The 141,021-nt window shown below is 37.2% G+C and overlaps 3 protein-coding genes across 6 annotated transcripts; 1 reads left to right on the forward strand and 2 right to left on the reverse strand.

Moving 5' to 3' along the window:
* The first annotated feature begins 1,341 nt into the window (after nt 1–1,341).
* Nucleotides 1,342–16,481, forward strand: N6AMT1 (N-6 adenine-specific DNA methyltransferase 1). Of its 2 annotated transcripts, XM_046001493.1 has the most exons (6): nt 1,342–1,481; nt 3,556–3,642; nt 4,163–4,253; nt 9,061–9,144; nt 12,833–12,974; nt 14,016–16,481. In XM_046001493.1, the coding sequence occupies exons 1-6, from the start codon at nt 1,348–1,350 to the stop codon at nt 14,120–14,122; spliced, it is 645 nt and encodes a 214-aa protein (XP_045857449.1). In that variant the 5' UTR covers nt 1,342–1,347; the 3' UTR covers nt 14,123–16,481. The 2 variants fall into 2 exon arrangements, with proteins under 2 accessions (XP_045857449.1, XP_045857450.1); XM_046001494.1 differs by lacking the exon at nt 9,061–9,144.
* A 32,876-nt stretch (nt 16,482–49,357) lies between these two features.
* Nucleotides 49,358–118,819, reverse strand: LTN1 (listerin E3 ubiquitin protein ligase 1). 2 transcript variants are annotated; one of them, XM_046002758.1, is made up of 30 exons: nt 118,704–118,819; nt 112,398–112,601; nt 111,800–111,898; nt 110,524–110,754; nt 108,604–108,656; nt 107,724–107,904; nt 99,394–99,567; nt 98,629–98,819; nt 97,514–97,649; nt 95,594–96,403; nt 94,964–95,005; nt 92,352–92,541; nt 91,423–91,662; nt 90,471–90,624; nt 89,329–89,473; nt 88,692–88,878; nt 86,590–86,749; nt 84,770–84,874; nt 80,681–80,823; nt 67,200–67,335; nt 66,852–66,996; nt 65,339–65,552; nt 64,656–64,890; nt 64,268–64,342; nt 62,227–62,413; nt 56,233–56,404; nt 54,952–55,172; nt 53,245–53,439; nt 52,194–52,361; nt 49,358–51,585 (listed from the first exon to the last, which is right to left on the reverse strand). In XM_046002758.1, exons 1-30 carry the CDS (start codon nt 118,743–118,745, stop codon nt 51,523–51,525), a joined length of 5,298 nt encoding a protein of 1,765 aa, XP_045858714.1. In that variant the 5' UTR covers nt 118,746–118,819; the 3' UTR covers nt 49,358–51,522. The 2 variants fall into 2 exon arrangements, with proteins under 2 accessions (XP_045858714.1, XP_045858713.1); XM_046002757.1 differs by having other exon boundaries at nt 64,656–64,893.
* A 9,799-nt stretch (nt 118,820–128,618) lies between these two features.
* RWDD2B (RWD domain containing 2B) lies at nt 128,619–138,692 on the reverse strand. Of its 2 annotated transcripts, none has more exons than XM_046003853.1 (6): nt 138,492–138,692; nt 134,858–134,868; nt 130,492–130,718; nt 130,329–130,396; nt 129,843–130,205; nt 128,619–129,232 (listed from the first exon to the last, which is right to left on the reverse strand). In XM_046003853.1, exons 1-6 carry the CDS (start codon nt 138,545–138,547, stop codon nt 128,998–129,000), a joined length of 960 nt encoding a protein of 319 aa, XP_045859809.1. In that variant the 5' UTR covers nt 138,548–138,692; the 3' UTR covers nt 128,619–128,997. The 2 variants fall into 2 exon arrangements, with proteins under 2 accessions (XP_045859809.1, XP_045859808.1); XM_046003852.1 differs by lacking the exon at nt 134,858–134,868 and adding an exon at nt 133,597–133,772 and having other exon boundaries at nt 138,479–138,628.
* Nucleotides 138,693–141,021: the final 2,329 nt, after the last annotated feature.

Genomic DNA, 141,021 nt, shown 5'->3' on the forward strand with positions numbered 1-141,021 from the left:
ATATGTATGAAAACACAGAGTGAGAATTTTCAGTGAAAAAGAAATGGGAAGAACAGTTTGTCCAACCTATTACCAGCAAAACAAATTTGAAAACATACTAGCCATTCACTGCTCATGAATATCTGAATGTAAAAACACAAAAACGTTGATTGGAGGGATACACGCTAAATTCATGAGAGAAGTCAGGTTGGAGAGAGGTTTACAAAATGGAACTGAGGGTGAATACAGAAAAAACATCCACTTCATCTGTATTATGTTAGTTCTTATATTTAAGAACTCTTTTAAGGATAGGAAATTGGCTCTGCAGACTTTGGGTTTGCGAGTCTCCATAATAATGTGAGCTAATTTGCTATAATAAACATTACATTTAACACACGTATTAAATAGTAATATATAGTAAATATGTATTTTAAAAATAAAATACTTTTAAGGAAATATGAGAAAGTAGTATTAATTATCAATTCTGGGTGATAGGTACTCAGGTTTTTAAAAAATGGTATCTAGGTATTTACCTGTATTTTTTGTTACTCAGATTTTAAAAACTAGATGTAAAAATGTTTTATTGGGAAATTGCAAAAATTGACTCAAAAAGAGTGCAAATGCCTGAAGAATCTAACAATCTATAGAAGATGCCCCAAAACAGCAGAGAATCATCCACTAAAAAAAAAAACCAACAAAACCACAAATCCATCCAATTTCATGGGTGAGTTCTACCAAATGTTCCAGAAACAATGTCCTAACTCATCCGGTGAGGACAGCATAATCAAAACAGAGCTAGATTATTAGCATTCCAAATTCAGCAGGATATTAAAAGAAAAATCATCTTGCTTGAGTGAGACTTATAAAAAGTGCCTTCGTGATTCAACATTAGGAAGGTAATTTTTATAATATACTACAGTAAAAAAATAAGTGAGAAAAAATTTTAATCTTAAAGCTCAAATCTTAAAGTTCAATTGATATTAAAAAAGTAAAATTGAGTAACCATTATGTATTTTTTCAATTCTCTGCAAACAAGAAATAGAAGAAAACTTTTGAATATAAAGGAAAAAACACTGCCCTTAGTCAAAAACAATCGAGGATGCCCCGCATCAAGAGCTAACCTATAAAATAAAATAAATTTAAATATTCTAAATAAGAAAGCAAATGTCAGCAGTTGCAGATTACATAACTGTTTACTTAGAAATTCCAAGAACATCCACCGACGACAAATTTAGAAATAACAAGACCGGATTCGTCTCTCCGCCCGGCGCCCCGCCCTCACTGCTCCGCCCCCATTGCCCCGCCCTCCGCTGCTGGGCCTGCGCGCGCGGAATTTTGGCGCCTGCGCGTGGGACGGAGGGAAGGAACATGGCGGCTCCGAGCTTCCCCACACCGTTGCATGGGCACGTGGGCCGCGGCGCTTTCACCAATGTGTACGAGCCCGCGGAGGATACGTTCCTGCTGCTGGACGCGCTCGAGGCAGCAGCGGCCGAGCTGACAGGGTGCGAGGAGGACGAGGGTCCCGCGGGAGAGGGCTCGGGCGTCCTGGAGAGGCGGCGGCGAAGGAGAGCCAGGGAAAGGATGCTGTCTGCCCCGAGAGGAGGCGGTGTCCCTAGACTTGGCGAACACGGATACCAGAACGCCGTTACAGACGATTTCCCTTTAGATTCCTGTAATGAGCGGGCCAGGGATCTCTCTACTTTTGTCAGGATGTTGCTTTGGTCTCAGGAGCTCCACAGCTCCTTGTTACGCCAGCGTGTATCTTTTCCGCAAGCCCCCGAGAGCAGTGATGTGATGACACGCTCAAAAACCAAATATCCCGAAAACGTGGCTTATTAATATTGAATTTTTTCGTCAATATTAAAAGTTGCCTGGCATTTAATTTACTCAGTATACAAAAGCACCCTATAGTAAGGGAAGGGCACAAAAATGAAGTGAGGTTGTGAGATCGTGGCGTGGATAAGTATTTTGAAACCCAGTGAACAGCATATTCTGCCTTGAACCACTAGCCAGTTCGTCACGTGTGGCTACCAAACCCTTGAGAGGCGGCTAGTGCAACTGCAGGACGTAATTTTTCATTTAACTTAAAATTTTAAATAGCTACAGAGCTAGCAGCCTATAGAATTTTCCCTAGCACTTTGTAAATAATAAAGTTGACTTGTTGAAGTGCACCCCCATAAATTTTAAATGACATTAAAAGAATGAATACTTGCATTGTTATTTTTTTAATGAAAGGAATTTGAGTAATTAGATTTATTTAAAGATCAAGACTTGAAATTGGTTATCTCAAGATGAAACAGCAGTCAGGCTTCATAGATCTGTATTTCTGTATTGTGTTTATCTCTCTTAAACCTGGTCAGATTTTTCCACATATAAAATGCCCCAACGCTTATTAAACCAGCTTTTCATTGTAAACGATGGAACTTTGGGATTTACTGGAATGTAGAACGGTATATTTCTTTTTGTAATTTGTCTTTTAGTCTCAAGATACCCCAGAAAGATTTACAAGCACAAATTGCATTGCAAAGTGTGCTGTGAAAGGAGCTGATTTTGTTATAAAGTCAGATTATTTCTGTTCTTGGGATTCTGTTTATGAAAGCATGATAGTTATTTTCAAATAAAAACCTCCTAGTAAGGTTCAACAGACCTTCCCACAGAATAATAAAGTTTTGTCAGATAATGTGGGTTGATTCCAAAAGTTAGAAGCTGCTAGAGTTTATTATTGGATAGTTGTCTGAGGCGTTAGTAGCCAGCAAGACCTAAATCCCATTAAACCCATTTCTGTGATAGAGAAAACTAATGCTTTTGATGCATATGTAGATTATAGACAGGGAAGTCAATTTAATTGAAGGATAAAATAGAGTGTAATAAAGAATTTATTCAAAAGCATTTTAAAGTTATACTAATATTCTAAGATCAGATTCTGTGAGATTTTCTCAGTTCTGTGTACAGCTGTACAAATAACGAATTTCCTTCCTGCTCTAAATCTATTAAGGGAAAGGGGGAATTTTTTTCCCCTAGGATAAGCTAATGGATTTGTGAATGGTATGTACTTTTAAATGATAGAGAAAACATCATAAATAAATAGTATAATAACTAACCCTATAATTTTAGGGAAGTACTAAACTACTAAACCCTTGTGAGAAGGGTTGATGTTTTTCATAATAATATTTTCAACCCTCAACCCATAAGTAAGTAGTATAATAATTAACCCTGTCATTGTAGGGAAGTACTAAACTACTAAACCCCTGTGAGAAGGGTTGATGTTTTTCATATTAATATTTTCAACCCTCAACCTTATTCCATAGTTTTATGTAAAGTTTTATAGTAATTAATTGGAAGCCATCTATTTTATGGATTTTAATTACACACCCCAAACAATTCTGAGTTAAACAGTATTAAATAAGCACAAAGTGGTTGTCAGAAATTAGTGTGTTTATAAATTTCTTTTGTATTTCCATATATTTGCAGATGAGTGATGCTAGAGAAATACACATTAAAAGTCGATTGAGCATCATTTTCTGTGATGTATATTTTTATCCTACTATACTCATTTATTTTATTTTGCTTTTTTAGAGTGGAAATATGCCTTGAAGTTGGATCAGGGTCTGGAGTGGTATCTGCATTCCTAGCCTCTATGATAGGTCCTCAAGCTTTGTACATGTAAGTATAAGTATATCAAATTCATCCACATCTTCCACTAAGAAATTCACTAGGGATATGACTGCCTGAATGAAATTATTTTTGTAAATGAATGGTATATATCTGAAAGGGTCTACTTAAGTATAGTAAGGACTCAGATTATAAATTATTCTTCCCTAAACATTTTAACTGCATGTCCAAAACTGTTCCATCATACTACATAATTATAGAAGCAACAAAATAATTTTCGGGTATTTCTAAATTTGAAATTTTTAGTGGTGGCATAGTATTCATTAGGTTCATAGTTTAATTCCTTGAGATGTGTATGCATGTCTGTAGTTTCTACTCTTGCACATTATATCAATGTAACAATCTTTTTCATGAATATAACATCTTATTTCTTTTTCCTTCACCATTATTCAGGCATTTTCGTTTTCTTCTAAATCTGCTTTGTAAAAAAGCAGTGGAACATTTAAAAATTTTTCAGTAATAGGTTGCCTCATGGTCGTAAAATACAGTTTTCTTTCTTTTCTGTTTCTAGGTGCACTGATATCAACCCTGAAGCAGCAGCTTGCACTCTGGAGACAGCACACTGTAACAAAGTCCACATTCAGCCAGTAATTACAGACTTGGTGAGCTATTCATCCTTGTTCAATTATAGTTAATTTCCTTTTCAAATAAGTTAAGGTTAAGATGATTAGGTCAAAGAAGCTTGAGTGATAAATTAATTAACTTTTAATCTACCAAATAGTATTCCCCATAATTTACAAAGTAAATTCTTAACTGATGTAATTCATCTTGTCCAAAATTCAAAGGAAATTTCTACTGTCTTGGAAGGATCAGTCATCTTTTGGTCAGAGTGACCGAGAATCCAGTTTAAACTGGCTTAAGTAAAGTGCTTGGCTTCAGGCACAGCTGGCTCCAGGAACTCAAATGATATGACAGGCATCTTTTTCTTAGCTCTGAACTCCTCTGTTCGCTCTGTTTCTAGGTAGTTTTTTTCTTCTTGGTAAGAATATACTTGCATGTCTATACCTCACTTTTCAGCAAACACCTCCCTTACCCTTCCATGGAAAGAAACTCTTTCTATTCAGTTACTCTAACAAGCCCCAGAATGAGTATTGCTTGGATCATCTTGGATCATATGCCGTCTCAAAATCTCTCACTATGGCCAAAGGGGATTGAAATATGCAGATGACTGGCTTAGGCTTGAGTCATAGTCCCAACCCAACAGCTGCACTGGGATAAGCCCTACCCATGCTAAATGGATTGAGAATGAGAGGATAGAGAATTTACCCATTAGAGATCAAGGAGATAAAATCAGAAGAAAGAGGGGAATGAGGCCTGGACAGGTTAAAAAAAAAAATCACAGTCATTTTAAGTTACACATGTATTTCCCAGTTGCAGTTTTCCTTTAATATTTTAATTAGTAAGACTTGGTTAATTTTGGACATTTGTTGTTGTTATAAGTGCTTTTTTGTAAGCAAAAAATCATAACACCATGTACCAGATAGGGATAAGAAATAAAAATGCTTTCCGTACTTCTTGACCTGTATTCTTAGTGTTAAGAGTATTTAGCTTTTCTGCTTTTTTAACTCAGAAATGATTTTTCAGCTTAGAAGGAATTAAGTCAAATATGTTAGAAATTCTTACCTATTAGAACTTGTTACTGCTGTTAAAAACGAGATTAAAGGTGCTCAGGTGATTTACATGGGATCACTGTGAAGGTTTTGCCTTTTAAAATTTTAACTTATTTCTTTAATGTGTCCATGATTAGTGTTAAATATATGTTTTTGGTTTAATAATAAAACTTTAGATAAATAAGAAATTCAGAATATCTTTTTTTGTAACAGAGGTAGAAACTGAGGTGAGGTTCATTTTTTAAACTCATGTAACTAATAGAGTGATAATTACAGAATTTAAGCCCAGACCATTGAATCTAAGTCTAGAAGTCTCACAACTGTTTCAAGACATGACTCGTGGTAGTCCATGCCAGTCAGCTCTTTCGGTGGTTCGAGGTGATGGTGACCCTGAATGCTGACAAAGAAGGAGGAAGGAGGCATTAGCATGGGTATTATGATGCACTTACAAAACCCTGTGTTTGTTTAATATTCAGAACACTAGGCATAGATTATCACAGCCGTGATCAAAATCATTGTTTTAGATAACTAAACTTCCTGTTTACAAAGTAGTACTTTTATTTTGCTTATTTTTTAGTTTTAGAAAAAAGATATATCATATGGCTTTCCTTACATTCCTAAAATAAACTAAACATAACTTTATCTTTGATTGATTCAGGGTCATTAATATGAACATTAGTTACTATTCTGTGCTAGCTGTGATGAGGATTACTCAGGGCTTTCTGCCTTACACTGAGTAGCTAGAGCCTGCAGTGATTTTGAGTTTTCATTTCCTCCCCTCTTCGTCTCTCTTTTCACTTGCTTTATGTTGTTTTATTTTACTGTTAACCTGTTGGTGGCATTTCCACTCTCTCTTTCCATGTGCTGTTTGCTAGAATACCAAACAAGTGATTTAGTTAAACTTGTATTTAAGCTAAGAGTTCAGGGGCTCTAAATAAGAGCCTCTCGTATAAATAAAGTACAATTTGCTATTTGAATTTAAAACTTCTTGTCAGAGGCTTTTTTGCTTACTTCCCCATTTTTAGATCTGTTCTAATGCTCTGAGACCACCCAAAAGCTGAATATGGATGGGTGAGGGTGTGTGTGATTAGACCTTATATCCAGTCTACAGTGACTTTCTCATTTAAATCCATTTCCTTTTTAAACTACATAATTTTCTGTATTTTAATATCAGTTTGTTCCTTTATTTAAAATCCATACTGCAATGATTATTAATATATAGTACCTCAGAACCATTTTTTTTTTAAGATTTTATTTATTTCTTTACAGAGAGATAGAGAACACAAGTAGGCAGAGCAGCAGGCAGAGGGAGAAGGAGAAGCAGGCTCTCTCCGCTAAGCAGGGAGCCCGACACGGGGCTCATTCCCAGGACCCTGGGATCATGACCTGAGCCAAAGGCAGCGGCTTAATGACTGAGCCGCCCAGGTGCCCCCACCTCAGAGCCATTATAAACAATTACAAAGCAAATTCTTTTTTAGTTTCCCTTCTCAACATTTCTGGAAAATTACCTTCTGGACATTTTTTTTTTTTTTTACAATGTGAGAAACTTAATTCCTTTATGTAATTGAAAATTGGTTATTTCAAATGTATTTCCTCATGCTGCAGTATCACTACCAAAAGGAACAGCAGATAACTAGTCATCTTCCTACTTGCAGACGAAGGTATTCCTGAATCACTTCCCTCAAAAATGTTACTTTTCACTTTTTAAATGAATAGAGAAAGAAGAGGTAACACCTCCTCAAAGATACTATTCGTGTGTTGTCTTTGAACTTTATAGTTAACAGGCCTATTAAGACGACAAGCAGAAATGCTTTTAGAAACCAGGATAAAATGGAAGTTGCAAGGCAGTGTTTCACACTGTGTGTAAATAGCCCAGTGATGTGCCCAGTACTGAGACGGTATGACTGAGTGTTAAATAACTTTGAATCACATGATGTAAAAGCTCTTTCCTCTCTAATCCTCCTTCACCCATTTTGATTACATCTGGGAGAAGGTCTCAGTTTTAACACCTTTTAAACACTTGCAGATGTCTCTTTTTTTTTCCTCTCTCTTAAAGATTTTATTTATTTACATATTTATGAGGTTCCTCATTAGCGCAGTAGGCAGCACGTCAGTCTCATATTTACATATTTATGTATTTATTATTTATTTGAAAGACAGACTGTGAGAGAGAGCACAAGTAGGACAGAAGAAGGAGAGGGACAAGCAGGCTCCCTGCTGAGCAGCCCCCCCCCCCCCGCCCCCGCCAGTGGGCAGGTCGGGGTGGACTGGAGGTGTTCCATGTGAGACTCCATGTGGGACTCCCTGTGGGACTCAGTCCCAGGACTCTGGGATCATGACCTGAGCTGAAGGCAGATGCTTAACTGACTGAGCCAACCAGGCGCCCCCTAAATGTCTCTTTAACAAAGAGGCAGAAGGCCTGCGTCACTCTCAGACTGGAAGCAGTAATTATAACCATGACATTTTTTTAATTTATATCCCATTTATCCTTGTAGTCATTTCTATTTCCAGGAAGTAATACTGATTTCCCTTTAGAGCAAATTTATTTAACAACAAAAAAAAAAGGTCCATTTAAAGAAAAATATTTAGTGAATAATGGTAGGTCTCTGTGCATACATGGGAGAATTGTAAGAATGTTAATAAAATACCTGACTCTTCAGACCCTGCCTTGAAGTACTTCAGCTATTCCAGCTCAAGAAACAGCCTCAGGGGGGCGCCTCGTTGGCGCAGTTGGTTAAGCGCAGTTGCTAGGTGACCGACTCTTGATTTCAACTCAGGTCATGATCTCAGGGTTTGTGGGATGGAGCTCCACATCAGGCTCCGTGCTCAGCGGGGAGTCTGCTTCCTCTTCCTCTGCCCTGTTCAGGCATGTGTGCACGTGCGCACGCTCTGTCTCTCTCTCTCAAATAAATAAATCTTAAAAAAAAAAAGAAAGAAAGAAAGAAACCGCCTCAGAATGCATGGACGAGAGTCTGTACAAAGTGGTAATTGAAGGAAATGGCTTTAGATACAGTGTTTTTACTTTACTGTGCCTGTGACAGTGCAGAGTGGCATGACTAGACGTGGTTTTGTGAGTATGTATATAATTCAGCCATCAGAGGAACCAAAGGAATACTTTAAATGGCATTGTGCCCTGAAAGCACTTTGTTTAAAAAGACATTTTTGTTGTGGGTTCACAGAAAATTGCACCCAGTGGTTTAAAGGTTTACAAAATGCCAAACAACTGAGATTTTCAGTGTCTCTTCCACATTTTTCAGTCCTCTCTTTATCTCATTGTCCCAGCCAATACATTTATTTCTGTATCTTTATTTTATGAGTAAAGTAGAAAGCAGATATATATATATGCACATATATATGTGTATCTATTTTTATCCATATGTATTTTCTGATGTTTTTTATTATCTCATAAAACATTTCTCTTGGTTACAGAAAATAAATGTTTAAGTTAAAGCAATAGGTTTAAAGCATCTATATATGTATATAGAACATAGGAGAGCTTGCTTCCTTATTTAATCTTCCAGAAGTGAACCCAGAGTATAAACATATGAGCTGTTGAAAAGCAGAGGCTTTTTGTACATTTTATGTTCATTCTGGTAAATAGTTTAATTTCCTCTTTTTAGGTAAATGCATACAACCTATATCTGAAAGAAAATATAAAAATATTTATCTCTGTCTACAATTTTAGTCCTCTAATACATTTTTCTCTAAAAACATGGGAAGAAAGTATTTTTAAAGATTTATGTATTTATCTATTTTAATTCTGAGTCCAGTTTAAAATTCTGACTATTGAAACATTTAGGTCAAAGGCTTATTACCAAGATTGAAGGGAAAAGTTGATCTTCTGGTGTTTAATCCCCCCTATGTAGTGACTCCACCTGAAGAGGTAAGATGGGTAACAAGATTTAATTATTAATATTTTCAGCTATTTTCTTTATAAAATCAAATGAACTCATTATATGACATTAGTCAGCTGCTGATTAACACAAACTGGTCTGATATTACTCATAATTGTCAATAGTTAAGGAATCTCAAAGTAATGGAAATACAGTGACCCATATTCATCCTTAAAATTCCTATCAAAATGAAGCCATATGTTTAAATTTGTGTGTGTGTCCCCTTTATCATGAATGGTAAATTTGCAAAACAATATTTTTAATCATCCTTAAATTCATTATAGGAATTCTTTCTGAAAGTCAACAATTTCCTTCTTTGACAAGTGTGGGGGCGCTGGTTCTTATTTCAGGTAGGGAAAAGAAACATCTTGAAATATATGATTTGGAAAATCTCAGTAATGAAGAGGTAAATCATATCTGAATTTTAAAGAGAGAATGGTCAAGGCAGACAAAGTTTAATAATGAACTAAGGCCAGCTTTCCTTGAATTTTTCATGATCCTGTTTTATTCATCAATGAATCATGGCAAGACTGATAGACATTACATTGTCCTCTGCCAAGATGGCAAAGTGTGTGTAGGTGCTATTACTACTAAGGGCAGCTAAGCAACTAAGAACTTGTTGCTCCTCTGACTAGGAACTCCTATGAGAAGGAAAGTCATTGTCACAAGGTTAACAGAGATCGAAGCCAATGCAACTTAATACAGCTCTTTAGGAAGGGACTGTGTGAATAAATCCCAAGAATGATAAAAATGTTTCAGTCCAATAATTTCAGTTCCTTGAGATATAATTTAAGAAAATTATTCAAGGGATGCCTCGGTGGCTCAGTGGGTTGAGCCTCTGCCTTTGGCTCGGGTTGTGATCCCTGGACTCTGGGATGGAGTCTTGTGTCGGACTCCTTGCTCGGTGGCTTCTCCCTCTGCCTCCTGCTCCCCCTGCTCGTGCATTCTCTCTTGCTGTCTTTCTCTCTGACAAATAAATAAGTAAATTTAAAAAAAAAAAAAAAGAAAGAAAGATAAAGAAAAAATCATTCAACAGTAGAATGAAAGTTGATGTTCACAAAAATATGCTTATTGCATGTTTATTTATGATGGCAAAGAATATGAACCTATATATGTAACAGAGGAAATGCAGTTAAGTAAATCATGGTCTATCAGGTCTACAAACTTCCAGCAAGACTAGTGAATGAAGAGGAGATTCTGGGAACATGGGGACACGAATAGGCTTCCTTTCTCCCACATTTCCACTACTAAGCTACGTACTTGCTTCTCCTGAGCTGCTGGAACATGGAGATGATTGAGAGGAGGCAGGACCTCTGCTCTTTCACAGTCCCAACAGCGAGAGCGAGTGTCATAATTCCCATGAGCTGATCGGTTAGCTGAACAGCAGAATCAAAGTGTAGGACAATGAAGATTTCCTTGAGCTTTAAAAACATGTTTTACAAAATAAAGCATTAGGAAATGAATTAAAAGAGAATCTGGTCTCTGCCAAGACCTAATCGGTGCTCTGGAAACCAAATGAAAGATTTTAGCGCACAGAACATGAAGTTTAAAAAAAGGAAATCATGAAGGCAAAAGATAAGAGACTTAGAGTTTAGATCCAGGAGACATAATATAAAAATAATGGGAGTTTGTGCATCTAAACAATTGTGGCTGTACTTACTGGTATATCTAGGAACAGGAGCTGAGGTACTTCTGGTGTGTGCCCATGAGCCATGAAGGATCAAGAGCAGGCCCAGCAAGGCTCAGGTAGCAGGCAAGCAGCAGACCACCAAACATGACTCCTCCCCGGAAAGATGGAAACACTCCCTCTGTGGTCTGTAAGAATGTGCCTGGTGCCAGGAGATCTTCCCGTAGGGACATTTCTAATGCAAGCAGATAAACCTGGCTGAGCATCCCTGGGGAGGCGTATAAACAGGGTCTAGCACAGAGGGGTCTTAGTCGAGAATAACGAGAGACAGGCTAATCACCATGCAGTGTGTCTGTCCACAGACCATTTTACCTGATGAAACATCCATAGAATGGGCTCCGCCAAAATACAAGGGTAAACCAAGAAAGAGGAAGACAAGAGCCCCAGAAAAGAAGTAATTCTAGGAATGCCAGGAAAGAGAAGTCTCTAGGAGGAAAGTCTTGACAGAAAACAGAGGAACTGATAAGTTTCCTAATATAATTTGTGGAAAATTGTATCGGGATGTTTATGGTGGATATGGGAATAATTTACATTAGATACAAAAAGGGGTGCCTGGGTGGCTCAGTTGCTGAAGTGTCCAATTCTTGGTTTCCACTCAGGTCCTGATGTCATGGGTGGTGCAGTCGAGCCCGCGTGGGACTCAGCACTCAGTAGGAGGCTGCTTGGATATTATCTCCCTCTGCCCCTCCTCTGCTCCGTTACACTCTCTCTAAAACAAATAAATGAAACTTCTAAAAAACTTAGATGCAAAAAAATTTTAGCAAATGAGTGCATCAGGTGCTCATCAATAGCTACATGAGATAGGATGCTTTTGCATTATAAAATCTTAGACCGCCAGTAAAAGAGTAAATCAGAACCATACCTGATCATATGAAGAGCTCATCTGAAGGTATTGTTGAGTGAGAAAGGCAAGGTAATGGGGTAAAAATACAGAATATAATCCTGTCTTTATAAAACATGGACAAAAAACACACACAAAAAATTGTGTGTGTGTGTGTGTCTAAGATGGGGAAGGAGCAGACAAGCAAAACAGTAAGAAGGGAAAGTGCAATTTTTTTAAAAGCAGGTATATGAATGTATTTCCCTTATTTATAAAATAGTATATGTATAAAGTTATAGGTATAAAGAAATTTACATTAATGAGGAAATGTATATCATTTAAATGAATAAAAACAGTAAGCATGATTGTATACAATTAATTTAAACTATGGACAAAACCAGTGAAAGATATAGAAAGAAAATAATTGTTAGGGTTAAAATAGTTTTTGAATGGTTTCTTCAAAATATTCTTTAGTTTTGAAAACAATTATACAATGATAAAAATCTAAAGATTTTTAAGACCTTATGAAATTTCATGGGTTTTGCTTCTATATACAATATAATTAGATTGTTACATGAAGAAATGCTTTGGTGAGCCTTTATGTATTAAATGGGTTTCTTGAAAAGGTCTATATGATTCATACTTTAATCTAGAAGAGAGTCAGATTGAACAGGACATGTTGAAACCAACTTCCTGTAAAGTAGGTCTCTTATCATGTAAGATCTCCCTTTTAGTTTCTTCCTGATTGTTCTGTATTAAGTATAAGAATCACTTATGTCTATCAATATAAACACTGCATAAATAGTAACAGCTATTACTAAGCATTTGATATGTGCAGAGCAGTGTTTTCAAACTTCAAATATATTTCCTCCATTATTCCTAGCAATGGAAGAAATTAATTTGTTACCATTTTTCTACTTTTACAGTTGAAACTATTGTTTTTCTGATTTTACAGATAAGGGAGAAAACTAATTCACAAAAATGACAAACTTGCATAAGGTCACAGGGCTAGGAAATGGTGGGGCTCAGATTCAACTTTTCTGCCTCCTGGACAGCAGTAAAATACAAAGTGTATACTTGTTTGGTGAATGTTACTTGTCAGAAAGATTCTGCGTGTGATTCTAAATGGAACTTGAATCAAAACAAAACAGTCTTTTCTAAATGGTCACAGGTAGGAAGTCACGGAGTAGAAGCGGCTTGGGCTGGTGGCAGAAATGGTCGGGAAGTCATGGACCGATTCTTCCCAGTGGCTGCAGATCTTCTGTCACCAAGAGGATTATTCTATCTAGTTACCATCAAAGAAAACAATCCAGGTAATCCAGACTAGTTTATCTTTAACCACTTACTTTGCTGAAAGTAAAAGTTAATAATGTTAAAGACTAAAGTAACCTGAGATACTATACATAGAATCACTGACAACAGCTCACACAAACATAACACTCATATTGAAAGAAGAGAGAGATTTTTAAGATGTAGTTTTTTCTGGTTTTAGAAAGTACGATTTTTTTAAGGGAGGAGGACAGTTTTTCTCCTAATTAATAAACTAATAATTCAAACACAAAATCTGTGATATCCTTTTTTAACACCTCACTCTGAATATTATGAATTTTCTCTCCACATTGTGGTCTTCTCCCTCCATATCGTAGTCTTCATGCCCTTAACAATTCTTCTGTGTACTCTTCAGTTCGTGCAAAGTTTTGTTACGGATATAGCTCAGGATTTTTAGATCTTGGTTTTCAGATGACTCCATTAACTAAATTGACCATAATCTTTCTTCTCTTTCAGTACAGAAGTTTGATTTTCATCTTATACCTTACATCCTTAGCCCCTCAAATCACATCATGATTACTAAGTGTTCCTTTGTTTGTAACTCCATTTTAATTCAGTCTTTTTACTATTACTTACTTACAAAAGGGAAGGTGTTGCTTTTTTCAATATGCCTGAAATAAGCTACTTCATTTACTTGTACTGTTTAGTGTCATTGTACAGTTTGCCCTACTTTCATTGGCTTTTTTCATCCCAGAGGAAGTGTGGAAGGCCAGAGTGGGAGCGAAGCAACTAAACTAATTATTTGCTATAACGACAAATGTAATTAATGTTTGAATCCAGAGTAGCCACCACTGCAGAGCAAGGCTGTTCAGTCTGATTAGAGTTCTCCCTGATACCTTGAAAATGCAGGTGCTTCCATTTGACCGAAGTCAGTCTCAATAGAAATTTACTTGGTCTACATTATTTTCTCAGATGAGTAGAATTTGTAAATAATCTGCATTTACAATCTCGCTGAACTGTTTAATGATCATACACTCTTCACCAGATGATTGTGATTTTACCTTTTGTATTAATTTTTATTCCAGAAGAAATTTTGGAAACAATGACAACAAGAGGTCTACAAGGAACTATTGCACTTTCCAGGCAAGCAGGCCAAGAACTCCTCTCAGTCCTGAAGTTCACCAAGTCCTGACTTACAGTGTGTGCTGTGTATTATGCTGGATATGTATATATTGATAATATTTATTATATTGAATATATATATATGAATATATAGAGAGGGAGAAGCTGAATGTATTTGGCATATTTGAAACTGAAGTCATTTCTTGGTTAACAAGTGAAATTGTCGGGTTATATAGAAAAAGGTGAGAAGAGGGGCACCTGGGTGGCTCAGTGGGTTAAGCCTCTGCTTTTGGCTCAGATCATGATCCCAAGCCCCGCATTGGGCTCTCTGCTCAGCAGGGAGCCTGCTTCCCCCTTCCTCTGCTTGCCTCTCTGCGTCCTTGCGACCTCTCTGTGTCAAATAAATAAATAAAATCTTAAAAAAAAAAAAAAAGAAAGAAAGAAAATGGTGGGAAGAACACAGCATAGCTAGGTAGGTAACCACTCCTGTGGAAATAGTTGCATAAGTGCTAGTAAATGCATGTATGATATTTATTATTTGCGTTTTATATAAAATCTGAACATGAGTGCTGTATCCAGCCACGAAACGTGAGTCAGGTCTGAAGGTGTCCCTAATATACCATTAAGTGAAAAAAAAAATACGGAACAGTTTAATGCTGTTGTATACATGTGTGTGTAATTTGAAACCCAGCAGAGAGGGTGTGTGTGTGTGTGAACATAGGGATGCCTCGGATGATCCGTGGCAGGAGGGAACAGAGGACTTTGCTCTTTTATGGTAGCATTTGCACAATGATAACATATGACTTGTTTATTTGTAAAATGTTTTCATTTAAAAATTATTTTTACTTTACTTTCAGTTGCTCATTGTCTCCATTCTATTTCTATTATTTAGAATGCCTTTTGCCTCCATGTTTCTCCCTGGTCATATTTTTCCTGGCTTTTATCCTTTATCATATATTTCTGTTTTCTTCTTGCCTATATGTGTAGGGTCAGAGTGAGCAGAATCTAGAATTTATTTTTAACTGGGCTAGGAGCACCTGGGTGGCTCAGTTGTTGAGTGTCTGCCTTGGGCTCGGGTCATGATCCCAGGGTTCTGGGATCTAGCCCCAAATCCCCCATATCGAGCTTTCTGCTGGGTGGGCAGCCTGCTTCTCCCTCTCCCACTCCCCCTGCTTGTGTTCCTTCTCTTGCTGTCTCTCTCTCTCTGTCAAGTAAATAAATAAAATCTTAAAAAAAGAAGAAAACAAAATAATAATAACTGGGCCACAGAATCAACTGGAGAAGCTTTTGAAAATTATAAATTCCTAAACCTGACCATAGACCCATGGACTCCTCTGCTGAACAGACCTAAAAATGGCATCTTTTAAAATGTGCTTCCCAGTGTTCCTTAAGTAATGTGCCACATTTTAGAACTATTGTTTTAAATTGCATTATTATTTAATGCTTAGGACAATGCACAAAAAGAGTGGAATTACTCTCCTTTGATGTTCAGAAAGGTCAGATAACTTGTTGAAAGAAGCACAGTAGTTAAAGGGTTAAGCCAGTATGACAGCACGCAGCCACAGATCTGACTCCCAAATGCTTTCTTTCAATTTGCTTATACTGCTTTCAGCAGTCAAGATGTCTAAATCCTTATTTACTTGAATCTAGTATCTGTAAATATGTACCCCTTCCCAGAAATAGTCATCTGAAATGTTACAATTTAAAAAAAAATCGTTAAAAAACTTAGAACTTTATTGTGGGTTTTTAGTTATAGTTTTGGAGAATGGGGTCCTGAGTGTTTTCAGATAATGTTTGAAACACTTTAAAATTCCTATAGAAGACTTCTATCAACATAGATTAAAAAAAAACAGAAATGCTACATAAATGACCCCCAAACTTCACATGTGTAGCTGTTAATGGACTAAATTGTGTCCCCCCCAAACTCATATGTTGAGGTGCTAACCCCCAGAACCTCAGAAGGTGAGTGTATTTGGAGATGAGCCTCAAGAAGGTAATTAAGGTTAAAGGAGGTCATCAGGGTGGGCCCTGATCCAGTCTGACTGACCTCCTTACAAGAAGAGATGAGAACATACGGAGACATCAGGGATGTCTGCACACAGAAGGAAACCACGAGACGCGTTTCTGCATGGCCTGCTTCCCTCTGTGATGTGATTTTGGAGTTAGCATCGGAGCCTTCCTTGATGTATACATCTGCTTTATGTTACATGACCTTCTGCCAGTGGGCGTGTGGATAGGTGCTGGGCCTACTCATGCATCTCCAGTGCTAAAATGCCAGCTGCACCCCGTATTGGCTGTGTGACGTCAAAAAATGACCCAGCCTCTCTGGCCGGGTTTCCTTACCTATAAAAAGGAGCCCCTCACAGTACTCACCTGGGAGAGCCTTAAGACCAGTAAGTGAGAGAACCCTCACAAAGCACTTGGCACAGGGCTTCACAGGGCATAAGTGCTAAATAAAGGATGAGTAGGGGAGGAGGAGGGAGAGGCCTTGGGGATGAGGTGGAGAGGGGGAAGAGGAGGGTCAAATGCACCTTCAGCTATGGGAAGGCAGCTCTCTACAAGCCAAGAGGAGAGACTGCAGAAGAAATCCAGCCTGGTGACGCTTTGTACTTGGACTTCAGCCTCCAGAATGGTGAGAAAATAAATTCATGTTGTTGAAGCCACCCAGCCTGTGGTATTTTTCATAGTGGCCCTAGCAGACTAATAATAGTAATTAAGGACAGGGAAATACCTGCATTCTGCAAATGAGAAAGCAGTACTAGGTGAAAAGTGGATGTGGTATGCTGGTGGGCAGTAACTGTGGCCCGGAGCCTACAGGGGGAGAGGTGTAGATCCAGCTCTCTTTGTGGTAAGAAAGAGCTATTAAATACAGGAAGAAAGAGGACCTGTAAAACCACATCATTTGGCCCAAGGGAAAAAACTAACTTTATCGTACCTTGAATGAAAAGAAAAATAGTAATAATCTGTTACTATTATAAATTGTGCTACCCTCTATTGTAGGATTTAATTCATCCTATTTGTGTGAGGTAGCAACATTAACATGAAAAAATTAACATTAAAATTATCTAAACCATTGATCACCAAGAAGCTACAATCAATGAGTGCAGGAAAAAAAAAAAAAAACAAAGAAACAGATACCTAAGGGATATAAAGAGTGGAATTGTTACATTCAGATTGTGGAATGTTTGATATGTTTAAAGAATTAACATAAAGCTCACAAAAAGATACTGTTTGGAAAGAACAAATTGAAGTGGACTTTTTAAAATGAGAAATAGAGACATGGAAATGCATTAGTGTTAATTTGTATTTACCAAAAAGAAAAAAAAAGGCAAGCAAAAAAACTACAGTGTATTTTAAAACATAGGAGTGATAATATTCCATTCCAAAATTTAGTTGTAGTTCTTTTTTTCTTTTTCCCTCATACTGGGAAGAAAAAGGAATACAAATTAAAATAGGACTGAAAAAAAGAGAAAAATTCCAACAGTACTGAAAAAACTCAAGAGTAAGAGAAATACAGCCATGTTAAGATCCCTTATGATTACGTGTAAATCATTCTATGTGTAGATGTAGTATGTGATTCATACACCCAAATGACTTTGTATATAAAATAATGCAATACATACCATTGTTTTCATTTTTCTTTTTATGTAAACTTTGTATTGAGGTGGAACATACCTGATAGACTGTATATATCATAGGTGTCTAGCTTGATGGATTGTTATGAAGTCAACATCCATTTAGACTACACCCAAATCAAGAAATACAACATTACCAGCATGCCAGAAGCTCCATCAGATTCCCTTCCCAATCATCACCTCTCACCAAGGGAAACCACTCGCTGGCTGTTCGTATTAGTTTTTTATTCCTGGGTAGCTAACGGCTCTAACTTCATTGGTATTAGCACAAATTAGTGGTCTCACAGTTTCTGGGTCAGGAGTGTGGGTATAGTAAGCTGGATTCTCTGCCTAGAATCTCACCAGACTGTAGTAAAGGTGTTGGTCATGACTGTGACCTCGTCTGGGGCTCAGGATCCTTTTCCATGTGGTCATGGGACTAAAGTCACTATTTTCTATCTGTTGGCTGGGGGTAGTTCTCACCTTCTACAGGCCTCTCCTGGATTGTGGTGCCATGATCACCTCCACAGTTCACAAAATGGTCCCTTGCTTCTCTATGGCCAGCAGGAGGATTTCTCTACCTTCAAATTGACAGTGAGGGCCTAGAATCTTTTTGAAAGTGCTCATCTGATTAGGTCAAGTTCACCCAGTATAATCTTCCTTTTAATTAATCCAAACTCAACTGATTAGGAACCTTAATTACAACTGCAAAATTTCTTTACCATTGCCATTCAATCTAACCTAATTACAGAGAGAAATCAAGTTATTCAAAGTCCTACCTATAGTCAAAGGATGGAGGTGATATAGTGCATGGCAGCAGTGGGAGTGAACCTTGCAGGCTGTCTGAGAATTCTGTACATTCCTTATACTGCAGCTCTGGTCTTCCTACTTTGAACCTGTATTAATGAATCATATGGTATATACTCTGGTGTCTAGATTCTTTCATTCAATAGTGTTTTTATTTTTTTTTAAAGATTTTATTTATTCATTTGACAGAGAGAGAGATCACAAGTAGAGAGGTAGGCAGAGAGAGAGAGAGAGAGAGAGAGAAGCAGGCTCCCTGCGGAGCAGAGAGCCCGATGCGGGGCTCGACCCAGGACCCTGAGATCATGACCTGAGCCGAAGGCAGCGGCTTAATCCACTGAGCCACCCAGACGCCCCTCAATAGTGTTTTTATGAGGTTCTTCCATGGAGTTGTGTACAGCAATGACTTACTCATTTTCACTTTCGTATATTCTCATTATTTCCATTGTATGAATATATCAAAATTTATTCACTCTACTGTTGAACACTTGGATTGCTTCTAGTTTTGTATCACTGTGACCACATTTGTATCTTTCAGCAAACATGTATGCATTTGTGATAAATACATACCCACAGTTATCTTCAGCTTTAATAAAAACAGGTTTCCCGGGGCGCCTGGGTGGCTCAGTGGATTAAGCCGCTGCCTTCGGCTCGGGTCATGATCTCGGGGTCCTGGGATCGAGCCCCGCATCGGGCTCTCTGCTCTGCGGGGAGCCTGCTTCCTCCTCTCTCTCTGCCTGCCTCTCTGCCTACTTGTGATCTCTCTCTGTCAAAATTAATAAATTAAAAAAAAAAAAAAACATTAAAAAAAAAAAAAATGAGAAACAGAATTTTCAAAATTAAAACCCACAATGGACAGGGTAAACAGATGGAAAGAGAATTAATGAACTGAAAAAAATTCATTGAGTGTTGCCCAAAGAGATAAAAAGAAAATATGAAGGAACAGTAAGGATTATGAAGGATAAAACAAGTAAAAGTCCCAAAAAGAATGTAAGAAAGACATGGCTAATATTTTCCCAGAATTGACTTTTTAAAAAGAAGATAGATTCTGGATGCACAAACAAAAAAAAAGGGAAATCCACACCTAGATATAGTAGTGACATTGCAAAACATCAAAGGCAACGGATATAAAATGATAAAGGGAAGGAACAACTCACTGTTAAGCAGGGGTTGGCAAATTTTTGGTAACTGAAATATTGGAGCATGGCCCTGGCCATTCATTCATGTATTGTGTGTGGCTGCTTTGGCCTACAGAGGCAGAATTGAGTAGTTGAGCTTAGACCACAGAAACCACGTGGCCCACAAACTACAAGATATTTACCATTTATCCCTTTAATATGTTTGCCAACACTGCTATAAAGGAACTATAATTAAAGTAACAACAGAGTACTTAAACAGCAACGGAAGAAGCCAAAATCTCATGGAATAATACCCTCACAACAAAGGAAGCCAGAAGCTAGTGGAGGAACATGCTCAAAGCGTTGGGAGTAATGGTCACTGTGTTGTGTTCCAACAGAACTCTGACAAGTAAGGTTTTCAAAATAGATAAAAATGAGGGAGTTTACCAGCCAGAGATCAACAATAAATGAAGTTCTAAAAGGTGTATTTCAGGGGAGCCTCGGTGGCTCAGTAGGTTAAGCATCTGCCTTTGGCTCAGGTCAGGATCTCAGGATTCTGGAATTGAGCCCTGCATTGGGCTCTCTGCTCAGCAGGGAGTCTGGTTCTCTCTCTCCTCCATTCCTCCCCCTGCCTGTGCTTTTGCACTCTATCTCATCAAATAAATAAATAAAATCTTTAAATAAGCAAACAAATAAAATAAAAGGTGTATTTCAGGGAAAAGGAAAAATATCCCAGAAGTCTCAAATGGGGAGCCTCAGTGGCTCAGTCTGCCTTCAACTCAGGTCATGAGCCCAGAGTGCTGGGGTTGAACCCTACATCAGGCTCTCTGCTCAGCAGGGGGTCTGCTTCTCCCTCTCCCACTGCCTCTCACCCAGCTCATGTTCTCTTTCTCTCACTCTCTCTCAAATAATAAAATCTTAAAAAAAAAATAATGTCTCAAATGAAAGAAATACTGATAAATGGCAAAGTGGAAACTACATACATAAATGCAAACAAACATATAAAATACTACTAATAATTGGAGTGTGATTTATCTGGCTTGAAAATAATACCTAAAATCCTGAAGAGTTGCATATAAATTAAGTAGGGTATTTTAACCAATAGGGTAAAAGTGTTCTACTAAATTCTTTGTATTGTTCAGGAGGCAAAGGAATGACTCATTTTTAATATGTGTGTGTGGTAGGCTAAATAATAAACCCCCCAAGATATCCATGTTCTAATCCCTAGAACCTATAGATATTACTCTGTGCGGCAAAAGGAACTTCACAGATGTGATTAAGGATTTTGAGATGGGGATATTATCTTGGATTGTCCAGGTGGGCCTTGAGTAGAATCACATGGGTTTTATAAGAGAAAGGGAGATTTTAAATTAAAAGAGGAGAAGGAATTACGATTTTGAAGATGGCGCAAGGGACCATGAGCAAAGGAATGAGCTCTAAAAGCTAAAGAAGGTAAGGAAATGATTCTCCCCTAGAGCCTCCTGAGAGAGTTCAGGCTCTGCTGACACCTTGGACCCAGGTCCAAGAAACCCATTTCAGACTTTTGGCCTCCAGAACTGTGAGGGGATACATTTCTATTGTTCTAAAGTTGTAATTTGTTCCAGCAGCCTGATGAAAGTAATATGGTGTAGTCAGAGTTCAAGAGTAACTAGAAAATAGTAGAAACAAGAAGAGGTAAACAGCAAATGAGAAAACAAAAGGCCTTGGGGTGCCTGGGTGGTAGAGTTGGTTAAGCGGCATTATCTTGGTTTCCACTCAGGTCATGATCTCAGGGTCGTGGGGTGGAGGCTGTGTCCAGCTTTGCACTCAGTGAACAATCTCGAGATTCTCTCTCCGTTTCCCTCTGCCCCTCCTGCTCAGGCTCACTTACTCTCTCTCTCTCAAATAAATCTTTAAAAAAGAAAAAGACTGGAAATAAAGTGATGAAGGAAGATATGTCAGACAAATCAACACGGTGAGATAGCTCCCTTAATAGTTCACTGTACTGGGTTGAATAGTGTCTCTTCTGGATTCATGTCCAACCAGAACCTGTCATTGTGACCTTATTTGGAAAGAGGGTCTCTGCAGATGTAATCAAGTTAAGATGACCTCCTACTGGGTTAGAGTGGGCCCTAAGTCCAGTATGAGTGGTGTCCTTGTAAGAGGGAAATTTGGATGTAGAGAGAGAGAGACAGAAAATGCCATGTGAAGATGAGGCAGAAATTGGAATGATGAGTCTACAGATTAAGCAATGCCGACGATTTCCAGCAACTAGCAGAAGCTAGGAGAGGCAAAAAAGGATTCTTCCCTAGAGCCTTCATAGAGAACATGGCCCTGTGGACACCTTGACTTCAGACTTCTGGCTGCCAGGACCCTGAGAGAACACATTTCTGTTGCTTTAAGCTACCTACTCCATGACACTTTGTTACAGCAGCTCTGAGAAGCTCATACACTGACGTTGGTCCACAAATATGGTTAGAACAAGCACTAAAGAGAGATAAAAGATTTACACTCCACCAGGCAGATATTCACAGTTCTAAACTTGAGTGCCACCTGTAAACTAGCCTCATACTCCATAAAATAAAAATAGAGATACAAGTATAAATGGACAAATCTTTCATACAGGAAGCTTTCACATCACCTTTCAGTTATTACTGCATCAAGGGGATATATGAAAACAATAGAGGAAGAAGATGTGAACAATAGATATAAGGTGGATTTACAATACAGAATTCTGGAACCAACAGAGACTACTTAAGTATACATGAGATGTTTACAAACCTAATTAAATGTTACGCCAAGAGCAAATCCCTATAAAATTCAAAGAATCACTATCATAAAGCCCGTATTCTCTGACTGTAATACAATTAGGTTATAAGTCACTAAGAAAAAGATAAATTTTAAAACTTCATATGTTTGCAAAATTCAAAACATGCTTCTGAATAATTCATAGTTCAAAGAATAATAATTGGCATTTTTAAAATTACTTAGTGACAAGAAAATTTCAGTATCAGAATAAAGAGATCAGGATTAATATATTAAGTGTCCAATTTGAGAAGTTTAGAATATGTTCAAGTAGAAAATAGGAACTATAATAAACATAAGAGCAAAAATCAATTTTAAGAGACAATGTCAAAGGGTGAAATTTGAAAAAAAAAGTTTATTTTAATAAAAAGAAAAGGCACAAATGGGAAGATGATACTATGAACACTTTGATGCCAGTAATTTTTAAACAGAGATGAAATGGATAATGTCCTAGAGCAGTGGTACTCAAGCTTCAGCATTCTCCTGGAATCCTCTGAGGGACTTGTTAAACCAAGATTGCTGTTAAAACACCCTGATGTTCCTTATTCAGCAGGACTTGAGAATTTGCATTCTAACAAGTTCCCAGGAGTGATAGGCTTAAATAATTTTCCCTAAAGATATCTAATCTATCTAATCCTAACCTCTGGAACCTGTAAATACTATCTATATGGCAAAAGGGTGATAACTTTTTAAGACAAAAGATGTAGTTAAGAATATTGGGGGGGGTGGCGCCTGGGTGGCTCAGTGGGTTAAGCTGCTGCCTTCGGCTCAGGTCATGATCTCAGGGTACTGGGATCGAGTCCCGCATTGGGCTCTCTGCTCAGCAGGGAGCCTGCTTCCCTCTCTCTCTCTCTCTCTGCCTGCCTCTCTGCCTACTTGTGATCTCTCTCTGTCAAATAAATAAATAAAATCTTTAAAAAAACAAAAAGAATATTCAGAGAGGAAAACTATCCTGGATGATCTGTGTGGGTCCTAAATGAAATCACAAGTATATCCACTTCTATGGACAAGAGGAGGAGAAGGTGACATGACTATGGAGGCAGAGGCAGGAGTGCTGTAGTCAGGGAATGCCAACAGCCACCTTCTCTGGAAGAGATGAGAACAGATTCTCCCCTAAAGTCTCTGGAGGAAACATGGCCATGTTGTCACCTTGACTTTGGCTCAGTGAAACTGATTTCAAATTCCTAGGCTCCAGAACCGTGAAAGAATATATTTCAATTATTGGAAGCCGTCACATTTGCCGTAATTTGTTACAGGAGCCATAAGATACTAACGTACCAAATGATACTAATGCTGCTTACGAGAGAAAAAAAGCTTACAAAAACTAATGATAAGATATTTGCCATTATCTTCTCCAATTCTGTACATTGTCTTTTGGTTTTGTTGACTCTTTCCTTTGCTGTGCAGAAGCTTTTATCTTAATGAAGTCCCAACAGTTCATGTTTTTGCCTTTGTGTCCCTTGCCTTTGGAGACATGTCTAGTAAGAAGCTGCCACAGCCAAGGTCACTGAGGTTGCTCCCTGTGTTCTCCTCAAGGATTTTGATGGATTCCTGTCTCACATTTAGGTCTTTCATTCATTTTGAGTCTATTTTGGGGTATGGTGTAAAGAAATGGCCCAGTTTCATTCTTCTACATATGGCTGTTCCATTTTCCCAACACCATTTTTTGAAGACGTTGTCTTTTCTCCATTGGATATTCTTTCCTGCTTTGTTGAAGATTGGTTGACCACAGAGTTCAGGGTCCATTTCTGAGTTCTCTATTCTGTTCCATTGATCTATGTGTCTTAGTTTTTGTGCCAGTACCATACTATCTTGATGATTAAAGTTTTGTAATAGAGTCTGAAGTCTAGAATTGTAATGCCACCAGCTTTGGTTTTCTTTTGCAATATTCCTCTGCTATTCAGGGTCTTTCCTGGTTCCATACAAAATTTGGGATTGTTTGGTCCAGCTCTGTGCAAAATGTTGATAGTATTTTGATAGGGATTACATTGAATGTGTAGATTGCTCTTGGTAGCATAGACATTTTAACAATGTGTGATCTTCCAATCCATGAACCTGGAATATTTTTCCACTTCTTTGTGTCTTCCTCAATTTATTCATAAGTGTTCTATAGTTTTCTGAGTATAGATCCTTTACCTCTTTGGTTAGGCTTATTCCTAGGTATTTTATGGCTTTTGGTGCAATTGTAAGTAGGATCAGTTCCTTAATTTCTCTTTCTTCTGTCTCAGTGTATAGAAATGCAACTAATTTCTGTGCATTGATTTTATATCCTGCCACTTTGCTGAATTACTATATGAGTTCTAGCAATTTTTGGGTGGAGTCTTTTGGGTTTTCTACATAGAGTATCATGTCATCTGTGAAGAGTGGGAGTTTGACTTCTTTGCCTATTTGGATGCCTTTTATTTCTTCTTGTTATCTAATTGCTGAGGCTAGGATTTCTAGTACTGTGTTGGACAACAGTGGTCAAATAAAGGGCTAGTATCCAAAATCTATAAAGAACTTATCAAACGCAATACCCAAAAAACAAATAATCCAGTCAGGAAATGGGCAGAAGACATGAACAGATATTTCTCCAAAAGAGACATACACATGGCCAACAGACACATGAAAAAAGTGCTCAACATCGCTCAGCATCAGGGAAATACAAATCAAAGCCACAATGAGATACCACCTCATACCAGTCAAAATGGCTAAAATTAACAAGTGAGGAAATGATAGATGTTGGAAAAGATGCAGAGAAAGGGAACCTTCTTACATTACTGGTGGGAACACTAGCTGGAGCAGCCACTGTGGAAGAGTATGGAGTTTCCCTAAGACCTTAAAAACAGAGCTACCCTATGACCCAGATATTGCACTAGTAAGTATTTACCCAAAGAATACAAACAGTGATCCGAAGGGGAACCTATATTCCAATGTTTATAGTAGCAATGTCCACAACAGCCAAACTGTGGAAAGAGCCCAGATGTCCACTGACAGATGAATGGATAAATGATGTACTATATATATACAATGGAATATTACTCAACCATCAAAAAAAGAAATCTTACCATTTGCAATGACATGGATGGAACTAGATGGTATTACGCAAAACAAAATAAGTCAGAGAAAGACAATTATCATATGATTTCACTCATATGTGGAATTTAAGAAACAAAACAGAGGATCATAGGGGAAGGAAAGGAAACATAAAATAAGACGAAATCAGAGAGGGAGACAAACCACAAGAGATTCTTACCTATAGGAAACAAACAGGATTGTTAGAAGGGAGGTGGGTGGGGGGAAGGGGTAACTGGATGATGGGATGTAACGAGCACTGAGTGTTATATGCAACTGCTGAATCACTGAACTCTTCCTCTGAAACTTATGTTAATTAATTGAATTTAAATAAAGTAAAATTTTTTTAAAAAAAGAAAAAAAAACTAATGAGAAATAATAAGCCTAAATAATTATATGCTTATTATGAACTCCCCCTCAAAAAAGTTTGAAAGTTCAGGTACAGATGGTTCTACAAATGTGAGCTATACAAAATTTTCAAAGATCAGATTTGTCAGGTTTATACAAGTTCTTCCAGAGAATCAAGAAAGAGAGCCTACTTCCTGGAGTAGTGAGAGTAAGCTGACTGCTGTAGCAATCTCCAAATCTATATGGCTTAAGAAAATAAGCAAGACAAAATTGCTTGCTCAGGTCACAGGCCAGAATTGTTGTGATAGGAGAGGACAGCAGAGCTCTACTGAGGGCAGTTAAAGCAGGAACCCAGAATTCCCCAGCCTGTGGCACCATCTCCAACACAAACTTCCGAAGTTGGAGGATGACCCAACTTTGGGAGGTTTTTATGGGCTGGTTTTATAAGTGACCTCTTCACTTCCTCCTAATTACATTGGCCAGAATGCTGACATATGACCCCAACCTAATTGCCAATGTCTGCCAAATTAATTCAGTCATCTCAGGAAAGAGAGAAGATGAAAGGATGAGGCAGAGCACGAGCAGCTGTTGCTCTCTGGGGAGAGTTGTCCATCATCGTTCTCTAGGACTCAGTTCTGCCTTATATGTTCTTTCCTGAGGTCACATTCGACATAGGTGTTATCCACACTGCTACATATGGCACATAACCTCTAAGTCACCATGAAGAAGGAAAAGAGAATGGAGGGTCACCCATGGTGATTTTTATGGGCCAGTTCTGGAAGTAGCATCTTTGACTTCTGTTCACATTCCAGTGAACATTCTGTTCACATTCCAAGTTACAACATCTTGAGGGTGAGAAATTTTGCCATCAGCTTCCTGCCCAACCAAGGGCTGCTCTAAGTAAGGCACATTCAAGAGTCACAAGGCGTGTTGTTTGTTTGTTTGTTGGGCCTTTTTTTGGCAGGGGGAGTAAACACTGGCTTTCTTTCACAATAGATTTCTTCAAAAACTTAGTAGTACTGTTTCTGATACATTTGCTGACAGTCTCATTTGCCAATCACTACATCCAACTTAGTTGTTCCTAGGCATAGTTATTAAACATGCTTTATAGCTTTACTTTGCACCTGTGCCTTGATCTCAATTAAATGGTAGAATTGGGTGAGAAGATAGCATTCTTGATCTGTTCTTAATAAAACTGAATTTTTCTTACTATCTGGGTTCTAGAGACTGTCAGGTTTCCAATCATTAGTACCTTGTATTTCTATACTCTCTGTGACCTTCCGTTGTTTCCTATAAACAGGTCTATTTTTCCCGATCACACTTTGCCAAATGTAGTTAATGACAATCAACATATAAGAGAGTCACAGTTTTGCAACCTCTCCTCCTAAAGCTCAGCGAGTACTTAAATATTGCCCATCACAATTATATCAATTGTTTTGCCAATATATAACATGGGCTACAATCTAATCAGTTTCTGTTATCAGTTCCTTCACCTTTCCCTACCCTGAAAATGACTAAATTAATATGACATATCTTGGGATTTTATCAAAATTGCAGTTCACTTCAATGTGCCAAGTTCTTTATTAGTGACACACAATAGAAGTTTTGGTTGCCTGTTCACTTAACATGTTTGTCTAGAGGGTGGAGTGTGTTCTCTGATCCTTCAATTATTCAGAGACTTGGGGTTTCTCTATTTTTGTACCACCATTACGTTCAGCTTTTAAGTGAACATGGTTAGGGAAAAGAATGTTGTGGATAATAATGGTGGATTATGCATGGGAGACTTTTATGAACAAGTCCTGGAAATAGCTTAAGTCACTTCACATTCCATTGGCCAATTTTCAGTCAGATGTTACCAATATAGTTGGACTGTATGCCCAAGAAGAAGAGATGACTCTTTCCCCAACTAATTCTATGAGGCAAGTTTAACCTTAATAACAAAACCAGGTAAGGATTGTATAAAAAAGGAAAATTATCACCAGTCACATCAACATAGAAGAAAAAAATAATGAAACTTAACAGACTAGTGTAGCAGTATGTATAAAACAGATGATACCCCATGACCAAGTTGAGTTTATCCCAGGAGTGTAAGCATGGTTTAATAGAAAAATCTACAAATTCCATTTATCATTCTCATAGATTAAATGGGGGGGGGACCCACATTATCACCTCAGCAGATGTGGAAAACCATTTTTAAGATTTAATAAACTCAGAAAACTAGGATGAGTAAGAACTTCCTTGACCTGATATGACCTGTATACCAAAAACTATGGCAAATATTCTTAAGGAAAAATTCTGGAAACATCCACCATCTCCTTTAAAAATCAACAACAAATCAACGATGCCACCTATCACCACTCCTATTCAATATTTCCACTGGAGTTTCTAGCCAGCAAAACAAGAAAAATAAATGAAAAAGGATAGGAAAGGTTGAACAAAATTGCAATTATTAGCAGATGATAAGATCATTTACCAAGAAAATTCCAAAGAAGCTACAGAGAAAATATTAGCGAGAATAAAGAGCTTAGGAAAGCGGTTGCCTATAAGATCAATATTCAAAAATCATTTGTATTTCTATGCACTTGGCCCCCCAAAGAAGAAAATTGTCCTTTAATAAACCATTTACAATGAAGACACAATTAGTCACTGTGAAATGAATCTAACATCTGCACAAGACTGGCATGCATACATTTTTAAAATTTGATTAAAAGACATTTTAAAGACCTAAGCAAACTGAGAGTTACTCAAGAAAGTCCAAGAATAGGAAGACTTGGTATCTTAAAGATACCAATTCTTCCTGTAGATACAGTACTATTCCAGTCAAAATCCCAAGAAGGTGGGGTGCCTGGGTGGCTCAGTTAAGCATCTGCCTTCAGCTCAGTCATGATCACAGAGTTCCAGGATAGAGCCCCATATTGGGTTCCCTGCTCTTCACGGAGTCTGCTTCTCCCTCTCCCTCTGCTCATTCTCTCTCCCCCTCTCTCTCTCAAACAAATAAAATCTTAAAAAAAAGAATCCCAGGAGGGTTTTTTCATGATCTAGAACAAATGACAAGAACTACCAATATATTCTCAAATAAGAGCATGAGGAGCTTCAACTACCCAGTGGTCAATGATTATCCAACAATAATAATTAAGCAACTGGCCCAACCTTTCTGCGAAGCAATTTGGCATTATCAAATAAAGTGAAAGATAATTATACTGTATCATCTAGAAACTCCACTTCTAGATACTGATACTAGAACACCAACAGGCATATACAAAAATGCTTTACAGCAACATTATCCATAATAGGAAAAGCTGGAAGCAACCTAATATTCATTGACCATACAATGGATAAATTAGTAGTGCTAATGTATCAGTGAATATGAGTGAATTATTCAACATAAATAAATTGCACAACATATTAAACAGAAAACTCAAATTGGAATATTTATAAAAAGATATTTAATAGTTTAAAAATTCATTTATATATTGCTTAGAGATGTACACACACATTACAGTAGGCAGAATGATGTCTGTGCACTACTCCCTAGAGCCTGTGGATATGTTACATTATTACATGGGGACATTACAGCTATAATTGAAGATATGGATCTTAACATAGACAGACTGTCTTAGGTTATCTTGATGGACCCTGTCTAATCACATGAGCCCTTGAGCAGAGAACTTGCTCCAGTGGGTTGAATTAGAGAGATGCACATGTGGTGTATAAAGCTTCAAACATTGCTAATTTTTTAAGCTGATTGACAGCTACATTAGTGTCCACATTTTCATTATAATTATCTCTTCTTGCATAACAAAGTACCACCACCAACTCTCCCACATGGCAACATAAAACAATAAACCTTTATTTTGGAGGGTCAGGAATTTGGGAGGTTATCTGGGTGGTTCAAGCTCAGGGTCTCTGAGGTTACAATAAAGTGGTCAGCTAAGGTCATAGTTATCTCAAGACTCAAATGCGGATTAATGATCCACTTCTAAGATCACTCATATGGCTGTTAGGACAATTTAGTTCTTTGGCATTTGGGCCTCTCCATAAGGCTGCTCACAGCATGGATTTTCCCAGAGACGGGATCTGACAGCCAGACCAAGATGGAAGCTGGTATCTCCTATAACTTGATCTCAGAAGTAACATAACATCACCTCTGTTGCATTCTGTGGGCCATGTGAAGCCACCCAAATTCTCACCCCACTACAATATGAGCTCAGTATCTGGAACTCATCTTCTTTCTAACCTACAGCACCTAATGGTTCTACTTTTTTTTTTTTTCAAGATTTTATTCTTAAGCAACCTCCACATCCAACATGAAGCCTGAACTCATGGCCCCAAGATCAAGAGTCACACGCTACATGGTCTGAGCCAGCCAGGCACCCTACTAAATGGCCCTAGTCTATGTAAGGTAGCAGACAGCTGATGTGCAAATCATCATAAATATTCTCAAGTGGAGAACCCAAGATGTAGTGACTGGCACATTAACAATGCACTGGTGTAGCGTGGGGCTAAAAACTCAGGTCTAAGTATGGTACTGGCACAAAAACAGACACATAGATCAATGGAACAGAATAGAGAGCCCAGAAATAGACCCTCAACTCTATGGTCAACTAATCTTTGACAAAGCAGGAAAGAATGTCCAATGAAAAAAAGAAAACCTCTTCAACAAATGGTGTTGGGGAAATGGGACAGCCACATGCAGAAAAATGAAACTGGACCATTTCCTTACACCACACACAAAAATAGACTCCAAATGGATGAAAGACCTCAATGTGAAATAGGAATCCAACAAAATCCTTGAGGAGAAAACAGGCAGCAACCTCTTCTACCTCAGCTGCAGAACTTCTTCCTAGAAACATCACCAAAGGAGAGGGAAGTAAGGGCAAAAATGAACTATTGGGACTCCATCAACATCAAAAGCTTTTGCACAGCAAAGGAAACAGTCAACAAAACCAAAAGACAACAGACAGAATTGGAGAAGATATTCACAAATGACTTATCAGATAAAGGGCTAGTATCCAAATCTATAAAGAAATTATCAAACTCAACATCCAAAGAACAAACAATCCAAATAAGAAATGGGCAGAAGACATGAACAGACATTTCTACAAAGAAGGCATCCAAATAGCCAACAGAAAAAGTGCTCAACATCACTCATCAGGGAAATACAAATCAAAATCGCAAAGAGATACCACCTCACACTGGTCAGAGTGGCTAAAATTAACAAGTCAGAAAATGACAGGTGTTGGCAAGGATGCAGAGAAAGGGAAACCCTCCTACACAGTTGGTGGGAATGCAAGCTGGTGCAGCCACTCTGGAAAACAGTATGGAGTTTCCTCAAAAAGCTGAAAATAGAGCTACACTATGACCCAGCAATTGCACTACTGGGTATTTACCCCAAAGATACAAATGTAGTGATCCAGAGGGATACCTGCACCCCAATGCTTATAGCAGCAATGTCCACAGTAGCCAAACTATGGAAAGAGCCAAGATGTCCATCAACAGATGAACAGATAAAGATGTCATATATATATACACACACATATATGTTATGTGTATATGCATATATATGTATATATGCATACATATACATACACATATATATTATATACATATATATACACAAATATATATATTACTCACACACAATGGAATATTATGTACCCATCAAAAACTGAAATCTTGCCATTTGCAACAGCATGGATGGAACTAGAGGGTATTATGTTAAATGAAATGTCAATCAGAGAAAGACAATTATCATGTGATCTCAATGATAAGTGGAATTTGAGAAACTAGAGGATCATAGGGGAAGAGAGGAAAAAAATGAAACAAGATAGAATCAGAGAGGGAGAAAGACCATAAGAGACTCTTAATCTCAGGAGACAAAGTGAGGGTTGCTGGAGTGAGGGAGGTTGGAGGGATGAGGTGGCTGGGTGATGGAATTGGGTAGGGTATGTGCTATGGTGAGTGTTATGAATTGTGTAAGACTGATGAATCACAGACCTGGACCCCTGAAACAAATACATTATATTTTAGTAAAAAAAAAAAAAAAAGAAAGAAAGAAAGAAAAGAAAAGCTCAGGTCTAGGAGTGGATGAGACCCCTCAGGTGTTGTTCCTTAATTGCAGCAAATGCAGCAACTCTTTATCTGTTGACCCATGTGCTAGAGAGATATGTTGTCCCTTCCCCCACACCCAGCATACAATGTTGGACCAAGCATACAATAAATGCTATGGGTATTACTGTTCAAAGGGACAGAAAATGAGAGATGCAAAGGGGTCACTGGTCCATAGCAATTCTGAAATTCAGCCAAGCAAATGTCGGACTTGGTCCTACTAAAGCCCAGAACTCACTTGTCATGTCTCCTGGTCCCTCATCTAAGCCCTTGGTTTGTCCTTTGATTTCTTTCATCACTGAAGTAGCAAGTGATTGCATCTGGGTAGTTTTCTCTGGCTGGATCCCGCTTTATAGATGTATAGAGGTCCAGAATCTCTTTTTCATTTTGTATGTTTTGTCCTTTAGAGTCCAAACTATTCATACTGATAGAAGCCTCTTTAAAATGTTATAAAGTCTCCCAACAATCTTTTGGAGTTAATTCCATTAGTATGTGATACACATATCTTAAGATAACTTCATTACTTTGTCTTGTGCTGAGATGCCTTAGGGGGAATGCCCTTAAGCTTCCTGGAGGCCCGATTATTTGAGTCTGTGAAGTGCATCCATAAAATATTCAAAGGGCCTTTATTCTGACAGAACATGCCCTGAGCCACCACCTTTGCTTCTGGGGACATAGAGAAGGATTTCATGGTCATACCTTTAGCTTCATCTTCTGGCCGTGGCTTCCTGAGCATGCCCTGAATTTGATTTGACAACTTGGACTAAGTCTCACCATCTTCTTCAGAAATCTCCAACTACACTGGCGTAGCTCACTGGCAGAGGCGGTGGTGGGATTGGCAAGAAAACCTCATGCATTAAGATTAGGGTAGGAGTGAGAGGTGAGAGCTCTCTGTGGTCACCAAGGAGGCTTGCTTGTTTCTCAGCTGCTGTAGGTACTATGGGAGTGCATGTGAAAACATGCCAGAACAATGTTCTGGGAGTGGACTATCACATGAAGGCCCACTGGCTCTGGCCAGCCAGCACAAAGGAGGGAAAACTGCAGGACACTGCACGATGCAGAATGGAAAGGATCTGAGATTTTACCCTACTTGAAGCTAACTGGTCAGTCTGACAGTTTCATGCTTGGCAGAAGAAAGCTTGGGTCAGAGACAAAGAACTTTATTACTCAGCATAGCGATTTATATGAGTATCAGCATACATTCATCTGTTTCTCCTGGACCCTGAGTCCCATAGGACACTGAGTCCTATGGATGGCCCTGACAAAACCCTGCACACACAGGGGCTGCATCCTTGGAGAGAAACCTGGAACTCAGGGACTCCTAATTTTTTATTATTGGCATTAAGGGTGCCTTCCCATTGCTGTGAAGAGACACTATGTTCATGAGACTGAAGAGTAAGAATGCCTGATTTTTGCTCTGCAAGTGTCTTCTCTTTGCTTTGGAGACACTATCCCTATCTTCCAAGGATGTTCACCAGACACATATTCTTGAATATATAACCTACAGCAAAGGGCAGTTTGTGACTTGCTTGCAAGACATGAAGAAACGTTTACAAGAGACCTATTAAGGCAACATGAATCTTCCAACATGGATCTTCAGCCAAGTGGGGGAAAGGAGGCCAGGGACCCAGAGCAATGGCAGTGCGTGCCTGGTGAGACTGAGCAGTGAGTATCACAGCTGTCCTGGAGATAGGGTCTTTCTGGCTCAGAGGTTATCTCCCCTGCATGACCCTGCCCAAATATTGTAATGGTAGGGATTCTCGTAGAAGGCTAGGTCTAAGACAAATGACACTTCCTCAAGACAAATGACACCACCAGTGGGCCTCCACCAAGCAGCTAGTTCAAATGGGTAGAGATTAGGGAAATTAAACTTTCTACCATTGCCAGAATTCAGGACACACCAGTGAAGCTCCTGCAGCTTGGTGGCCCTACCAGAGCCTTCCATTGTAGCTTCAAGGTGCTCTTCATGTTCTGTTGATCTAGCTCAAGGGCTGGCACATCACAGCTCACAACCCAAATCTGGCCCACCCCGTTTTCATAAATGAGATTTTACTGGACCACAGCCACACTCACTCATTTGCTTTTTTGATATGCTGGCAGAGTTGAATAGTTGACTGAAAGCCTAAAATATTTACTGTTTCACCTTTTACAGAAAGTTTGCCAACCTCTGTTTTTGGTACTCAGGAAGAAAATTAGAGCAATGCTTCTCAACTCTTGCTGCACACTGTAAATACCTGAATACATTTCAAACTACAGTGATGCTGGGGCTCCATCATAGACCACTGAATAAGTATCTTGGGGAATGAGAACTGACAACTGGTATGCTTTCAAAACTCCCCGTATGACTCTAATATGCAGCCAACACTGATAACCTCAGGAATACAGGCTTTGGGAAGGGATGCCCATATCTTTCACAGGCGCAGTGATGAAGGTAGAGGTCTGGGCAACTCCCCTGTCTCTGAGTAAAGGAAAGGGGGACACTATGTTGAGGATTGGTCTAGCCCTGAACTGGCCCTATGGATACCTACACTAGACCAAAGATGAGAGTCTGAACCAATGGCCATTAAATCCCTTGCTTTGGTGCTAGCTAAGCATCTCACCATTAATATTTCACACACAAGTCAGAGAACTGACAGTTGGTGCCAGTCTCTAAGGAGGCTGTGTTGATGGGCTAAGTCGTCCCTAAGCACCTGGCAGACCTATTTCAGGTGAAAGTCATCATTAATCAAGTGTGCCACAGCTACGGGTGCTGGTCATAAAGAATCCAAGAGTGATGACATAGACTTTGACAGCGGGTCACAAAAAGCATTACAGCGTCTGTCTTACTGTCTTGGATCATGCACTCTGGAGGAATCTAGACACCGTGCTTGTGAGGACACTCAAGTGGCCCCATGGAGACAATCATGTGGTGAGGGAGCAGTCTCCTGCCCACAGCCACGTGACTGAATCTTTGGGAAGAGGATCCTCCAACCCAGTCAGGGCTTCACATCATGACTGCTGATATAGCCAAAGTTCCCGACCTCTATTTCATGATAGAACTGCCCAGATACGCCATCCTCAAATTCTTGACGTACAGAAACTGTGTTAGGTAATAGATATTTGTTGTTTCAAGCTTCTGTGTGAGGGGTGGTTTCTTACACAGTAATAGATAACTCATAAAACCATCAGAACAACCAGGTTTATATTCAGTGTGGGGCTCTTCAACTTCATTTATAACATGCGCAATATTGTCAGACATTGAATCTTCAACAGAATGAATTTCCAAAACCTTTATTCAGTTCCTTGTACTGAACTTCCTGTACTTTTGAGCCAATTTTGACATTGACTTAATTTCTTTTGATGTATCTGACTACATTAATATAAAACTGGCATTAATTAACTCCAAAGTTCTGCTAATGAAACACAGCAATAATTGTAGCTTTGCTTCTCACATGTGAAATAAGAAAAACTGGAATGGAAAATGAAATTATTTTAGAATAATCACTTGACTTACTTAAATGAAAAGTCATGTTTCACAAAGTGATAAATAAATATGCTTTCCGCAGTACCATGTGCTGAAACAATGGTCTTTGAGCAGTCTTACTAAAATAATTAGGAATTTTTTAAGAAGATGGGCCTCTTATTTAGTGGATTTGCTAAGTGGCTGGTGTCTCCCTGGCTCCTATGGTGTAGAGTAAATGCCATTTTCTTTCATTAGTCTTCTGAGTTTAAAGAAATGTCATCAAGAGTTAAAGGACTTTGAAAAGCTTTGATGCCGTTGTGGGACACTTACAGTGAATTACAGCATGCAGTCTCTAATGTATCTCAATCCTAATTTGATAGGCAGCAAAGAGAAAAAGAATGCATTGTTCTGCTGAAGTACATTGTTTAATATCAGCTTGTGTGTTTGTTTATAGTGTTCAGTTAGTATAAAGACTGTGTGTGTGTATAAATTAACCGTAGGCTCTTTGATAGCATATCACAGTTTGGATATGATCCTAAATTATATAGTTGCCTCAACCAATTTGAAATTCATTTCTCTTTTATAGCTCTCCTAAATTAAAAAGAACGTTGTTTTTGGCATAAAACTGCCCCATCAAAATCTGAATATGCATTATTTCCATTGTAGGGATTTTAAAATTATGTCAACAAATTCTTTGATATTCAAAAGGTGGATCCTACTTCCACACCCCAAGTGGGCTTAGTAATTCCCATCTAGGGATGATCCCATGCCAGAGGAAAAACAGTAACCACGATGAAACAGAAATCGTAACCACAATGAAGCTTATGTAGAAATTTATTTTTATTTATTTTTTTTTTAAAGATTTTATTTATTTATTTGACAGAGAGAGATCACAAGTAGGCAGAGAGGCAAGCAGAGAGAGTGAGAGGGAAGCTCTCACTTCTCTGCTCGGCAGAGAGCCCGATGCGGGACTCGATCCCAGGACCCTGAGATCGTGACCTGAGCCGAAGGCAGTGGCCTAAACCACTGAGCCACCCAGGCGCCCTAGAAATTTATTTTTAAAAGTGAGAATAAAAGAGATAGCCAAAATGCTTCCTATGTTAACAAGCAATAAAAAACTGCTCCCTTTTAAGTAACTGGGTCAAATTAATCATATTGAAAATCATGAGATGACAAAGCACATGTCAACTGTTGTGAAATACAGTTCAAGTATGTAGAGAGAAATACACCCCTCAAATGCATCTATCAGAAAACAAAACAAAAAAAAAATAAGGAAACATTCAACTCAACAAGTTACAAAGAGGATAAGAATAAACTATCAGGAAGTATTAAAAATAATAAAAGAAAGTAGTAAGAAGAAGGAATTCATCCCAAAAGATAAGGGGGGAAAAAAAGAAAAGAAATTAATAAAACACAATGAATCTGAGGAGTTAAAAACAAAAACATGTTCTCTGGAAAAATTAACAAGATAAACATCTAAAAAAGTAGACCAAGAGAGAGAGAAATGAGGAACAAATAAATATTACGGATGAAAAGATCATATTTGCAAATAGGGTATAAATATTTAAGAAATCATAAGAAAATACCATGAATAACTTTATAGCAATAAAGTTGAAAACAGATGAAATGGATAATTTCCTAAAAAAATAAAACTTACTAACTTGTGAAAAGTAGAACCCTTTAAAGAGTCTATGACATTTAAATCCACTGAATTAGTTGAGTATCTGCCCAGTCTACCCTCACCCCATAAAATAAAAGCACCAGGTGATTTTATAGGTTTTACCAAACGATTAAGAATCCTAACTCATTTTATGATATAGTACATCATTAATAGCAAAACCAAATGGAAATAACAGAAGAAAAGAAAAGGTTAAACTCACTTATGAATATAAATAAATATAAGAAAGATCATAGGCTGATTTTATTTGTAAACAAAAGATGCAAAATTTCAAAAAAAAATTTTAAAAACTCACAGATATATTACTAGTAATAATAGCGCTGTCATGACCAAGTAGGGCTTATCCCAAGAATGCAAGAATGGTTCAACATTAGAAAATCTATTTATGTAATCCAACTAAAGGACAGAGGAAGGAAAAACAACTTGCCATTTAAAGAGAGCTAGAAAAAGCATTTGATAAAACTTATCATCGATTCAGGACATTAAAATATAAGCAAAGAATAGAAAGATACTTCCTAATACAGAGTATTATGTACCCCAAAACTATACATGTGTATTGCATTTAGTACTTAAAATATTCCATCTTAAAGCCAATCAAGAAACAAAGAAGACTGTTTACTAAGAGGTCTTACCAGCACAGTAAGATGAGAAAAAAAGATGTGACATTCTATAGGCACTGTCCTCAGAACTACTGGCAAGTCCACCGTGACAAAGCTCCATGTTATGTAGGCATGAGGAGGTGCTGAATTAAGGAAAGTGCTTTCCCAAAAATGCAATTAATTGTAATCTCATGACAATTAACTACAAAACCATTTCTAGTAGGACATGTCAAAATCTATATTCTTTTGTTGACAGAAAATGTAACCTTTCACTTCCTAAAGGCTGTCACTTTTGTTACTAGGGAAGAATGAAGCTCTGACAACACAGATTTCTGTTTGATTTCTCTCTTTTCCAGCAATGGCTAGACTCCTAACCACAGAGCCTTTGGAAGATTAGACTCAAGAGGTAAGGCAGTTTCGTTTCTAGCACCATAACTTGACTAGCTCCCCTAGAAGAGAGAGCATGACATGCTATTCATGTCAGATACTCTAGCACCAAATCTCAAGAAATATTTTTAAATCTCTATAAAACTATCAATAAAGATCTGTGTGGGTCTGATATGGGAACCTGACAGACCATCTTATACTTAGCATCTGCCAGAACAGTATCTTCAAACTTTATTGCTTGCATACCTCTAAACACATTTTGGGAAAATACGTATTCATATTATTTTTAAATTGATAACTAACATTTACCATCATAAGTTTAAGTTTAATTAATAAATAAGTTTAAGATCATTTCCAGTGGCATATTATACTTACATTTTTAAAAACTGTTATATACTTCTTTTAAATGTATCTAATAGGATCTAAATACAATAGCAATTTGATTCCCACCACCATCCTCATATCATCTGTGGTCATACCACCCCCAGGGTGACTGATCTCCTGATACCATCATCAATATAATAATATGAGAACAAACTCTTCAATAGTCAGACATTTAACACCACTCATTGCATCAGTACTTTTATTTCACTTTCCTCACAGAATTATAGCGTATTTTAATGCTTGAAATGCCATAATTTACCTCCATAATACTGTTATGTAACAAAATATGAATATAAGTTGAAATTTTAAAAACTTAATTTCCTGTGACCAAACTATAGGTATTAAAAATACATTTTTCTAGTTATTAAATTACTACTAGAACACAAAAGATAAAAACATGAGGAGAAAAAAAGAATAAAACAAGAACAACACAGAAAATCAAAGACACATATGGTTTATGGTGAAAATTGAATAGAACAGGAGAGAAGAAATGGAGCAAAGTGCTATTTGTAGAGTTCATGCCTCAGAATTTTCCAAAAAATGACTAAAGACATCAAATCACAGATTCAAGTAGTTTTACAATCCCAAACAAACAAAAAAATCCACACCTAGAGACACCACAGTAAAACTGTTTAAAACTAAAAACAAAGAGAAAATCAAAGCAGCTGGGGGAGGGTGGGGAGAGGAATACATTCCTTAGAAGGGTAATAAAACTCCGATTCTTTGCAACAGACACAATGGAACACCAGAAGATGCAAGACACTGTCCTGTGATGAAAGACAAGAACTGCCAAAGATGCAGAGAAGACTGAAGATCAGTACAAATCAATACAAAGAGTACATATGACAAATATAAACTAATATACAGGCTAATAAAGCAGTAATGTCTTGTGGGTTTTAAAATATAAAGAAATACTTGAAAACAATAGTACAAAAAAACCAATAGTATTGAAGTTATTCTAAGGGCCTTGAATTGTCCAGGAAGTGCTTAAAGTATTAGTTTATATGAGATATTAAATCAAGTATGAACTATTATAAACTGTACGATAACCTTGAATAATAAGCTGTACACATTTTATTTATAATGTAAAGTTAAGGTAATAGAAGGATATGAGGATAAAAAATACTCATGAACACTACAGGTGCCTGGAAAACAAACAAACAATCTCATGAGTCCAAAAGAAGACAAAAAAGAATACAAAAGCAATGAGACAATGAGAAAACTATAAAACTTATCTAAGATTATATTATGTAAGTGAGTGAAATATTACTATTAAAAAAACAAAGACTGTTAGACTGGATAGAGAGCACTGACATTTTAAAAGCATATACAACTCTAGAAAATTATGGTCATCCAGGTTCACAAATATTGACTAATATCAGGAAAGACAATAGCGCTCACACAAGTATCAAAACAGTTGTAAGAGATACTGTTAGCTGTCCTTCCGTATTTGTTCTCCCCACCTTCCTCAGCAACAGAACTCCTGACTTTGAGCTGGACATATGGCTACTAGGAATAAAGATATTTTCCACCTACTCTTGAAGCTAGGGATTGACATGAGAAAAAATTCTTCATGAAGGATGGAAGTGCGTGTTGTGACTTGTAAAGAGTATCCTTACAGCAAGCGAGCATGTTGCTCTTTCCTCCTTTGTGCTGACTGTGAAGTGCACAAAACAGCTGGAGCTTGCTTGAGCCGTCAACTTGGACCACGAAGTGAACTCACAATTTGAGACTAGTGAAGCAACCACTAAGAAACCTAGGTCCATGGACATGCGGAAGAAACCTAGGTCTTTCGTGATTATGGAGCTTTTTTAACAGCCCTGAACTGCTTACATCTGGACTTCGTTTACAAAGGAGAGCCATTTCTTGTTTATGAAATTTGCTTTGGATTTTTTGTCATTCAAAGCCAAATCTAACTAATACTGAATTCTCAAGAACTCCCCCCCAAATTAGAGCATTAACATCCCTTTAAAAAGCAGATCTTGGTATAAAACCCGAAATATATATATATTTTACATATATATACACACACACACACATACATATATGTATATTTTAAAGTCTTACAACAACAAACAAATTTTAAAATGAGCAAAGGATTTATATTTCTCCAAAGCTATTTCTCCAAAGAAGTTAAACAAATGGTCAATGAACACATGAGAAGATGCACATCAGCAGAGAAATTCAAATCAAAACCATAATGAGGGGTGCCTGGGTGGCTCAGTGGGTAAGCCTCTGCCTTTGGCTCGGGTCATGATCTTGGAGCCCTGGGATTGGGCCCTGCCTCGGGCTCTCTGTTCAGCGGTGAGCCTGCTCCCCCATCCCCGCCTCTGCCTACTTGTGATCTCTCTGTCAAGTGAATAAATAAAATCTTTAAAAACAAACCAAAACAAAACCACAAAGAGATAACCATATCACATCCACTAGCGTGGCTACAGTTGGAAAAAAACAAAATAGCAAGTGTTGGCGAAGATGGAAAGGTTTTGGAACTCTTGTACATTGCTGAGAATATAGAATGTGGCACCTGCTATGGAAAAAGTTTGGTTTCCTCAAAAAGTTAAAAATAGAACTGGAGCAATTCTGCTCCTATGTATATACCCCAAAGAACTGAAAACGTGTACTAATAAAAATACTTGTACATGAATGTTCATAGATACATTGTTCACAGCAGCAAAAGAAACAATTCAAATGCCCATCAAGAAATGATTAAATGAGGGGCGCCTGGGTGGCTCAGTGGGTTAAAGCCTCTGCCTTTGGCTCAGGTCATGATTCCAGGGTCCTGGGATCGAGCCCCACATCGGGCTCTCTGCTCCGCTGAGAGCCTGCTTCCTCCTCTCTCTCTGCCTGCCTCTCTGCCTAGTTGTGATTTCTCTCTGTCAAATAAATAAAATTAAAAAAAAAAAAAGAAATGATTAAATGAACTATGGTATACAGATGCATGGACTATTACTCAGCCATAAACAGGAATGACATACTGATAATGCCACAATGTGGATAAGCCTTGAAAACACACCCAGTAAGAGAAAGCAGAATATTGCATGGGTAAATCCATAGAGAGAGAAACCACCAATCTTGGTGGTTACCAGGGGTAGGGTGTGAGATTAAGGAGTAACTATTAAATGTGCTAAATGCCAGTCAGCTCTCCATTTAAAAATGGTTATGTGAATTTCACTTCATTTTTTAACAAGTAAATCTAGCAAAAACTATGAACCAGGAAAACTATTAGGAACAGGTTTTTTTAGGAATAAAAGAGTCTAGTAAAAGTCCTAATAAAAGATTGTTCTACAGCCAGTAACAAGTGAATCTGAAACTATTTTAAACCTATTTGATTAAATTTATTTTAAACCTATTTGGTCAATCACAACCTGCCTCAGTTTAATCTTTTTTTTTTTTTTAATTTCATTTATTTGACAGAGATCACAAGTAGGCAGAGAGGCAGGCAGAGAGAGGAGGAAGCAGGCTCCCTGCTGAGCAGAGAGAACCTGATGTGGGGCTCGATCCCAGGACCCTGGGATTGTGACCTGAGCTGAAGGCAGAGGCTTTAATCCACTGAGCAACCCAGGTGCCCCACCTCAGTTTAATGTTAACTGATCAATGACAACTTGCCTCTGGAAGCAATCATTCAGTGATAGTCTCATACTTTGAAGGCCAACCAGTTAATAAAAACTTAGCAGTAAATCTGCTGAAAGCAGCTGGCCCTAGGTCTTAACAGAATAACCATGTTTTTTTAAGTCTGACATCAATCCCCTCCCTTGACTCAAAACCTTATATAAAATTAGCAGTTGGTGGGGTGCCTGGGTGGCTCAGTGGGTTAAAGCCTCTGCCTTCAGCTCAGGTCATGGTCCCAGGTCCTGGGATCGAGCCCCGCATCGGGCTCTCTGCTCAGCAGGGAGCCTGCTTCCACCTCTCTCTCAGTCTGCCTGCCTCTCTGCCTACTTGTGATCTCTGCCTGTCAAATAAATAAATAAAATCTTAAAAAAAATTTTAAAAAATTAGCAGTTGGGTTTACTCAAAATGATGGGCCTAACCAGCATAACTCTCCCTTTCCCAGCTCTTGTTTCAGTTATCAAGTGGTAATCTTCATCTCTTCCTTGGACGATCCTCACAAGAAGATTTAGAATACATCACTTGACAGTATTCCAGCAGATCCTTGTACCAACAGGAAAGATCAGTGGCTTCTTGAGCCCCACACTCCAGGAGGTGTCAGACCTATTGCCAGATGAGTCTCTCGAAAACAATCTTAACTTTGACCAGTTTCACTGAGTTCTTATTGCTGAATTTACTTTATCTGAGACTTCTAAACAAACAGATCTCCATATAAGTGTATTTTTTATACTTCGTCTTATCTATATGATAACAGTACCTTCTGATTTAGAAGTGAACCATTTGGTAAAAAATTTTGCCATTATCCTATTTTCCCACTGCTTGGTTTGTTTTCACATTTTTGTTCACCTATTTATACAAAATCTTGTTTTAGGTATCCCTGTTTTATCCCTTATTGTCTTGCAACGTATTTAATGTAGAAGGAAGTACTTCACAGGGAACAGACAGAGACAAAGGGCTAAGACTCCAAATCAGTATAAACTGGCCCTAAAGACTAATGTCCCATTAGACTGATGACAACTGGGCTAGAATGATTGGTCAAATTTTGCTTTTGGTCTTCTATGAAATCTTCATGAGTATTCCTGAAGGCCTGGCAATTTGTAGAAGAAGTTCACTTGGTTTAGTCCTTATTTCAGGAACATCAGTGGTTGCGGTCATTGATCAGAAGCTCCTTCCTCTCCTCTGCTTGGTTGGGGACCCTCGTCTACCATTAACAAACACACTTTGGACAAATGCAGTGCCTTTTTCTTGTCATTGATTTGTTTATGTCAAGGCACAACCTCCTCCTGACAGTTTCCACTACAATCCTAACTCTTGTGTTTAACTTGGTAAGGGGCAAAATTTTGCTAAAAAATGACTCAGAATTACTTATAGCCATTTTAAGGAACTTCTGATATGACAAAATTAATACATTCAAAGGAGCTCTAGAAAAATCGGGGGGGGGGGGAGCCTGAAGTATTCAACAGTCAACATTTTTTTAAATTAAGATTTTATTTATTTATTTGACAGAGAGAGAGATCACAAGTAGGCAGAGAGGCAGGCAGAGAGAGAGGGGGAAGCAGGCTCCCTACCAAGCAGAGAGCCCAACTCTGGGCTTGATCCCAGGACTCTGAGATCATGACCTGAGCCAAAGGCAGAGGCTTAACTCACTGAGCCACCCAGGTGCCCCAACAGTCAACTTTTGATTGGTATGCTGAGACCGCAAACTGAAACACTGAAAACTCACTGCCATTCAAACCTGAAATCCACCTCATCACATCTTTACCTCTACCCAGCTTTACCTGTATCAAATTCCTTCTATCTTTCTGCACCTTCTTTTACCTCCAAAAGGGTGATCTTTTGCTCAAAGTTTTCTTAGGACAAAATAATTACACCATACCATATCCCTTCAAAACTATTACGGAAGAATGCAGGTCTAAAGAAACCTGGTATTTTAAACTTGGTCTGGAGTCAAGTAAAGAGCTATAATCAAGGATTTTCTTAACATTCAGAAAACAAATTTGCTGAAGAATTCAGAATATTGTTAAGATATTGTCCTGGAGTCTGTACCAACAAGTTCACTTAATTTTTACCCCCTCAAATGGGAACAAAATAGTTAAAAGCAGCAAAATCAGTAACAACAAAGATCCAAAAACTAGGAGATGGTTTAAATACCCAGTTCTTCATAATTCAAGATATGACCCTTTGAAGGGGAAGCAAATAGGAAATGTTCTATATAAGGCCATTCCAGAAACTTTTCCCTCATGGATAGATTGGACAAAAATTAAAAATTATAAACAAAATAAGAGGAATAAGTAGCAGACACTGAAAACCCAGGAAACTTGACCCAGGAAAAATTTCAAACAATATTCTGGAGTATCCTCAAGAGCTAATTTGTAAAGGTAGATGGGCTTGACTTTTTTTTTTTTTTAAATGAAAATGGGACTCAAAAATGCCAATTTAAAAAAAAGAATCACTGGAAAAAAAATGCCAATTTAGAAGATGTTGATTAACATTTCAAAAAGCTAGAAATCAAAACAAATTTCTGACCCTCAAGATAAAACAAGTGGTATCAAAATAATGACCAAAGGTTCTGTGTTCTAAGAATTAGGCAGGACAAGGATAACAAAAGCAGAAGGGGCCTTAGGAAAAATTAATGTCCTGTAATGACTAAAAACAGGACAACTATGTGAAGTCTCTTCACCAATACCAATCCAGGAGACATTAGCACACTTAAAAATTCCCTGACCACCTTCTAAACTAGGGAGACAGGTTTATAAATAGTGACGGACAACATAAAACAGATATGGGTCACTTTATGCACTGATAATTCCACTACCACAGAACATCAGATTCCTCAGAATACTAAAACCACTCAAATAATGGAAATGTCTAAATATTTAACTGTTATTATGGGACCAATCAGGATATATTACTTTCTTTATGACACAAATATTTAATAGGTAATGTCCTACTTAATAAATGAAACTGCCAGATAACACTGCAGGATTTTTTTTTCAAAGCTCTGGAAAATTCTATATATGATTAAAGTATAGCTGATTTGGACATATAACTACACTGTGTATGCAATTACAAAAATAATCAAATGATAAGCTATGATCCCAGAATTCTTACAGGCAAAATACTCTCAAGACATAGGTGAAGTATTTAGAGCTGAATTTAACAGTCCAGACTGAGTCTTCCTAGATTATCATAAGCCTTTCTTTTTGTTTATATACGTAAAGTTAGACTTGGACTCCAACACTCCAATGCAACAGTCATAAGCTACAGGTTGCTAATAAGCATTTGAAATACGCCAAGTGTGACTGAGCTCCTGGAGTGAAGGAAATAAATTTTACTCATCTTTGTTTCCCCAACTGAAGATTACTTATTTACAGACCTACAAAACATTATCACCTAACAAGTATTTGCTTCCAGAACAAATGATAACAGTCTCAACAAACAAAGCTTCAAAAATGTATAGATTTCTTACTCTTACCCACAAGATTTAGCTGTATGTCCTATTTTGACAAATATGGAAAACTGTGCACTTCAACCTTCTCATAGCCAGGACACATGTTTGGGGTTATTCTCCAAACTCTGAAGAGTACAGCATAATAAATACAACCTAATCTGGACCTAGTCCGCAAGAAAGAACACAAACATACATCTTACTGACCTCTAATACTCAATTGGAGCTTTTCTACAGAGAATGGACATGCAGGGTGCCTGGGTGGCTCAGTGGGTTAAAGCCTCTACTTTCGTCTCAGGTCATGATCCCAGGGTCCTGGAATCGAGCCCCGCATCGGGCTCTCTGCTCAGCGGGGAGCTTGCCTCCCTCTCTCTCTGCCTGCCTCTGCCTACTTGTGATCTCTGTCTGTCAAATAAATAAAATCTTTTTAAAAAAAACTTCTTAAAAAAAAAAAGAATGGACATGCAATCCAGTTATTGGAAGACTTTTAAGTATGTTTGGAAAACAGGTACGTGAATTTACTTTCTTAAATGTAAATTTTCTGAAATCTAAATATAGATCAGTATTTCTGATAAAAATCTCCTACTGATTTGCAATGTGTTAAAGATTTAAAATAACACACTGGATCTCAGAGAATATAGGAAATGTAAAATATCTAATTTTTATATTGATTACATATTGAAACAGTAATTTGGATACCAAGTTAAAATGTTACTAAAAATAATTTTACCTATTCCTTCCTACATTTTTTTAAATGTGGCTACTTAGCAAAATTTAAACAACGTGCGGTCACATTATATTTTTATTGAGGAGGGCTTAATTAGTCCATGCTCTAAGGCAATGGTTCTCTCGGGCCAATTTTGCCAACATCTAGCAATGTCTGGAAATTTTTGGTTGTCAAAAATGGGATGCTGCACTGGCATCTAATAGATGGAGACCAGGAATTTGCTAAATGTCCTGTAATACATAGGGCAGTCCCTAAACAATTATGCACCTTAAAATGCCAAAAATACTGAGGTTGAGAAACTCAGCTCTAATTGTTTCCAACAGCAATGGAACACATTAAAAATCCATTGTCTCTTATTAGGTTATCCTTTGATCCAATAGCTTATTTTCCCTTGCAGCAGAGAAACTGCAGGTTAGACTAATTATACTTAGTTGAAGCATCTTCACATTTGTACCAAGTTCACCTTTAAGTCTGAATATTATCAACTCCAGCTAATATCACAATGCTGAAAGACTGAAAGCTTACCCCTTAAGATCAAGAACAGGACAAGGATATCTACTCTCAAGACTTCTACTCAACACTGGAGGTTCTAGCCAAAGCACATAGGAAAGAAAAAGAAATAAAACAAATCTAGACTGGGAAAGAAGTAAAACTCCTTATCTGCCAATGACATGCTCTTGTATATAATAGAAAATCTTAAGGAATTTACACACACACACCCTCTCAGAATAAATTAGTTCAGCAAAGTTGGAAAGTACAAGATCACTATGCATATTAAATCTGAGGTACCACATAAAGTATATTATCACTTTCTCTTTCTCGTTTTACCATCCACTGGTATAGCCTTCTCAAATTCATTAATTATATTATCTTTAGCTGATGAAGAATCCCATGATTATGGTTATGCAGTTCAAGAAGTGCCAATGCCCAGAACAGACATTTTGAACACTGCACTACTAAATTCTTACAAATATTGCTTATTAATGGATTTTATCTTTATTTATTTTTTCTTAAAGATTTTATTTATTTATTTGACAGACAGAGATCACAAGTAGGCAGAGAGGCAGACAGAGAGAGGAGGAAGCAGGCTCTCCACTGAGCAGAAAGCAGAATGCAGGGCTCGATCCCAGGACCCTGGGATTATGACCTGAGCCGAAGGCAGAGGCTTTAACCCACTGAGCCATCCAGGCGCCCCTGGATTTTATCTTTAAAAAATGAAAAGGAAGACTATTACCTGGACATACAATACACCGGAGTCTTTTAGAATCCAGTACCATACCTAACAAACCAAAGAGGCTCAAGTGGATAAACTTGCAGTCTTTTACAGGTTTCTTCTTAAGAGTATTTTATAAGACACATCACATTGCTAAAGAGAGTAAATAGCCAGTATATTTTTGAAATAACTATCAATTTGGAATGCCACAGAAACAGAAGTTCCTTAACCTCCTAATAAAATCTGGATATGAAATATACAAGTTACTTGATGCTTTGGTGCCATCCAAAGAAACTGCTATCCTTAAAAAGAATTCCAGAGTTAAAAAAAAAAAAAAAAAAAAGGACATCAAATTTCTTAGATTAGCAGACCCCCATGCTAAATACCTTGTTGAGACCAAAGTCTTTTTTGCAAGGAATTTTATAAAACAAAAAGACAAATTCATGGAGAAGTTCAAGCATTCCATCACAAATATACAAAACTTTTGTTTCCAATTTTGAAACAAACAGAGAATGATTGTGTTGGAAGGTCTTAAGGATAAGATCTGCCAAAGCCAAAAGAGCTATCTATTGCACCAGATACAACTTAACATGGGCACTTACCAAATTTCTTTCATAAAACAACTTAGTACAATGAGGACAAACTAGACATGATAATAAAGAAGCAAGGGAAGGGAAGTACTTGGATAGCAGAGGATATGGCTATCCAAGGAAATTTTTGGAACAATAACAGTAGAGGACTACTTAACTCCTCTTCAAATTAATTATAAAGCTATTTTTTAAATTAAAAATTTTTTTACATAGAATGGACACTGGTAAGTAAGCCAGTGGAACAGAATACAGAGTCCAGAAACCAAATTGCACATGTAAGATTTGGTAATGTAAAAGAGGAGTCACTATAAAGTTAATGAGGAATGGGCAGTATTGTTTAATAAAAGATGTTATGAGAACTGGCTATCAATATGGGGTAGGATTTCTACCTTAAAACAATCACAAAATTTGATTTGGGGTGAATTAGGCATATTTTGAAATTTATACCTTTTGAAGGAAAATTTTTTTAGAAAAAAAAAAATTTTCTAGAATTTTTCAGACTCCAGGAAAGTAATGCATTTTTAAAACCTAACACAAAAAAGGCTCAGCCATAAAGGAAAATGATCAAAGACAGCCACAAACCATGTTAAAGTCAACCCACAAACTAAAAGCAGCCACGTTAACAGAGAAAACTAGGCATATAGATAATAAATTTACAATGACCAGTAAGTATATGGAATAAAGTTAATGTTCTTTTTAGCCAAGGATATATGAATTAAAACAAAAAGCTATTATCTCACAGCTCTTACTAGAAAGACTTAAAAATCTGAGAAGACTAAATATTGGTGATGAGGCAAGAAAACCAGAACTCTCTTATCTTACTGTTGGCGGTGCAAACTTGCACACCACTTTGGAGAGCAAATTGACAAGGTCTAAAATCACAGACTATACATATCAACTACCCAAAAATCCATTTGGGGGCAAATGACCAAAACATCTAGGACATTTGCATGAGAAAATGTTATCAAGGATGTACACTTGCAGCACTGCTCAAAATAACAAAAAATAATAATTGAAATGAACTGGCAAGTAAACTAATATACTAAATAGCAGTTATGTTGAGTGAAAAAGTAAGTCACAAAAGATTACATACAACAGGCTATTACGAATAAAAATTTTTTTAAACTGCTATATATTATTTATGGATAGAAACACATGATAAAATATAAAATCTTAAATAGGGAAGAGTTACACTGACTTCAGAACAGTAGGCTGGCTCTAGGGAGGGAAAGAGGAGATGGCATCAGGGAGAAGTACAAAAGAAGATTTTATTTCTTTAAAAATCAGAAGCAAATATGGCAAAATAGTTTGTGAGGAGTACAAGGGCATTTATATTATTGTTATTATTACTCTGTATATTTGAAATATTTTATAATTAAAAAGAATCTTAATGGGCACATATGGTATAACAATCAAATAATAACAATCATCCACACCACAAAAACTTATCAAATAATAACTTTAAGCCACAGAAACTTATGTACATACATTAGAACATGTGATAAATAAGAGTTAAAAATAAATTCTAAAATTTGCAATTTACATTAGGATTTCAAATTAATAATTTTGCTAATGGGCTTTGAATCTCATGCAATTTTTAATGTCCTTATGCTAAAATTTTAAGGGATGCTCTGCAGTTTTTAAAGCTGTATAAATAAAACTTTAATCAATGATATTCTGAATTTCAGTCTTATTCTGGAAAGCTTTTTCTTAAGCATATAAACAGTAACAAGCTTTACACTTATATTTACAAGTCTCAAAGAAATGTGTTAAGAGTCCTAAGTATGAAGAGTAGGTATTCCACTGAATTTTATAGTGTTTCACCAAGAACCTGATGCCCTAGATGCTAATATGGAAAAACAATGCTCCATTATTCCCTTTTCTGTTCTACTTGAGGTTCGGGTCAGAAACCAAGAAGTACCAATACTGGAAAAGTTATAAACAAGGTCTTATTATAAAACCATTTTTAAAGGAAAAGTGTGCAACTTTCACAGAGGAGTAACACAATCCTTTGGGATTACTATGTCAGAGAGAGACATAGAGAATATTTTAAGAAAGGAGTTAAGAAGAGGTAGTAGAATTTTGCTATCTGTTCTCACTGACTCCTTGAGTCTCAAGGCTATAAGATAATAAACATTAGGGAGAAAAATCCAAGAGACAGATAAAACTGGGTAGGACACTGCATCTACATATTCAACTCAAGAGATCTATAATTCACGCATAATACTTCACTCTCGACTATGATACTCTGACCACATTCATCCTATTTCAATAATAACCATTTTACCCAGGTGATGGTAAGCAGTGATTTTATTTAACATGACTTCTTTTTGCCAATTAAACATTTGCAACAAAGATGATCAGCTGATCTTTCAAGTAAACTTGCTATCAGATATGTTAATATTCCCCATGTAATGGAAGACTGCAATAAAATTATTCCAAGTTCCAAACTTCCATACTTTTATAACTTGGGCACAATTTTTTAAGGGTAACAGTGCTGTGGCAAACGGAATGTATTCACCTATTCCACTTCAGCCCATTATACTGAATTTTACTTAGTACTAAAATTATTAACTTGTACTTCTAAAGGCTGGAAAAAATAAGCTCCCCCAAATCTCTAATTTAGTGTAACTTTGGCCAGTAAGAATAGCAAAATTTGCTTACAAAATTGAAAGCCTCCTACAACATTTTAAAATTTTTGTTTTTTCCACCAGTCTTAAGTTTCAGAAATACTTATTTCTTCCCTCTTAATAGAGGGATAACTACCACTCTGCTTCATGAATGAAATAATCTAATTCTGTTTCTCTCAACCTCATACCCTCTACAGACTCACTCAGAGTAATAAGCTCACTGACAAGACTGCAATTCAAATTTCACTAACAAATGGAAATTCTTCCACAGCAAAAGGTCAGTGCCATGAATTTAATTTTCTGAATTTCATAACCCTTGATTAATGGAGACACCTTAAATTTCAGTTTACACTCTTTTATATAGGATTTCAGAGCATGCTTCAAATAGCTTATGATAAGCTATATTAATAGCTTAGCCTCATTTTTATCATTAAAATAATCTAAAAATATCAGAATACTAATTAATTTTGTTGTATAACTAATAAATAAATCTTAAAATATCTGTAGATATAAATCAACCCTCTCAATTCATTTGCCTCACTTGGACTTTTCTAGAACATAGGTCAACAAACTTAATGGGCTTATTAGTATAATATAGTTGTACAGTGCTTTCACAAATTCCAATTCTGTAATTTAGGGTATTTCCATATTTATTTTTAAATATACAAAAAGATTAAACTATTAATATAAATATTTTCTCTCAAATATGTAATATTCTTATGTAAAAGAAAAGGTTTCCAAACATTTACAAAGCAATCTAAAGATAAGTAAACCTGATTTTAGGATCATTACATTAACCAAAATAATTTTCCAGAGAAGGTCCTATTTAAAAGTAACGCTCACTGGCCTCCTCCCATCAACACTTTAAGATGGATCCAGATCCACAGTCCTTGTTTGATTTTCTTCAGGGATCACTTCCAATGGAAGGAAAAAATTTCAGAAAAAGGTCTCACGACAGAGTGGACAAGTGGATTTGTTGCTAGACGTAAACCATTTGTACTGGGGAAAAAAAATGTTTTTTTAAATGTTAAAAGAACCTTTTAAAGCTGTCGTTTTACATATACATCCAAGGTAAGCTTAACAATGATTAAGTGGAAAGGGAGAATACCAAAATTTTAGCTTCCCCCAGTCATCTCCAAAATCAACACAACTCAGTATTACTTCCAAAAGCTACAGTACGACTCTTTGTCCCTAGGCTCCCACACCACCCAACCACTAAGACATGTCAGGAAGACCTCCTTAGGAAGCGACTATACTGGGCAGCTTTCTTTTCAATATGATGTTTAAAAAGAGTAAAGAACTCTAAGGCTAGATGGCCCCTAGTTTCTTCAGTCTCCTTTATGGTCTAGATCTTACAGGACCATCTACTGTGTGAGAGAGCTATAATAAAAACATCCATTTATTAAAGTGCTTTGATGCTATCAGTCTCCATAAATTAATAATTATTTTTTACAGATTTCGAAAAATAATTTTAATATGCCTCTTATTAACTACAATTACAAGTTTAACATCATTTTCTTTTCTAGATATCATACTAGAATTTAGATATTATATTTTATATAAATATACAATAAAATATAAATAAGTTAATTTCTCTTTGGGCTTACCAAGCAGGCTGAATGGAACTTTTTCTTGCATGTTCTACAGGCTTTTTTGGGAAGAGAATAGTTGAAACCATGAATGACTGAGAAACATATCATGCAATCTTCAACACCCTCAAAACGTTTGTCTACATTATTTTTCCATAAAGCTAGGCCTTCCATAATACTTCCATTCTGTTAACAAAAAGGAAAAAATAGAGTAAATATACTCTGAAGACCAACGTTATTTTATTCAATTTCATAAACTTTAAAGTTGAATTTTAATTAACTAATTAATTTTAAAAAGATTTTACTTATTTATTTGAGATAGAGAGAGGGAGAGTGAGCACGAGAGAGAGTGAGCCCAATGACACGGGGCTTGATCCCAGAATCCTGAGATCATAACTTGAGCTGAAAGCAGACACTTATTAACCAACTGAGCCACTCAGGTGCCCCTAAATTTTAATTTAGAAAGAGAGAATCTGCCTGGCTATATTCACATCTCCTAAGTTTTCTGAATGTTGGTTTTTAAAATGACCTGCCAAGTTTTAGAAACCAGATACAATTTTTCTCCACTAAAGAAAGACTTGAAAGAAAGGTTTTGCACCAATACATCAAGTTTTATAGTTTCAACGTGCACACAACAACAGTATGTTTAAAAGTCAAAGATCTTTGAGAGTACTGGGATTTCTCTAATCACAAAAGGAGAGTTGAAATGTTAGACTAAAAGTAGCTCCAAAGATATTCATCGATCCAGTATCTTACAAAAAGATTCCCTCTCAAACAATTTCTTTAACACCATGTATAGTTCTGGTCATCCACAGTGTCAGTGGAGTAAAGTCAACTCCTCTCAAAGACCCCAAAAAAAAAAAAAAAAAAAAGAAATGCAGAACTTTAAAAAGGAGAACAGCTCAGTAGGTAGGTTCGGGTCATTCAGGCATACATCTGTGTTGACCCAAGGAAATACAGTATCTCTTTCAACCTCAATCAGAAGGGATATATTTTAAGTCTTACTGCCCTTTCAAAGAGGAGGTTGGTGGGACTATCTGGAAAGCCAAATATACACACAGAAACTTACCTGATGGGTGAGGTAAGTGCTTAACTGCAGCATCCAGTTCCGCCACTGCTGAACAGCCACACCTACTCTCTTCCCACTCTCCACAGTTATTGAACCCAAGGGGTAATTGGAAGGCAGCTGTATTATAAGTTCAATAACTATGTCCTCAATAGTGTAAGTAGCCATCACTTCTCTAGTAGTAGCTCGAGCTTTAACCTGCAACACAGGAAAGGTAATACTTTTTGCAAATTTCTTTCCTTTCATTCAAAACACATCTTGATAGGTTGACTATTAACAGTCAGTCTTCATTCAAAGACAGAGGTAAACACGTTGGTTTTCTGGACAAGAGATATTTAATACACAGGATTATATACCTGATATTTTATAGTGATTCTCATGAAATTCAAAGTTAGTTTCAAAAGAAATCCTGCTCATAAAAAAGAATGTTTTATGATATTAGGCTTGTCGCATAGGTTTTAAACAGACCAGGACAGAATGAGTTCTTAATTACTGCTTTTCTTCCACACCCAGGATATAAAATATCATTTATATCTGGAAGTCCCCTAAGTCTTTCTCTGCCACAGAATTCCCTTGAGCTCTAAAGTCAACCATCAACTGTTAGATTTATAGCTTTCATACTAGCGTTGCAAACAACACAAAACACAAATTGTCATGCTTGACCCATGCACTCTTCTGACTGTCCTATTTCCAAGCTAAAAACCATAGCATCGTCTTAAATTTTTCCTTCTACCTCCTCCCAGATATTAACTAGCTACAAGTTTGGATAAATCACCACAAAATTTTTAACATACCTCTCCTTTTATGGAACATTCCCACTGATACTAGCTCACTCAGGCCCTCCTTGTTATTCACAATGTCTACACCAGTGCATCTCCCCTGACTGTGTATTTGAACCCAAGCTCCATGCCCACAGCCTACACTATATATTGCAGTTAGAGCAATTTTACCCATTATAACACTGACATTGTCACTTGCCTCAAAGGAAAATTACCAGTGGCCAAATAGGACCAAATATTTTTGATAATCATTTGAGGCCTTTCCCAACATGGCCCTAATTCATCATGGAAGCAACTGATTCTCTATTTACCTTCAGGAATCCTGCTCTGTATGAATGCTGGCTTATTCATCATTTCTTAGGGTGATCGCAGAAATTAAACTCTCATCTCCAAATTTTTTGCTTTTGCCATACTGTTTTCTCTATATTCAACACCCTTCTCCTCATTGCCCCTAAAACACAACCCTGCCCACTTCAAAGTAATCATCCTCCATAAAGGTGCATCTAACCCCCTCAGTCAGAGGAATCTTTCCCACGCTGAGTGCAGAGCACTCTTCCTCTTAATGAGCCACTTTCCAGTTTCCAATGCAAAAAACATATCGGTCTCACTTTTTTCCCTTTATTAGATTGTATATTTATTGACTCCTAAACTGTTCATTTCCCAAGTGACTGACACACAGTGACTGGAATCTACAGGTATTCCAATATATATTTTGAATGAATTAATGAATGTCCAAAAACTTTGATGGAAATAAATGAAATTATAACATTGTTTCCATCTACACACTAAGACCTGATACCCAAGAATCAGAAAATAGACAACTTCTGTAAATTCTAAACCAATGGTTAATACTGATGATATTCTCACTACAAACGATAGACATAACCAGTATTCAAACAACTTTTCTGGAAAAATTCAATATAATACTAACCGTCATGCCATTAAATAGTTGTGTACTTGTTTGCACGGAAGAAATTTCTTGAAAGGAAAGAACATTGCTGACATACTTGCTTGTAAATCTATCTACGATATTGAAAACACGCTTCTCGCTACTATTCCACCACAGCCTAACCATGGCAGGCAAGTCTTTTAATGTCATATGATAGACTGAACAAGCCAAGTGTGGGATATGGTAGGGAAGAGTTGATGTTTCTGAGGAAAAAACAAATTCTTAGTTAGTAACATGTATTTCTTACATAGAATAACAGACCAGAAAGTCATTTTTAATTCCTTAACACTAGAGCTAGAGCTCAAAAAACAAATATACTGAAGAAGCCAGAACTCTAGAATATTCACTTTCTCTCACACATTCAAAATGAATCACTGGAATGGCAAAAAGAAGTAAAAAGAATGAAGATACCAAATGACACTGAAAAATCTGCCTAGACATAGCACTCTATGTTTCACAGGCTAGATCACAAAAAAGGGGAACATACATATTTTAAAAAGGCATCTCCAACCCCTATGCCCAGGGAGTAGGAAAAAAAGTTAAATAAAAAGGAAGAAAAATTTAGGGGTGCCTGTCTGGCTCAGTCGGTGAAGCATGCGACTCACAATCTCCAGGTCATGAGTTTGAGTCCCACATTGGGTATAGAGATTACAAATAAATCAACTTTAAAAAAAAAAAAAAAAGGAAAAATTTAAAGATTGTCTTCTTATAAAATGAAAAGGAGTTTGGTCCCTATACTTTCCCCAGACCCTATGGATGTGTTATACAAAAATCCTAGAATATCCGCCTCAGTACTCACAAGACATAGTACCCTCCTCACATCTCCAAGACATTTAAAAAATTTCATAAGGAAGCCACTAAAAACACTAGAGTACAACTAGATGCGTGCATGTCTATCCCCTGAGCTAAAATCTGAGCTCCTGAAGTGAAGGAAATAAATTTTACTCATCTTTATTTCCCCAACTGAAGACTACTTATTTATAGGCCTACAAAACATGATCACCTAACAAGTATTTGCTTCCAGAACAAATGATAACAGTCTCAACAAACAAAGCTTCAAAAATGTATAGATTTCTTACCCTTACCCACAAGATTTAGCTGTATGTCCTATTTAGAAGAATATGGAAAATTGTGCACTTCAACCTTCTCATAGCCAGGACACACGTTTGGGGTTATTCTCCAAACACTGAAGAGTACAGCATAATAAATACAACCTAATCTGGACCTAGTCTCCCAAAGAACACAAACATACATCTTACTGACCTCTAATACTCAACTGGAGCTCTTCCGTAAAGAATGTTTTAGGGTCCTTATTTGAGAGCTCAACAGCAGTTTCTGTGTAAGTTGGATTTTCTGGCATAAGCCTGAACAGGTGATAGAGCAATTTATTCAAACTTTTTGTTTTTCGGAGGTACATTGAGTACAGTGCCCGAAGCTGGTGGAGAGTAAAGAATTTTTGTTATAAACCAAGTCAGTGAGAAGAACAAATCAAAGTACAATAGACAGTACAAGAACACAATGAAAAAGGCATTAATTTGAAGGCTTAGAATTACATGGAAGAGTACTACAAAATACATGCCATATTCTTACTTTCCAAACAGGTCATCTGATGGTACTGTTCCCTTTCTTCCTAAACAAGCAGTTTTCACTATCCCCTCATTATCAGACATATTCTAACATCGTTCTCAAACTATCTCCTTGTTAGTAAGTTCACCTCTGCCTTCTCTAAGAAAAATCTACTCCCACAGATGATTTGCTCCCTCTCCTCCCAAGTTTTCCACAAACCCCTTCTGTACCATAGTCCTTAATCTGAAAATAGTCCTGCTTAGGGGCACCTGGGTGGCTCAGTGGGTTAAGCCTCTGCTTTCAGCTCAGGTCATGATCCCAGGGTCCTGGGACTGAGCCCCGCATCGGGCTCTCTGCTCAGCGGGGAGCCTGCTTCCTCCTCTCTCTCTGCCTGCCTCTCTGCCTACTTGTGATCTCTGTCAAATAAATAAATAAAATCTTAAAAAAAAAAATAGTCCTGCTTAAAACGAATCCTTTTATGGCTGACCTCACACTGTATCAAACACTCCAGCATCCCTTTAGAAAAGAGAGCACAAACTAGTAGTCCAAAATGTCTTGGGGTCTTGTTTTGTAAAGCAGAATTTCACTCAAAAATATGGACTGAGCCTGGGCAGCTCAGTCAGGTAAGTGTCCAATTCTTGGCTTTGGCTCAAGTCATGATCTCATGGGTCATGGGATTGAGTCCTGTGTCAGGCTCCCACTCAGTGGGGAGTCTGAAGAATCTCTCCCTTTGCCCTCCGCTCATTCCCACAAGCGCACACACACTCCCTCCTTCTCTCAAAATAAATAAATTAATCTTTAAAGAAGTATATGGATTTCTGCTTTTTTTTTTTAAATAGGAAAATCTTGTAAAATAACTCAAAGAAAGACAAATACCATATGATTTCAGTCATATGTGGAATTTAAGAAACAAAACAAAGGAAAAAAAAAGGAACAAACCAAAAAACAGACTCTCAACTATAGAGACAAACACTGATGGTTACCGGAGGGGTGGTGCGTGAGGGGTGGGTGAAACAGGTGATGGGGATTAGGGAGGGCACCTGTTGTGACGAGCACTGGGTGATGTACAGACTTAATGATCACTATATTGTACACCTACAAGAATACAAAAGTATACGTTAACTGTACAGGGACTAAAATACAATTTTAAGACATAGGAAAGTCTGGCACCACTAGGTGCACTACAGGCATCTGTGTGCCTTAGAACTCATTCCTCAATAACCCAGTTTCTATATGTTCACATTTACTTTGCAACTCTATAGTATATCTACAGGTTTTAAAATCATTCTTCCCACTAAAGCATGTATCTCCTCTTGGTTTAGGACACCATTTTCTGAACACTACAAATGCTCAAATACAAGTATCAAGTCACAGGATACAGAATTTATTTTTTAAAAAATTGATCAAAGTATCTAACAATGGAGAAATCTGGAGGGTACTACCTTTCTGAGTAACCAAACTTACTATCACCAATAAAGGACACAGACATTCTGTAATTCCTGAGGTGACACACTAAGGACACATCACCATCGTGCAGTAAGTACTCTTGCTGAAAATTAACCAGAAACTGATCATGAGGAAACAATCAGACAAATCCACATCCTAAGAGAGTCTACAAAATAACTAACCTGAATGACAATAAAGAAAAGAAAGGTAGGGAAATCATGGGTTAAAGAAAAATGACAAACATGATACAAACATGATCCTTGATCAAATCCTCAATATAGAGGGAACAAAACCATAAAGGACATTATAGGGACAACCAAAAATATCTGAATACAAATTGGATATTGCATTAAAATTAAATTTGTGTATAGTAACTATACCAATACATTTTTATAGAAACATGTCTTTGTTCTTAGGAGACACGTTTAAATACTTTCTGTAATGCATCATGAGTTTGCAACTTTCAAATAGATCAGCAGAAAAAAGTAAATACAGAGAAAAGGTACAAGGTACCAACATTAGGATGCCTGGGTTGCTCAGTGGGTTGGGTGTCCAACTTGGTTTCAGTTCAAGTCATGATCTCAGAGTCATGAGATCAAGCCCCGTGTTAGGCTCCATGCTCAGTAGGCATGAATGAGATTCTATCTTCCTCTCCCTCTCCCTACTATGTGCTCTCTCTCTCTCTCTCCAAAAATAAATAAGTAAATCTTCAAAGGTAGTAACATTAAGTATCTGTGACTCTAGGAAAAGGGTACATGACTTTACATTGAATTATTCTCCCACCTCCTAAGCCTGAATTAAAAAAAAGAGTTGGAAGTAAAATTTTTAAAAACTAATGGTACATATCAATGGATTTTTTTGATAAAGGTTCATATCCAAAATATACAAAGAACTTATAAAAATAAAGCCTACTAAAAAACAGTAACATCAACAAAAAAAATGTCAGGTAATCTTCAAAGAAAAATAGGTCTGTTGTGGGTGGCACAGATCAACTGACCTGCAGCACTGAAATAACTAAAGTACTGTTGCATTTCATTAAAATAAATAAATAAGTAAAACTACCCTACGATCCAGCACTATTGGTATTTACCCAAAAGATACAAATATACAGACTTGAAGGGGTACATGTACCCCAATGCTTATAGCAGTACTATCAACAACAGCCAAATTATGGAAGGAGCCCAAATGTCCATCGACTGATGAATGGATAAAGAAGATGTGGTATATATATACAATGGGATATTACTCAGCCATCAAGAAGAATGAAATCTTGCCATTTGCAACAACACAGATGAAGCTAGAGAGTATAATGCTAAGCAAAGTAAGTCAGAGAAAGACGAATACCATATGATCTCACTCAAATGTGGAATTTAAGAAACAAAACTAATGAACATAGGGCAAAAAGAGAGACAAACCATAAGAAGATTTTTTTTTTCCTTGACAGAGAGAGAGCATGAGCAGTGGGGAGGAACAAGGGGAAAGGGAGAATGCAGGGCTCGATCCTAGGATCCCACGATCATGACCTTAGCTGAAGGCAGACGCTTAACTGACTGAGCCACCCAGGCGCCCTAAGAAATTTTTTTTTTAAATGGGAAACTACAGAATTATTTTATTATTTATTTATTTATTTATTTTTAAGTGATTCACTTATTTATTTGAGAGAGAGTGCATGAGCAGGGCAGAGGGAGATGGATGAACAGACTCCCACGTGAGGAGAAAGCCCGATGCAGGGCTCAATCCCTGGATTCCAGGGTCATGACCTGAGCGGAAGGCAGACGCTTAACTAACCGAGCCACCCAGGCACCCCAACGAACTCTTAACTACAAGAACAAATGAGGGTTGCTAGAGGGGAGATGGGTAGGGTGATGGGCTAAATGGGTGATAGGTATTAAGGAGAGCATTTGTGATGAGCATTGGGTGCTATATTTAAGTGATGAATCACTAAATTCTACTCTACTCCTGAAACTACCATTACACTGTAAGTTAACTAACTGGAATTTAAATAAAAACTTGAAAAAAAAATCAATAGACCTTTAAAAACACATGTATATTACCCAGAAATCCCCTAGTTATACAACACAAGAGAAATGAAAATATATGTACACCCAAAAATCCATATACAACGTTCACAGTAGCTTTATTCACAATAACCAAAAAGTCAAAACAACCTAAATGTCCATCAATGGATAAATGAATAAACAAAATGTGGCACACTCATTATACGATGGACTATTCAGCCATAAAAAGGAATGTAGAATGGATATATGCCATAACATGCATGAATTTGAAAACATTATGCTAAGTGAAATAAGACAGACATAAAAGAAAACGTATATGAAATGTCCACAAGAGGCAAATCTGTAGAGTCAGAACACAGAATAGTGGCTCCCAGGGACTGGAGGGTTTGAAAGGAAATGGGAACTGATTGCAAATGGGTAAAGGTTTCTTTTTTTTTCAGATGTTGAAAATGTTCTAAAATTAGAAAGTAGTGATATTTACACAATTCTGTGAATATGGCACAAACACCAAACTGTAGACTTTAAATAAGTAAATTTGATAGTATGTGAAAAACATATTAGTAAAACTATGAAACACGAAGCTCATGGCTTTGTTTCAATTCAATCTGATTCACTAGGAGTTGTTGATTTTCCCAAGAAAAAGGTTTTTAAAAGGCCCAAATTTAGGACCAATTACAGTGCTTTTTAAAAAATTCTGTTTGTGGGATGCCTGGGTGCCTTAATCAGTCGAGCATCTGCCTTCAGCTCAGGACATGATCCCAGGGTCCTTGGATTGAGTCCTGCACTGGGCTCCCTGCTCAGTGCATGCCTGCTTCTCCCTCTGCTAGTGCTCTTTCTCTCTCTGAGAAATAAACAAATAAAATCTTAAAAAAAAAATTCTGTTTGCTTTAGGATTTGTCTAATTAGACTATTAACTGAGTTATTCTGGTTTAACTGTCATAGTTCAGTTCAAGTTCCAGGCTCACTAAATGCTGCTGTACTGTCCCCTTACCCCAATTCTGGAAAAAGTGACGCATGGCCATTTTCTAAATCTCTGAATATAGGATGATAAGAATAAAATTCTTACACATGGAAACCTCACTTGGCTATAATTTTTTAGGGATCAACAATATTTTAAGAAAAAAAATATGAAAGCCCAAAAAGGATTACTTGAAATACATCACCAACAAATAAAACGAGCTCAAGTCACAAACATAAGTGGCTGGCCTAGATCATCGTTGCCTCTGTAATTACATCTTCCCTTTAGATATATGAATGCAAATATGCATTCATGTTCATTTATTTGTACCAAGGTATGAGTTATTAGCAACAACATAAGTTATAACGTAGGAATTCTGAAAAATCACATTGGAAATGAATGCCATATTTAATCACATCTTAAAAGTAAGGTAATAAACCTTTATTGCATTAACCTGTCAAAAAAAGCTACTGTTTATATTTAAAAAAACCATCAGTTTATTTAACTGATTCAATCAACATTTAATTGGAACTTTCTAAGTGGGGAATCTGCCTAAAGAATAAAAAGAAAAGAAAAGAAAACCTGGAAATTTTTCCAGCGTTCCAGCTTTCTTCCTAGACATTGCGGTCTTTCTTCCTAAACATGAGACAACAGAGACATCTAGTGGCTGCTAGAATAATTTGGGCAAAATAATTATTTTAGGATTTTTTTTTTTTTTTTTTTTTTTTACCACTTGGAGATTAACAGTTTAAATTATATAGGTAGCATTTCACAAATCTGGCTCTAAACACTGATTCTCAAATAAAATAAATTCCCAATGATGTATTAACTGAAATCTCCACAAGGGTCAGAAGTTGACCACGGCGGCGGGGGGGGTAGGGGGAGGAACGGGACCAGCAAGATCCAAGTTCTTTGAAATTATTACTATGGTAATACAAAATTAAATTATATAAATCTTGTTTCCTGCAATAAAAGGACTTGGTAGCTACATTCAGTTAGAAAAAAATTGACTCCAGCACATTCCAGAGATTACTTTTGCAAAAACCTGTGTCTGTGCGTGTGCATGTGTGTGGGGGGAAGGAGAGGAGGATAAAGAAGTTAAGGGACAGAAATAGCAGAATGTCTGAAGTTAGCCAGAAAAGATTAGATTAAAATGAGAGGCATTTCCTTTTTTTTTTTTTTTCAAAAAGAGGGGAAACAAAGGATTTAGAATAGTAACAGAAACACACAGAGGACAGAACTATCAAAAGTTATCACTTATTTACTTACCTGAGATGAAGCAGCTTTGAAGAAAGTAAGTATTAATTTCCAGGTGAGGAGGTATCCCAGAACATAGCAGAAGTCTTCACTCAGTGGCTTAATAGTAACTATTTGTCCAACAGGAATACACCCCAAAACATTTTCTAGCAAGTCCTCCTGAGTGCTAAGAAGAGACATCAATGCTGCCGGTGGTGACCTATGAATCAATGATTAAACACCACAATTTTCTCCATAACTTATTCCTTAAAAAACTAAAAGCATGTATAAACTTTAAGCATTTTAGAAAAATCTATTTTCCAAAAACCACTTTAAAACTCCCCCTTTACAGATTCAGTTTTAACGCTAACTCTGCTAAATACATTTAATTACAAATATATTAACATATGTAAACATAAAACAAATTTTATATTCATAAATATGTAAAATACTTTTCAGTTATACATTTAAAATATATGTGAAAAATACTACAAAACATAAGCCCTAGCTATTAGCACTTGAAGAAAAGACGCTTTTAGAAAACATATATTTTAACCTCTGTTTTATGGATGGAAAAATAATCACACACCCAGAGAGGCTTACTGATTAACCTCAAGACCCTCAGCTAGTCAGGAGAATGACAAAGGATATGGGGTCCTACAAGATCCCTATAAAAGGTAAAAATAATAATAAGACTGTATATCTTTTCAGGAAAATAAATTCAATATTCATATTAACTTATGACAATGTAAATAAATGTTCCTTTTTACTGAACTACTCTACTCATTAACACATTCAGATGAACTTAGGAGATTCTCCAAAAGTAAAATACTTGTATATATCCTGTCAAACTCTGACATTGTAGCTCAGTTCTTTCCTTTCACCTCTGCAATGCTTCTCTTGTGGCTTCCTTTTTCCAGCCCATAAACACAGGTCTTCAAGCTTCTCCCCTTGGATTTTTACCTTCAACACTACTATCCCAGTACCACCCCTTCTCTATTAAATACCAACAGTAACTGAATTTTACAAATACCAGTCCAGGTATCTCTCTATTTCCATGCTGCCCTCCATGCACTGTTACTGTTTCTAGAATAGTCTCCACCTCTGTGTACTTCTTGTATAATTTATGATTCATACTATAGCCAGATCAGCTGGTACTTTTCCCATCTTCTACCAAATAATGCCCCAAATCCCAGAAAATGTAATGTTTAAGGCCCTTCATTATCTTAGGTACCCATCCAGCTTTATTTTTCACTATATCTTCCCCACCTACTCCATACATATTCATTCATTCATCCTTTCATTAAACAAATGAGCAGTATTCATGAGTCTGCGTTAGGCCAGGGACCATTCTGAATGCTATGAATATAGTCTGGAACAAAAGACAAAAATTCCTAACTTTACAGAGCTTCTATTCCAGTGGAGGAACATACAGACAATAAAAAATATGTTAAGTGGCAACTAATCGACACTTCTTAGCACATCCTCAACATTCATGCCTTCGCACATGGTATTCCCTTAATTTATAGTCCTCCCTGCCCTACTGAAGTGCTCCCTAACTTGACAGATCCAGCATAAATGTCTCTTCCCAAAAAAAGTCTTCCCTTCCAGAGCATGGAGTTGTGTTCCCCGAGCACGCTCTCTATCCTTTTCCACAGCACTTGCCACACACTTTCTTCTATTACAGAGAAATGTTGTCTATAGTAGATGATAAATTCCTTATGAATAAGAATAATTACTAAACACAGTATTCTCCCTTCAGCATTTAATACTTTGCACAAAGTAGGTGCCAAATGATATCTGAATTGACATACTCTTCCCACAGCTACCATGTGGTCAATGAAAGCTGCTAAATAGTAGCAAACTGAAAATAAGATTTAGGAACAATTAATGAGAGAAACTTTCTTTTTGGCTAGACTCTAACTTTCATTTTTATCTTACAGATGACTTTAAATGACCTGTTAAATGAACATATACTCTAAATTTAGAGCTTTTGTGTTTATCCATCTTCTGAAGCTATTGTAATGAGGTAGATTATAAGAATTTAATACAACAAATTATTTTAAAAACTTACAAGGCTGGTTCTTCTTCTTCATCTCCATATGACTTTAGATTATCCTGATCATATTGCGGTAATTCAGGCATCAATCTGCAGTCAGAATAAATGTTATATTATATAACATTAAACTGTTCACATGCTTAAGAGCAGAAAGACCAATACTCACTTTGTAATGAATATATTTTTAAATGATTATTTCCTGAAATAATCACCTGTGTCCAGGACTATCTAAATGTAAACTGTGTATAGAGAACAGTGACCTAAATGATCCAAAATTTGGCATCCCTGTTACTAAAATGTATGGTTAAGTTTACTTTTTTTTTTTAATGACCAAGTTAAATATATATTCTATATTTTCTTTTTTGAACCTTCACAACATTGATTCAATTGGAAGAATTCTTACTTGTATAGCATATGGTAAACAGCAATTTGCACAGGCCGAGCTCTGTAGAGTAGTAATGGGGCCAATGTATTTAACAAAGTCTGGAGATATTCTGGTAAGTTTGTTTTTTGGCCAGCAACCAATCTTGAAGGGAGTTTTTGACTCAACAGCTGGTCCTTTGGGATATATGTTAATGTTTCACACATGGGCTTCAGCATTGCATTCTGAAAGGATGTTTCAGATTTATCTTCACTTTCTTCTGACAAAAAAAGGAAAGAAACATGCACATCCCAAAACAAAGTGAATAACAGAACTTGACTGATTCACGGTCAAATGTCTTTTAAGAAAATGAAATAAAAAACTGACAAACAATAGAGTCCTAGCTAGAAACCGTTTAATGTAATCTTGAACAGTAGTCATAACTTCTATTACCTTATCCTTAAAAAGAAGAGAAATCTGAGTTATAAATGATCTCTTCAGGTTATCTGAATTACTATTATTTTAACTTGCAACAGTCTTTGGATACTTTGCTAGTTTTCAATTTTTGTCAGAAGCATATATGATGCTTCTCAGATGCCAAGCTTCCTCTCAGGTTTTTTACTTTACTATTCTGTACTGCTTGACTTAAGCAGCCAAAGTTTTTGTTTTGAATTTTTCAACTAGTCATTTGCAATGAATTCCATTTCGATTCCCCCTTCACTTGCCTGTAGCAGTCACCAAAAGAGGTAAAAGCAAACTGTGGATGCCTTGGGAAAAAAATTCTTTCCATTCACTGATTAGATTTACAGGGAGATTGCCAATGGTATCTGGAGTTGCAGAATCAAAAAAAGCACTGAGCTCACAGGCCAAATCACAGCTGACACAGGCAAAGAGTTGTACAAGTGGAACAGAATACAATGCCTGATTTTCACTTGTTGTCTGAAGAAACAAAAATGAAACACATAAGCAGACATCTGCCAGAACACCACAAATCAAGGCGATAAAGAAAACTCTCTCAGTTCTCTAAACTTTAAAGTAAAAAGCAGTTGAAGTGTAGAATCTCAGGAGACATTTATACATTTTACATTAAAATAACTTTTTTTAAAAATTAAATACTAAGAATTAGAATCAATCCATTTATTCTGAAATTCTATCTCTAAAACTATGAAAGAAAATATCAATTACCATTTACCAAATGAAATATAGAAAAACATATTCATAATCTTCTCAGAAGCCCTACTAATTGGGCATTATTAAATTATTTTTAAAATAAAGACACTGGTGGTATCTGGATGGCTTAGTCAGTTCAATGCTCAACTCTTAACTTGGGCTCAGGTCATGATTTCAGGATCATGAGACTGAGCCTTGAGTCAGGCTCTGTGCTTGCAGGAAACCTGCTTGAGATTCTCTCCTCTTCTCCCTTTGCCCCTCTCTGCCGCTCACACTCTATCTAAGATAAATAAAATCTTTTAAAAAAATAAAAAGATAAAGACACTGAGGTTCAAGTAGGTCAAGTCTGAACACCCTAAGCCACACAGCTAATAGCAAACAAAGCAGAGATTCAGACCAATTCAATCCCAATGGTTTGCTGCCATTAGACCCCACAAATATTGTACTTGCTTTGTGTCATAAAAAGAACATTGATTCCCTCTGAATTTGTTTAGTCTTCAATGTATTCCTGACACAGTACATTTTAATAATTTAATTAAGAGCCAAAAAGATTAAAAAACTGATCATGAAAGATAAGCCCTCCAATGGCTGTGCTAAAATATTATATTAAAATGAGCTAGCAGAGAGAACACTTTATTTTTTTTTTTAAGATTTTATTTATTTATTTGACAGAGTGAGATCACAAGTAGGCAGAGAGGCAGGCAGAGAGAGGGGAAGGGAAGCAGGCTCCCTGTTGAGCAGGGAGCCTGACACAGGGCTCGATCCCAGGACCCTGGGATCATGACCTGAGCCGAAGGCAGAGGCTTTAACCCACTGAGCCACCCAGCGCCTCGAGAGAACACTTTAATAGCAGAAGATTCGGTCACTGAATGATACTGGCAGACATCAAATCTCACTGTTCTATCCAATAGTAACTGGTGAGGAATATTGAGGAATACAATAAAGTGTTTAGATGTTCGCCAAAGAGCTAATTACAAGAATGTCTTAGAAGTAAGATCAGTAATTGGTTCTTGTATGCAGATATGCATGAAGACCTAAGAGAGGTGATGACATATCGGGTTAATTTACCTCCAACCAAGCCAACATGGAGCACATGATGAAGTCCCATTCACTCTCTGCCAAAGGAGATGAGCAGTATTTCAGAAACAGGGAAAGGAACCGGATTATTTCTATATTCACACCTAGTATCTCTGGACTTACTTCTGATAGATTACTGTGATAAGGACAAAAACAAAACACGAAAGAATCATATGGACATTCAATTAGAAACGATTTTATTTTAAATCTTATACACTTATAAAAGGCTGACTTAAATGTTTATTATCCTATTACTGTACAAAACTGTGACTATAAGGTACACAATCTGGATACACATTGTAATGGGGAGGGGGAGACATAGTATAAAATATCACCTACCAACTGAAAAGAAAAACATCTTCATGATCTTTCTTCCAGGATATCAGAATTTTTAATATGCCATGTAGTAGCTCCCCATCATCTATGCTTCTGGTTTGCAGGCAAGAATTGAAAATGGCAAGATGTCCAAAACCTCCTGAAGTAAAATTCAAGATGAAAATTAAAATGCACACACATACACACCCACACCTATCTATACACACTGCCTTTAAAACAAAGTCTTGTCTTATAGATGCAAAAAGTATTGCTTTGTTTCTGATAAAACAGGTTTTTGGCAAAACAAAATAGGGATGATCATTCTTTTAGACCACACTAACATTAAAGAGAAAAAGGATTCTTTTCTTTTTATATAAATTTGAATGAGGAAAAGCAATTCTGGTGCATATCATTAAGCACTATAATTACTATAAATGGGAAAAGTCAAGAAAAATCAATCACTATATAGAATGGTAAACTACCAACTCATTTCTTATATCATATTGTTAAATTGTGTACAACAGACTAAAAAAAAGAAAGAAGAAAGAAAATGAAAAAAAAAACCCAGAAAAAATTGTATTGCTACTATAAAAAATAAAGTCTATTCAAAAACCTTCTCCAAAAATGTCCTGGTTAGGTTCTAAAAAGGGCTTTCATGAAAGAGTCAATAAATAAGTGTGTAAGCTCCACAGGGCAGAGACCCTGTCTCTGTACCAAGCACTTAACACAGAAAAGGGAGTGGCGGTGGGGGTGGGGGTGGAGGTGCAGGTGGGGTGAGTAAATGAAATTGTGCTTTAAACTAACCGTGCTGGGGTTTTTTTGCTTTGTTTTTTATTCTTGGTGTCTTCAGTATAGGACTCATTCAGTATACTCACCACTCAAAAACAAACATAACATACAAAAAACAGCTAGAATATAAAGTTAAATAAAGATGGAAAACAACATATTGTTTCATAATTCATACATTCACTCAACAGGCATACTGTGTCCGGAAAGCTCTCATAGACTCACTGCTCTTAAGAATCCCTGGTTCCTTCTTATCCTTCAAAGCTCAGCTTTAATATTGCCTCCACTCTGCGTAACCCCCACATATATGAAGTATAGGGTCTCAATTATCATACGCCCGCTGCCTTTACAGCACTAATGTTTGTCACTTATTTACTGTTACCTCCTCAAGAGAAAGTAAGCTCCATGAAGGAAGCTGGTTTTGTTTCACTTATCACTGTATACCTCCTCTAGTACAATCCCTAAGATACAGACATTTATTTTGACTGACTAAATGAGTATGAATAAATAATGAATACCAGGTGCACTGCTAGATGCTGGGAAAGATGAACAAAATCAAGTCCCTGAAGGGACTCATCCAGTAGTACTAGCAGACTTAAAAACAAATTACAATATTAATGTGGCAAAGAATGGGAGCCCAGAAAAGGAAACAACTATATCCATCTAGGTTGAATCAGAAGAGCGCTTATGGGATCAAGCCCAAGCTGGGCTCCACATTCAGTGGGAGTCTGTTTGGCTATTCTCTCCCTCTGCCCCTTCCCCTACTTGCTCACTCTCTCAAATAAATGAATAAATCCTACAAAAAGGAGGAAGGAAGGAAGGAAGGAAGGAAGGGAGGGAAGGTGGGAGGTGCTTCCCAAAACTGCTGTCTAAACTGGGATTTATCAAAGGGAGGGAGGGAGGGCTACCCAAAACTGTCGTCTGAACCAGGATTTACCAAAAGATAAACAAGTCTGCAAGAGTAGCAAAGGGGTCCTCTAGCTAAGGCACAAAGTGGTAAAAAAGTATAGAAGAGGAGAGACATCACTAAGATGGCGACATAAGTTGATCTTAACTTTGCTCCCCCTCACAAGAAAAACAACTAACAACTATTCAAAAACAAGATATCACTGAGATTCCTATAGGGGTGAGGCTGAAACACGCCCTATCATCATCGAGACCAAGACAGAATGCAATAGGAAGGTAAGAGAAGCAGCTGTACACTGACTTCACTGTCCCTCCCCTGGACAGGGCAGCACCATGTGGAGAAATATCCTCTGAGACTCTGGTTCCTTCAGTAGGAAAAGAGAATCCAGATGGGAAACCAGCATACACCCCCATTATTGTGAGTCACTTTGTGGGAGCTCCTACTCTGATCTTATAGCACTGTGATTTCTGGGAAATTTGCAGGGCTCAGCCACTGGGCATCTGACTCTGACAAAGAATGAAGTGCTTTTAATGATCAGCACACAGATCTTGGAAGACCAACTTCATACCTGCAGTGCCAACCACTGGCTTTGCTTATCTGGAGAACCTGGACTGGGGCACACTACTGACCAGTAAACACAGCAGGGTGCAGATCTTCCTGATTCTGATCCTTACAGGAGGAGTTCTGACAGCCCTAAAGCCCAGTTTACCTACTCCCAGGAAAGGAGCTGAGCCACTCCCCCATCCACACACACTGTGGAGCATCTTCCCGCCCCATGAGACCAGATGGCTGGAGAAAATTCCTGAAAGTTATGTGACCCCATACCACTCAAGCCAAGAGGTGGCTGAGCAGGTATAATCACTCCAGAGCAAAGTCAATACTCACACATTGGGGCCTCCCCTTCTTCACATGGGCAGAGTGATTAATTCACAGACAAAGCTGAGGGTCGCTCCTAGCCCCTACCCTCCCACCCAGGCAAGGGAGCTGAGACATAGCCCCACACATTGTGCAGAGTCTTCCAGGCCATCTGACCAGAAGGGTTAGCAAAAATTCCTGAAAGCTCTGCAGCACAACGGCACTACAACCAAGAGGTGGGCAGGCAGAGCTGATAGACTGCAGACCAAAGCTAGTGGCCATCTTCAGTCAAGGAACGTGGGATGCAGTTCTACCTGAGTTTAGACAACAAAGAGCATTACTGGCGTTAGACCTCCTTCTGCCACTGTGTCCAGGCAGGAAATCTAATTTGTAGCCCCACTCATCACCAAATACAACCTTTAGTCTGCCTAACAAGAGCACCTAACCAGAGCACACAGGAAGCTCCACAGTCCAACCAACAGTCCTGTGTCCAGTGGCACTTGAATAGTGAGCACAACCCATGGCCTCCCCCATTTGCAGAGCATCACCTGACAAGGGAATTGTGCACACTCTTGCCAATTCTAGTCCCCAAACAATGAACTATACAGATTCTGGAATCCATCCTGCTGCCCTCCACCAGGTCAGGGAAGCTAATTTGTAGACCAATCCACCAAGGAGTACAGTACCCAGTCCTAACTATCTAGTGAGTCCAACCAGAGAATCCAGGCAACTGCAGAACCAAGCTAGCAGCCTTATCCAATGTTAGCCTTCCCCCGCCACTCCACCCCACTTCCTCAGAGCCCATTTGCCCAAAAACAGACTGTAATAACAGGCCCTACTTGCACAAGAACATTACCAGCAGACACACCTAAAAACCCAAACTGAGCTGACCAGTAAAGAACTCTCACTGCAAAACAAACCCATAAATTATTAATGTTTGGAAGAGAAGGACAATCAAACATGCAGATACTAAAGTAAGGAATAAGGGATCACAAATAATCAGATAAATATGACATCATCAAAGGAAACTAGTAAAACTCAAATAATTGATTCGAAAGATATGAAAATCTATAAATTATCAGACAAGGAATTCAGAATAATTCTCTTAAAGAAGTTTGGCAAACTACAAGAAAAGAAACTAAGCAAAATTAGGAACAATGCATGAACAAATTGAGAAGTTTGATAAGGAAACTGCAGCTATCAAAAAAAACAAACGGAAATCTTGGGAGTTGAAAAATACAGTAACTGAACTGAATTCAAACATTTCAAAAGTAGAATCAACCATGCAGAAGAATCAGAGACTTTGAGGATAGAACACTGGAGCAAAAAGAAGAAAGAAAAAGAAAGCCTATGGGAATTTTGGGATGCAATGAAAAAAAAAAAATTCACATTACGGTAATTCCAGAAGAGAAAGGGACAGAAAGTATACTGGGTGTTGTGCAAAAAGAATGAATACTGTTACGCTGAAAAAATTAATAAAAAGGGAAAAAAAAAAAATCATGGCTGAAAACTTTCTGATCCTGTAGAGAAATGGACATCTAGATCCATAAGAATAATTACTTGGGAATAAACTGAATGTAAACAGGGCTACACTGAGTCATAATTAAACTGTCAAAAGTCAAAGACAAGGGAAGAATTTTAAGAGCAGCACAAGCGAAAATTTACATACATGGGAACCCCCATAAGAGTATCAGCGAATTTCTCAACAGAAACTTTTCAGACCAGGAGAGAATGGGATGACATATTTAAAATAATGAAAGAATTCTATACCTGGCAAAGCTGTCCTTCAGAAATGCAGGAGGGACAAAAACTTTCCGGGGCAAAATAAAAGCTAAGGCAGTTCATTACCACCAGACCTACCTTACAAAAAATGTTAAAGGGCGTTTTTTGAGTGGAAATCAAAGAATACTAGTTAGCTACATAAAAATATTAAAAAGGTATAAATCTCATTGATAATGGTAAATATATAGTCGTAGTTGGATTCTGCAAAATGGTAACAGTGGTATATAACTCACAACTCTAGTTTAAAGTTTTTTAAAAATATGGTAAAATTAGGCATGCCTGGGAGGCTCAGTCAGTTAGGCCTCCAACTATTGATTTTGGCTCAGGTCATGATCTCAGGGTCATGAGCCCCACAATAGGCTGTGTTGAGCATGGAACTTGCTTTAAGATTCTCTCTCCCCTTTCCCTCTGCCCATACCCTGCCACTAATGGGCATGTGTGCATGCATTTTTCTCTCTCCAAAAATAAATAAATAAAATATATATTGTCTTAATATAGTAAAAATACGGGGTTCCTGGGTGACTCAGTCGGCTGGGCATCTGACTCATGGTTTTGACTTGGGTCATGGTTTCATGGGTAGTAGGACTGAGCCTTGCATCAAGCTCTAAGCTCAGCGAGGAGTCTGCTCAGGATTCTCTCCCTTTGCTCTCTCTTGTAATCTTACTCTAAAATAAAATTTAAAAATCTTTTTAAAAATTAGTAAAAATAACCATAACTAAAAAATTTGGCACTAATTATACAATATTTTTAAAATGTGAACTGCAACAACAATGGTAAATGAAGAATGACTCCAATTTAAAGTCACCAGCTGCATCAGCCCCTAACAAGAGAATCAGCTTTTTCTTTGAAGCCAGCCATTGACTTTTTCCTCTATGAAAGTCTTAAATGGTATCCTTCAGTAGAAGGCTGTTTCATTTACATTGAAAACCTGTCATTAGTGTAGCCACTTTCATTAATTACCTTAGCTAGCTCTTCTAGGATAACTTGCTACAGCTTATGTACCAGGATTTACTGCTTCACCTTGCACTGTTATGTTATAGAGATGGCGTCTTTCCTTAAACCTCATGAATCAACCTCTCCTAGCTTCAAACGTCTTTTCTGAAGCATCTTCACCTCATTTAGCCTTCTTAGAACTGAAGAAAGTTAGGACCTACAGGGTCCTGTTGTAGCTGGCTTAACCTTCTATCCAAACGACTAAAACCTCCACATTAGCAGTATGGCTGTTTTGCTTCCTTATCATTTATGTGTTCAATGGAGAACAATTTGCATTTCCTTCAAGAACTTTTCCTTTGCACTCACAACTTAGCTATTTGGCGTGACGGGTCTACCTTTCAAAACTATCTTCACTTTCAACACTTTTCAACATGACTTTCTCACTAAGCTTAATCATTTCTAGCCTTTGATTTAAAATGTGAGACATGTGACTATTCCTTTCACTTGAACACACAGAGGCCACTATAGGGTTATTAATTGGCCTGGACTATGCAAGCCAAGGAGAGGGAGGGAGACAGGAGAATGGCCAGTTGATAGAACAGTCAGAACATACTACAACTTATTAAGTTAGCTATCTTACATGGGCATAGCCTATGGCACCCCAAAACAATTACAACAGTAATATCAAAGATCACTGCTCACACATCACCAGAAAAAAATACAGTAATAATGAAAAAGTTTGAAATATTTTAAGAATTACCAAAATATAAAAACCTGAAGTAAACAAGCGCTGTTGGAAAAATGATGCTGACAAACTTGCTTGATGCAGGGTTGCCATAAACTTCCAATTTATAATAAAGAAAAAAACACCGTATCTGCAAAGTGTAATAAAGCAAAATGCAATAAAATGTGGTGTGCCTTTACTTAAGACAAAATAGACTTTAAAAATGGTAAAAAGCGACAAAGATGGTTATAATATAAAGATAAAAGTTCAATATATTGAAAAGATATTATAATTGTAAATATTTATGCATTCAACACTGGAGCACCTAAACATATAAAGCAAAAACTAACAGAGTTAAAAGGAGAAATACTGATATAGTAATAGTTGGAAATTTTATACTGTACTTTCAACAATGAAGATAGATTATCCAAAGAATCCGTAAGTAAACAGTGGACTTAAACATACTATAGATCAAATGGACCTAACAGACATAAACAGAAGAAAAGACTCCTATATCCTAATATATATATGTACTTACTTATAACAAAATTACATCTTATATTTCTATGTTGATAATATTTAGAACATTTTTGCTTCCATTCTATCCAACAGCAGAATGATGCAGATTCCTCTCAAGCACACAAAGACCACTTCCTAAGATAAACCATAGAATGGACAACAAAACAATCAGCAAATTCAAAAAACCTGAAATCATATCAAGTACTTTCTCTGACCACAATGGCAAGAAACTAGAAATCAGTAGCAAGTGGAAAACTTAAAAATTCACAAGGAAATTAAACTACACTCTCCTAAGCAACCAATGGATCAAAGAAGAAAATAAAGGGGAACTAAAACATTTTTGAGATAAACAAAAATGGAAACACAACATACCAGAACTTGCGGGATGCAGCAAATGCAGTTCTAACAGGGAAGTTCACAGTAACAAATGCCTACAATAAGAAGCAAAAAAGATCTCCAAATAAACTACCTAACTCTATGCCTTAAGGAACTAGCAAAAGAATAAAGTGAGCCTAAAGTCAGCAGAAGAAAGAAAAAAATAAAGATTAGAGCAGAAATAAATGAAACAGAGAACAAACAAATTATAAATAAAAGATTAAACAAAGAGTTGGTCTTTGAACAAAAATGACAAATCCTTATCTAGACTAACCAGGGGAATAAAAAAAGAGAAAGGACTCCTATCAACAAAACTAAAAATGAAAAAGGAGAAATTACAACTGGTATCACAGTAATTCAAAAGATCGTAAGAGGCTACTGTTGAACAACTATACGCAAACAAACTGGATAATCTCGGAGAAGCAGAAACTCTTGGAAACATACAATTTGCCAAGACTGACTCAGGAAGAAACAAAATCTGAATAGACCAATTACTAATAAGGAAACTGAATCACCATTGAAAAATCTAATGAAGAAAAGTCCAGAGCCAGATGGCTTGACTGGTAAATTTCACCAAATATTTAAAGAAGAACCAACATTAATCTTTCTTAAACTCTTCCAAAAAACTGAAGGGGAGGGAATACTCCCAAACTGCTTTTACAAGGCCAGCATTATCCTGATACCAAAACTAGAAAAAGAGACTACTAGAAAAGAAAACGACAGGCAAATGCCCTAATGAATATAGATGAAAAACCTCTCAATAAGATACTAGCAAACTGAATACAGCAGCACATTAAAAAGATCATTCACTATGACCAAGGGGGATTTATCCCTGGAATGCAAAGATGGTTCAATAAATGCAAATCAATGTGATACATCACATTAATAAAATGAAAGAAAGGAATCATATGATCATCTCAGTACACACAGAGAAAAGCATCTGACAAAATTCAACATCCATTCATAATGAAAAGTTTTAACACATTAGGTATAGAAATAACATATCACACTATAACAAAGTCCATAAATCACAAGCCCACAACTAACATCTTACTCAACGCTAAGAGGCTGAAAGCTTCTCCTCTAAGATTAGGAACAAGACAACAATGCCTGTTCTTATCATTCCTGTTCAATACAGTACTAGAAGTCCTAGCTAAAACAACCAGGCAAGAAATAGAAATAAAAGGTACCAGAAATCGAAAGGAGGAAAGAAAATTGTCTCTTTTCAGATGACCTGATATAATATATAGAAAAATCCTAAAGACTCAAGCAAAAAAGTATTAGATCAGGGAATTCAGTCAAGTTGCAGGATACAAAATGAACATACAAAAATCAGTAACATTTCTATACAACAGCAACAAATATTCTGAAAAAAAAAAAAGAAAGAAAGAAAGAAAGAAATCCATCCCATTTACAGTGGCATTAAAAAAAAAAAACTTAGGAATAAATTTAAGAAAATTTAAGAAAAGATCTCTACATTGAAAACTACAAGACATTAATGAAAGATATCAAAGACACAAATAAGACACAAATAAGTAAAAAGGTATTCCATGTCATGGATTGGAAGAATTAATATTGTTAAAAATATCAACACTACCAAAAGCCACCCACAAATTCAATGAAATCCCTATGTGAAATTCCACTGGCATTTTTTACAGAAGCAGAGAAAACACTCTTAAAATGTATACAGAACCACAGAAGACCCTGAATAGCCAAAGAAATCCTGTGAAAGAACAAAGCAGGAAGAATCACACTCTAAAGCTATTATAGTTATCAAGACAGTATAATAGGGCAAAAAAACAGACAAATGACAAATGAAACAGAACTGAGAGCCCAAAATATGATCAATCAATATTTGACAAGAGATCCAAGAATACTAAATAGAGAAAGATAGTCTCTTTAATAAATGGTGCTGGGATAATTGGCTATTCACATGTAAAATAATAAAACTGGCCCCATATTTTACATCACTTGCAAAAATTAACTCAAAATCAATTAAAGACTTAAATATTTAAAACTATGAAATTCCCAGAAGAAAACAGTAATAAAGCTCTTGACATACACCTTGGTAATTAATTTTTGGATATGACTCCTAAAGCACAAGTAAAATAAAAAATAAACAAGTGAGACTAACATCAGACTAAAAAGTTTCTGCACAACAAAATAAATCATCAACAAAGTAAAAAGACAACCTACAAAATGGGAAAAATTATTTATAAACCGTATATCCAATAAGGGATTAATATTCAAAATATATAAAGAATTCACACAGAACTTAACAGCAAAAAAAAACCAATTAGCCCAATTTTAAAAAGGGTAAGGGGCCTGAATACACATTTTTCCAAAGAAAATATTCTTAAGGCCAAATGATATATAAAATGATGCTCAACATCATTAGTCATTAGGGAAATGCAAATTAAAACTACAAGGAGATATTATCTCACACTTATCAGAAGGGACTTGATCAAAAAGATAAGAGATGTCAAATGCTGGCATGGCTGTGAAGAAAATTGAACCCTTATACCCTATTGGTGAGGCTGTAAAATGGCACAGCCACTATAGAAAACAGTATGGACATCCTCAAAAAATTAAAAATAGAACTACCATATGATCCAGTAATTCCATTTCTGAGAATACAGTTAAACCTCATATAATGTGGGGATTGGGGGCACAAGCCCCCATCCATGTACTTGAAAATCTGTATATAACTTCTAACTCCCCAAAAATTTCACTACTAACAGCCTACTGTTGACTGGAAGCCTTAACAATTACACTGACATTAACACATATATATTAACTATATTCTTTTAATAAAGTAAGCTAGAAAAAAGAATATGCCAAGAAAATCGTAAGAGAAAATACTTTTATAATACTATATACTGTATTTATTGAAAAAGATTTACATATAAGTGGACCCACACAATTCAAACCCATGTTGTTCAAAGGTCAATGTATATCCAAAGGAAACAAAAACACTAATTCCAAAAGATATCTGCACCCCCATGTTCACAGCAATATTATTTACAATAGCCAAGACATGGAAACAACCCAAGGCTCCATCAATGAATGAAATGGAAAAGAAGTTGTGGTATGTATATAGAATGGAGTACTGTTCACAGCCAGAAAAGAAAGGGTATCTTACCATTTGTGACAACATGGATGGACCTTGAAGACATGCTAAAGTGAAATAAGTCAAAGACAAATACTGTATAATTTAACTTGTATGTGGAATCAAACCAAACCATACCAAACCAAACCCAAACTCATAGAAAAGAGATTAGACTGTGGTTACCGGGGGAGAGGATGGGGGAGGGCAGGGCTTGGAGAAAGGATTATAGTCACAAGCTTCCAGGTATATGATAAATAATTACTAGGGATATAAAGTACAACATGATGACTACAGCTAACACTACCATATAATATATAGGAAAGCTGCTAAAAGTTAATCTTGAGTTGACATCAGGAGGAAATTTTTTTCCCTCTCTTATCTATATGAGAAGATGGATGTGAGCTGAATCTACTGTGGTAATCACCTCACAATATATGTAAATCAAACCATCATGCTGTATACCTGAAACTTATATAGTGACGTATGTCAGTAATTTTTCAATAAAACTGAAAAAAAGTATATAATGTTCAAAAATCATGAAGATTTAACATGGCCAGGTCCAGGATGGAAGCAAAAGGAAGTAAAACTGGGAAAATCAGTCACAATAAGATTGTAAAATGTCCAATAGGCCAAACCAAGGACTTGGGTTTTTATCCTGTAGGTAAAAAGGAACTGAGGAATAAAGAAAAAAAAATGTATGATATATTTAACCTTCCTTTAAAAGCAGAGTAATTTTTTAAGTCCTCTTAAAACGAAACAGAGCAAAATAAAGCAAAACAGAATAGGCTGAGCTCAAGTGTAATCAGGAACAACAGATTTTGTAACAACTATATGTTTAAAACTATTTGTTAGCTAATTCTACTGCATTGTTTTGGTTGAAAGAGCAAAATTAGTTGTCAAGTCTCAAAGACTTTCCTTCTCCTATAGGGCCTCCACACAACTAGGAACCTTGTGGGCTGTGTGACTGCGAACAGCTGTATGACACTGCAGCCTTGTCTTCTGCCCCCTTTTCCCCTTGGCCATCCATCAGTTATAATGTGTGCTGGAGAAACCACCTGCACTCCCATTAGGTCCTCCTGTCCTCTATGCGCAACCAGTTCAACTGCATCCCCATTCCAGAACTGCAAATCCCTGCCTGATCCTACAATCTTACTCTGTCAATGAACACAACTACACAGCTTAATGCCACAAATTTTTTTTTTTTTACATCGGCTGGCTTTGGGCACCATAGGATAATTCTTTTTGACAAATGTTTATTGATAGGCCTGTTCTTCTTCCACTACGTTCAAACTTTCACTATCCTTCTTAAAATCTGCAATCCAGTTTTCACTCATGAAATGACCTAGCCCAAAGAGACACAAAGCTTATTAGTAAGGAATACATCAAGTTCCCTACCCTCTCTTTATTCACATCTGCATCCATCCTACATTTCTCCTAACTTCTCCTAGAAGAAAGTCACTCCACCTACAAAAGGTTAGTATCTTCTAAGTAGATCCCATCCCTCTCATCTCAGTGGGAGTTATCATCAGTTTCTCTATCTTCTACTCCTTCTTCCCTGCAACACCGATTTTCCCTCTGACCTTCAATTCATTTCCAGCTCTCACCTTCTTTCTACATCCATTTTCACTGAACACTTAGAACAAACTACCTGCCTCCACTATCTCACTACTCTTCATTCCAATAATCCCAAAGTTAATGGACACGTTCCAGTCCTGAATTTTATTTGACCTTCTGTGGCACTTAACACAGGTGATGAATACTACCTAAAACTCCTCCTCTGCTTTTATCTTTAGTCCTTATTCTCACGTCTCCCCCTACCCACATAACCCATATATCTATGTACTGGTGTTCCCTTGATATTCTTCTCACTCTTCACTCTCCCTGGACAAGCTCATCCTCATTTACAGATTATGCTACCACCTATATGACCTGGGCTCTGAAAGCAGTATTTCCATCTAGTCGACAGACAATCTCCATTTTGAGTAATACTCCATGGCCACCTTAATTTAACACTGGCTCCCTGTTTACCCCTTCCCTACGTCCATCTACCCAATTCAGAAATAGAATCACAGCCCCCATCAATTCTATTTCCTTAATCTCTTTCATTTCCAGCCCCTCTCTTTCAACTAACTATGCCTTGATTTAAGCTCTGTTTATCTCTCATTAAGATTATCCCATGGGCACCTGGTGGCTCAGTCAATTAAGAGTCATTCTAACTCTTTGATTTCAGCTCAGGTCATGATCTCAGGGTTTGGAGATCGAGTACTGCCACTCAGGGCATGAAGCCTGCTTAAGATTCTCTCTCTCAGGCGCCTGGGTGGGTCAGTGGTTTAAACCTCTGCCTTCCGCTCAGGTCATGATCTCAGGGTCCTGGGATCGGCCCCCGCATCAGGCTCTCTGCTCAGTGAGGAGCCTGTTTCTCCCTCTCTCTCTCTGCCTGCCTCTCTGCCTACTTGTGACCTGTCAAATAAATAAATAAAATATTTAAAAAAAAAAAAAAAAGATTCTCTCTCTCCCTCTGCCCCTCCCCCTCTAAAAAATAAATAAAATAAACATTAAAAAAATAAAGACATTCTGATAGCTTCCTGTCTGTCTTCTACCCCAACCTCTCTTCCCTCACATCCACCTGTCACAGTTATCACAAGAATCTTTCTAATGAGAAAGTTCCCACTACTCTCCTAGTAGGCTCTTAATTTGAGCCAATAGCTCCTTACTGCCTACCTCTTAAAGTTCAAAATCCAGATACTTGTGCATCTTACACCCTTTGTCCCCAACCTTTTCCACCTCAATGCCAGCCAAACTGAACTCTATACACTCTTTCATGTTTCTGTGTACCTCAAATGCCTGTCCCCAACTATATCCATATGGAAAACTATCCTTCATCACCCAGTTGAATTTTTCTTTGTGAAATCACTATTAATGCCTCAAAGCAGAGCGGGGAACTCCTGTTCTGCTGCTTTGACACACAAAGCAGGACGTGTTTCTGATACATGGGTATCACGATATAACTATATCTGTCCTCTTTACAAAAGGAACTGCCAAAGAGCCATATTCAGTAAGTGTTTATTAAATTAATAAACAAATGAACTAATAAGACTACAGAGGGCCCAAAAAAGTTAAAAATACAACAAAAGCTATCTTTGTTACCTTTAGATGTTCAATCATTGGTTGACAAGGGAGAAATTAAGCATAGCTAAAAATGTTATGGATATTTTTTTTTTAGTATATGTGCTGCCGAAGCGAGCACAATGTTATGGATAAATAAACAATGAAAGGATATCTGTAGTTCTAATCTTCCCTTAAGTCTGTAGCATTTCTGTACTACAAAATGGTTAACAGTCACTCTACAATGACACTCATCCTATTGACTGTCAACTTGTTAAGTAGCAAAGTATGAACTAAGAATAAATCAGCTGCAATTCAATTAATCTCTGCTAGATTTGGATTTAGATATTAAGAAACACTTCTTTTATCTCAAGCAATAATTAAAGAAATATTTATTATCAAGCACTAACCATTAGTACTGCAAAGATCTTCCTTAGTCCAGGCCAAAAGGGGAGGTATACATTGAGCAATGAATTCTTTCTTGTCTTCTTTTGACAAAAATGGACAGAGACTTTGAATGGTATGCATATTACCTTCCGTTAGTGGGAAAAAACTGTTTAAAGAAAAGAAAAATATGAATTATATTTATCCGAAACATGCAGTGGTTTCAGAAAATTCCTCTCCTTCAGAATATTCAAAAAGACTAATAATGCCACTGTATAAAATAAGTGTATGGGGAAAAAAAGGAAACAAGGACGAGACTGACAGCTGTTGGTTCTGGATGATGGAATTGTGGATATTTTCTGCTGCTTTTTTCTCTTTCTTATAGGCTTCTTATTTTTAATAAGCATATATAACTTCAACCCCATGTATAATTTTTTTAAATTATACAACAATATATGGTGATTATGTTCTCCTTAAAAGTCAGATTCATTTAAACAGTACCAGCTGTGTCCTTTCTAGAAGTTGATACTTATATATGTTCATATATATACTTGAATTTTATTCATATGAGACTACTCTAAATAAACTATTGTTATTACTTGCCACTTACATTTTAGAACTTTCTAATCAGAATATATAGTATAAATTACTTTCTATTTTAAAGCTACACAACTAAATTAAGAACAAAAAGAAAAATATCCCATACTATTGTAATTTAACTATTGCCCCTAGTAGTGGACACTGATGTTTTTTCCCAAATTTTGCCCTTACAAATAAAGTTGCAATAAATGTTTGTGAGCAAGGTATTATTCTGCATATGCGCAAATAAAATACTATTTAGGCTAGATTCCTAGAAGTAGAAATTACAAGAGCAAAGGATATGTATATATTATATTTTGGTAATTTCAAATTGCTTTCCTAAAAAGCATAATCAATTTATACTGTCACCAAAACAAGTGTGACTGCACACTTAATGGATCTTCTTAATTTCTAGCAAGATGACAGATAAAATGTGCTTCTTTTAATTTGTATTTCTATCATTATTACTATGGCAAATCCTTTCATATTTCACATTTCACAAATGAAATGACCATTGACTATTTGACTATTTAATATATGAATTACCTATTACAGTCCTTGATACATTTTTTAATTTGGATGGTTTTATTGATTAATAGAAGCTATTTGTATATTATGGATATTAAATTTTTGTTAATTTATAAATGTTTTTTCCCATTTTGTCACTTGTCCTTTAACCTTTGTTTACTGCACTTTTGTCATACAGAAGTTTTAATTTTCTAAAACTTTTTAATTATGGGTAAAATACACATTAATTTACCAAATTTTTACCAAATTAACTATTTTAAGTGTAAGCTCAGTAGTGTGAAGTACATTCACAATGCTGTGCAACCAATCTCTGGAAGACTTTTCAGTTCACAAAATTGGTATCTGCTAAATTTTCAACTAAATTTTCACTAAACAAGAACTCCCCACTTCCCCTCTCCTTAGTTCCTGGCAACCACAATTTCACCTGCTGTCTCTATGAATTTGACTACTCTAGGTATCTCACATAAAAGGAATCATATAATATGTCAGTTAGGCCTGGTTTACTCCACTTAGCATAGATGCCCTCACGGTTTATCCACGTTATAAGATGTGTCAGAATTTCCTTCCTTTTAAAGGCTGAATAATATACCGTTGTTTGTATGTACCACATTTTTTGTTTATCCATTCATCGGTTGATGGGTACTTATGTTGCTGGAAGTTTTCATTTTTACAAAAATATCTATCACTTGTTTTACAGATTCTGGGTTTTTGTGCTTTGCTTAAGATCTTCCCCATAAGATTACACAGAGTCTCTTATTTTCCCTTGAAACTTTTATATAGATCTGTTCTTTACATTTAGCTCTCATCTGGACTTCATCTTTGTGTTTAACATAAGAGAGGGGCACCTCGCTATTTTTTTCAAACATATCCAGTTTTCCTAACATCATGTATTATTGACTCACACCTCTAATTTGAAAGGCCATCTGCATCAAAAACTAAATCCTCATATCTGTGTGGATTAGTTTCTGGACTCTATTATCTTGATTATCTTGATCCAATGACTTACCTATTCACCAATTTAATACTACTTAATTATTATATCGGTAGGGCAAGTCCTTTTCACTTTTTCAGAAATTTCCTACCATTTTTTCCCCCTATCAATTCTTGAGCATTTTATCTTCAAAGGCAGTTTGTCAAGTTTTTCAAAAAATATTGCTGGAATTTTTATTGAGATTGCACTGCAATTAGAGATTGATACAACCATTTTTACAATTTATCTTCCCACCTTCTTTTGTAATCTTTACTAAAGTTTTATATTGTATTTTTTTTGTAAATTTATTTCTAGGTACAGTTTTGTTGTCATTGTGAATAGACTCTCGTTTTTCCTATGCCATTTTTAATTACTACTGAATAGAATAGTTTTTGATTTTTCTGTCAAGTATAAACCCATCATTAGTAATTAGTTCTAATACTTCTCTAGTTAATTCCCTATTACTTTTATAATCAGAAAAAATTAAATTATGCTAAATAAAAAAGCCAATATCAAAAGATCATATGCTCTATGATTTCATTTATGTAACTTTCCTAAATGATAAAGAGAAGAACAGACTGCTAGCTGCTGGAGAGGAAAATGGAAAATGAGAGGAAGAGAGGTGGCACTGATTATCAAAGGGTAACACAAGGGATCCTTATAATAAAGCTGTTCTATCTCTTAGGCTGTGGTAGTGGTCCAAGCATGTGAATTACACAGAACACACAAACAAATGAGTACATGTAAACTTAGTCAATGGACTGTATGGATGCCATCTTCCTGGCTGTAAAATTGTATTATACAATTGTAAAATTGTATTAAAGTTATGCAAAATCGAACCACTGAGGGAAACTGAATGAATGGTATATAGAATCTCTTTATATCATTTCTTTCGACTGCATGTAAATCTATAACTACTTCAAAATAATAAGTTTAAAACATTTTTAAATACGAAAAAATATAAATTTAGTTTATAATTCTACTGTATCAGAACATATACATATCATTTCAGAATTCCTGATAAATATGAAAATTCAAAATGCCGCTTGGTAACTTTTTTTTTTTTTTTTTTAGATTTTATTTATTTATCCGACAGAGAGAAATCACAACTAGGCAGAGAGGCAGGCAGAGAGAGAGGAGGAAGCAGGCTCCCCACCGAGCAGAGAGCCCGACACGGGACCCGATCCCAGGACCCCGAGATCATGACCCAAGCCGAAGGCAGAGGGTTAACCCACCGAGCCACCCAGACGCCCCTGGCTTGGTAACTTTTAACTAAGTGTTTGAGTGTTCAGCTTCTCTAATATGACCAACTCTAGATCTCTAGTATGTCCAACGCCATAATCTATTTCTTTGTCTTAAGAATACATTTATTGCATTTCTACAGTATTTTTTCAATAGGATGATCCTTATTTAAGAGAACAGTAAGTAACTTTTCCTATCACTTCCAAATAGCAAATAAAGTAACAGAAGAAGGATATTAGGGAGGGGAAAAAGAAAGATTTCTACCAAAAAGATTTCTGGGGAAAAGAGAAGAAGTTAACAAAATGCTTTTTAAACCAAGTATAAAATTCTATAACAAAACATTATAAAGTTAAAAATATTTAAAATAAGGTGTGTCCTAACCCTAAAACTGAAATTCTTTTAAAGTCTTTAATTCTCAGGGTGCCTCGGTGGCTCAGTGGTGGCGGGGCGGCGGGGGGAGGGCCACCTGAGTGGCTCAGCTGGTTAATCCTCTGCCTTCTGCTCAGGTCATGATCCCAGAGTCCTCGGATCAAGCTCCACATCAGGTCCCCTGCTCAGCATGGAGTCTGCTTCTCCCTCTCCCTCTGTGCATGCTCGCTCTCTCTCTCTATCTCTCTCTCCCCCCTCAAATAAACAAATAAAATCTTTTAAGAGTCTTTAACTCTCATTTTCTTTCATTTAATTTCATTTCTTAAATCTTGTTTCCTTGATTGATTAGAGATTATTCATTAGTTGAGGTTGCCAAAATAACAAAATACAACAAACTACAAAGTACAAACATTTTAAGTAAGAATACCCTTCTTTTCTCCTGTAATGCCGTTTTACTTCATCAGATGAAACACTTCGGGAAAGGATCAACTTAGCAATAATGAGAGACCAAAGGGTGCCATTTTCCATGGATCTAAAAAAGAAAAAGGAAAAAATCCATTTTCATAGTGTTTAAGATTTTTAAAGACTGTTTGCCTGATTCCTTTACAGAATTAAGTAAATTACCTCGTGAGGGTATCAATTCACATAGGGCTTTTGCCCCAAAACAATGGTCATTACTGAATGGACTGGGAGACTTAGGCTTCCAACACTCCTTTACAACTGGTACGGCGCTCTCATCCCAAAGCCCTTTGAATCCCAATAGAGGAGATTAGGCTTGAGGACCATAGTCTGTAGCTAGGGAAAGGACATATTCCACAGGACACCAAGGCTGGTTAATGCTGAAGAACCAAGGTATTAATATCAGCCAGCAAATGTTCTTAGTGTCAAGTACATGGGCTGAGATTGCAGAGAAAGATGTGCTCAGCCTGGGACTCCTGAAACTATAGAGCATACTCAAAACCGTATTGGCTAGTGAAAAACAAAGAGAAGCAATTCAACACAGTAATTTCAACAGGCTAAATACTAACTACTAAAACCGATATGATTACTGTCATACCCACTTCCTCAACTAGGTGAGAGGGTTTTGTGGTTATAATTTTTTTAAAATATTTTGTTTATTTAAAAGAGACATAGTGAGAGCATGAGCAGGAAGGAGGGGAGAAGCAGACTCACTGCTAAGCAGGGAGCCTGATGTGAAGCTCGATCCCAGGACCCTAGGATAATGACCTGAGCTGAAGGCAGATGCTTAACCCACTAAGCCACCCAGGTCCCCCGCGGTTATAATCTTAAGACACATCTTGGGGGTACCTGGGTAGCTCAGTGGGTTAAAGCCTCTTCCTGCAGCTTGGGTTACGATCCCAGGATCCTGGGATCAAGCCCCGCATCAGGCTCTCTGCTCAGGAGGGAGCCCGCTTCCCCTCCTCTCTCTGTCTGCCTCTCTGCCTACTTGTGATCTCTGTCAAATAAATAAATAAAATCTTAAAAAAAAAAAAAAAAAAGACACATCTGTAACAATATGCAAAGTAAAAGCTTAGATTTGAGAGTAGTGGAAGGATGGATCACAGATCCAAAACAACTTCTACAAGGCTTCTATTTCCTTCATTGTCATCTGTCCCATTTTTTAATGTATTTATGGATTTAAGAACAAAGCAAAGTTCAAATATCTCTATGAGTACATCGAGTACTTGAATCCACAAAGTATTTATTATTAAGAATTGGGTTTATGGGGCGCCTGGGTGGCTCAGTGGGTTAAAGCCTCTGCCTTCGGCTCAGGTCATGATCTCAGGGGCCCCATCGGGCTCTCTGCTCAGCAGGGAGCCTGCTTCCTCCTCTCTCTCTGCCTGCCTGTCTGCCTGCTTGTGATCTCTGTCTGTCAAATAAATAAATAAAATCTTTAAAAAAAAAAATTGGGTTTATTTTAGGGGCACCTGGGTGTTTTAGTTGGTAAAGTGCCTGTCTTTGTTCGGCTCAGGTCATGATCCTGGGACCCCAGGATCTAGCCCGGAGTCAGGCTCTCTGCTCAGCAGGGAGTCTGCTTCTCCCTCTCCCTCAGTCCCTCCCCCTGCTTGTGCTTTCTCTCTGTGTCTCAAATATATAAATAAAATCTTTAAAAAAAAAAGAACTGGTTTAATTTAGATCAATTCTCTGACTGAAGGATTAGCATGAAGTGAGCTTACATTTTACAGAAACAAAGCCAAAAATGAGTAAAATAATCATATAAAAATGGAAGTTGAAAGGAATTCTTACCTGTTAAATAACAGCTGTAAAAGGCCAGAAGTATTACCAAGTCCACATAAGTTATCATATGTAATATTCATCTTTTGAAGCATTTCACAAAATCCAGTTAGAAAAACAGGTGGATTGTCTAATTCCTCATACCACTGCAGTGAATAGAGCAGTTCTGCAACTATAGAATGGACGACACATCAAGAGTGTTCTGTGAAGAGGCCTTTGATCATTTTTCACTTCTCTGTCCCATTCTCTAATACTGCTATGTCCATCAGTCTATAAACTGATTCTCAAATCTGCTTTGAGATGTCTTATGATAATGATTTCTGAGAATATTCGATACAAAATATGAGTCTCCTCTCAAATCTTACTTGGTCCCTTTTCTGATTAGTTAAAAATGCGACAAGCCTAAGTTACCAGAAACACTGGAAGAATCTTCCTACTATTTTTGCCACAAGTGTTAACAAGTTATTTACAGGAAAAAACAACTAAGGAAACCAACACCTGAAATGAGAAGGTCAAGCCAATGTTAAGAAATGGAAAATACCCATGATATGGTAAATAGGGTGGGGATCTCCGAGACAGACCGACTGGTCTGAATTCAAATGAGTTGTACATATAGTTATCAATTAGAGTATGAAAATCTGCCACAGGGAGTGCTGTGAGAATTCAATGACCAGTACCTATCACAAAACCTAGCATATCATAGTAGATTTTAATACATAATTAGTCACAACTCTCTCTTGTAAAGCCCCATATAGATTTTGGAGTCAGAAGACTTGAGAACTAGTTCAAAATCTAATCCTCTCCCTTACAAGCTAAGTAACTTTAATCAACTCAAGATAAGAAAACAACAAGGTATGGGCGCCTGAGTGGCTCAGTGGGTTAAAGCCTCTGCCTTTGGCTCAGATCATGATCCCAGGGTCTTGGGATCAAGCCCTACACTGGGCTCTCTGCTCTGTGGGGAGCCTGCTTCCTTCTCTCTGCCTGCCTCTCTGCCTACTTGTGATCTCTGTCATCAAATAAATAAATAAAATCTTTAAAAAAAGAAAAGAAAAGAAAACAACAAGGTGAGAAAAACAATAGTAATAATATCTGATAGGGTTGATAAGGAGATTAAATACATAATGTTGTCAGTTTGTCATTAGTAACACAGTTAACAAGAACAAGTATTAGAAAGATCATTACTCCAATTTCCAGTTCTGTTTTTATATAGATTCACTCTGTGGGCAATGGAAACTGCACTAAACTCCTCGCCCTTAAGTGCCTGTGGAGCAGCTTTCTTCCCCAGGACATAGGTTCTCTTTTACTAGCAACCACGCTACAGCTGAAGGCTTACAAACAAGACAGAAATTATGCAAATCCTCTGTACCTTTAATACCATTTTATATAGGTCACATTGCTTCCTACAATTCTACACCATTTCCTGGAATGGAGGAATTTTTTGAAGTCCAAAACCCCTTGGAATTCAACATTTGAACCTCTATTTGCCAGGAAAAAAAAAATGTACATGTGTGTGTAGTGTGTATGTGTATATATATACACACATATCCCTATGAACCCAAAGACAGAGTCGTTCAAAAACCGAAAATTCAGAATCCTTGATGAAATACTAGACTCACTTAACCACTTTCTTTAAGGATATATGCCATAGGATCTACCTGTCTTACCAGATTCAGTAACTGATACTATACCAAATTCTGCTCTACAGCTAACAAGATTATAGCAAGATTTCAGTATGTTACCACCCAATTTGCAATTTATCATTCATCACTCAAGTAACCTCAAGTTTTTAATCATTAAAACAGCTAATAGGGGGCGCCTGGGTGGCTCAGTGGGTTAAGCCACTGCCTTCAGCTCAGGTCATGATCTCAGGGTCCTAGGATCGAGTCCCACATCGGGCTCTCTGCTCAACGGAGAGCCTGCTTCCCTTCCTCTCTCTCTACCTGCCTCTCTTGTGATTTCTCTCTGTCAAATAAATAAATAAAATCTTTAAAAAAAAAAAAACAGCTAATAGGAATGGAAGATTATTATCTAAATTGCAGGTTAATCAAAATTCTTTCAAAATTATAATTATTTCAAAACATTTCTATTATATCTGAATGCTCATATATACTTACTTATTTTCTCAAGCTCATTATTTTCTAGGACTATTTCCTTTTTCAGTGCAACTAATACCATTTTGCTCAATAATGCTGAAGTACACAAATGGCTGGGAAGTTTCTTTGTATCTTGTTCTTTAAAATCTGTTTTGAAACACTCATAATTCAAACTCAATCTTCCTTCTAAAAGAGGTCTATGCAACCACTGTAAAAAGAATACATTAAATTATATACAAAATCATTAGATATTCTAAATTATTTGCTACCTATACAATTAAGACAGGAAACAAAAATGAAATTATTAGAGTATCTTCAAAATGTTATTAGAATAACTTCAAAAGTGAAGTTATTACTAGTTTATTAGCAAAATCACAGAAACCTACAAGTTTGGGTTTTACTTTAGGAAATTATCAACATGTGTATTTAAGACTCCTTCAATTCACCTGTACCACAGCAACTGCCACTGTCTTACAAACAACAAACAATAGCATTCAGAAATGTAAAGGCAAAGCAATAAACTCATTTCACATCCCCCCCCCAAAAAGACAGTCATTTTGTTTACTTTTTCTTTCCCCCAGAATAAAATAAAAATGTTCAAGCCTGCACAAAATCCAAACTTCAGAATAAGACAAGCACAGTCCAATCTTAAGCATACCTGCATAGGAAGAGACTGTCTCATCTTTTCCCATTCACTGTTGCTTGGCATTACACTTCCAATATATACTCCCAGAAGATTAGTATCCTCACTTTCTAAAAGTGTATTTAGCAAGTCATCAACAGCAGACAAGAGGACCTGAAGACTGAAAATAATGCAAACAACATAGCTATTATGGTTATGCTATGACTAACTTGAACACCCTGGTACACATTAAATACCCTGTGGCAGGTTAACAGCTTACCTGAATGAAAGCCTAGTAAAAAATGAAGCTAAGCAACTCCTCTACCCTATATCCAACATACACACAGCAAAATGTGGATTTAATCCATTATTTATGATTTGAAGTTGAGTGCTGCTTCTACCTCAGAAAGAAGGGAACTTGACTTATTTCATATCAGATATTTCTGAAATACAGATATCTTACTGTATGAACAAAACCATGATGTTCAGAAAAATATATGACCCAACCCTAACAGCCTCTGGAAGCATTCTCTTGGTTTTTCACTTTTACATATGGATTTAGGCATGAGGTGTGAAATATATTTGCAATTCAACAGTGGCTATAAGGCGCCCCAAAATAATGAAGAATAATCACTATGTGTGATGGCCATAAGAGATCATTGTTATAATCCACACCAGCCCACAAGAAACAGGATGGCACCACCATCACATCACTGAGCATAAATCTGGAGTCCAGCAGATATTCTAAGACAAATCACTCTTCAACTAAGGGAGTTTAAATGAATGACCATTAAAACAAATTCCTTTTGGAAAAATCTTTTTGTCTGGATCTTCTCTTAGAGTCCTATAGATTTTTTTTTTTTTTAAGATTTTATTTATTTATTTGCCAGAGAGACACAGCAAGAGAGGGAACACAAGCAAGGGGAGTGTGAAAGGGAGAAGCAGGCTTCCTGCTGAGCAGGGAGCCCGATGCAGGGCTCGATCGTGGGACCCTGGGATCATGATCTGAGCTGAAGGCAGATGCTCAACCAACTGAGCCACCCAGGCACCCAAGTCCTATAGATTTCTTACATAGCAAATTATTTTTCATATTCATTCATATTAATCATGGGCTCTTATTTCAAGACAGTGATCAGGCATTAAAGAGAGAGCAAATGAGCACAAAAGACATTAATTACCTTTTGATATCCAAAGATGAAGACTGAACTTGGTTCTTCAGCCACAGAGCAGACAAACATAGGAAGGTACTCTGTTTATACGTATTGCCAGTTTGGTGGATCAATAAATTCACACCAGAGAGCCAAGTATTTTTCAGTTTACAGACAAGAAAGTCTAAAATCAAGATGTCAACAGTAATTTGTAATCCCTGTGAAGCAACTATCGTCAGTACAAAATGTCTGAAATAACTCAATGCAGACTTGAGATTTTTAAGATACTGCTAAAAAAGGAAAACATAAAATTTTGCCAAAACAAAATAATTATGTCATAAATTTGCAATAATACAAGGTAGCTCATGCCATGTAAATACAAGTTAAGATTTTTAAAGTTAGCTTTCTTCCTCTCTGAACTTATTTACAAGACCACTCTTCTTTCGGAGATGTGAAAATATTACACCTTTTCCAAATAGAGAAGTTAGTATAAAAGAAAGGGTGTGGGAGGAGGGCTAACAATAGTAGTATTTTTTAACACTCCTTTCATAAGTAAGTCTCAATTAATATATAAGGCAATATAGTCCTTAAAAAGGCAATTTCAATTTCTTTTTGATATCTACCAATAGTGAGGAAGAGATATTAATACCTCCCCCTTAATGAATGTGGAGTTTGAGACATCAAGAAATTAAGCAACTTGCCAAACCACAGCCACTCAGTAAAGAGGCCAAGATTCTAACTCATCTATCATGGCCCCTTCTAAAACTGTATCTTTGGTATCAAGAAAGAATTTAGACATAATGTCTACATGCATCTTTAACTTGGTTTCTGAAGCTGAAAGTGTTTAAGATTTGTACCCCTTTACTCAAAATGCTTTCAACTTTCAAGTACATTATGATTCAATTAATAAATCCTGGGCACTTACACTATGAAGGGCAGAGCCGGAGATTCCCAACAAAACATTTGAGCAGTAGGCTATTACCTGGCAAATGTGTTTTTTCTTTGCTCTGAGCACATAACTGAAAGAGAGTTAATAATAAGTCTTCAGATGATGGCATTAGCAAGCATCCTTTTGCTGAGCTGAAATAGTTATAGGCCACATCACAGATAAAAGACACTGACAAGTCATTATTTTCAGCTTCTGACAATTCCTTTCCTTTGGATAAAGTTTCATGAAGTTTAACAATAATTCTCTCCACATATACTTCTCCAATCAAGTAATCTAGAGGAAAAAAAGTTCACACAGACAAAAAATTTTTAAAAATATTAACTGTGTTTTTTAATACCTTACTTTGGGTTAATAACCACTTAAATCTTTCTGTGTATTAAAAAGAATGTAGTAGACAAAAGAAATTATACCAACAAATCAATCTGATCTCTCACACATAAAAGCCCTCAAGTAAAACAAATTTTTTAATTAAGAAAAAAGAAAAAAAAGCAATACTCTATAAAATTACTTAACAGCTTTGCTATTAAAAACCTTTAATATAGGGGCGCCTGGGTGGCTCAGTGGATTAAGCCGCTGCCTTCGGCTCGGGTCGCGATCCCAGGGTCTTGGGATCGAGCCCCGCATTGGGCTCTCTGCTCCGCGGGGAGCCTGCTTCCTCCTCTCTCTCTGCCTGCCTCTCTGCCTACTTGTGATCTCTCTCTCTGTCAAATAAATAAATAAATAAATAAATAATCTTAAAAAAAAAAAAAAAAAAACCTTTAATATAAAACTGAAAATATTACAATGACTTCCAAGTCATGCTAGAAAGATTAATAAACATTTAGGGTGCTTAGAAAATTAAAATATCTGAATGAAGTCTTGTTATTTTCAATCAATTACATGCAAACTTGGCAACATGGAACCTCTCCCCAAAAGTGAAAGATTTATTCCTACTAAAAAACAAAAGCCATATTTTTGCCTACCATTTTTAACATGTTGGGATAATACCAAGCTTAGAAGAGCCCATCTTTCTGAGAAGTAAGATTCAGAAGATCCTGAGGATTCCAAGTCCTTACTACAAAGGTGATCCGTCAAGGCTGTCAACTTCTCTCCAAGGATTTCTCCTTTTAGCCAAGGAGTTACTAAAGCATGTTTATCTGAACTAGAACATGCCTAAAACCACAAAATCAAAGCAAAGATTAGAAGGAAGATCAAAAAATATATCTGCCTAAAATATTACTTGTACTATATTACCTCCCTTCATCATCACGGCCCCCACTCTTCCTCAAGTTCTAAAAAGCTGGTATTGTCCCTGTTCCCCACTAGGCCTTGCTTACATACACTTTCATGCTTTACTCATGCTATCTTCCCAACCACAAATATCTCCCCTCTTCTTTACTTATCAAAATCCCATCCATTCTCTCAGAATTGTTACAAAGCCCACCTGCTTTACAAAATCTCCCCCATCCACTCTAGTCCATACTCATCACTGCTTTTCTCTGAATTTCTAAAGCACTTACTGGATTGTATTATTATTTATAATGTTTCATCTGTGTATGTCTTGTTTCCAATGGGATTGTAAGTTCCTTGAGAGTAGAGACTGTCTTAAACTTCTTTGATACCTGCTATCAACACTGCAGATATGTTCAATGAATAATGAATGGATGAACTTTAAAGACAGATTTTAAAATGCTCTATAGTTTAAATTTTTGTTCATTAATTTTACTAAAATTAAAGAACAATTATTATTTAATGGTGGTAAGCTACTTCAATATGAACAATGGGCCTTATTTCCCCTTACTCTCTGCAATAGTAACTGAGGCCAGATATCTAACAGCAACTGGTTTATTTTCATGGAGTGGGGAAGCAAGAGGAAAAAAAAAAAACTGTAAATCCACCCCCAAAAGCATGCTGATCCATGTTTCCAGAGCTTCTTTTGCTTTAGGGCTGACAAGAAAGGAATTTGCAACTTGGTTCATTTCAAAGCAATCTGGAAAAAAAAAAAATCCAAGTGCAGATTGGGTAGTGCCTAAAAAACTGTCAATCCTCTTATTTAAGAAACTTAGGTAACCAGAACTTTTATTTTAGCCCAAGCTTTACCACTATTCTGGCTTTATGACCTTGAATAAATCTCTTAACCAACCTGGGCCTCTTTCCTCAGTTTAGAAATGAAGATTAACCTAGAAAATCTCTAAAGTCCTTTTCCGGTTACAAAATTCAGGTTTGTGTTTAAAGAAGCTGACTTTATAAATCTGATCATAAAGTATAAAGTTGCACAAAAAGAAAAACTAGAGTCTGGATAGCTATAACATTGGCTTTCCTAATACAGTTTACTAAATAAAACTGATCTATTTTATAGAATCCAGGAAGTAAACTTCTAAATGTCTCTCAAGTTAGCAAGACATGAAGTACAATACTTAATGTTTTAACAAATCCACAGAAAGAAACTGACCAGCTTTAAGGGGGTGAAGAGACCAGGTAGTCAGGAAGGGATAGTCTTCCAAATGGATATGAGTATTTGAACTACCTGCCAAGTGCATTCCTAGGTTGGAAATGGTCTTCTCTTATTAAATTACCAACTCCTTTTGCTCTGATTCTAGACTTACCAACTAGTTTTCTGATAATTAGGCTTTTCATATACCCTGCCTTTCGAGAGAGAAGGTACTGGATAAACTAATGCAAATAATGCAAATCTGATAAGTTACATCTCTCATTGAAAAGCAGTAAATTAATATTCTGTATTTATTTTGTAAAAAGAAACTACTGGGGGAAATAGGAAGTCACTATTTAGTGGACATAGAGTTTCAGTTTTCCAAGGTAAATTCTGGAGACTGGTTCACAATACTATGAATATAGTTGACACCACTGAACTGTAAACTCAGAAATAGTTAAGATGGCAAGTTTTATTATGGGGCTTTTACCATAATTAAAATAAAGATAGAGGGGAAAAAAAGAAACCTGTAAATTAAAAAGTTATCTGTATAAAACTTAAAAATAAAAAAAAATGCTAAAATAAAAATATTTTAGGTAACTTAGTCTAAACATTTCTATGGTTGGAAGTATTGTGTCATTACATCTTCATTAGGATAAAATACTTAAGCCATTTCTAAAACTTCTAAACTGCTTAGGTTCCTTGATTTCTTTTCATTATCTTTATCACTAATTTTCTTATTTAGTCAAGTGGCAATCAGACAAAGCCTGCAAGATCTTAATTTACCTGTATAGTATTCCAAAGTGGAACAAACTCAATTTCCTGAGGTATTCTAGCCAAAGCTAAAACCACTCAATCCATGTCTATAGAAGAAAGTGTAAGCTGAGTAAGGGTAAAATCTGTAGTCTTAATTTAAAGGTAATCAAATGTTTAACTCTCCCTTTGTTATCTCTTAGGAGAGAAACACTGGATTTTCCAGAGCCTAGTCCCTCTTTGCGGATACTCCTAACCAGAAAAATAATACAACAGAAAGGCAAACAACAAAAGCTTTCTCAATAGTGGGAAGAAAGAAGGAAGTTCTCTAACAGCATGTGAATATGACTGGTTTTAATTTTCCTATACCCATAAATACAAAAAAAGGAGGAAAAAAAATCCCTAAGATACCTTTTCGATGACCTGAAGAATAGAATTCCATTTCAGATCCCCCTGAAAGAGGAGAGAGAAATAATCTGCTAGAAGGAATGAAGTCACCATGTAATCACTACAAAATTAAAAACTTTTTTAGCAACTTCAACTTTAAAAAGTAGACTAAAAACCTCTGCCTTTTATTACCAAGCCTTCATCAACTTACCATACTTACTGAACACACCAGTCTCACACACTCCCCATCACAATCAAGAATGTATTGCTTGTGCTTGCTTTGGCAGCACATATACTAAAATTGGAAAGAATATATTGCTCTTCTTTAAATAGATATTCACACCCAAGAAACCACCCAAGAATAACCTCCATGTGGGTCTCATTCTACTTATCTATAATTATTGTGGCAATATAAACCATTACAGTTTAAAAAGATAGACAGGGGCGCCTGGGTGGCTCAGTGAGTTGAACCCTCTGCCTTCGGCTCAGGTCATGGTCTCAGGGTCCTAGGATCGAGTCCCGCATCGGGCTCTCTGCTCAGCAGGAAGCCTGCTTCCTCCTCTCTCTCTGCCTGCCTCTCTGCCTACCTGTGATCTGTATGTCAAATAATAAAATCTTAAAAAAAAAAAAAATAGAGATAGACAACAACAATACCTCAATGAGATCATCCAAGATATATTTTCTTTCCATATTATTGTCACAGCAACGGAGGGCACTGTACAAAATGTCCACCAAGAAACCAGCATCCTTCCTTGAATCTTCATTTAGCCAACCAATCAGTTTCTGGTATAAAAACTGCACTGCAGTATTTTTTTGTGCTAGTCTGGCTATTTCAAGAGGTTTGGCTTTGACAGTACTCTGTTTTTCATCACCTAAAAGCATTTTAAATACTTGGGTTGAAGAGAAAGAGCTGAGCAGAGTAGAAAGGAACCTTAGATGTTGCTCCGACTTTTGCTCATTGACATAATTAAAACTCATCATTGCTAGTTTACAGACCAAGTCTTCCAAAGGTTTCTTCCTTAGTGGCGATATAAGCTCTGAACAATTATGAGTGAGAGAAGGTTCAGTCATTAATTCAGAGCCTTCACTGTTCTCACCTTCCGAGGAAACACATTTTTCATTCTCCTTATTACTTTCAGGCAGCTCATCAGCAAATCTAACCTTACCAACTTTTTTTTTATTCAACTTCAGCGAGCTCTTTGGCTTCTGAAGGACCTGTAGCAGGTTAGATACACCTGACACTGATTTCACATCAGCTTCTGGCTCATTGATTTTCTCCACACAGATCTCTGACAGTCTTTCCCAAAAATTTAGCAGCACTTTGTCCAAACCGTGAGCTTTTTTATCATCTTTTTCCACATCTGCTTTGGCTTCCCAGGAACTTAAAGTTTCTGCTAAATGGTTAAACAGCTGCTCATCTTGCAATCTTGTGTCTTTGAGAACTGCATCAATAAAAGGAATCAACTAAAAGAGAAGGTAGAAATGGAAAAGTTCCATTTTCAGGAGAAATAAAATTTAAACAAGGTATTTGTAAAAAAAAATAAATGAAATGAAATAAACAAGGGCGGGGAGGCCCTTAAGCTGCCAACTCTTGATTTTGGCACAGGTCATGATCTCAGGGTCTAGAGATCAAGTCCGGAGTCAGGCTCTGAGCTGGGCATGGAGCCTGCTTAAGATTCTCTCTATACCTTTCCCTCTGCCCCTCTTTTCGTTTGCTTGCTTGCTTGCTCTCTCTCTCTCAAAATTAAAAAAAAAAAAAAAGAAAGAAAGAAAAGGAAAGGAAAAAAATGAAAAAAACAAGGTATTTATAAAACACTATAAAATTCCATATTTAATAACTGAAAAATATTGATTTTTTTCCCCCTCAAAACTCTGAAGAGTCAACTTGAAGGTCATTTTCATATCATACAAAGAGGTTAAAGATTTCACTGCATTCCCCCTAAATTATTCTTTTTATGATATAATTAACCAAGATTATTGGTCATTAACAAATAATACAGTTTTTTTCGCATTTTCTGAACTTCTTCAAGTTTTTTACTTTTTTCTAAATCAATATGAAAGACATATAGGACCCAACAGAATTCAGAACCCTTTTTCTTAAATTACTAAGGGTAGTTAAGTGAGATATCAACCAGGATCTATGCTTATGTAATTTCATTAATTTCCTAACATAAGGAACCATATTCCAGAACTTGCTTTCATCACTGGTTCTAAAAGCCAAGTACAATTTTTCACAAAAGGAGTTAAATATTTTATAAGTAACAAATTATTGTATAATTTGCATATAATATAAAAAACCACAAATAACAACTTTGTAATTATGTTTTGTGTTACAACTCTACAAAACAGGGATTGCACATCCAGAGACTAATTAGTACTCAGAAATTATGGTATTATTTGGCAACCAACAACATAGAATTTTTATTTAGCTGGTCAGAAATACACATTACTTAATATGTAAATTACAAAAATGAAATCTATATGAAGACTAATTAATAAAATGACAAGATACAATGAGCTTAATTTTATAAGTCAATGTGCAAAGGCACTGATGATTTTTACATTTGTAAGTACCTGGTCATTGACGAGCATCTCTTCAATTTCCTCTTCACCTAAGTTTTGTTGCATTATGAAACGTAAGCATTCAAAAAAAGCTGATATTACTGCTGAGCATTCTGAAAAGCTGGTCTTTATTCTTTCTGTTGATAGCCTAAGAAATAATAAATAACTATGGCTTATTCTCTCACAAAAAAGAAAATAAGCAACTCAGAAACACCAAAATAAAGACACAGATCATACCAAAAGAAGAGAATTTTTTACAGTAAAATTCTTAAAATGAAAACTAAGAACAATAGGAACTTGAAGTGTGAAAAAAGCACAATTTCAAATATGTCAACAAAAGAGAATACACAATTATTTTCTATTCAGGAACAAATCCATCTCCATATTTTAAAGACAGGACTTAAATAAAGATAATAATGTAGTAAAAAATAATTTTGTAATCATTAAAAAAAACTGAGTATCTTTTATTAGATAAACTGAGTATCTTTTATTAAGTTCAACAAGTACATTGAAATTTTTTTTTAATTATGACTTTAAATAGCTATCATATTTAAGTTTATGGAAGTTACAAACTCTTCAGAGGTTCATTTTTTCCACTTGCGCATTTGCATTTATCAACATACCAAAAAATGACATTTTAAAAATGGTCTATGTCCATCTAAGGTCTTACAATATTCATTGCACTTTCTACTGTGTATTACCACTGAAGCCTTGAAAGTACCTAAGAAAAGCATTCCAATTGTAATTCTCTGAAAACTTTAGAAGTGTTTAATGAATAGCAAAACAATATGGAGAAATTTAAATAAGACAATAATGAGTATGTCATCCTATCCATGTATGCAAACAAGAAAAATCTCTTGCTTTAACGATCAAGAAATTTAAACTCCTGGGGCGCCTGGGTGGCTCAGTGGGTTAAGCCGCTGCCTTCGGCTCGGGTCATGATCTCGGGGTCCTGGGATCGAGTCCCGCTTCGGGCTCTCTGCTCGGCAGGGAGCCTGCTTCCCTCTCTCTCTCTCTCTCTCTGCCTGCCTCTCTGCCTACTTGTGATCTCTCTCTCTCTCGCTGTCAAATAAATAAATAAAATCTTTAAAAAAAAAAAAAGAAAAAAAGAAATTTAAACTCCTTACCCTGCAACAACAGAGGTGAGAAAATTTTTGAAGAAATCCAACTTTGGATCTGTAATGGTCTGAGGGAGTTTGCTGATAAACGGCAAAAGATAAGGATATATGACAGTAGCCAGACCCCGACCACCCTCACGGATCACAGCTGACAGCTTCGGAAACACACTTTTTTTTGCATTTACATGAAGCCAACAGTCCTAACAAAGGAAAGATTATAATAATAATTAGAGATCATAGAATACTTTTCCCAATTAGGAGACATATAGGCTCTCAGAAGTATTAATCATGTATTCTACTTAGGCTAAAATCTCTCAACACTAAAACTAAATTTAAACTAAAACTCAGAAACTTTAATAAATTTATTACATATAGAAATCATATACCCCACATGCTTAGGACATAACTGATCAGAAATAATTAACTTAAAAGACTTCTATAAAAGCTGTTCTATAAAACGGGCAGCAGTATTCAATCTTAAATATAAGATTCAGATATACTGACTTGACTGGACCACATTAGGTTTAAAGAATAATTGATACTGGCTAAACAAAAAAAGTACAATAAAAACTCAATGCCATTTTATAGTCAGTTTAAGATTTATACCAAGTTTCAGATTAAGTATTTTATTTCTAAGAAAGCATTTTTTTCCCAGTAAGTTTTAGATAGTATAATTTGATAGGCTCTCTCTCACACATACCTAAGGCTTCTAAAATACAAACTTCTAAGACAACAAATATTCCAGGATGTATTAAATGTACCTCTTTTACACACCTCAATAGTTGTAAGTGTATAAAGTACAGCTTCCCAGAGAGCTGGACACACAATGGGGTCACTGTCATCAATGCTAAGTAGAACAGATGGGCTCACTTTAGATGCTTCCTCTTTCATCAACTGTGGAATACGCTGGCACAAAGCAGAAACTAACTCAAAATAAGCTGAGCGGATCTAAAACAAAAAAATGAAAAGCTGGATTAAATTAAAGCCTAACAGACCTACAATGAAATTTTTTACTTAATAGCTGATAGTTTATTCATACTAACCCTCTCATTAATAAAACTAAAAAGACTACAAAAAACATTTTAAAGTCTTCTGTAGAGTATGGGGGTTGAAAAGACATTAGAAATTACCACATAAAAGGGAAGGCAGAAAGAATTCAACCTTCTATTTCTTTGGCTGAAGCAAACACAGATCCTCTCCAGTGGCTGAGGCCTTCAGCTGGGGCCTCATATTATTCCTACTGATGCACAAGGCTACGAGGCTGCACAAAGTTAAATATATCCAAACAAACAAAAACTAAAAAACCATGAGCTACTATCAGCAGAAACAAAAGATGACACAGAGATCTGAGAATTCTTAGATCTTAGAATTATGTTACAAATTCTTTATCAACAATTTTTATTATATTTAAAGAAACAAAGGTTTAAAGAAATCTGAAAGGAAAAAGGATCTCAGAAAAAGCACAGCAAATGTGAAAAAGAATGAAGCACAATTTCTTTTTTTTTTTTTTAAGATTTTATTTATTTATTTGACAGAGAGAGAGATCACAAGTAGGCAGAGAGGCAGGCAGAGAGAGAGGAGGAAGCAGGCTCCCCGCGGAGCAGAGAGCCTGATGCGGGGCTCGATCCCAGGACCCTGAGATCATGACCCGAGCCGAAGGCAGCGGCTTAATCCACTGAGCCACCCAGGCGCCCCGAAGCACAATTTCTAAACTAGAAATAAATAGGGAGAAAGAAATATAGATACATGATAGATAGATTAGAACTCAATTCACAGTTTAAGAACAGATAATGACAAATAAAGAGCTAAAGAAATTATCTACCAAGTAGCATGGAAAGAGAAAAAAGATGAAAAACAGCAAGGACAACATAAGACACAGAGAATAAAGAAGGTTTAATATATATTAAATCAGAATCCCAAAGCGAGAGGAGAGAATGAAGCAATGGAAATATCTGAAGAGGTTAATAGCTGAGCATTCTGTAGAGCCAATGAAATACACCAATGTACAACTCAAGAAACCCAAAAAGTCCCAAGCAGGATGCAGGATACACAAAAAAAAGCCACAACAAGACACATAATGGTGCAACTACAAAAAAACAAAAGCAAAAACAAAAACAAAACAAAGAGTAAACCTTAAAAGTGGCCAGAGGAAAAAGACAAGCTACCTTCAAAGGAAGGACTGTAAGACTGACATCTAACTTCAATAGAAACAATATTAAGTCAGAATACAGTGGAATATCTTCAACAAAAAACAATTGCCTGTATTTAATCCTGTACCCAGTAAAAATTTATGTCAGTGAGAGTGAAGGGGTGTCTAGCTGGTTCAGTTGGTAAAGCATAAGACTCTTGATCTTGGGGTTGTAGGTTTGAACCCCACATTTCGTGGAGATTACTTGAAAAAATAAAACCTTAAAAAAAATGAAAGTGAAATAAAAACATCTGATAGAGGAAAGAAAAAGACTTCATCATTGGCAGACTAATATAAGACAAGTTCTTGTGTTCTACATACGTGTTCTACATACAAGGCAGATGATCCCAGATGGAAGGTAAGAGATGAAAAAGGGAATAAAGAGCAAACAAAGCAACAAATATGTAGGTAAATCTAAATGAAGATTCAAAGTATAATAATAATATTTTCCAGGATTAGAAAAATACACATACATATATGCTTAACACCATAAAGTACTTTATTTCTGCATATTTTATATAAAATATTACCAAATCAATGTTAGCAGTGTATTTAAAAAGATAAATATACAGCATGACTAAGTTTATCTCTTAAATGCTAGGCTAGAATATTATATGATCATTTAAACATATCAGAAAAAGCAATCAAGGAAATTTGATCATTAATTTATGACAGAACTACTCAGCAAATTAAGAATAAAAAGGAAATTTTAAACCTTACAAAACCTAGAGAAAGCATCATACTCAAAATATTAAGAGAATACAACTATTTCATTAAAGTTAGAAACAAGAAAAGCATGCCAGCTATCAACACTTCTATTCAACTAGAGGACCTAATTAATACAAAGAGACAAAGGAAAAAAAAGAATTGGAAAGTAACCCAAATAAGTAACTATAGTCATAGCAAAATAACAGGCTATGAAAAATATTCAAAAAGATCTAAACACTGGCTATTAGAACTAACAAGAGTTTGAGAGAGTTGCTGAATATAAAATTAACATACAAAAGTATAAAATACCTAGATCAGTACAAACAAAATACAAAAATGTAATAAAAATGTAATAAAAAACATCCCATATTTCACAATAGCATCAAAAACTATAAACTTGTCCAGGATAGAACACATTATAAAATATTATTTTAGGATGAAAAGGGCCTAACATAGCCTCAAAATTTTTGAAAAAAAAAAAAAAAAAAAAAAAAAAAAAGTTGGAGGGTTTCTAAACTTATTACAAAATAACAATAATCAAGAGAGTGTGGTATTGGTGTAAGGGTAAACATATAAATAAATGCAACAGAATAGAGTCTAAAATTAAGATCCAAGATATATGGTCAACTGAATTTTGACAAGGGTGCCAGAATAAGGATAAGACAGTCTTTCAGGGGCACCTGGGTGGCTTAGTGGGTTAAAGCCTCTGCCTTCGGCTCAGGTCATGATCCTAGGGTCCTGGGATCAGGCCCCACATCGGTCTCTCTGCTCCGCGGGAAGCCTGCTTCCTCCTCTCTCTCTGCCGGCCTTGCTGCCTATTTATTTTTAAATAAAATCTTTAAAAAAAAAAGTCTTTCAACTTTCAGGATAATTCTATGAAAAAAGTTAACATGGAGAAGTGGTTGGTTCAGTTGGTGACTCTGCCCTCAGCTCTGGTCATGATCCCAGGGTCGTGGGATTGAGCCCTACATCAGGCTCCCTACTCAGTGGGGAATCTGTTTCATCAACTGCCTCTCTTGCCTCCTCATGCTCTCTCTCTCTCTTGCTCAAATAAATAAAATCTTTTAAAAAATTAATTTGATTCTCACCATTATGTGACACACAAAAATTAATTCTAAATGAATCTAAACTATAAAATTTCTAGAATAAAATAGAGAAATCTTTGCAACCTTGGGGTAGGCAAAGATTTTAGATAAGAAATCAAAAGCAAGGGGTGCCTGGGTGGCTCAGTGGGTTAAAGCCTCTGCTTTAGGCTCGGGTCATGATCCCAGAGTCCTGGGATCGAGCCCCACGTTGGGCTCTCTGCTCTGCAGGGATCCTGCTTCCTCCTCTCTCTCTGCCTGCCTCTCTGCCTACTTGTGACCTCTGTCAAATGAATAAATAAAATCCTTTAAAAAAAAAATCAAAAGCAAGAATCATAAAAGAAAAAAATGATAAATTGGACTTCATGAAAATTAAAAACCTACTCTCTAAAAACATTAAGAAAATGAGAAGTTAAGCCACAGACTAAAAGAAAACATTCATAATTCTTTATCTGACAAAATGTTTGCATCCACAATATATAAAGCACATTCACAACTCAAAAATAAAAACCAAAAACTCAGTTTTAACACGGGTAGAAGAGGAAAGAGAGGTGCCCGGCTGGCTCAGTCGGTAGAGCACGCACTCTTGATTTCAGGTTTGAGTTCGAGCCCCATGTTGGGTGTGAAGCTTACTTTAACATTTTTAAATAAAAAAAATTTTTTTTTAAATGGGGTACCCAGGTGGCTCAGTTAGTTAAGTGTCTGACTCTTGATTTTGGCTCGGGTCATGATCTCAGGGTCAAGAGATGGAGCCCCATGTCAGCTCTGTGCTGGGCATAGAGACTGGGATTCCCTCTCTCCCCCTCCCTTTCTGCCCCTCCCTCCACTGCTTGCTTGTATGTGTACTCTCTTAAAAAAAAAAAAAAAAAAATACAAAAAGCCAGTAGAAACTTTAGAAATAAAAAATTAAAAAGTGAGAGAAAGGTTGGAACAAACACCTCAAAAAGATACACAAATAGCCAAGAAACACATTAAAAGATGTTCAACATCATCAGCCATCAGTAAAACACAAATTAAAATCACAATGGAAAATCTCTACCCCAGAGTCAGTAAACATTTTCTTTAAAGAGCCAGACAGTAAGGGCACCAGTTTTGGCTCAGATTATTGAGTGTCAGCCTTCAGCTTCGGTCATGATCCCAGAGTTCTGGGATCAAGGCCCACATCTGCTCCCTGCTGAGTGGGAGGCCTGCTTCTCTCTCTCCCACTCCCCCTGCTTGTGTTCCCTCTCTCTGTCAAATAAACAAAAAAAAAAAAAAAAAAAAAAAAGAGCCAGAGAGGAAACAGGTTAGGCTTTGTAAACCATCTAGTCTCTCTCCCAGCTACTTAACTCTGTTTTACTTGCATGAAAGCAGCCAAAGACAATACAAAGTACTATTTACAAAAATAGATGTGCAGGATTTTGACACATGAGCTACATATATAGTTTACTAATCCCTGATTCCACATCCATGAGGATGGCTTAAATTAAAACAACTGACAATATTGCAGTAAGGATATGGAGCAACTAAAAATCTCATACGCTGCTGATGAAAGTGTATACAATCACTTCGGTCAATAGTTTGGAAACTCCCTACAAATTTAACATATATGTACCTTATCAACCACCAATTTCTTTCCTTGCCCAAATAAAATGAAAACCCATGTCCATACAAAGACTACATGAAACTAAGCAATAAAAAGGAATGGACTACTGATATGCAACAACATTGAATGAATCTTAAAACATTATACTGAGCAAAAGAAGCCAAAGAGTAATGTTTGGCTCCATTTATATGAAAACCCACAAAAGACTAATCTGTTGTAACAGAAAGCAGATCATTGGTTGCCTACAGTTACGGGGAGGATGACACAACATTTTATCTTTTTTTTAATGTTTTATATATTGATTATAGTGTTTATATGGCTACATACATGTAGATGGGTATACACATTTGTCAAAACTTATCAAACTCTCTGCCTAAAACGGCCCCATTTTACTATGAGTAAACTATGCCACAATAAAGTTGGTTTAAAAATTATTCTAGGAGGGGCGCCTGGGTGGCTCAGTGGTTTAAGCCGCTGCCTTCAGCTCAGGTCATGATCTTAGGGTCCTGGGATCGAGTCCCACATCGGGCTCTCTGCTCAGCGGGGAGCCTGCTTCCCTCTCACTCTCTCTGCCTACTTGTGATCTCTCTCTGTCAAATGAATGGATAAAATCTTTAAAAAAAAAAAAAAAATTATTCTAGGAGGGGCGCCTGGGTGGCGTTGGACTTTGGCTTAGGTCATGACCTAAGGGTCATGAGATCGAGCCCCAGTGTGGGCTTCATGCTCAGCTTCAGATTCTCTGTCTCCCTCTCCCTTTGTTCCTCCCCAACTCCCCCTGCTTGCTCTTTCTCTAAAATACATAAATAAAATCTTAAATATATTCTAGCATGTTTTTTAAATCCATGAATAATCTGAGAGATACATCAGATTCATCATAAAGAGAGCAACAGAGAGCAAGCCTCTCCAAATCATTCACTACAACCCCAATCAATATTCCAGTGAGGAATTCAATAAATCTACTGAAATTTATATAGAAGAATGAAGTGGTGTGGTTTTATTTTGTCTTTTTTAAGCAACCTCTAACCTCAACATGGGACTTGAACTCGTGACCCTGAGACCAAGAGTCATAAACTGTACTGACTGAGCCAGCCAGGTGCCCTTGAAGAATAAAGGTCTAAAACGACTTGGTCAATCCTGAAGACAAGGATTAAAAAAAAGTGACTCACCTGACCACGTAGTATTGGGATATATCATAATATCATGTTAACATGTCATATTAAAATGGAATGGATGCAAACTTCTGGTACTGGCATAAAAAAAAAACAAACAAAAACTAATGGACCAGAAGACAAGGTTTAGAGATAAACCTATGAACATGTAGAAATTTAATGTACCACAATGGCAGGACCATAAATTTGTTGGAAAAGAATGAATAGTTTACTAGGTAATGTTGGGAAAACTGGCTCATTATACATGAAGAGAAAGGTAACTAACTAGATCTCTACTTAACACTATATAAAAAGGTAGATTATTAATGGATTAAAGACTTCATATGAGAAGTAAAAGTACTATAAAAGATATAACTATTAAAAATAGTTTTTATGGCTTAAAGCGGAAAAGGCCTTCATATGCCAAAATCAGTCACTTTGATTACAGAAAAATCACAATTTCTTTCTAAAGAGGACATAGGAGGGTAACCTGGGTGGTTCAGTCAGTTAATCGGCTGCCTTCAGCTCAGGTCATAATCCCAGGACCCTGGGATCAAGCCCTGTATCAGGCTCCCTGTTCAGTAGGAAGTCTGCTTTTCCCTCTCCCTTGGCCTCTCCCCCTGCTTGTGCTTGCTGTCTCTCTAATAAATAAAAAAATAAATATTTTAAAATTAATAAATAATAAAGACGACCTAGGAAAGGTGACAGAATGGTAGATTACTTGCAATGCCTAAAAACAACAGAAGTATTTAGGATATACAAAAGCTCTTGTAAAATAAGAAAACTTCAAAAGAAAAAGGAGAAAGATATACACAAGTAATTTACAGAAGAAACACAAAAATTTTAAAAGCTTATGTAGAGATGCTGAAAGTCACCAGTCAGCAGAGTAATTACAACTATCATTTGAACTCCTGTTAGATAAAAATCTGGGGGCTGAATGATGCTCAGTTCTGGCTAGAATATAAGGATACCTATAGGACACACCATGCAATGGCAGTTGAGACTAATATTCAGGTGAACAATCTGGCATCACTCAAAAAATTAAGTATGCATATACCCTTTGATTCAGCAATTCAGAAGTTAAGAGAATTTCAGAAAAAGAAATCCTTGCAGATCTGAAGGTATATGAAGAGTTCACTGCTGCACTGTTTGTGAGGGCAGGGAGTTGGAGGCAATCAGGGTCTCCACCACTGCGAGAAGGCAGTGCGGGTAAAATGGAAGGGATGCAAATTTCTGAATACTACACAGCAGTTAGAAGGTACGGACAAAATATACATTTAAGAACATGATAGATTTAAAGTATTTTAGTACTCTTTCTTTCTTTTTTTTTTTTTTTGGAGAGACAGAGAATCTTAAGCAGGCTCCATGCTTAGAGTTGAGCCCAACAAAAGGTTCAATTTCATGACCCTAAGATCATGACCTGAGCCAAAATCAACAGTTAAGACACTTAATCAACTGAGCCACCCAGTACTTAAGAAGTACTAAATAAGGGGTGCCTGGGTGGCCTACTCGTTAAGTGTCTGCCTTCGGCTCAGGTCATGATCCCAGGGTTCTGGGATGGAGACCCTCATTGGGGTTCCCGACTACTTCTCCCTCTCCTACTTCCCCTGCTTGTATACCCTCTCTCGCTGTATTCTCTGTCAAATAAGTAAAATCTTTAAAAAAAAAGAACTACTAAGTAAAAAATAAATGGAATGAAATATAATACCATTTATGTGAATTAAAAATACAAGCAAAAAGGCTGTACTGCACCTAACAGATAAAATTCGTGTTAGACAAGCTTCATTCAGGTGGGACTTCTAGTGCTATTGTCCATGAATTTAATGTTAATGAATAAGCAATATATATTAAGATGTTTTTAAACATACATTAAACAAGGTTATACATTGACCAACTGAGAAAAATGATGAGACCAAAGACTCGCAGGCACCCAATCTTGTATTTCCCCTAAGAGCAATGCTTCAGTATTCACTAATTCAATGTTCCTAGGTTCTTCATATAACCTAATTACCAGGAATAACAAGCACCAACTTTATATACAAAAGGACATACACTATGCACATTTAGAATGGTTAGCTGGTAGAAGTGGAGGATGGAGGGGGAAGCAGAGACAAAAGAGAAAAAAATGCATTAAGTTAGAAGAGCCTCACACAAAACAATTTTGAAGCACCAAGAACAGAGGAGTATGATAATATAACTCAGAATTTGAGGTCTAAATAACTAAATAAAAAAGTGAAAATACAGTAATATTGCAGTAAAAGAGGAATTCTGTCTAATCACGAAGATGTGTTCACAGTTTTAAACATAAATAATATGCATAAAGCAAAAATATAAACAATATCAAAGTGGAAAAAAGGAATCACAGAAATGTTTACAATAAAAGATTAAGATACCTGAGGTATACTGTGTTTTCCATACTTCCAAAACTTATTCTGTGATAAAAGAGACTTAAATTTCTCCTCCAGAGAATCAAGCTCATTATCAGGTAACAGGCAAAGCAATTTTTTTAATGCCAATAAGGAACAAGTTACAACCCGATAGAATTTAGCTTCTCTTTCTTCCTCTGGAACCGTTCTTGATGTGAAAAGAAAATAAATATATATAAGGATTGAGAATAAGCCAAACTATATATTTGGCACTTCTATTTTAAAAGTTTTATCATTAAAGAGTGACTGAAGTGCTTTATTTCTACATTCTATCTCCCTGTGCCCACCTTCCTCCCTTAAAATATAAACATAAACAGAATTTTAATCACATATTTTCAACTTATACAAGGTCAAAGTAGATTAAAAGTTGTGGCTTGAATAAAACTGCAAATATTCTGCTCTCAGTAGCAAAATGATTCTAGGAAACAGGTATCAGTGCATCTAAGATTACTTCCCATTATGAACTTCTAATATTTTATTAGTACATAAAAGTAAATGGGACATTTTACTACTCTTTCAACAGAACTACCCATAGTTCTTCACTATTTTAACCAGACCTTAAAATGATTCCTGCTAGGACTATCAAAAGGTAAATGTGGGAAAAATATGAAAATATTTCTTTGTAAAAGAACAAGACACATAACTTCCAGATAATTCCAATTAAATAACAGGACAACTTGCAAGTAAAAACACTTAAAACAGCATTTGACATATAGCATTATATTAATATTTTCAGCTCTACTTTTACAATTCCTTTTTTAAAAAATGTGACCTTGAAATGATCATCTTATTATTTATGAGCAAAAGAAATCCTTAACATGAGTTACATAGATAGAACATAACTTACTGTGGGTCACTGAGTGTATCAGGTGTTTCTTTTATAAGATGATCCTGCAGTACCTATAAAGGGGTGAAAATTCCATAGCCTTGAGATTTTATTGAACTGTCAATGGTGAATAGTTAAAGCATAACCTTACCTGACCTTAAAGTGTTTACCCCTACCCCAAAAAAGTAGCAAATTAAGGAGCAAAACTAAAAGATTTGAACTTTACCTATTTTTCTTTCCCTATCAATCCCCAAGGTTGACTGCTTTGGGGGTAAAAAGGAGAGGGTACTTCTGAACATCTCCAGTACCTGTCAAGAGGAATTTTCCCTTAAATATTCCTGGTCTCTTGCTCCTCCATTCCTCTTCTACACAGCAGTGAAGCAGAATTCCCGATGAGTAAGTTTGGGAGAGAAATTAGGTTGTTTTCTTCGCCCCTCTTTTTGAGTGCCTCCCAGCTCACAGAGGAGACCAATGTTGTGCTCTGCTTCATCATGGAGGAAAGTCTAAGGTTCCATTCAAAGTGGGTTAAGTCTGCCTACTTCCGGGGTGCAGACTAGGGAACCTATTGTTCTAGTACCCCTTTTATCAGCAATAACAACAGGTAACATTTAGTTAGCTTTCCCACATGTTCAGTATTGCTTTGAACACATTTCATCCATTAATTAAATTAATCCTCACAACTACACAATAAAGTAAAATTTCCACTTTAATAGATGAAGAAATGAAGGCACAGAATCTTGTCCAAGGTTACATGCAAAACTAGTCGTGCATACCAATGGTATGACTCAGAACCTATGTTCTTAAGGACAGTATAATGTAATACCTATAAATCTCACATTTTGGTCTTCATTTGCCTAACTCTTCTCTACAAAATTGGTTTTGAACTTGAGAAAGTTCAAACTCAGTATCTGTATACATAACCAAGTAAAGGGAGAACAATGGAGGAAATAATCCACATATTCAGTGAACAGTTATCCATCCATAATAAAACCAAGAACAAAAAATCAACCAAATGAAAAACTATGAACAGCCAAATCAGCTGTCTCGAAATCCATTTTCTAAAACCCTTAGTGTTCCAACTCATCACACTTCACTCTCACAACACTTACCACTTTGATATTTTAAACAAACCAGTGATTCTCGGGTTAGAGAACTCCCTTTGAGAATATGATTAAAGCTACAAACCCTGTCCCTAGAAAAACAAACTTGGTAAACCTGAAAAAAAAAAACAATGGAAGAACCAAGAACTTAAACAAGGAAACAGAATGCACACGTGTACGTAGGAGAGGTGTTAGGTGGGAAGATATGTAAGGCTATTTGTATGGCCTTCTGAAGGGCAATTTATCACTATCTACGAACATTTTACATGTTCTTATCCTTTGACCCAACATACCATTACTATAAATTCCATCACTCCCACAGGGTATGAAGAGATCTATTCAAGGATTGTTCACTCAAGCAGTATTTGTTATAATAAAAAACTGAGGGAAAACCCCAAATGTTTATTAATATAAAAGGAATTAAATAAACCATTGTACATCCATATCAGAAAGCCAAAAAAAAGAATGAAGTAGATCTGTATACATGTACTGATACGGAAATGTGGGGAAAAATAAACTTAGATTTATTTTTAAGATGTATTCTTTCTTCAGATTTTGTAATATAAAGCATAAACCAAAATCTTTTAAGTACTATGACTAAGATTTATAAATTAAAGATGAAACATTTAAATAACTTACAAAGATTCAATCCAAAATGTTACTTATGTTAAAAATCAAAAATGGTCAATTTTGTTAAACACCATTTTTAAAAGGTCCTCTTCCATTAGGAATATTTCACTTACTTATTCCTTCACAAGGCCACATAAAAGAGTTGTCATTATAATATGCCTTATATCCCTTAAATATTTGAGGAATAAAAAAAGCAGTGCTAAGAACTTACACTAGTAATTTCATCCTTACAAAATGCTATGGCTTCAGGTTGCTTGCTTGGAGGGAAAGCTGCTTCAAAGGCATCTTTTGCTGCAGATGCAGCCGGTGTGTAAGTATCACACTGAGCCATTAGCCAATAGCCCATTAAACTTTTTAAGTAAGGAGCCAAGTGTTTCTTCACTTTAAGAATAAGTTTTTCAAAAGCCTGCTGTGTGGCTTCTCGAACCCGGCGATCATGGTCCTATTGAAAATACAACATAGTTTAAAATAGCTCTAGCCCATAAAAATACAAATACAGACATTTCTGGATATGCTATGATGACCCATTAATAAGAATTCACCTATGGGTAGTGCTAAACTAAAATTATTAAGTTTAAAAATTGTGAGAATTTGATTAATTTTTCCTTTTCCCCTTCCTGCATGAGATAAAAACTATTCAAGATAGACTCAAGATTAGGCATTGAAGTTTATTGCAGCAATGGCTACGGTTGCCAAACTGTGGAAAGAACCAAGATGCCCTTCAACGGATGAATGGATAAGGAAGATGTGGTACATATACACAATGGAGTATTATGCCTCCATCAGAAAGGATGAATACCCAACTTTTGTAGCAACATGGACGGGACTGGAAGAGATTATGCTGAGTGAAATAAGTCAAGCAGAGAGAGTCAAGTATCATATGGTCTCACTTATTTGTGGAGCATAACAAAGAACATGGAGGACATGGGGAGATGGAGAGGAGAGGGAGTTGAGGGAAACTGGAAGGGGAGATGAACCATGAGAGACTATGGACTCTGAAAAACAACCAGAGGGTTTTGAAGGGGCGGGGGGGGTGGGAGGTTGAGGAACCAGGTGGTGGGTAATGGGGAGGGCACGTACTGCATGGAGCACTGGGTGTGATGCCAAAACAATGAACACTGTTATGCTGTAAATAAACAAACAAACAAAAAAGTAATAAAAAATAAAAAAAAAAAAGGTTAGGCATTGAATACTGAGCAAGTCACACTCACTCTCTTGCAGCAAACATGCAAGGAAATTAAACTGTCCAATTTTACTATGACTAGAAAGTATCTATGTAATTCTCTAGTAATTACCTAATTTCTGAAATCAGACTCCCAATATACTTTATACAACTAACATGATCTAATCTACATAATACTGACATAACATTTTATAATTTTCACCAAAAATGAATCATATAAATTTAACAGTCTCCATGACTTCAATCAAAAACTATAACAAAACAAACCAACCAACCAACCTAGTATACGTTTTTGAATACTTACAAGTGAAATTTTGCAGAAAATTCTTGGCCAGTATGGAAGAACTCCTTTCACAATTTCTGTGTCTCTCTCTGTACACATGGTTCCAAATTCCTGCATAGCCTAAAAATAAATTAGCAACATTACTAAGGACCAACAGCCACAATATTGGCTATTGATTATGTTTATTCTGTTCCAGAAGCTTAGTCTATTTTATGCAACAGGAGAATACACTGCTTCTGTTTATGCCATATGGGACTAATCTTAAGAGTTCCTTCAGAGCACAGAAATTTTTTTTTCTTTTTTTTTTTTTTTTAAATAAAACGTATACAAATAAAAAACTCCATTTAATACTATACGGTCAAAATTACGTTCTGTGATGGGAAAACCATACATCCAGAATTCCAAAGTGGTTCAAATACGTACAGAACAAACTAATGTATAACCCAGAAGATAAAAGGTAAAAAGTAAGCTTTCATCTGTGTGTCAGAGAAAAGTACAACTGTAAAAGAACTTATTAGTGATAAATGATTGCTCATTTTTCTTTACATAAAGCACACCAATGACATTTTGTTTAACAAAAGGATTTTCTTATCATTTTTATGAAAAACATAAAACTTGCTTTTAATTTTGTCGTGACATCTTTCTTAGAAAGTTTCCTCAGCACCATTCGGAAATCAGAATCTACAAGACTGTCAATTTCTTCAGCTCCTTGAATAGCAGGAACATAGCCCAGGTCACTCTGAGATGTTCCAAAACCAATAAATCCAGGCACCGTTCCCTGTTCTTTGGCAAGCAGTTCTGCAGCTCGGCCACTGTTTGAAGGCTGATAAGAAAGTTGGGAGAAAAAAAGTCAGAGTACAGGAAGCATTCAAAATTTAACTTTGTGTTCTTGTCCTTGACAATTCTAAGAGAGGAACAAGCTTTTATTTGATAACTTTTTAAAAAATATTTTATTTATTTATTTATTTATTTATTTCAGAGAGTGAGAGAGTCAAAGCACAAATGAGGGGAGAGGGAGAGGGAGAAGCAAATGAGCCTGACATGGGACTTGATCCCAGGACCCTGGAATCAATCATGACCTGAGCCAAAGGCAGATACTTAACCAACTGAACCACGTAGGCACCCTTACTTGAGAACTTCTTATTTCCTAGCCTAAGATTTCATCTACTGCAATGATCCCATCACCAAGAACCTATCCATAATGACCCTAGTGCTATTTCCTGGTCCGCTAAACATCAGAACAATGTTGGTTAAATTAGATACAATCCATTAGTGGCTCACGGTATCAACTTAATAGGTTATGACAGCATTTCCAAAAAATAGAATAAAACTCAAAACACAGAATGCATCACATTTGCTAAGAATAAGTACTATTTTATAAAATTTTATTTCCAAATTAAATATATACACACACACATGTGTACTATGTAATGATATAAAATTAATTCACACGTGACTTACATCTTTTCATTCATCCATTCAACAAATATTTATTAAACCACCACCATGGGACAAGTCTCACGATGGCTGTTTCTAAGATTAGGAGCTCCTTGAAGGTAGGCACACTCATTTCCACATACACAGAGTCACCCTAACTTTCTTGAGCTAAAATGGATACAAATTATATTACTATGGACATAAAATCAATTCAATAGTCAGCATATAAGATACACTCCTTTGAACCATAGTCAGTACTTTGTTAGATGGATACTCAACATAGTAATTTTCTAGTACAAAAAGTTAAGGAGCTGGTTGTAACAAAAAAAATATTTAAACTGCTGAAAGTATGTAACATATTCATTGTCATCTAATAGCAAAATACCTCTGGGACACCTGGGTGACTCAGTTGGTTATGCCTCTGACTATTTGGTTTCAGCTCAGGTCATGATCTCAGGTGTTGTGAGACTGAACCCTGCACTGGACTCTATGCTCAGTGTGGAGTCAGCTTGAGAGTCTCTTTCTCTCCCTCTACCCCTCCCCCTGCTCACATGCACTCTCTTTAAGATTTTAAATAAAACCTTTAAAAAAAAAAAAAAGAGGGGCGCCTGGGTGGCTCAGTGGGTTAAGCCTCTGCCTTCCGCTCAGGTCTTGGTCTCAGGGTCCTGGGATCGAGTCCTGTGTGGGGCTCTCTGCTCAAGGGGGAACCTGCTTCCCCCTCTCTCTCTGCCTGCCTCTCTGCCTACTTGTGATCTCTCTGTCAAATAAATAAATAAAATCTTTTAAAAAAAAACAAAAGGAGGAAAGAAAGAAAATGCCTCTCAGTTCATTGTCCAGGATGACATTACAATCTATTTAAATTCACCTCTTCCTTTAATAAATTCACCTGTTTCTGATTTCTTTCTAAGAATGGCTGAAAGAGCTACCTAAATGTGTGACTCAATTGGCTCAAATCTAGCAAAATTGTGTTTGGAAAACTCATCTGTCAAGAAATAATCTGGGCTATTTTCTAAATTGAAATGAGTAACCAGAAATGAAAATGATAACCTGAATTACATTTTTTTTTCCCAAAACAGTAGCATTTAAAACTGACTTCAAAAAAGGTTATCTATTGGGGCGCCTGGGTGGCTCAGTGGGTTAAAGCCGCTGCCTTCGGCTCAGGTCATGATCCTGGGGTCTTGGGATCGAGTCCCGCATCAGGCTCTCTGCTCAGCAGGGAGCCTGCTTCCCCCTCTCTCTCTCTCTGCCTGCCTCTCTGTCTGCCTGTGATCTCTGTCTGTCAAATAAATAAATAAAATCTTTTAAAAAAAAAGGTTATCTATTTTAGAACTTTCTTAAAATGAACTAACATTATTCAGTTTACCTTTCTCAATACTGGTATAAGGATAAACAGCTATAGTGGAAGTTAGTGAACTATAATACAATTCAGAAAACTAAATATTATAACATCAGGACTTCAGAAATTTATCTATATCATTTATAAAGTTTTATTATAAAGCAGAATAATGAAATAGTATAAAAATTAATGCTTAAAAAAAGGAGTCAAGGGATGCCTGGGTGGCTCAGTCGGTCAAGCATCCCACTCCTGATCTCAGCTCAGGAATTGATCTCAGGGTCATGAGTTCAAGCCCCGCACTGGACTCCATGCTGGGCCTGAAGTGTATTAACAACAACAACAAAAAAAGCTAAAAGAGTCAAGGCTGAATTCTGAACCTGAAATATCCAAGCTGATAGTGATAACTACTTACAGAAGAAAGGGTATCAGATTTCCAACTTCCAGTTTTATAGTAACAAATTATTTCAAAAATATACTAATTATATATTTTATTCAATGTCTACTTTGAGTTTAAAATATATTACTGTTTCTTGTTACTTCCTCTACTGCATGTTAAATGCTTATACCCACAGTTCAAGAATAAGAACCTTGATTCTATTTCTGGAAGTTAATTTTCTTATACTACACCTACATTCTTTTGTGCCTGTCCTCTCGAAGTAGTAGAGGTAGCAATCCTAAGTCTACAGTTCAAAGGTCAAACGCAGGAAGACTTACAAGGTCTTTCCCCATCTGGCCTTAGCTTTCCCCAGGCTTATCTGCTGACGCTCTTCTTCTCCGTCACAGTTCCCCTCTCTTCTCCCAATTTTGCTACCACCACTTATGCTCCAGTCCCAATTCAGTTTTCTGAATATGCTATGCCTTTCACAATCTGATCTTTGTGTAATCTTTTCTCTCCACCTGAAAACCTTCTCTTCCTTTTCACTGCCTGACAAACTCCTACTCATCCTTCAAAACACACTCTTGTTTTCACTGCTTGCCTCCTTCAGGTCAATTACCATTCTTTTTCTGTTCTCCCGTCTTCTTTCTACTCATACCTATGTCATAATTCTTTAATACATCATAATCATTTGCTTACTTATATGTCTATCAACAAATTAATAGTTCAAGAATAAGAAACATCTATGATCTTTGAGTACATGGCATTGAGTACTCAAAGTCTTCTGTTGAATGAAAGAATGCCATTCTTTTTTTTTTTAATTTTTTTTTTAAGATTTTATTTATTCATTTGACAGAGAGAGAGAGAGAGGTCACAAGTAGACAGAGAGGCAGGGGGGGAGAGAAAGAAGGGGAAGCAGGCTCCCTGCTGAGCAGAGAGCCTGATGTGGACCTTGATCCCAGGACCCTGAGACCATGACCTGAGCTGAAGGCAGAGGCTTAACCCACTGAGCCACCCAAGAATGCCATTCTTAAATTCAAATCTCAATAAGCAACTTGTCCTTTCTCTAAGCCTTAGTACCACAATCTTTTTTTTTTTTTAAGATTTTATTTATTCATTTTTTGACAGAGAGAGACACAGAGAGGGAACAAAGGCAGGGGGAGTCAGGAGAGGGAGAATAGGTCTCCTGTGGAGCAGGGAGCCTGAAGTGGGGCTCGGATCCCAGAACCCTGGGATCATGATCTGGGCCGAAGGCAGATGCCTAACGACTGAGCCACCCAGGTGCCCCAGTACCATCAACTTTAAAATGAGAAAATAGTAACTAAGTCATTACTTGGATTGTCAAAATTAAATGTAAATGTTTAAACCATTACAATTGATTCCAGCAAGGATCATCAAAGGATGCTAAAACCATTAGGTGAAAGTTTGTGAGAAAAAAGATTACTCCCAGTCTCAAAATACCAGTCCCCATGTTATCTGTACATAGCCGACAGAAAAAGATACCTTTATGATGGACATCACTTTAACCAAGTGATTAAACAACACCAAAAATGGAACAAACAAGCAGCATGTGCACCCTGATGCACTGATAATGATACATCATCTATGAAGCATTCCTACAAAAAAATTGTTTACCCTGAATCTCCCCATAAGGAACAATCATACAATTCTAAATTAAGCAAAAGTGCCCTAGACTTTTCCAAATTGTCCATCATAAAAGAACTGCCCTCAAAAGAAAAAAAAGAAAAAGAAAAAAAAAACCCAAAGGAAAACTACCTAGAGCTAAATGGTTAAATGAATGGAATCATTCAATCCTTCATTGTATCCTAGGTGTTTTTTAAAATGCTGTATCTAAAAACAAGTTATACAGAACATCATTGAGATAACTACAGAAATCTGAATACAATGTTACATATTATTAGACAGCAGTACACTGAGGTTAAATTTTATGCATGTTGTAATTGTTCATGGTTATGAAAAAGAATTGCCTTTGTTTCAAATATATGTGTTGAAGGACTCAGCAATTAAATGTCATGATAGATGCAAGTAATTCTCATACAGTTCAGCAAAATACGTATATTTAGAGAAAGAAAACAAATGTGACCAAATATTAACAACTGATGGATCTAGGTAAAAAACATATGGCTGGGGCACCTGGGTGACTCAGTGGGTTAAAGCCTCTGCCTTCGGCTCCAGTCATGATCTCAGGGATCTGGGATAGAGCCCCGAATCGGGCTCTCTGCTCAGCAGGGAGACTGCTTCCCCCCCTCTCTCTGCCTGCCTCTCTGTCTACTTGTGATCTCTCTGTCAAATAAATAAATAAAATCTTAAAAAAAAATATGGCTTGTTAGGCTAATATTTTTGCAACTTATCCTTGTATTTGGAATATTTAAAAAATTTTTAAAATTGTTTAAATAAGAAAATCAAACTTAACTGAGAATGCAAGTGCTTAACACAGTACCAGCACAAGACAAGTTACTATTATTACAGTTGGTACTATAGGCCAAAAACTGATTAAGTGACAGAGCTAACAAAATGTTGTACTGGTATCACTATAATTTGATCAGAAACAGGAAAAATGCTTTCTCATAACATTGAACTGTGCCATAACAAGCTTAATACTGTAAAAATATATTATTATAACGTCCCTAATCATAAGTTTAATCTACTTTTGGGTCTTCTTTAAACAAGTATTTAGGGGCACCTGGGTGGCTCAGTCCGTAAGCCTCTACCTTCAGCTCTGGTCACGATACCAGGGTCCTGGGACAGAGTGCCCCCCCCCCCCCCGTTGGTGGGCTCCCTGCTCAGTGGGGAGCCTACATTTCCCTCTCCCTCTGCTGCTCCCCCTACTTGTGCCCCCCCCTCAAATAAATAAATGAATAAAATCTTTTTGAAAACAGAGTATTTGGTGAGCTTCTACTATACACTAATCCTTATTCTAGGCTCCTGGGACAATAGCCTTCATAGAACACCTGCCTTCATAATACATCCCAGTGAAGCAAGACAGTAAATGAAGACAGACTTAGTAAATTACATAGTATGTAAAAAGTCCTAAATGCAAAAGAGTAAAATAAAGCAGGAAAGAAGCACAGGGAGTGGGAGGAGGGCTATAATTTAAAATACGGCGATCATGACAGACCTCACTAGGGTGTCTCAGGCACAATTTGTAGTCGTCTAATAAAGAGCGTTAGGGAGCCTGCCAGGCAAGGTCAAGGCTCGGGGAGGATGTCAGTGTGGCTGGACCGAGCGAGCGAGGAGGAAGCTGAAGATGGTGCCAGAGAAAGCAAGGGGCCAGAAGGTGACCACATACCGCGTTTACCATCGTTTAGGGATCTGGCCTTTACCCCCGAGGAATCTGGGGATTTCTGAGTAACAGAGCGACATGATCCGAAATGCCCTGCACACGAGGCTCACTCTAAATGCTTTCTACCCAACTCCCTTGTTCCCAGTGCCAGCCACCCCCACCCCCGCTAGCCTGGCCAGGTAACCTTCCCACTGAAACGGATACTGAACCATTCCTTCATGGAAATTGTAGGATGTGTACTCGGGTGGAGACAGCTCTGGCATGGAACATTTTTTCTCTCACAAATCCCCAATCTTCTCACAGACAACTCACCCCGTTCGTGGGGATGAACACACAACAGAGAGGTCACACTCGACACGCAAACACACGCCTCCCTACAGCCGCGCTCCACACGCCCTCTGGACGCGCGCGTGGTACAGACAGCGGCTGCGATATGAGGACTCCCCGCTCCGCCGAGCCCCTCCGCACTCACCCTCAGGTTCCCCTTGGTCCGCTGCTTGTTCTTCCCGCCCATGGTCGCAGTCTCACCCGCACTCTCAACCCGCAGCCCCCTGGTTGACACGGCCGGGCCACAACTTCCGGCCCCTGCCGCCGGAAAAGGGCCTACTGGAGCGACTTCCCCGGACCTCCCCTTCCGCCACCCACCCCGCCCTCCCACCGCCCCACTTCCGCCTCCCGCCGCGTCCTTCACCATCCACCGCCGGAAACGTCACAACTAGAGCCCCGCCTTTATGAGTGACGTCATCCGTGCCTAATGAGAGGCCAAGCATGAGCCCTGAAGCTTCAAATCCTCTCTTTTCCCGCTTTCAGGGAACCGGATTTGTTCCTCTCTTAGCGGTAAGAAATTGGGATGATCCGTAGTAGGGGCATTTTCACATAAAGATAGCTGAAGAATGACACGGTAGTGGCTGTGGAAACAAGGAAATGGTTGATGCAAAATGCAATCATTCTAATCACCTGGGCGTTTATTAGAAATGCAGAGGGGCCCCTGAATGGCGCAGTTGGTTAAGCTACCACTCTTGATTTCAGCTCAGGTCCTGATCTGGGCACCTTGGAATTGAAGCCCTCCTCCGGCTCTGTGCTCTGTGCACCCAGCAAGAGTGGGCTTCATGTGCTCTCGCCCTCCCCCTTAACCTCTCCTGCTTGTGCGCGCTCTCCCTCTCTCAAATAGATAAATCTTTAAAAAAAAAATGCAGAATGTCAAGTCCAACTTAGGACTATTGAATCAGATTCTGCATTTTTAAAAATGTGGCTCCCTAAAAAAAGGGGGGCTCCTTGCTTTGGGGGGCGGGTAGCCGAAACCAAGAATCAGAAACTTAACGGACTGAGCCACCCAGGCACCCCAGATTCGGCATTTTTAACAAGATTCCCAGGTGTTGTTAAGATCTGAGAAGTAGTGCCCTAGGCAATATTCTCTAAATCCTCCCCTTTTCATATCAAAATTGTTAAGTGTGATTTTTAGAAAATCTAATAAAATTTGAAATGTAAAGATCTAAGTGATTTTGTACTAAGTGATTTTGATTCTCAATGACACTAGAGAAACATAAGCGCACTTTGCTACTTATTGTCTCTCATGTCCACATACTCACCCCTTTATACTCAATTCCATGATACTGAGACTCTACCAACTATTTCTCCTTTATTCAACTGGCTTCCTGTTAGGTTCCATCCATAGTGGGGACTAGAAGGAGACTGAGACAAGAAGGAGAAGCGACTTGCTCCATTCCCTTAGCGTCATCCCAGCAGTGGCGCTTTGCCCAGGCAGCATCAATTCCTTTACGTGGCAGTTGGTTTCACTCTGCATCTCTTTTCCAATAACCAACTACCCTTAATATGCACCTCAGGGTTACCAGTAACTGAGCATCCAGGTAGGAACAGGCCCCTCAGAGGTTTCATTCCTAGCTCCATGGGACACCTCCACTGAGCTCTAGACTTCTCTGAATATAGCTTATTCTGTAGACTGGAATTCAGAAACATGTAAATATTTCACATGATTTTAGCCATAAAAACAAATCAAAAATTTTAAGACTCTCCTCAAAAAAGAAAAGCAAAATGAAACACCTGTAATCTATAAAGTTGATGGCTTTGTAACATGAAAGGAATTATTTCAGGGGTGCCTGGATGGCTCAGTTGTTAAGTGTCTGCCTTTGGCTCAGGTCATGATCCTGGGGTCCTGGGATCAAGTCCTGCATCCGGCTTCCCATTCTGAGGGAAACCTGTTTCTCTTCTCTCCCATTCCCCCACTTGTGTTCCCTCTCTTGGGGTCTCTCTGTCAAATAAATAAATAAAACCTTTTTAAAAAATAATAAAAGATCTAATTGAAGATAATTATTAAATCCAAAATACTTTAAAAAATTAATAGTATATAAGTGCAGTGCCAAAAGGTAAAAAGCTACAAAACTTTAATCAGTAATGAATAGATGATGAAAAAAAATGACAAAAATTAAAAGGTGTCAATCTAAAAAAGTATGCATGTAAACCTAATGTATTTCCAGTCGAATTCCTAGTAAGATTTTTTTCAAGATTTTATTTATTTATCTGAGAGAGTGAGAGAGCTTGAGTGGGGAAGGAAGAGGAGGAAGAAAGAAGGAAGAGAGAGAAGCTGGCTGCCCCTGGATGTGGGGCTCCCTCTGGAGACTCCGGGATCATGCCCTGAGCCAAAGACAGAGGCTTAACTGGCTGAGCCACCCACGTGCCCAAAGAGTTTGTTTTTAAATATCACAAAATGATCTCAAAAGCTCACTTGAAAGGATACACATGAAGAATAGCTACAAATATTTTGAAAAGCAAACAGAAAAAAAAATGATTCATCTTAAACTTTAAAACGTGAGATATTGCCATAACCATCCAGAACACGTTGTTCAGGAATAAATAGTGAAACAGAAAGGCACAACCAGAAGCCCACCTTCAGGCTCTGGCAAGAGTAGCATCTCAAACATTTGAAGAACGTGGATTGTCCAACAAATATCATTGGAACAACTGCTTACTTTTTGAGAAAATAATTTAAATACCTATTTCATGCAGCATTCTAAAATGAATTGCTGATGACTGAACATTAAAAATGAAACCAAAGCCAATAGGGTCCAACAGTATATTAAAAGGATTATTCACCACGACCAAGTGGGATTTATTCCTGGGCTGCAAGTTTGGTTCTACATCTGCAAATCAATCAATGTGATACAATACATTAATAAAAAGAAGGAACAAGAGCCATATGATACTCTCAGTAGATGTTGAAAAAGCATTTGACAAAGTACAGCAACCTTTCTTGATCAAAACTCTTCAAAGTGTAGGAATAGAGGGTACATACCTCAATATCATCAAAGCCATCTATGAAGAACCCACAGTGAATATCATTCTCAATGGGGAAAAACTGAGAGCTTTTCCCCTAAGGTCAGGAACATGGCAGGGCTGTTCACTATCACCACTGCTATTCAGCATAGTACTAGAAGTCCTATCCTCAGCAATCAGACAACAAAAAGAAGTAAAAGGCATCTGAATCAGCAAAGAAGTCAAATTATCACTCTTTGCAGATGATATGATACTTTATGTGGAAGACCCAAAAGACTCCACTCCAAAATTGCGGAATTCAGTAAAGTGTCAGGATATAAAATCAATGCACAGAAATCAATTACATTTCTATACACCAATAATGAGACAGAAAAAAGAGAAATTAAGGAGTCTATCCCATTCACAATTATACCCCAAATCATACGATACCAGGGAATAAATCTAACCAAAGAGACAAAGAATCTGTACTCAGAAAACAATAGAGTACTAATGAAAGAAATTGAGGAAGACACAAAGAAATGGAAAAACGTTCCATGCTCATGGACTGGAAGAACAAATATTGTGAAAATGTCTATGGTACTGAGGGTGATCTACACTTTTCATGCAATCCCTATCAAAATACCATCAACTTTTTTCAAAGAAATGGAACAAATAATCCTAAAATTTATATGGAACTGTAAAAGACCCTGAATAGCCAAAGAAATGTTGAAAAAGAAAGCCTAAGTTGGTGGCATCAGGACCCCAGACTTCAAGCTCTATTACAAAGCTGTCATCATCAAGACAGTATGGTACTGGCACAAAAACAGACACATAGATCAATGGACAGAATAGAGAGCCCAGAAATGGACCCTCAACTCTATGGCCAACTATCTTTGACAAAGCAAGAAAGAATGTACCATGGAAAAAAGACAGGTTCTTCAACAAATGGTGTTAGAAAATTGGACAGTCACATGCAGAAGAATGGAACTGGACCATTTTCTTACACCATACACAAAAATAGACTCCAAATTGATGAAATGCCTCAATGTGGGAAAGGAATCCATCAAAATCCTTGAGGAGAACACTGGCAGCAACATCTTCAACCTCAGCCATAGCAACTTCTTCCTAGAAACGTTGCCAAAGACAAGGGAAACAAGGGAAAAAGGAACTATTGGGACTTCATCAAGATAAAAAGCTTTTGTACAGCAAAGGAAACAGTCTACAAAACCAAAAGACAATTGACAGAATCGGAGAATATATTTGCAAATGACATATCAGATAAAGGGCTAGTATCCAAAATCTATAAAGAACTTATCAAACTCAACACCCAAAGAACAAATAATCCAATCAAGAAATGGGCAGAAGACATGAACAGACATTTCAGCAAAGAAGACATCCAAATGGCCAACAGACACATGAAAAAGTGATCAACATCACACAGCATCAGGCAAATACAAATCAAAACCACATTAAGATACCCCCTCACACCTGAAATTAACAAGTCAGGAAACAACAAGTGTTGGCAAGGATGCAGAGAAAGGGAATCCCTCCTACACAGCTGGTGGGAATGCAAGCTGGAGCAGCCACTCTGGAAAACAGTATGGAGGTTCCTCAGAAAGTTGAAAATAGAGCTACAGTATGACCCAGCAATTGCACTACTGGGTATTTACCCCAGAGATACAAATGTAGTGATCCAAAGGGACATGTCCACCCCAATGTTTATAGCAGCAATGTCCACAATAGCCAAACTATGGAAAGAGCCTAGATGTCCATCAACAGATGAAGAGATATATATATATGATATTTATATATGTTTTACATACATAAATAATATATAAGATATTTATATATATTTATATATGTTTACATATATAAGATATTTATATATGTTTACATATATAAGATATTTATATATGTTTTACATATATAAATAATACAAATAAAGTATAATAAATACATAAAATATAGATAGCATATACAATATATAAATATAATATATAAATAATATATAATATATATGATACATATAGTAATTATATATGTAATGTAATAATATATATAATATTTCCCAATATATATAATGAAATAGTATGCAGACATCAAACCCCCCAAAATCTTGCCATTTGCAACAATGTGGATGCAACTAGGGGGTATCATGCTAAGTGAAATATGTCAATCAGAGAGAGACAATTATCGTATGATCTCACTGATATGAGGAATTTGAGAAACAAGACAGAGGATCATATGGGAACGGAGGGAAAAATGAAACAAGATGAAACCAGAGAAGGAGACAAACCATAAGAAACTTTTAATCTCAGGAAACAAACTGAGGGTTGCTGGAGGGGGGTTGGTGGGAGGGATGGGGTGGCTGGGTTATGGACATTGGGGATGTATGTGCTATGATGAATGTTGTTAATTGTGTAAGACTGATGAATCACAGACCTGTGCCCCTGAAACAAATAATACATTATATGTTAATTAAAAAAATGAAGCCATAAGATGTTGCAAAGAGATAGACACATATGTCATAAAAGTACAAAGAAATTTATGGGAATGATAAATACTTTCTGGGTAGGAGTTAATCTACCAAGGATTGTTGTAATAAGAAAAGCACTGAAGCAGAGTTCAACTACACTGGTAAAGTTTTATTTCTTAAACAGAGTTGTAAGACTACGACTGTGCATTTTTTTTTTCCTTTTTGCCTTTTTGTACAAAGTAAATATTCATAGATAAATGGGATGAATGTTGCATGTCATTTTCACAAGATTTTTTAAAAAAGTAATCTCTGCACCAACATGGGGCTTGAACTCACAACCCCAAGATCAAGCCAGATGTTCTTTTTTTTTTTAAGGATTTAATTTATTTATTTGACAGAGAGATCACAGTAGGCAGAGAGGCAGGCAGAGAGAGAGGGGAAAGCAGGCTCCCTGCTGAGCAGAGAGCCCGATGCGGGGCTCGATGTGGGGCTCGATCCCAGGACCCTGAGATCATGACCTGAGCTGAAGGCAGAGGCTTTACCTCTGAGCCACTCAGGCCCTCCAAGCCAGATGTTCTAATGACTGAGCCAGCCAGGTACTCTTTTCACAAGATTTTTAAAAGAAATGAAATTACAAGGTTATGTAAATAGGTATGTTTTACAATTATCCTGGAGTAAGGAAAGTGGTGGGGAAGGTCATGGAGAAGAAATAACAGCTGTTTGGAGAGCCTGGGTGACTCAGTCATTAAACATCTGCCTTTGGCTTAGGTCATGATCCCAGGGTCCTGGGATGGAGCCCCATACAGGGCTCCCTGCTCAGTGGAGAGCCTGCTTCTCCCTCTCCAGCTCCCCTGTGCTTGTCTTACCTCTCTCCCTATCTCTCTTTATCACAAATAAATAAAATCTTTAAAACAAAAAGAGAGAGAGAGAGAAAAACAATTGCTGGTTGACCCATGTGCTGGACTCAGGCACTGAGGTGGGGGCCTCCACCACCCATCTGCGCCCCCCCCCTTGAAATGTGGGTTCCATTTACCATTCTTTCTCCCAGAGACTGATCCAAGGACCCAGGCTCGACATAATGATGTGGTGTTAAGAACACCTGCACAGTGTATGTAACTGAACCTAATTAAAACTTCTTTTTATAAAGTTTTAAGATTTGGTGGACTGGTGTGGGGATTCATTCATCTTGTTGCCACCCAAGGAAGCCCTCTATGTGTGTTCCCTTTGTTTACCTAACTGCCGCCTACCAGCGGTCAATGCCTCAAGCTTTAAGGTAATTAGTGTGTCACAAAACCTGGTGTGGAAATAAGATGGGCTAATGGGAGAAAGCTCCATGACTTCTAAAATTGTTTATAATACCAAAGGCTCAACACGGAATGGGATGAATATTTGGAAAAAAACTTATTAAAATCTAAAAATATGATAAAGCCCTCAGTGTGTATTTCAATTAAGCCTAAAAAAACATTAAAAAGTTAAGAATATAATATTTTGATATTGCATATCCCAATTATTTGTTTACCTGAATAAGATTTATTAAACATTCTGATCATACAATTAATAAATTTTAGATAGTGGACTTTCTTGATTATTGGTCTTTGGTTTTACGTTTTGTTATTCTGAAATAGTGGATTTATTCTCCTTGCATTATTTTCATGGCCAACACACACAGAGTAAAAATCATACTGAGTAAATAGTTAAAAAATACTTTATGTATTTATTTGACACAGAAAGAGCACAATCAGGGGGAGCAGCAGGCAGAGAGAGAATCAGGTTTCCCGCTGAGCAAGGAACCTGATGCTGGGCTTGACTCCAGGACTCTGAGATCATGACCCAAGCTGAAGGCAGATGCCTAACTGAGTTCCCCAGGCACCCAGGCATCTTCTATTTTTGTACTCACTTGATTATTCCTTTAAAAAATAAAGCTTATTTTTTCTGTTATTCTGCCAAAAATATATTATCATTCTTTAACAGAAAGTTGTTGAAAATGTACTCCAAATTACCATAATATGGCTTAAAAAGGCAACAAGGAAATATGACTACCTCCCTGAAGCAACAAAAATCCAAGCTTTGAGATCAAAAGGCAAATAGTCAAAAAGATTAGAGTATTCTTAAGTTGCACAATAAATAAATTTCCACCAAAGATGACTCCTTTTAGTTTTGCCACTCAGTGGACAAATTTTGTTTAAGTATACACCTATACTCATAATTCTAGGAGAGAGAAAATCATTTTTAGTTTCCGGACAAAGCATCCAATCAGTCCAAAACACAGAAGTTGGGAAGTCAGCTTGGTCCATGGATGGGTAAGTGACCTAAGTTGGCAAACTGGACTGACCAGAAGAACCTTTATAAGATGTTAGGAGAAAAGGATTTCTTCTTTTCCTTCTACAGAATAACAAGAACTCCGGGGATATTTCAACTCTAAGAGGAAACAGCTTAAGGCTAAGGCTAAAAACATCTTATTTCAAAGACATCTTCATTTGCCCCCAGTGATGCTCCTGTAAAATGAAACAAAACAAACAAAAACCACATGCCACCTAGTACCCTGGAGTGGTATGCCTCTTCCTTCTCTCCCTGCCTTCCCAGTGGATGCGGGAGGTGTGGCCTCTCAGATTATACCTGGGAAGCTCCCAAGGTTTTGAACCAACAGAAAGCCTTCCCAGGTGATACTCCAAAAAAAGAAAACTATTGATGGATTTAAATACATTAAGTTAAAATGTTTTTTCCCTCTATGTCAGAAAAAATAGACAGGAAAGTCTGCAACATTAACTAGGGGCTAATATGCTTGCTGTTAAAAAAAATGCTTACAAATAAATATTTTAACACTGCCCATTTAAGTAAAAATAAGTAAAGCATAAATAGGTATTTATCACAAAGGAAATATGATTGACCCAAACATAAAATGTAGATTTTTTATCTAAAAAAATGACAAAATAATAATAATGATGATAAAAATCTAGAGAAAAGGAATTTTCAGAACTGCAATTTTCATTTCTTAACCCTTCATAAGTGCAATTTGACAAGAGACATCCAGAGCGTAAGAGTGAATTTCCACTTTTGGAAATCTAACATGAAGATGTAAAGGTTGCTCATAGTAGCTTTGTTGATTGCAAAACAACAAAAACAGAATGAAACAAAAACCAAAAAGGTTATGATCTCATTGATTAGGGAGCAAAAGGCAAGCTAAAGGCAAAGCACAGGACTGCTGCACAAAAATTGCAACCCCCCCCCGGAGGGGGGGACAGAGGGAGGGTGGCCATATGTATGACGTTCCTCAGGCACTCCTGGCTGCCTAAGAACAAAGGAAAGGAAAAAACAAGTGGTTAACTGATAGAGATCTCAGTCATGTAGGACATGAGTCTCCATCAGTTTGCAACTGTCTTAACGATTTACAAAAAAAAAAAAAAAAAAAAAAAGCAATCTCCAGAAACCTATAGACTCAATTTCCTGGAGTCCTAACATCAACCTCCTCTCCATAGGACAGAAAAATCTTATATAATGAGTGACTCCTCACAACCCCAGTGCTGCTCTTTCTGCCCAGGGGTCCTGTCTCTGTGTTTTAATAAAGCCACCATTTTGCACAAAGGAGTCTCAAGAAATCTCTCCTGACCGTGAGCTCTGAACTCCACCACTCCAAACCACATCATTCTGGTGGCCAACGTGGGGCTGAATCTTCTCATCTAGACTCTGAACTGTAGCGCAAACTTGGTGAGTACTTTTGCCTTTACTTTCATATGAACAATCATTTCAACCTGTTTTTTCATGTGTCCAAGTGGATGAGTTTTAAGTTCTGCACTGGTGCTCAGCAGAGAGTCTGCTGCTTCTTCTCCCTCTGCCCCTCCCTCTGCTCATATACTTTCTCTCAAGCTCTCTCTTTCAAATTAAAAAAAAAAAAAAGCTTGTACAGGAATTACTTTTACAAATAAAAGTGGACATATGGCCAATGTTTCCTGCCCACTCTCTTGTTTTTTAATGACCCTTTTAACTTTTAACCATAGTTTGATTTGGGACTAATAGCTTGTTTTCAGAATTTATCATTATTTCTTTGTAGATGATTCCAGTTCAAGATATATATCAAATTAAGACACTGACAGATTGTCATTGTGGAATAAATGTACGTGCAATCAGATTGGTCAATTTTACCTAATAGGAATGTTTATATATCAAATACGTAATTGTATCAAATATGTAATCATTCTTAATAATCTAAGATAGCTATGTGTCCTAACCTTTATCTACAGTTTTCTTTCTTGTTTTTTAAAAATATTATATTTATTTGCAAGAGTGAGAGAGAGGGAGGAGAGAGCACATGCTGGGGAGTGGGAGGGGGCAGAGGCAAAGGGAGAGGCAGACTCCCCACTGAGGAGGGAGCCCAGTGTGCGGCTTGACGCCAGGACCCTGGGATCATGACCTGATCTGAAGGCAGGTGCTTAACCAACTGAGCCATCCAGGAACCCTTAAGTATAATTTCTTATAGCTTTTTTTTTTTTTTTTTTTTTAAGATTTATTTATTTGAGAGAGAGGAAATCCCAAGCAGACTCGCTTCAGCGCTCAGAGCCCAACTCTGACCCAATCCTACCACCATGAAACCATGACCTGAGCCACAACCAAGGGTTGGATGCTTAACTGACTGAGCCACTCAGGTACCCCTCTTACAGCTTTTATTGTCTTTTTCAAAGTATATAGTACAGGCAGGACCATCTAACTTGCTCTTCTCTCTTTTGATATCTTATACTTAAATCCATTTTTATTTTTAAAATTTACTTATTTAGTAAAGATTTTATTTATTCATTTGGAGAGAGATTGAAAGAGAGCACACAAGCAGGGGGAGGGGCAAAGAGAAGCAGGCTTCCTGCTGAGTGGCACGCCAGGTCCCAGGAACCGGAGATCATGGCCTGAATCAAAGTCAGATGCTTAGCCGACGGAGCCACCTGGGTGCCCCAAATTACTTCATCTTTCAAGAAAGCTGGGGGAAAAATCAAAAGGCCAACAGTGACAAAAACTTTCATTATTCCTCTGCCAGTCACTGTCCTTCCACACCAAAGAACATCTGGAAAACATCTGCACATCCTTTGGCGTTTAAAAACTGATACAGCTGACCAAAGTCCATGTGGTTTCCTCTGGCTCCATTAACACTGAACACTTTTTCTTCAAAACTTGAAAATTTTCTTTGTCTTTCTATTTTGTCATTTATACCATCAAAAGGAATATCTTCTCGATGGCGAATTAAAATTCTCTTCCAGTTTAATTTTCTGAGTCTGAAAAGAAATTTTCAAAGTAGACACACTGAAAATGTGTTCTGTCTTCTAGAGCATTGAGCATAGAAGTTATAAAACAGACTTACCAATGCCTTTTCCCAGAAGTAAAGACATTTACTTTTATCTCACAAGGATTAATTTTAATCAAATATGATACTGGTCAGAATCCTATCCCTAAACTCATTCATTGCTACTGCCTCAAATCAATATTTTACAAATGTGGAAACTGCTGTATCTCAAACTCCCAAAGGGACTTCTTAGAAACTCATTTAGGATGTCAGTACAGAAATGAGCAGGTTAGAAACCCCTTTGTTTCACAAGGTATGCACAGCTTATCACATCACTAAGAAGAATCCAATCCATGGAAACGAAGGGGATCAGAACATCTTGGACAAGGGCCCAAATAAATAGCTATTTACAGAACATCTCCTGTGTGCACCATGTCAGGGAAGGGGGTGATGCTGATCATATGTGAGTTCTATTTTATCCATTGACTTGAGACTGAATCCCCATAAGGTACAACACCAGGGACATACTAATTGCCACATCTCTAGTATCTTGTTTACTAATAAAATTATTGACATAGCATACAACATTTGTGAAAGCAAACCTTGACCAGAATTCTTCACAGGCACTTTGTGGACCTTCCACACAAACAATACCAGGTTTCCCAGGCATGCTAAATCCAGATAGGGAAAGCTCCTTTGCCCACTCTAGAATATTCTTTCTTTTACACTTGTTGTAGATGTGATGGCTATAGATCCACAGTCTTGTGAGAATGAGATCAACAGGTTGGAATGTACTTCCTGGAGCAGGGGAAGGCATGGTGTCTCTGCTCATATAGCCAGAAGCATGTTCTCTAACCCACTCTGTGGCATTCAATATACAGACGTCTCCAAGACAATTCTTTTGCAGGTATGCGGTGAGATCTGTGTTCAGCTGAGTCTGCTGGGATCTACTTAGTGATACTGATCTGATGGAAGAGATAAGGAATAAAAAATTAAGTTAATTTTCTTGGAACAGAGAACAAACTTAAGCCTTGCTTTTATTCTCAGGTTAATTTTAACATTGATGTTGGCCAATTTCTGTCACATACCTGACAGTAATTTCAGGCAGAACTTCGGGGTATTGAAAGGGAAGAATACAGGCCAGAGAAAACATCACCTGATTAAAAAAAAAGAGAGAGAAGAAGAAAACGCCCTACGTGGTGTTTTAATTCTTGACAGGCTTTCAGTTCTTCAAAAAGCAAAGTGAATTACCATTGTTTCCTCAGATACATCCAGTTTCACATTGATAGTAAAGTAAACTTTCGAAGATCGTCCCTCCATCGTCCTCTTTTCAATGCAATCTTTCAGTTCCGCTAGAGCCAGCTGGTCATTCACTATGAGCTCGTTCTCACCAGGGAACATACTGGCTAGCAGGTCTAACTCAGAGAGCTGAGCCTCTGCCTGTTCAATCTCAATCATTTTTGGATATCTGTAAATTTCTAAGGAGGTAAGGATAAGAGAGATAATTTAGAAATAGAACCTAGAGAACTCAACAGATCAATATAGGTCTTTATTGAAAGTGTATTTGATTTCTTCATAAAATGTGAAATTTAAACAGGCGTTAATATACTAAGGATCCAAACTATGGGCCAATCCAGTGAAAGTCATAAAACTATAATAATAACGAGGCATCAAATTCCTCTGTATCTGGATAGTTGACTTGGAATCTTGAGCTACCACAATGAACAATTTCACTGAAGTAAACTAATTATGTAGTCAAAAGCTGTATCAGTGATATAGCCAGGAGAGAGGGAGGCTATGACTGGTTACTTTGGAAACCTAGAATGAACAGAATAAGTAAGAGAGTTTTGTGGATGGCTAATATTTTTCTCTTAATATTAGTGTTTATTCGTTTTAAAAATCATAAGAATGTGAAGAAGAGAAAATATGCTAACAATCCCACAGCTCAAGTAACCTCTGTTAACATTAAGAGAAGAGTACTAAGTTATAAAATTCAAGTGGTAGAAGGTTAAAAAATGAAGATATAGTTTCTGCTGGTGATCTCTTCCCCTACCTTCCTAAGTCTCCCATCCAAGTTGAAGAGTTTTGGTGTTACAGTAACACAAAATATTTTAGGCATTAAACACATACATAAATGGAAAATATATGGTGGTATAATGTTTATGTATATGTAAAGAGTGAGATATATAATCAAAATGTATCTGCAGGAATCATATAAACATATATAAACATATCTTTTTTCCCTACTTCTTCCCTTCCAAATATATACCAAAGAACTATCCATTGTCAGTACATAGTGATTTATCTCATTCTTTCTAGTGGTTGACTGTCATACTGAATCATGTCAATAGGTCATAATTTATTGCATTCTTTGCCTATTGATGGGCACCTGGGTTATTTACACACATTTGATATTATGAACATTTATTTAATAGAAGTTCTTAATAGAAGCTCACTGAAAATTTTTTAAGATAGGTATTTTTTTAAGTTTTATTTATTTTTTTTTAAAGATTGTATTTATTTATTTGACAGAAAGAGATCATAAGTAGGCAGAGACAGGGGTGGGGAGCAGGCTCCCTGCTAGGCAGAGAGCCCGATGTAGGGCTCGATCCCAGGACCCTGAGATCATGACCTGAGTTGAAGGCAGAGGCTTAACCCACTAAGCCACCCAGGCATCCTAAGTTTTATTTATAACCCACTAAGCCACCCAGATAATCCTGTCATCTCTGTCATCCTGGCATTGGCATCTATTTTATTGTCTTTTTTCATTTAGTTTGAGACTTTCCTTCTTTTTGGTATGATGATGATTTTGTAAATTTATTTAATCTGGACATTTTAGGTATTATGAGACTCTGAAAAATACTCAAATCTTCCATTTTAGCATACTTCTTCTGAAACCCTGTTTGAGAAGGGAGAAAAAGGGGAGCTTCTGCCTGGGAGGGGTGGAAGTGCCTCCTTACTGTTACCCATGCGGCCTCCACTAACAGCATGTTGATGGGCCACTTTGTTAATGTTAGGTGTTGGTCAAAGTTGGACTCCCCACTAGACTTCTTGAACATCACTCCAGAAGGGTGAAGGTGGGATGCCTTGTTACTGCTGCATCAGAGGGGAAGTACAGGCTCCCCAAGTGGTCCGACATGGATCTGACATGGGTCTGACACTAAATCCTAGTAAGGTCCTCATTCTCATCCAGCAGAGAGGAAAGTCCTAGGTCCCTAATCACATTTTTTTTTTTTTTTTAATACCATCCTGACAAGCAGTGGGCACTGAAGTGGTTATTACAGCTCAGTGAAAGTGGAATCTAGGCGCACTTTGTTGGTGTGGTAGGGAGGAGGCCACAGTGTTTTCTTTGGTATTTACCCGATGTAGCATGTTTATTATCTAAGTGCTTTCCATCTTGCTCAGCTGCACATTTCTTGGTACTTTAGCTAGAGAGAGCAGGGTTTTTCAAGGCTTTACAATTTGTTTGGTCTGTACCCTTGATATTTCCGGGTTGCTGCTTCTTTAATCAAGTCTCGGGTATTTGAGGCAAAAAAGAATAACCAAGGAAGTCACCATTGTGTCCTTCCTTGGCTCCCAAGGTCCCCTGGTTTTTCTGCTTTCCCTTTCACTTTTCAGAGTCTTTTGTGTTTGTTTTATAGTGTCCAGGATCCTTAGTTGTACTTAGCTGGACAAATTAGGAAAAATACATCTACTCTGTTCCAAAAGTGGAAGTCTCTCCTACACAATATTTTTAATTTACTAAATTAGCATGCATGTGCAAACACACACACACACATAGATACACACACATATACACACAAAGATGGTTAACATCTAATAATTGTTATAGAAGAAAAACTTGGTATAAGGAAAGCTGATCTGATTCTGTGAAACTGATCTAAGAAAAAAATCAGACAGTATATAAAAACGGTGTTTATAAGGATGTTCATTGCTTATTATCTATAATAAAAAAATCAGACATGACCTAAATGTTCAACAATAGATTAGTTAAATAAATATATATCTAAACAGAATATTATGAGATCATTAAAAAATACACATTAGCACTGACATTCATGATACAATAGTTACCTTAAAAAAGTAGATTGTAAAAGAATATAAATAGATATGATCATATTATTCATTGTTATATCATTATACACACATGAAAAAAGTCAGAAAGAGAATTCACCAAATTAGTTTGTTAAATGTGGGTAGAAGGATGAAAGGAAGGACTGACTAATTTGTATGCTTCTTTATTGCTTGAAGTTTTAGGATTACTATGTAGTGTTTCTGAATTTAGAAAAAAAGGAGTTATACATCTGAAAAGAACACAGAGCTCAGTCCCATTGCTCCAAAGGAAACATATCTTACCTTCTCAAGGAGAATTTACTCTGTGAAATCAAACACTATTATCTTGGTTAATGGAGTCTTCATGGAATTCCTTCTCATCTTTGGGTAAATGTTTATTGAGTAAATACTGTACGTAGAGTTCATGCTTCATTCCTTTGCGGAGCTTTCTAATTAGCTTGAGGATCAGGATTTATTACCTAGTAAGATATAGAACAATACAGATAAAAAAGGCTAAATGTGTTAAATGGCTAGTGTTAAATGACTAGTATAGGCATTATCGTGGGGATTAAGAGGAGTACATGTCAATGAAATGGGCTATCAGGAAAGAGTTAAGGAAGGAGACAATCTGAGTTGAATCTGTCTCCAAAAATTTTTTTTTAAAGTTTTATTTAAGTAATCTCTACACCCAGTGTGGGTCTCAAACTCATGGCCCTAAGGCCAAGAGTTACATGCTTTTCCGACTGAGCCAGCCAAGTGACCCTGAATTGAGCCCTAAATATAGGCTAAGACTTAGACAAGTGGAGAAGGAAGCATAGTGGGGAGAGAAGAAAGGTCTGTAAGGCAGGAAAGCACATGAAAAATAGTGTAGACCTGAACCTGTCCCTTCCTCACAACCCTGACTACAAAGACCTAATTCAGGGGCTCATTATTTGGACCATTTTCTTTTCTGCTCGTTACTTATTTGTCCCCTAAACACATTCTTGGTCCTTCTTGTCCTTGCTCTAGACTCTAAAAACTGACCTCTCCAGCCTATACCATGCCACTCTTTTTTCTTGTGGTTAGTTTCAGCTAATGCTCTGGCAGGAAAGGGGAGGATCAGAGGAGAAAGAAGCCAGGATATTTCTTCACTACAACTTTCCTGTTTTGGTGGGATTCTGACAATGGTCGTGACTCCTTAAGACCAGAGCTTTTGTGAGCAGCCCCTCTTCCTAAACTCCAGCAAATCTTCCAGGCCTAGGGGCAATAATTCCTGGCCACACCTCTGTAAACAGTCCCTTCATGAAGCAATCTCTTCAAAATTTCAGAGTTCAGTACATATCTATTTCCTTCTAGAACCTTGACTCCTCTTACCTGGACACTGCCTCCAACAACTCATGCTCCATATTGTCATTACACATATTGTATGCAGTGTCTAACAGAGGTCTACAAAGACATGCAAGAGAGCACCAATTATTTATTAGGAATATGTTCTCGTAATCCTTGATTGTGTAAGAATGTTGCAGTCTGAGAGGAGTGGGGGTGTGTTAGGTTTCCCTCAGTTGAAGGCAAACTAGCTGAAGACCCTGAAAGCTACTTAGTGGAGTGAATTTATCCCAGTTCATGATCTGGCTGTTAGTTTCACAGACTGGTAGCCCAAAATGCCAACATATTTAGAGTGGACCCAGTTCACAAAGGCTGCCTTGGATGATTCATTATCAAGCCTTCTGAGAACATGTCCTCCCTTTATTACATCTTTTTTACTCCATCCAAATATAGTTGGATTGTTTCTTTAATATTAGAAAATGGTATTTGGTCAACAATTTAGGAAGTTCACTGTATGGTAGTTTTAAAGAATAACAATTCTACTTAAATGGAAATGTATGTTAGTCACAAGTGACAGAGTGGTATTAGGTCCTATCAAGAACACATTAAGGAGGGGCGCCTGGGTGGCTCAGTGGTTTAAGCCACTGCCTTCGGCTCAGGTCATGATCTCAGGGTCCTGGGATCGAGTCCCGCATCGGGCTCTCTGCTCAGCGGGGAGCCTGCTTCCCTCTCACTCTCTCTGCCTGCCTCTCTGCCTACTTGTGATCTCTCTCTGTCAAATAAATAAATAAAATCTTTAAAAAAAAAAAAAAAAGAACACATTAAGGAGATGGGATTGGGAGGGAGACAAACCATAAGAGACTCTTAATCTCACAAAACAAACTGAGGGTTGCTGGGGGGAAAGTCAGGAGAGGGTGGTGGGGTTATGGATATTGGGGAGGGTATGTGCTATGGTGAGTGCTGTGAAATGTGTAAACCTGGCGGTTCACAGACCTGTACCCCTGGAGATAAAAATACATCATATGTTTATAAAAAAATTAAAAATAAAAAAGTTATTTAAAAAAAAACACATTAAGGACTATGAGAATGACTAAATGTGGTGGGGTACTGAGTTCATTACAATTAACTGGATACGCAGTCAGGAAAATAGGAAGCACTCTTGCACGCATTGGCTGTCTCCACAGACCAGAGTATAAATCAATGCCAACACATCATTCCTAATCCCAGTGCTTTTTCGACCACAGTCATTAAAACATTGTTTATCAAGGCGTCAGTGCCATGCTGGGGAAAAAAATTACACAAAGCATTTTTGTGCTTAAATAAGTTCTTGAAATGCTGAATGACACAAGGTTTAATAGGTTTCTTCAGGGTGACAGTTGGCCATCTCATTGTCCCAACTAGTATTTATCTTAAACAAAATAACCCCATCTGGACAGTAAATTATATGGGCACACTTTTAGCGTGTGGCTTCTCGAAGTCTTTATTGTTAGATACCAATATGGACTGTGAATTTCTAGGAAGTTGTAGTATGCTGAGTATCCCAAACCTGTTTGACCCCAGATTTTCTTCCCCATCTTTTTTTTTTTTTTTAAATATTTTATTTATTTATTTGACAGAGAGAGAGGTCACAAGTAGGCAGAGAGGCAGGCAGAGAGAGAGACTTCCCCCCTGTCTTAATATTAGCTCTCTTCTACACAGATCAGGAATCCCTGCTTTGTCGTCTAGCCATCCTAATATATATAGTTTAAATATTACCAATGCTACCCATCATCTCTGAGTTTTTTTTTCAAAAACTGTTAGGGCTGCAAACACTTCTCACTTCCTTAAACACAATGTTTTCTTTACTAACTAGTCACTTCATGTAATTTTATATCCTATTTTCATTTGACATCCTAACATATATTTGCTCTGTTATTAAAAAAAAAAATCCGGGGCGCCTGGGTGGCTCAGGTGGTTAAGCAACTGCCTTTGGCTCAGGTCATGATCCCAGAGTTCAGGGATCAAGTCCCGTATCGGACTACCAGCTCCACAGGCAGTCTGCTTCTCTCTCTGACCTTCTCCCGTCTCATGCTCTCTCTCGCTGTCTCTTTCTCTCAAATAAATAAATGAAATCTTTAAAAAAAAATCAATGTAAGTATTCAAAATCCCTGTACTCATTGGAATTCCATGAATATCTTTTCTAGTCTTTTAAAGTTGAGGTTAGTTATTAGAGGTTATTAGATGGCTAGATGGATATTAGAGGAAATGAATTTATTTTGTATTTTTACCCTAGTGGTTTAAGTATGTACTCTGCTACTTAGATTGCCAATGTGCACTTAACAACTGTGTGACCTTAGGCAGGTGGCTTAATTTCTCTGCGCCTCAGTCTCCCCATCTTTAAAATGGGGAGGATAGGGTCGCTGTGAGGACTAAATGATGGTGTGTGGAAGATGCTTTAAACAGTGCTTGGCAACAGAGTACTGTAAAAGTGGTTGCTGTTGTTATATTCATCCACAAATGTGTCTTGAGCACCTATTGTGTATCACGCATTGTCCTTCACATTAAGACTCTAACAATGATCAAAAATCATAAAAAAATAATCTCAAAAATCACACACATAAAATGCCTTTTCCAGGCAAGAAGAAGAGCAAATTCAAAGGCCTTGTGGCAGGGAAGTGCTAGACCATGTGCTGGAGTCGACGAAGCATGGGGCAAAATTTTAGGAGGCAAGATTAGAGAGGAAATGTGGGGCAGTTTAAGTTAGGACTCAGAGGGCATGGCCAGGACTTTGGATTTTATTCTGTCCGGTATGGAAGACCACCGCAGGGGTTTCACTTACTTATGGAGAGGCCCACATCTGATGCTGTGAAATGTGCAGGGCAATGAGGATGAAAGGTGGGAGACCAGGGAGGCACTACAATGATTTGGAAAGAGATAACAGTGGCTTGGATTAGGATGTGGTAGTCCAGGTGGTGAGCAACATTTGAGTTCTGGACATACAGAAAGAGTAGAACCAACAGGGTTTACTGACGTATTATATGTGATACGTAAGAATGAATCCAAGGCATTAAGAGACTGGAAGGATGGGTTTGGCATTTAGGTAGAGAAGATGGTGGACACTTGAAGCCTGGTTTTAGAAATACTACGTAATGAATTGTTATTAAGACATATATCTACTCAATAGAGATGTTCAGTAGACAGTTGGATGTACAATTATGCAGTTTAGGAGGTATATAGCTGGAGATGTAATTTTGGGAGTAACCAACATATACTAAAAGGCATGTTTGTTTTGTCACTTATTGAGTGAGTGAAGCTGGGAGAAAGTCCCACTGAATTTGGAGGTCTGGAAGATGAAATAGTGCCAGCAAACAAGTCTGGAGCCAAGCGACCTGTGTGCGAACAACTATGGGAATGATGCTACAGGTGTATCATTTAATTGTCCAACTTTTCCCGTAGATTTCAATGCAAAAACAAAACAAAACAAAACCCCTTTTAGAGCATCTTCGGACTCGGGATTTCAGTGAACGCTGTACGAATGAAAACTGAGTTTCCTAAGTGGAATCATTCTTTTTTCCTCGCAGAATCTTACTTTACAGAGCACAGCGGGCACAGGTGGCACAAGCCCTGACACCTGGCAAGTCGCAAACCACCACCGAAACCTTGCGCACAGGCGCCGTCGCCCCTAACAACTGACTGGGCCTGGGGGTGGTAGTGAGTGCGGGAAGGGAAGGTCCCGACTCCGGGCGGGGCAGGAGCAGCCGGAGCCGGCTCTATCCAATGAGCAGTGTAGCGCGTGGGGAAGGCGGGGCCACGACGTCGCCGAGCTCACGGAGGGGACCACGGGCCTCTGCCACGCGGGAAATCTCCGGTTCGGCTGGGCAGCAGTAGACTGAAGACTCACCTGGGCCATGGACCCCCCCTCGGTGCGAAACCCTGGATTTTCTGGCTGCAGGGACAGCTCAGGTCTCATCCGGCGGGAGCCTCAGCATTCCTCCGCTAGACCATCCGAAACCTGGGCTGCCCAAGGGAAGTGAGACAACGCCCTCTCGGCTTGGCGCATGCGCGCGCGCGCGCGCGCGGGGCCCGATGCCCCGGAAGCCCATTGGTCCCGGCTGTTTGGTCCTGGCAGGTGCTGGAAGCCCATTGGTCCCGGCTGTTTGGTCCTGGCAGGTGCTCGGCGGCTGGAATTCTTGGCAATGCTATATGCCTCTCAGTCGCAGAGTTCAAATTCCACTCTATTAGCATTTCTCAGCTGCTGCCACTGCCATGGAGAAGTATCAGACGGCACTGATTCCTGGGTCAAGGAATAGTCCATTAAAATAACGCTCCTCAAATACACACATGGTTAGGAATCGTTCGGTTTTATGTAGCTTGGGATTCACTACGTAAGAGTGGGGTTCCCTATTCTGCGTTTCTGCTATCTTCCCACACAACATGGATTCTTCTGGCCCCTAAATAGCAAGGCATTAGGGAGAGGTGAGCCTGGATGGTGGTCGTTGTGACTTTGGGAAATATTGTGCTATTGCATAGAAATATGTCTCTGATAATAAAAGGACAGTTTGAAGGCGAGTCCACCATGAAAATAATTTAATTTTTTGTCTTCACAAACTAAATATAGGGAATGCACTTTTTCTTTATGTTACATATTCATTTAAAAAAATCTCAAGATTTTTTTGTGAACATTTATTGGTATAAGGTATCAATAACTTGCATTTTCATAGCTGCATCTTTGACTTGGTGCTTTGTGGGCATTTTTCAATGTTATTAGTCTATTTTTTCTCCAACTTTAAAAACAGATTTTATTTATTTATTTGAGAGAGAAAAAGAGAGCACAAGCTGGGGGAGTGGCAGGCAGAAGGAGAAGCAGGCTTCCCACCAAGAAGGGAGCCGGATGTGGGACTCAAGCTCAGGACCCTGGGATCATGACCCTAGCTGAAGGCAGACACTTAACCAACTGAGCCACCCAAGCGCCCCCTTTTTCCAATTTTTATGAGACCTTTCAAGCATGCAGTAAAGTTGAGAGAATTTTACAGTAAAGTAATGAAGTGGCTCTCAAGGAAGGAAAAAAAGAAGGGGGTGATTTTGCTCCTCAGGGGACATTTGGTAATGTCTGAAGACATTTTGAATTGTCACAACTGGAAGGGTGCTTCTGGCATCTAATGGATAGGGTCCAGGGAAGCTGCTCGACTTTCTACAATGCTGAAGATATCCCCCTGCAACAAAGAATTTGCTGGTTTAAACTGTCCCTAGTTCTGAGGTTAAGAAACTGATGTTGTCATGATTCTAGACACTATTGTAACCTTTTATTCTACCAGTTTTGTTTTATATCTAATCCATTCATCAGTCCATCTGTTTTGATGCATTTCAAAGCAATTGCACACATTGGCATACTTCTCCCTAAGTACTTCATCCTGCATAGCATTAAGATTCAAATGTTTCATCTTTAATTTTGAGGTAAAAATGAAATGCACATTTTCAAAGTATATTTGCTGAGTTTTGACAAATGCATACACCCGTGTAGCTTAAATCCTATTAGATATAGAACATTACTAAAATCCTAGAAGTTCCTTCATACTCCTTCTCAGTCAGTCCCCACCCAAATCCCCAAGAGGCAACCACTTTTGATTTTTTTCCTGCCATAATTAGTTTTGCCTGATCATATGCATGGAATTACATAGTAGGTACTTTTGTATAAGTCTTCTTCCACTATAGTATTTTATTTTATTTTTTTTAAAGATTTTATTTATTTGACAGACAGAGACTACAAGTAGGCAGAAAGGCAGGCAGAGAGAGGGGGAAGCAGGCTCCCCGCTGAGCAGAGAGTCTGATGTGGGGCTCAATCCCAGGACCCTGAGATCATGACCTGAGCTGAAGGCAGAGGCTTTAACCCACTGAGCCACCCAGACACCCCTATAATATTTTACGGATTCATCCCTGTTCTTATACCTTACAGTTTCTTTTTATTGCTTAGAATCCCATTTTATGAGTATACGACAGTTTTCCTATTCTTTTGTTCAAAATGTGGGCAGTTTTTAGTTTCTGGCTATTATGAGTACGGCTACTATGAACATTCTTGCAAAATTTTCATTTCTAATGACTGTCCTTTAATAAGTATGTAGTAAGCATTTACTATGTTCCAGATACTTCTGAGTACTAGAGATAGCCATAACCAAGACATATGAGATGTCCCATTTACATTTGCATGTTTCTATGTATGTATGGGTGTGTGTGGGTGGGGGGAAATATATGGGTAAATTTTAAAGAAAAATACTAGATAGTGGTAATCGTTGGGTAGTGACATAAAACAAAGTGATGGGAGTGATCAGGTGGCTCTATAACCTAGATTGCCCAGCCAATTTCTCTATGAGAAAGTGACTTTTAAGGTATAAACAGAATTACAATAAAATAGCAACCACAGGCAGTAATGGGAGCAGCATTCTAGGC

The sequence above is a fragment of the Meles meles genome, chromosome 4, assembly GCF_922984935.1.
Source record: "Meles meles chromosome 4, mMelMel3.1 paternal haplotype, whole genome shotgun sequence".
NCBI lineage: Eukaryota > Metazoa > Chordata > Mammalia > Carnivora > Mustelidae > Meles > Meles meles.

What these genes read in the sequence shown, in the direction of transcription:
- LTN1 (XM_046002757.1), bottom strand. Translation starts at nt 118,745, where the DNA reads ATGGGCGGGAAGAACAAGCAGCGGACCAAGGGGAACCTGAGG. An exon ending in GGACCAAGGGGAACCTGAGG is followed by an intron (nt 112,602 to 118,703) that starts GTGAGTGCGGAG and finishes CTTTCTTATCAG; the next exon opens with CCTTCAAACAGTGGCCGAGC. An exon ending in CCATGTTGGCTTGGTTGGAG is followed by an intron (nt 65,553 to 66,851) that starts GTAAATTAACCC and finishes TTGTTTCTTCAG; the next exon opens with ACAACAAGTGAAAATCAGGC.
- N6AMT1 (XM_046001493.1), top strand. Translation starts at nt 1,348, where the DNA reads ATGGCGGCTCCGAGCTTCCCCACACCGTTGCATGGGCACGTGGGCCGC. An exon ending in GCAGCGGCCGAGCTGACAGG is followed by an intron (nt 1,482 to 3,555) that starts GTGCGAGGAGGA and finishes TTGCTTTTTTAG; the next exon opens with AGTGGAAATATGCCTTGAAG. An exon ending in TAGTGACTCCACCTGAAGAG is followed by an intron (nt 9,145 to 12,832) that starts GTAAGATGGGTA and finishes AAATGGTCACAG; the next exon opens with GTAGGAAGTCACGGAGTAGA.
- RWDD2B (XM_046003853.1), bottom strand. Translation starts at nt 138,547, where the DNA reads ATGAGACCTGAGCTGTCCCTGCAGCCAGAAAATCCAGGGTTTCGCACC. An exon ending in ATGTATCTGAGGAAACAATG is followed by an intron (nt 130,397 to 130,491) that starts GTAATTCACTTT and finishes TTTTTTAATCAG; the next exon opens with GTGATGTTTTCTCTGGCCTG. An exon ending in CTGCCTGAAATTACTGTCAG is followed by an intron (nt 130,206 to 130,328) that starts GTATGTGACAGA and finishes CTCTTCCATCAG; the next exon opens with ATCAGTATCACTAAGTAGAT.